This window comes from Hemiscyllium ocellatum, chromosome 42 (assembly GCF_020745735.1).
Source record: "Hemiscyllium ocellatum isolate sHemOce1 chromosome 42, sHemOce1.pat.X.cur, whole genome shotgun sequence".
In the NCBI taxonomy this organism is placed as follows: Eukaryota; Metazoa; Chordata; class Chondrichthyes; order Orectolobiformes; family Hemiscylliidae; genus Hemiscyllium; species Hemiscyllium ocellatum.
The window spans coordinates 14,622,939-14,737,073 of record NC_083442.1 but is presented as its reverse complement, the minus strand read 5'-3'; the positions used below and the strand labels follow the sequence as shown (position 1 = coordinate 14,737,073).

General features: G+C 41.7%; 1 protein-coding gene across 3 annotated transcripts; it reads right to left on the bottom strand.

The window, feature by feature from the left end:
• Window positions 1-3,596: 3,596 nt before the first annotated feature.
• LOC132834640 (cytoplasmic polyadenylation element-binding protein 1-B-like) lies at window positions 3,597-111,431 on the bottom strand. Of its 3 annotated transcripts, none has more exons than XM_060853539.1 (12): window positions 111,322-111,431; window positions 109,461-109,644; window positions 52,132-52,320; window positions 23,511-23,731; window positions 14,478-14,724; window positions 13,357-13,470; window positions 8,882-8,971; window positions 8,071-8,207; window positions 7,340-7,538; window positions 5,796-5,890; window positions 5,622-5,702; window positions 3,597-5,156 (listed from the first exon to the last, which is right to left on the bottom strand). In XM_060853539.1, exons 2-12 carry the CDS (start codon window positions 109,534-109,536, stop codon window positions 5,046-5,048), a joined length of 1,560 nt encoding a protein of 519 aa, XP_060709522.1. In that variant the 5' UTR covers window positions 109,537-109,644; window positions 111,322-111,431; the 3' UTR covers window positions 3,597-5,045. The 3 variants fall into 3 exon arrangements, with proteins under 3 accessions (XP_060709522.1, XP_060709521.1, XP_060709524.1); XM_060853538.1 differs by lacking the exon at window positions 111,322-111,431 and adding an exon at window positions 110,906-110,972; XM_060853541.1 differs by lacking the exons at window positions 52,132-52,320; window positions 109,461-109,644; window positions 111,322-111,431 and adding an exon at window positions 28,882-28,912.
• Between the last annotated feature and the right edge of the window lie 2,704 nt (window positions 111,432-114,135).

The window sequence follows — 114,135 nt, the reverse complement described above, 5'->3', positions numbered from 1 at the left end:
TATGCTGCAGCCCAAGCATATGTGTGCATTTCAAAAAAAACAAAAAAAAGGACAGTAGATAAAAGTTGATATTCAGTGTGAAGCCTGCCCTGAGGCATAGTACATTGGCAAGATCAAACAGACTACGACAACGGATGAATAGACACTGCACAACAATCACTAGGCTGGGGTGTTCCTTCCCAGTCGTGGTCCAGGACATTTGGGCTCAGACCTTTGGGTGACCATCCTTCAAGGTTTTCAGGACAGGCAACAATGCAAAGTGGCCAAGCAGAGCCTGATAACCAAGTCTGGTTCCCATGAGGATAGCCTCAACAGGGACTTTGCGTTCACACCACACTACAGGTGACCCCACTGTACTACACAAGTGCGCACAGACTCACTCGTACACATACAACCCCACACCCCCTCACAGGCTTATACCCCACTCACTTTACCAGGCTTACACACATGCAAACACATTCACTCACTCTCCTGCACACAAGTTTATGGGGTGAATTTGCATTTGCAGATGTTCCATTTTGCTCAAAAATGGATAACCTACAGTCTGTAATATTCTATAAATTCCACTTTATAGAAATATAACCAGTCTGACTCAGGATTGGGACAGAGACTTTAACCTCACACTTAATGCACTGAGCAGAGAGATGGTACCTTTTGTTAGGAAACCTGAAGTGATCAGACTTGAGTTCTGGAACTTGCATATTAGACAACCAAGATTAGCAAACCCATTCTAAAAGACAACCCAGGTTTACCATTTCAGCTGCATGACACTAATCTTTTGCTATAAATTCTGTGTCTTATGGTCCTACTTAAAGACCTGTTGAAGCAGCGCTTCAAAAGCTAGCGCTTCCAAATAAACTTGGACTATAACCTGTTGAGATTTTTTTTAAAACTTCATTCACCTCAGTCCAAAAGACTCCTCCATATCACATCTCCACAAAGGAGGGACGTGGCCCATTTAACCAATTCCACTCACTGGTGCAGACAGTACTCAAACACCCAACATCAACTACAATTCTACAGAAAACATCTTTCGAAACATCCAATATCTGGACTGTAACTGCATAACAAAAAATTCAATAAACTACCAAACATGGAGTTGCTGCAAATTTAGAACAAAGTAAATTTACAACCCAGGCCCTCCAAGCCTGTGCTGATCCAAATCCACTGTCTAAACCTATCATCCAATTCCTAAGGATCTGTATCCCTCTGCTCTCCACGTACTCACGTATCTGTCCAGACACCTTAAAATGAATCTACCGTGCCTGCCTCTGCCACCTCTGCTGGCAATGTGTTCCAGGCACCTACCACCCTGTGTAAAAGATGTGTGTGTGTGTGTCCCTTAAAAACTTCTCCTCCCCTTGAAGAAAAAGTGACTGCTTGTTACAGACTCCCTCTCTGGGGAAAGCTTCTCTATCCACCCTGTCTATACCCTTCACAATTCTGTAGACCTCAGATCAGGTCCACCCTCAATCTCCTTTTTTCTGATGAAAACAATCCTAACCTACTCAACCTCTTCATAGCTAGCACCTTCCATACCAGGCAACATCCACAAACTTCTCTGCACCCCTTCAAAAGCATCTATATCCTTTTGGTAATGTGGCGACTAGAACTGTAGACTGATTTGAAGATGCCAGTCTTAGACTGGGCTGTACCAAGTTAAAAATCTCAACATCAGGTTATAGCAAAAAAAGTCACATTGGAACTGTACAATGTCGCCGACCCAAAGCCTTGTACAATTTAATGTGACCTTCCAGCGCTCATATTCAATGCCCCATCCGATGAAGGCAAGCATACCATATGCCTTCTTGACCACTATCCACCTGCAGGGGGAATGTACAATGGCCCTGAACTCCCAGATCTCTCTGCTCAACTTTTCCCCCCAAGTATAGTTCACTCTAGAATGAGACCTTCCAAACTGCATCACCTCACATTTGCCTGGATTGAACTCCATCTGCCACTCCTTTGCCCAACTCCCCAGACTATATTCTCCAGTATTCTTCGACAGTCCCCTATGCTTTCTGCTACACCAATCTTCATGTCATCTGCAAACTTACTGATCAGACCACCAATGCCCTCTTCCACATCATTTGTGTATCACAAACAACAGTGACCCCAGCATGGTCCCTGTGGAACACCACTGATCACCGTTCTCCATTGAGAAACTCCATTCAACTACTATCTCCTGTTGCTCCACTAGTTCTTTATCCACCTAGCTGGAACACCCTGCAAACCATATTACTTCACTTTCTCCATTAGTTTACCAAGGGGAACCTTATCAAACGCCTTACTAAAGTCCATGTACATGACATCTACAGCCCTTCCTTCATCTATCAATCTGGTCACTTCCTCAAAAGAAGTTTATTAAAGGCACAATCTTCCCTACACAAAACTATGTTGTCTATTACAGATAAGCCCATTCTTTTCAAAATGTAAATAGATTTTATCCCTCAGTACCTTCTCCAGCAACTTTCCCACCACCAGTGTCAGGCTCAGTGGTCTGTAGTGACCTGCAATATCCCTACTACCCTTGTACAGGGGGACAATAACTTTCCAGTCCTCCAGCACTTCACTGGTATTTAAAGGATGCTACAGAAATCGGTCAGGCCCCAGCTATTTCTTCTCACCTTTCTCAGCACCATGGGATAAATATCATCCAGTCCTGGGAATTTGTCCAGCTTACTATGCTTTTGCCTACCCCAACACATCCTCTCTTTACGTCAAGGTGATCCAGAGTAAACAACATTCTAGCTCTAATCTCAACATTCATGTCCCTCTCCTCAGTGAGCACTGAGGCGAAGTAATCATTGAGAATCTCACCCATTTTCTCAGGTTCAACACACAACCTTCCTATTTTATCCTTTAGTGGACCAACCCTTTCTCTAGTTACTCTTACTTCTTATATATGGATAGAAGGCCTTGGGATTCTGCTTGCTAAAGTTACTTCATTTGTGATGATACTTGGATCAAGTTAAAACTCGGAAGGTTTAACAGCTCAGAGATGGTTTCACATTACCCCATATCTTTCAGGCCACTCAAGTGTCAAGTTCACCCTTTAACATTCAATACTTCAACTGTTGTGCATATGGTGATTTTATTGACCCAGCAAGAACAAAGGCAACTCCAAACATTGAAAATCTTCAGACATCCATAGAAAACCAGCTTACACCAGAATGTAAACTGAAATTAAACTCAAGTTAGAAGGCAATATCATCAGGCCTTCATTATTGCAATTCATTTGAGTTACAGTTTAGTTCACAATTCAAAAAAAAACACTACATAAGAAACTAATTGCAATTTAATTTGTAACTCAAAATAAGACCGGACAGTGACAATGATCCCAAATAAATTTTACAAAGTAAAGTGAGCATTCACAAATTTGAATTTATGGCTACTAGATGCCAGAGTTGTTTTTCCTTTAAAGAGCTTTCTATTCAGTTAGACCTAGAGCAGAAGTTGAAGTGATGCAAATATAAACTGGAATCAAACACTGATCAAAAACAAAAGAAAAGGGACTATATGATCATTTAGAAACCACTCAATTTATTTAGTTTTACCAGTAATACACTAATAGCAATCTGAATCACAGGATATGAACAAAATAAAAATCACTCCACAACATATTATACTGTGAACATCATGGGTTTATTCCATTTGGGTCTTTACTTGCAGCAAGTCTGGATGTCAATGGCCAGTATACTCCAGTCATTGGTCATGACCACACTGAAGGATTGCTACAATTTAGTCACTGCAAGTTCAGCAATACATCAGCAGATGGATTACTGGGATGTTTGGCCATTATGTACAATATAGGCTCTTATGCTTCTGGTTTAGAAGCAGCAGAGAAACGTTTTGCACTATACTGGTACATATTAGACATGTTTAACACTATAGTTTCTGCTTTAACAGGGTTCGTGTCCAACATTTAAACAGCTTACTCCACAACTTCAGGTAATTGCAGTTACACCTGCATACCACAGTGAGGTAGAGACCTTACTTAATGTTCAACAGCAGCTGGGCGGGCAGCTAGGCAACAGCTCAGCAAAAGAAAAAAGGTTAAGGACACTGGTTCTTTGGCACACAGCTTCAGATCAAAAACCACAAGAGTAAAAACCTCAAGTAACTTCCAAGACCCAAGCAGCTGCTCAGCTAGCCTCAGCAATAGTTTCTCATCCTTTAACAGTAAATGAGCAACTGCTCGTAAGGGGCCTAAACCGGATACTCAACCTGGCCTGGCCATGAAACCCCTTCTGCTCAAGTACAAAAAAGAAAACCACATCATCAGTGAGAATGGTGATTAAAAACCTCTACCTACCCATAGTGCAAATTAAAAAGTGCAAAGAACATCTTAACTATGTACAGCAGCTCGAATGTCGTTATTCAGTCCAGTTTCTAATCCGTAAATCCACACCAATGGTTGCAAACATCTTGATTTACAACAATGACCCAGGGTCCATAATAGCAGCCCCAGACACAAAAATGTTAAAAGCCACCAGGAGAGAGTCACTGTTGTGTTTGACTAAAACCTTTAAACAGTGTAAAAAAAACTGGTCAAAAAAATGAAGCCTTAAAAAGGCAGTCGTATCTGTAAAAACTGAGCGTAAAATATTGAATTTGATTGCTAAATAAAGCACTCCACTGCCTTAAGTAAAAAACCGGCTGAATATTCACCAGTATCTGCAGTCCTGATGGGGAAAAAAAAAATTTAAAGGCACTGTATGGCAACTGCTAGTGGAAAGGTAATGAACTTGCAACATTGTCAAAATGCAAGGAATGTAAAAAAGCCTAAAAATCTAAATGTGAAGCCACTTGCTTCAACACCTTCGAGACCTGGCTCTATCACCTCGGTGCAGAACTTTTGTCTGGGAACTGCTGTGGTGGTCCCCGATACCCCATGGAATTCACTGTGCATAGTGCGATTGTGAATATTAAAACAGCAAATAGCAAGTGCAGGAGTGAACTTCAGTCCATAATCGCTGTTCCCAGTCTGAGCCTTTTCCCAGCTCACTCACTCGACTGAAACCGAAACCACATTTGCTGTGCTTTTAGCTGCAGTCACGGTTCTTTTGGTTACGCATCAATGGACGGTGGTGGCGAAGAACCTCAAGGGAATGCTGCCACTGCCAGCATGAACGACAGAAATATTTGAAGCAGACCTGTAAGCAGCAAGACAACTAGCTTTAGGTAGTTAATATGCAGAATCAATGGAAACTTAAGATTCAAATTTTCCCACTATTTGTGACCGATTCAAAGCTAAATTTGAATTCCACATAAAATACAAAATTACAAGTCTTAAATCTCAGTGAAACAATTTAGGGTCACAGTTTAATATTCAAGCTCTGTTGCACTAGGTTATCAGATGCACTGTTTTCTTTGTCATTAACCAGAAAGAGAAAAGTTTAAATCTGAATCTTATGCTTTTGAACTGACATTCTGAAACAGAAGTCAATCCAGATTAGTTTTCAATCTCAAATTTAAAATGAGTACACCAAGTGAAACTTAACTGCAATACTGATTGCACCCTAGTATGTTAGGCCACACAGTATGATCTTAAAATAAAAAGAACCAAAGTCCTGAGGATTAATCATCAAGTTAGTTATCCAACTCAGAAGGGAACTCACTGGATCTCTGCAGAAAAATGGTCCTGGTTGAGCATTGCATGCCTGACACATGGAGTCCTCCAGGTAGGGATCAATCTGCACCTTTAGAACAAGGAGGGAAAAAAAAAAGACTTTAACCCAAATGTTTGCTTTTGGCAGAAAAGGCAAAGGCAGTCTTCAGAACTTCTGACTTACTTTTTTAGTGAATTTTGGAGTCTTTATCTCTACAAAGGCTGCTCCAACAGCATTAAGGTAACTACGCTGGTTATTAAAAGTGACTCGACCAGAACCTAAAATACACAGAACAAATCTCAAATTCAGTTAACCATTCTTAACCGCCAGCTTGGTTTCCCGATGTAAATTACAGGCATGTACAGCATTTTGCACAAGTGTTTCCAGGAATGGGCCTTTTATCTGCCCCAAGTGCAGAGTTTGAAGTGGACTGAAAGTGACAAGCTGAACAGGCTCATGAACTGAGTCACAATATAAGCAGCTCAACCCTTCAGGCTAGAGTTAGTGGTACAAATAAAAGCCCATGCCATTATAAAGTCTTCACAAAAGCTCAGATTCTACTCTAGAGCTCAAAATAAGCTCCACTGAAAGTACAAGAACCAATAACTGTATCCAGGATGAATGGTGTTGGAAATGGTTCATGTCAGTTATTGCTGGCTGCCATGTTATTCCATCTCCAAAGCTACTTTGGGTTGCAATCCCGATTTGCATTGCAAACATGAACATAGCTTCAACAATGATATTTAATTTGAACCTTCATGTACAGCAACAATTAAGTGTTAAAGGTCATTTTCCTCAGCCAAACAAGTTTACATTTGAATTGGAGGAAAGTGAATCAATTTAAAAAGAAATACAAAAAAGATTAAAAAATAATTCCACTAGATAGAATAGGGTTCTTTGCAGAAGGGACTATACAAACTGTTACAAAGCAAAAGATGACAATTACATTCAGACCAGAAACCCATGAGGAAACAAACGATTCCCCTTGCCACCAATTCCCCATAACCAAAAAAGGACATTAATTAATATGCTAAATATTGCTCTTGGGACAGCCAAAAGAAGAGTGGTATTGCTAATCATTAGCAAATTCATATTTACACCACATTCCACTTTGTGGCCAATATCTTTGAGGTAAAAACAGTAAAGCTGTAGCCCTAACAGGCCAACCTAATCAGTTTGCTGTATTCTCTGCTAATGCTCAGCTTACATTAAAGTTAACTACAAAACAGCTAGATATAAAGTAGTTTTAATCCAAAAAGGTACTGCAGATGAAAATAGCCAAGTAGGTCAGGTAACAACTGGGGAGACATAAACTGAGTTAACATTTTCTTTCAAAAGAAAACTTAAATCAGAAGCCTAGAATTTTAATTTTTGTCCATAGATGCTGCCCAACCTGAAGTTCCAGCACAACTTTTTAAATAAAAACCTTTATAGGCAGGGCTGAATGCAGTAGTTTTGAGGACAAGACAATCTTTGCACATGCTTTCAAAAATGTTGTGGTCCAAAGAAAGCAGACTAAGACATTGTAGCAGTTTCCTATGTAACTAAAACATAGCATCCTGCTTAGAGTATAAACAATTGGCATTGTCACAAAAAAGCCACACAGCTTGACTAGATCAAGTAGAAAAGTTAGATTTAGAAAAATAACTTAAATGAAGAGGTCAAATTACAACCAGGAGCATCAGAGCATAAATATAAAGAATACTCAGCACAAAAAAGGAGCATACCAATTGGATACTTGTGCTTGTCAGTATCAATACCAGCATACACTACTCCACCAAATAAGTCATTCATGATTGCTGCCAAAGCTTCTGCATTCAACATCCCATGTAGTGCTCCAACAAACACAGTTTTACTTGGGTCCAGTCGCTGGGATGGGCTACGGACAAAGTTGCTATCTGAAAGCACCCAAGGTATAACCTGTACCTAAAAAACAAAAATTATTTATGCATGGGTTAAAAAAGGTGCTCCTCAACTGCAATCTCCTTATTACTAGAATGAGGCATTACTGCCAAAAGTCATCTTTAACTATTCAAAAGTATTAAAAAAAGGTGGTACTAGAAGGACTCCATCTGAATACTGCACCATCTGAGAATTGCTAACTATAAACAGTATAGGTAGAAGGCACAAGTGTTATAAACTTGGAGAAGAAGAAGTAGTGAGGAAGACCATTACAACTTAGTATCAGAACACTTCTCTCAAAAATCAGGTGTTACCTGAACAGCAAAAGCATAGCACTAGAGTTTATAATTAACCCAAAATTAAGCTATTTACTTAGTATATACCTGCAAATTCAAAATCCACTTTATGTTTGGGTCAAACCCAATTTCACAAGTTTGATATTAAACTGGTTTCATACTAAACAAAACAAGAGTCATTCATGGGATTGGAGGGAAAGTTTGTTCAAAAATTTAACTAAGTTTCTCAAATATAACAAATCTCTCAAAAGGAGTAATACCTCTTTGCAACGCATCCTGCGACTTGACATCTTGAAATAATATTCACTTGCACCGTCAGTGCTCATAAGATCATGTGTGCAGGATTGTAGTAACGCACGCACAGACTTCTCAGATTCAAAAACCAAGTAGACATAACCTAACAAAACAAAGCAACAATTTTATAAAAAAAAAGTCAGTAATTTTTGCATCTTCACTGGTAAAACTGAAGGCGAGAGTGCACATTTCCATATCACCTTCAATAAACTGGCAGATGGATAAAATGACCACAAAAGTTTGGCTTGCTATCAAAATCAGGTTGTGACATGAACAGGGATTGCACTTAAATGAAGCAATCCTATTCCACGAATATACAAGAGTTCTTGAAATAGTTACAGCCAAATACAATCTAAGGTAGATTGAAGCTTTAAAGTAAAGCTCAAACATTTTCATGCAAGCTAAACCGATGTTTTAAAAACTCCATTGTTATTTCAACTAGTAGGGAGCCAAACTGAAGAGTGCTAGAAATTGCACATTAAAATATCAATTGGTTGACATGGTCAAACCAGATTAGGTTAATCTCACTGACAGCATCTCTTGCTTAAATGGAGTGTACATTAAAAGTGAAAAACACCAGCCTTTACCATAAAGATAACTTGGTCATTAAAATCTGTGTAGTGTACACACCCTTACCAGCTATCCAAAGTGACTTGGTTATCAGCTGTAGCTGCATGCATACCAGTGCTCTGACCCTCAACCTTGGGTGAACGTGACAGTCAGAACAGGTAAAATGTCCTACCATGTCTCAGCTCTCATTACCTTTCGGCATATTACCTTTGGGTGGGCATCGAGGGTGCTTGCCATCCTTACCCGGCCATTCCACACTCAGTGAGCCAAATACCCTGAAAGTATTTATCAGTCCAACTAGGGAGGAAAGAAATAATATCAAATCACTCTAGGTAGCCTGATCTGCCAAAATGCCCCAAAGAACCCATTTTGAACTTGAGCCATAAAGCAAAGCAACTCTTCAGGTACTCAAAGCAAAAAAAATGTCAGAATACAAGTCTATCCAAATAGCAATACCAACTTCCAGCTGGAAAATAATATCCTGTTTTAAATTAAAACTGAAAACTTTGATTTAGCCCAAAACAACTACACAGAAAAAGTGAGTATTTTCAATTTACAGTATGTGCAAGATGGGTCATTGACCAAATTTTGCAGACAATTAGTGAAGCCTGTGCAGCTAACTGCCTATGGAGTAACATCAGAAAGTGCAGAATAAAATTACCCTTCTACCATTTCAGAATCAGTGATTGGAATATAGTTGAGATCTTTGCAAGGGAAACAAAGATTCATTAAACCTCAGTCTAATGTATACCAGTGCCCAAAATATTTTAAGCAGTACTTATGGAGTTCAAAACGTTTATTCATGAGAGACCATTTCACTAACAGTTACAATGGAAAAAAAAGTCTTGAGAAATATTACAAAATCTCTATCCAAGCACCTGTACAGCTCTACATCCTGGACTGAACCAGTAAAAGAATAAAGATGTTCGAAAGTTGATTTCAAAAGACAAAAACAGGGAAATCTACCCAGATGGGTTAGGTCTTCGACATTTGATCTTTAATAGGTAAGATCAAGATGGAAATTTTAGAGCAAGGAAACTACTAGAAGCTTTTGCAGGAAATAAAATTGGGTCCACAATTTAAGAAAACAAAAACCATTAATTTCAAAATGCAGTGTTACTGAATTATGCCAACAGTAGAAAATCGGATTAGAAATAAAGCTCAATGTACTTTCAATGCCACCTCAGATTTGTGGGCGGCACGGTGGCACAGTGGTTAGCACTGCTGCCTCACAGCGCCTGAGACCCGGGTTCAATTCCCGACTCAGGCGACTGACTGTGTGGAGTTTGCACGTTCTCCCCGTGTCTGCATGGGTTTCCTCCCACAGTCCAAAGATGTGTGGGTCAGGTGAATTGGCCATGCTAAATTGGCCATATAGTGTTAGGTAAGGGGTGTATGTAGGGGTATGGGTGGGTTGCGCTTCGGCGGGTCGGTGTGGACTTGTTGGGCCGAAGGGCCTGTTTCCACACTAAGTAATCTAATCTAAAGCATGTGGCCTTAATACAATTTAAAATGGTTTCAAAACAAACTTAAAATTTTAAAATCCTCAAACAGAAGAAGGATAGAATGCCACAAAATTAAGGGAAATGTGGCATTAGCTAATAACTAAAAACAAATTGGCCAACACAAAATGGGAAAATTCCAAACATTTGGCGATAGCGGAGACAAAAGCAACATTTAACTGATTCATGTTTGGTTTTAATGGGTTAAAAAAATTTAAAAAAAATGTCAAATCAACTGAACATCGTTACATAACCACGTGCTGCTAAGTAGCTATACCCTGATATTTCAGAGGAAACCATTTACACCACAGCAGGTTGATTTTAAAAAGACCTTCAATTTGGATAACTTAAAATTATCTCCTTGAAGTACTCAGGAGATGGAGAAATACAAAGTGAATATTTCACTTCAGTATTTGCTGTGGAGAACATGCTAGGGAGAGTAGGAATGTATTGAAATAATTATGCCCTGAAAACACACTGCATTACAAAAGGGGTGAAGCTAGGAGTCTTAAAAGTGGCTAGGACTTGATCAAGTGTAGCCCAGGATGTGAGGGAAGCTATGGAAGAAACTGGGTTCCCTAGCAGATATGGGCGGCACGGTGGCACAGTGGTTAGCACTGCTGCCTCACAGCGCCTGTAGACCCGGGTTCAATTCCCGACTCAGGCGACTGACTGTGTGGAGTTTGCACGTTCTCCCCGTGTCTGCGTGGGTTTCCTCCGGGTGCTCCAGTTTCCTCCCACAGTCCAAAGATGTGCGGGTCAGGTGAATTGGCCAAGCTAAATTGCCTGTAGTGTTAGGTAAGGGGTAAATGTAGGGGTATGGGTGGGTTGCGCTTCGGCGGGTCGGTGTGGACTTGTTGGGCCGAAGGGCCTGTTTCCACACTAAGTCTAATCTAATATAGGTTTCACCTCTAGGTGAAGTTGAGTACTTAAGGCTGAGAGGAAATGCCTGGGAACTACAGACTAGTGAGTGACATCAGGGGTGGGTAAATTGGAGGGGATTAGGATAGATAGAAATTTTGTATGGGGAGGGGGCACAAAGACTGCTTTGACAGTCAGCATAGATGTACCCTTGGGAAATCATAGCTCAAACTTGGATGACTTTTGAGAAGGTAACACGATAGATGAAGGCAGAGCAGTAGATGTCTGCACGGACATTCGTAAAGCTCTTCAAGGTTCCACACAGACTGGTTAGTAAAGTTAGATCTCACAAACTTCCAATTGTATACAAAATTGGCCTGATAGTAGGGAGTGTGACGCAAGGTTGTTTTTCAGACTGGAGGCCTGTGACTAGCAGAGTTCCCCAGGGATCAGTATCGGGTCCACTTGTTGGTCATTTATGTATAGCTATTTGAATGAGAATTTATGAAGCATGGTTAGCATGTTTGAGGAGGACACTAAAATTGGTGGCACATTGTGGACAGGAAGATTGTTATCAGGAGTACAACAGGATCTTGATAATTGGGCCAGTGGGGCTAGTGAGTGCCAGATGGAGTTTAATATGGATAAATGCAAGGTGTTGGATTTTGGTCAGAAACAAGGGCAGAACTCAGTTAATAGTAGGGGGCTGGGCAATGTTCAAAGGAGAGACCTGAGATGCAGACACTGATGCTGCTCCTTGGCTCTTTCCTTCCAAAGTGGTCATAAATGACAGACTTTGAGAAGTCCACATTAAAGGGTTTTAGGGCCAATTTGATCATAGCTAACAGATACTGCTTTAGACGAGAGGCTTTCAAGTCTAGAAACCACTTGCATAATGAAAGGGGAGCAGCCATTTCTTCCAGCTAAGCTTTTCTCTGGTTTGGTTTTAGCAGAATTGAAAAAGCTGCTGGACCCAAAGCATGTCTGGTACTCTGACATCTCTCCTGTAAGACTGTTTGACTTTACCTTTTGTGCCAAGGATATTCATAGGGATTGTTGCAAGTATTGGGAATACCATCATTAAGTTGGGATATTTTGTTGGGTTTGCAGATGGGTTAAAGTTATTTAGTATTCTGTTTTCTTTTGTTAGTGTTTCATTTGGTAATCTTGTACATAAAGTCTGTTTTGTCTAAAACAGTGGTTTGACCAGCTGCATCCCGCCAGGAATATCTACTGTATACCTGCAAAAAAACCAAAGTTAGGGTCTGGGCTACTTTCTGGAAATGTGGAGGTATCCAGCCTGGCCCACAGCAGTACATATACGTTTCAAAGGTGTGTCATAGGTAGACAAGGTGACAAAGGCAGTGTTTAATTTGCACTTGCCTTGATCAATCAGGACATTGAGTACAAGAGTTGCAATGTCATATTAAAGCTGTCCAAGACATTAAGACCACTTTGGAGTAGTGTACAATTCTGGTCAACTTGATATTTAAAAAGGTCATTCTCTCAAACCTTCTAGTCTTGAAAGAGGTTGAATAGGCTAGGACTTTTACCCCCACCTTTGAGTGCAGAAGGTAGCAGGGTGATGTTATACAGGTTGTAAGATTACAAGGGGCACAGATAAAAAGGTGAATAGCCAAGGTCTTTTCCCCACAGTTGGGAACTTCAGAAGGCAGGAGTTAAAGAGATGGGAAAAATTTAAGAAGGACCCAAGGAGCAACTTTTTTCATAGAGGGTTATGTGTATATGGAATGAGCTACCAGAAGTAGTGGTAGGAAAACAAACTGCAGATGCTGGAATCCAAGGTTGGCAAGCAAGAACCTGGAAGAACATAGCAAGCCAGGTAGCATCAAGTCATGGAGAAAATTGTTGTTTCAGGGGTGACCCTTCTTTGGTACTGAAGAACAAAACGTTGACTTCACCTCCTGATGTTGGCTGGATTGCTGCGTCCTTCCAGCTGGCCTACAGAGAAAGTGGTAGAGGCTAGTACAATTACTACATGTAAAAGGCATCTGGAGGAGTACATGGAAAGGTTTAAAGGAATATGGGCTAAACTCAGGTAAGAATGAGACTAGTTCACTTAAGGAAACCAGATCATCACGGACAAGTTGGTCCCAAAATAAGGTCTGTTTCCATGCTGTATGACTACAAAAAACAAGTTAATCCTAGCTGTTGGCATATTTAATATAGTACTAAGCCAACGTTTGCAGATCCAAGGTTCTAATTTTATAGCAATCCCAACACTAATGCAAGCATGGTCAGCTGCAATATCACCGGTTCTTCTTCCCAATTCAGCATTCTTGGCCAGGCGACATTTACCTTCAGTAATATCCCAGGGCACACCACCCAGGAACACTTTGCAGGAATATATCGGGCTCTTGTAATTCCGGGGTGGTAGCTGGCCCCTCCATGTAAATGTGGCTTCACTCATTGCTTTCAAAGGAGAGAAAGAAAAGTGAATTTTACCAGCATTAAGCTTCGTGGCTATTCTACAAAGACAAGACTTAACCAATTGGTATTTGTAGTCAAACTGATTAAAGGTCTGAACCTATGCATAAAATATAGCATTTGTCCTTCTTCCAACTGTAAAAATAAGTTTATGCAAGGGTCAAACTTTCATTTCTCTTGCTGTTAAGAGATGTCAAGTCCAATTATCTGGTAGCAAAACATTATTCTGGTGCAGAAATTTGTAGTTAAATATCACTGGTGAACAATAGAGGCAGCTAGCAACAAGCTATAAGGAAATAAGCAAAACACTCAGTGGGAGGTATCCTATTCATAAAGGAAATTGGATAATGCTTCAACTAACAAAAACACCAAACCTGGTGAATAACCTAAATCTAAAAGTAATCAGTGTCTATTGTACTCATTTTTAAAAGCAACTTTGAAATAAGTCAATACATAGAATTTTAAACAGGACCTTGAAGCACAATAATTTGCACTCGGCAAAAAAGTGAATTCGTAGGTCAAAACTGTTCAAATCAAAAAATTGCTGTGCAAAATATTTTCGTGTTTATTGAAGGGGTGCTTGGCATGCTGTGGATCAATTGCATAATCCAGGGTGAAACTTCATGAAAAAAGGGTTTCATTTACAAATTCTTATCTTTATGGACTGCACTAAAGAGGGGTATCCCAGTGCATCAGAAAATGAAGCATTTTCCCCATTCTGTTTGAAATGAGAGGAAGCCAGCATAAATGGATAAGAAAATAGCTCAAGCACGAGGCTCGGTGATTCCTGAAAGCTCCCATTCTGGCGTGCAGCTGGAATAAATCCAAATTCAATCTTTATTTACTTTGCAAATGGAAAAAAAAAGGGAGGGAAATACTACCAGGAAATGGCACCCCAGTGTCAATTTACACATACTGTTAAGGCAGTAAACAAAGTGACTACCTAATCTTAGGCAGTAATATCTAGACAAACTTGAAATATACAATTTTACCTGCAGCTTGTCTATGTAGTCTGGCCTCCTTTTCAATGGAAAAAGGATCTTCTGGACCCTCTAAAAGATCCCAATTTGCCCATCCAGAATTTGCTGACCATCTTTTGAAAGGGTTAGGGCTCACAGGATTGGTCACAGAAGCCTGGTCTTGATCCAGTCGAGGGCTCATACCAATACGTTTTAGCGGATCCCTGCCCACTCCACCCATGGGCAAGAAGGAAATTGGAGGAGAAATGCGAAGACTTGACTAAAAAAAAAACAAATATAACCGCCAAAAATGCAATAGTTACTGAAGGCTTCACTTTAAGTCAAATACTATATTGTTGCAGCTAATGAAATTTAGTTTACTACCTTAAAAATGAAAAAAAAGTTTTAAAAAAGTCACAATATCCTATTAAAGCAGAAAAGGTTGGGAGTCAAATTCTTGGTTGTTACAAAACAATACCAGATCATTATCATCAATTAATTAGAAGAGTGCAACAGCAGAGAGTATAGGCAGAGAAAGTAAAATAGTAAAATAATTAAGACTTTTGCAGTCGTGAATATTCACAGAAGAGATAACACCACTAATCTAATTCAAACTGCCACTTAAAGTGACAAAGTATTTACAGTAACACCAAAAGCTTAAATGAGTTTTGGAAAGGCAAATCCGGTCAGGGCTTAAAACACTTAATGACAATGTCCTGGGGAGTGTTGCTGAACAAGGAGACCTTTGAGTTCTAGCTCCTTGAAGGTAGAGTTGCAGGTAGATAGGATGGTGAAGAATGCATTAGTATGTTTTCCTTTATTGGAAAGTACATACAGTAAAAGGGGTTGGGAAGTCATGCTACAGCTGTACAGGACATTGGTTAGGCCACTTTTGGAATATTGCATGTAATTCTAGTCACCTTCCTATCGCAAAGATGCTGTGAAAAACTTGGAAAGGTTCAGAAATGATTTACAAAGATGTTGCTAGGGTTGGATTTGAACTACTGAGGGGTTGAATAGGCTGGGGCTGTTTTCCCTGGAGCACCAGAGGCTGAGGTGTGACCTTAGAGGTTTATAAAATCATGAAGGGAATGATTGGATAAATAGACAAGGTATTTTCCTTGGATTGGAGGTGCCCAGAACTACAGGGCATAGGTTATAGAGTCAGAGAGGTACAGCATGGAAACAGTCCCTTCGGTCCAACCAATCCATGCTGACCAGATATCCCAACCCAATCTAGTCCCACCTGCCAGCACCTGGCCCATATCCCTCCAAACCCTTCCTATTCATATACCCATCCAAATGCCTCTTAAATGTTGCAATTGTACCAGCCTCCACCACTTCCTCTGACAGCTCATTCCATACACACACTACCCTCTGCATGAAAAAGTTGCCACTGAGGTCTCATCTTTTCCCCCCTTGCTGTAAACTTATGCCCTCTTTCTGGACTCCCCCAACCCAGGGAAAATACCTTGGGTATTTAGACTATCCATGCCCCTCAATTTTAAGCCACTATAAAAGGTCACACCTCAGTCTCCAACACTCCAAGGTCAATACGCTAGCCTGTTCAGCCTCTCCCTATAGCAAATCCTCCAACCCTGGCAACATCCTTGTAAATCTTTTCTGAACCCTTTCAAGTTTCACAACATCTTTCCGATAGGAAGGAGACCAGAATTGCATGCAATATTCCAAGTGACCTAACCAATGCTCTGTACAGCCACAACATGACCTCCCAACTCCTGTACTCAATACTCTGACCAATAAAGAAAAGAATACCAAAGGCCTTCTTCACTATCCTATTTACCTGCGACTTCACGGTCAAGGAGCTATGAATCTGCACTCCCAAGGTCTTTGTTCAGCAACACTCCCTAGGACCTTACTATTAAGTGTATAAGTCCTGCTAGGATTTGCTTTCCCAAAATGCAGCACATCATTTATCAAATTAAACTCCATCTGCCACTTCTCAGCCCATTGGTCCATCTGGTTAACATCCCATTGTAATGAGGTAACCTTTGCTGTCCACTATACCTCCAATTTTGGTGTCATCTGCAACCTTACTAACTTACCTCTTATGCTCACATTCAAATCATTTATGTAAAATGATGAACAGTAGTGGACCTAGCACCAATCCTTGTGGCACTCCACTGGTCACAGGCCTCCAGTCTGAAAAACAACCCTCCACCACCCTCTGTCTTCTACCTTTGAGCCAGTTCTGTATCCAAATGGCTAGTTCTCTGTATTCCATGAGATCTAATCTTGTTAACCAGTTTCCCATGGACAACTTTTTCCAGAGGGTGGTACAGGTATGGAATGGCCCAAAACGTCAAATTTCCTGTTCCTTAGATGCTGCCTAATCTGCTGTGCTTTAACCAGCAACACATTTTCAGCTCTGATCTCCAGCATCTACAGACCTCACTTTTTACTAGTTAACAAAAGTGGGCCATCTCCTGTCACTACAACAGCCATCTGCTCATCTTGTTCTCACACCCTGTCCAATATCCCAAATCCTTTAGAATCCCACTAATATCTCAACCAGAAGATCAAAACCTGAATGATCAGAATCGGCTATTCAGCCCATTGAGTCTATGCTGCTATTTGAGCATTGCTGATGTGTTTCTCAACCCCATTCTAACCTACCTGTTGTCTTTAATACACAATGATCTGGCCTCCAACCTTCTGTAGCCATTATTCCATAAGTTTACCACCCTGAAGTTATTCCACAGCAATTTAAGGGTTGACCTTTCAGAGATATGCCCTCAGATCCTAGTCTTATGTTGGTGGAAATTAGTCCATGTCCACCCTATCCAGATCTCTATTTGTAGATTTTAATCAGATCCCCCTCATCCTACACTTCAAGTTTGACTGAAGAGTCCACAGCACACAGACCCTGTGAAGTGCTTTTGTTGGTTCAGGACTCTATTTGATTGAATATGCCAACCAGATATCCTAAAATTAAGTCCACATCATTCTTGCAAGTCTCCTCTGGGCCCCCTCCAAAGCCAGCACATTTAATATGGGGCCCAAAACTGCTCAACATTTCAAATATGGTCTGCCCAGAGCTTTATACAGCTTCAGCAGTACATGCCTACTCTTATTCTAGTCCACTCAAAAATACTAGCATTGCAGTTGCTTTCTACTACCAATTGGACCTGCATAATAGATATAGATGTCAGAGATCGGTTCTTTACTCAGCAGTTAAGAACATGGCATGCCCTGCCTGGAACAGTGGACTTGCCAAAAGTAAGTGCATTTAAATGGTTATTGGATAATCATATCGATAACAGAATATCTAGTTTAGATGAGCTTTTGGTTCCACAGTTCAGCCCAAGAGGCCAAAAGGTCTGGACTACACTAATGTTCTATACTGTATGAACCTTTGAAAATTCTGAAACAGGACTCCCATGTCCTTTGCACTTCAGACATCTGAAGCCTTTATCCATTTTGGAAATACAGGGGGAACCACGAAAAAATCCCTTTCTGTGGGTTCAGTTACCTGTAGTTTACTGCAGACCGAAAGCATTAAAGGGAACCTTCCAGAACCAGGGACCAGAAGGCTGCCAGAAAGGTACATTTTCCAATGAAACGAAAATGTTCGCTCCTCACCATGGTCTCGTTTCCGCGGTAGGGGCTGGAATATAATCCTGCAGGTACGGTGGTAGCTACTGCAGTTACACCTCTTAAACGCATTAACTCACTTCCTCCATAAGTCTTTCTACAGCCTCCCTACCTCAACGCTACCCGTTTCTCCACTGGAGATCTGTAAACTTATTGCCTTCTGTTCTTTTGTCAAGAAGGTTAGCACATATTACAAGTAGCTGTCATCACCACTGACCCCTGCAGACTCTACTAGTTACCAGCTGTCCACCTGAAAAAGCATCCCCTTTGCCCCTACTCTGCCTTCAGCCAGCCAATCTTCTATCGATGCCATACTTTGATCCTAATACCATAGGCTCATCTTTCTCAGCCTCCTGCAGCACCTTGTCAAAGACCTTTTGAAAGCCCAGACTACAATGACTTTCTCTAATTTGCTTGTTAGATCAAAAAAACTCTACAGATTTGTCAAGCATGACCTCCCCTTGACAAAATTGTGCTGATTCAGCCCTATTTTACCATGCACATCCAAGTAGTCTGCTATCTTATCCTTCATAATGGATTCAAAGCCTGACCTCCATTGTTCAGGTTAACTGGCTTATTAATTTGTCATCTTCTGTTTCTTAAACAAGTGTTACATTAGCTATTGTCAGTCCTCTGACACTGAAAGATCACCAATGCCTCTACAAATCATCTCACCACTTCCTCAGAACTGTAGGGTTTAGTCCATCCAGTCTTACTATTTTTCTGACCTTTATGCTTGCCCAGCACCTTCAGGTGATGACCACTACTCTTCCTGACTCTCAGGAAGTTCTGATATGCTACTGGTGCAGTGTGTTCCACAAGACCGCTGATAAAAGAACTGAATAGATATAGTAATGAGAAGCAAATACAACTTTACCAACCTCAATGAACTGCTGGTCAATGTCCACTCTTGCATCATTTTTACACAAACTCTTGCAGTCTTTACATTAGCTAGCTTACCCGTTCATCTGATCCTTACTTATTGCTTTTAAAAAGATATGCTCTGCTGGTTTTGAGAGACTCCCAAGCCTCACCATGCTCTTTGCTTTAATGCTGTCCTTAACTCCTTCAGCTGTTGTCTCATCCTCTACTTTGTAAGTTTGTTCTTCCTAGAAATAAGTTTCTGCTGGGTAATTCAAAAATCTCATGCCATTACTTCCTAGGTTTCTTTTGCTAGGTTTCCCTTTTAAAATCAACTCTGGCCAGCTTCTCAAGTACAAATATCAAAAGGAAATTTACAGCCCAGGAACAGGCCCTTCGGCTCTCCAAGCCCATGCCAATCCAAATCCACTGTCTAAACCTATCGCCAAATTCCCGAGGATCTGTATCCCTCTGCTCGCCACCTACTCTTGCATCTATCCACAGTAAAATGAATCTACTGTGCCTGCTTCTACTATCTCTGCTGGCAATGTGTTCCAGACACCTACCACCCTGTGAAGTACTTGCTACATGCATGCCCCTTGAACTTTTCTCCTCTCCTTGACGCATGACCTCTTTATTGAATCCCTCAACCTGGGGAAAAAGCTTCTTTATCCACCCTCTCTACCCTTGAGAATTCTATAGACCTCAAATCAGGTCTCTCCGCCACCCCATCTCCTTTTTGCTAAGGAAAACAATCCTAACCTACTCAACCTCTTCAAAGCTAGCAACATCTTTGTAAACCTTCTCAGCATCCACATCCTTTTGTTAATGTGGCTACCAGAACTGTACACAATATTCTAAAGTCTTGTAAAATTTTAACGTGACCTTCCAGCCCTTATATGCAATGCCCAGTCCGGAGGCAAGCATACCATATGCCTTCTTGACCATTCTATCCACCTGTTCAACCACTTGCAGGGTACAATAGACCTGAACTCCCAGATCTCTCTGCTCAACTTTCTCCTCCTCTCCCCCCCAGTATAGTTCACTCTAGAATGAGACCTTCCAAACTGCATCACCTCACATTTGCCTGGATTGAACTACATTTGCCACTCCTTTGCCCAACTCCCCAGACTATATTCTCCAGTATTCTTCGACAGTCCCCTATGCTTTTTGCTACACCAATCTTCATGCCATCTGCAAACTTACTGATCAGACCAATGCCCTCTTTCACATCATTTGTGTATCACAAAAGAGGCCCCACTGATCACCGTTCTCCATTGAGAAACTCCATTCAACTACTATCTCCTGTTGCTCCACTAGTTCTTTATCCACCTAGCTGGAACACCCTGCACACCATATTACTTCACTTTCTCCATTAGTTTACCAAGGGGAACCTTATCAAACGCCTTACTAAAGTCCATGTACATGACATCTACAGCCCTTCCTTCATCTATCAATCTGGTCACTTCCTCAAAAGAAGTCTATTAAAGGCACAATCTTCCCTGCACAAAACTATGTTGCCTATCACTGATAAGCCCATTCTTTTCAAAACAAATAGATTTCAGTATCTTCTCCAGCAAATTTACCCAATGTCAGGCTCAATGGTCTGTAGTGACCTGCAATATCCCTGCTACCCTTGTCCAGTCCTCCAGCACTTGATCTGTGTTTAAGGATGCTACAAAGATATCAGTCACATTCTCCCTCATGTCTGTCACTTTCAATTGTATTACCTCCATCGGATTCAATCTACTGCCTCTACAACTGTAGGGTGAATTCCATCATATCATGGCCACTACTCCCTAGATTGTTCCTTCATCCTAAATTCTCGAAAGAAATCTGCCTCATTACTCAAAATTCATACTTGCCTGTTCCCTAGAAGGCTTCATCACAACCTGCTCAAAATCCACAAATTCCTTTTCTTGGGATCCACTACCAATCTCTTTTTGTCTACTGGCATACTAAAGTCCCATGGTTATTCTGAGCATTTCAATGCTTTTTCCATCTTAAATTTATTTTCTTTCCCATATCCTGATTTGTGCTAGAGGATTGTATGTAATTCACATTAGGAGGGGCCCCCTGCCTTGCAGCTCAACTCTACCCACACCGTTCTATGCCTTCTAACCCCATTACTTACTGCTAGGATTCTAAACTTTTCTCCTTACTAAAAAGATTGGATCCCTCCCCCTCTGCTTATCCTTGCAGTAAGGCATGCATTCTTTGATATGCAGTTCTAGCCCGGATCCCCTTGCATCAGATATACTTGGATCATACCCAGTTTCAAAAAACTGTGCTAAGCTCATTTACCATTTGTACACTGACTCCAGTGCAACACCTGCAAATCTGTGCTATCTGCCCCTTCAGTTGACTTTGTTCTCCTTTAAGTTAGATTCCTGAACCTTTCCATTCTGTCCTATTCTCAGACATTAATATGTGGCTATTAGATTGTAAATGGGATTAGAGGAACCACTGATCAAAATTTCAGATTATCCAGGCAAGATTGCAAGGTTCCATTGCGTGGTTAACAAGGTTATCTGGCTTTTGATTAACTAAATGAAGTACTGCCTGCCCATATCCTTTGGATAATAGAAGTTCCACAAAAATATATTCAGTTCAATTGTTTCATTGGAACACTTTACATGGAGTCTTTAGTCAGAGTCAGCTGTACAGCACAGATACAGATCCTTTGGTCCAACTCATCCACTCTAACCAGATGGCACTAGATTAATTTAGGATTATTTGCCAGCATTTGGCCCATATCCATCTAAATCCTTAACGAACCCATCTGATGCCTTTTTGTTACAGTAATTGTACCAGACTCCATTTCCTCTGGCAGCTCATGCCATACACAGGCCACCCTCTGCGTGAAAAAGTTGCCCATTCACCTTAAAACTTAAGCCTCTAGTTTTATACTCTTTCTACCCTGGTAAAAAGATCCACACCCATGCTTTTATACACCTCTAAGGTCACCCTTCCACCTGTCATTCCAGGAAAAACAGCTCCAGCCTACTCAACGTCTCTATAGCTCAAATCCTCCAATCCTGGCAACAATCTAAGTCTTTCCTGAACCCTTTCAAATTTCACAACATCATTCCTATTTGATTTTCTGTCCTTTGAAATTTCCAGTGGATTCACTATCATTTCTTGTCAGTCTACTCCCCTTCACACTTTTTTCTTTTACTTGAGTGACCTCTGCCAAATTTATCCCTTGTCCTCAGCACTTGGTTTGAAAGTCTGAGCTTCTCATCGCAGGGCTTGCAAGAATATTGGTCCCAGCACATTTAATATGGAAAAAAAGCGGTCTAAAAAGTACGATCCAGTAGTATGCACTAGCTACCTGAAGGAGCAGCACTCAAAGCTTGTACTTCAAACAAAAAAAAAATGTTGGCCAATGATCTGAAAAAACAAACTTGGGCCCCCCCAGTCCAATCTCTCTAGATTTGGAATCAGTTTCCCCATTAACCAGCACTCACTCCCCAAACAATGCATTGCATTCACCCAAGAGAAGCTTAAAAGAGTTTCCAAAGTTAATGAGTAACTAGAGATGGAGGCTCCTACCAGCCTTGCTAATTCATAGACACTTACCATATCAGATGACCCCCACCCCCAAGAGATGCCTCTGGGTACAAAGTCCAGGTATCTTAAACCTTTCTGATGTGTTTCTGTATCTGTAGTTAGTCTCCCAGCTCAAACGGAGTCAAAGCAGCTCAAATTTTAAACAATTACTGCAGGCAGTTCTCCACAGGTCTAACTGGTATCCAGGAGCATGACATCATGTGTCCTGCTATCCTTAATGTGCTCTAAGCTTTCATTCACACAATAGTAAATTTTGGGACTTAAAGATATCACTTCAACCCCCCCAAAAAGTTTTAACATGTTGCAATGCAATTTGGTTCAACAGGTGGCATTGGAAAAGTATGCAAGTAACGAAAGTCTGATTATATCTAGCTTGGTTGGTCAAGATCAAAAACAAAAACAAAATCATGCCACAGTGGACCAGATGACCTTGCTGCACTGTAATCAAATTCTATATGGTTGATCAATCTTATCCCACATCATGGGTAAAGACTAACATTAGCCAATTTTCTCAAGTCATCTTTCTAGACTGGAGATAACGGTTGGTGTGAAGAATTCTGTAGGGGTGCGTATGCGTGGAAAAGGAGGGGAACAGGAGAAAGAATACCTTCAAATAGGGCCAATCTACTCACCCACAATTCATCTCAAAACCCTGTAATTCTTTATTTGTTACAGTTTGAAATCCACGTCAACATTTTATTTCCTTTTGAATTGTTTGTTGCAAGTTAACTACTTACAGAATTCCTCAAGACAACTTTACTTCCAAATATTCTATGCTTCCTTCCTCAGTGTGCTAAATTTAACATTCCCCACTATTTTGTTACCATCATGCTCACTCAAATGGTCTGTGGAGAGATTAAGCAAAGGAACAGAATATAATCCAAAAATTGCTGTCAGTGCAAAGCTAGGAGAGATACTATTGCAAGAAAGCAAGTTTTAACCTGTACCAATCTTTACATTAAAAACAGCATATACACAGACAGCTGCTAGATACTGGAATCTGAAGAAATAGCTTACCATTAGCTCCGAAAGGGGATCAGAGCCAGAGCTGATGCCACTTGTATCAGAGTCAGATGGGCTGCTTGATCGAGAATCCAACATTGAACGGCTTTCCATGCGCTTCGGCAAGGATGATGCAATTTGGTCAGCGTAATTTGATCCTATGGGATCCAGTGATGGAAACCCAACTGCTGTTCTAGTCAGCTGAGCACTCAAGGGGTTAGCGAGCAAGCCTAAAACTGCAAGTAGGGGGAAGTCATTATAGATGCAAATTAAAGCAAAAACCTCAACCTTACCAAAAAAGTTTGCAATCAGCTTTCTTTCAAGTGTATGTTTCTAACTTTCCCTTTCCAAGCCAGTAATAACTTTGACCATTTCAAATATCACATTTGGGCTCCTCCTCGCCCCTCAACTCCTACAGCCCAGTCTAAAGCCTCCAGCTGGCCTCCCACGTCCACCACTGCTTTGGCAAGTGTTTTTTTTTCAAAAAACAACAAAATCACAATCATGCAAGAACCAGGAGAAGACCACCGCTTGGCCCTTTGAGTCTGCTCTGGCATTCAAGATCATGGCTGATTTTGTGGCCTCAGCTGTCACTATAACAATCCCCTTTACTATTAAAAGAAAGGAACCTTTGCTTCAAAAACAATTCAGAGGAAGTCTCAACTATTTTGCTGGGCAGAGTATTCCACAGATTCACAACTGTGTGAAGTTATTCCTCCTCAATTTAATCCTAAACCTGCTCTCCCCAAATTGAAGCTATGCCCTCTTGTTGCTTCCACTGGTGAGTGAAACTAGGACCATTCTAATTTCTATCTTACATAGAGTTAAAGGGAATAGATATTCTACAAGAATCTTCCTCATCCTAAATTCTAAATGATTATAACTCCAGTCCCAGTCTCATCTCAAGGCAACCCTCTAAATTGATAATCAACCTTGGGAATCTCCTCTGCACCCCATCTAGGGCCAGCACATCCTTTCTCAAGGAGGGAGACCAGTACTGCATACAGTACTCCAGGTATGGCCTCAATATATTGCAGTTGTAATAGGTACTAATGTCCCTGCTTTTAAACTCAAATCCTTCTAGCAATGAAGGACAAAACTCAAAATTGCCTTCATTACTTGAAGCACCTAAACACAAACTGGTGATTCCTGAATAAAGACACGCAGGTGCCTCTGCACAGTAGCATGCTGCAATTTTCTACTGCAGATAAGTCTGAAATTACTAGTATTCCTACCAAAACTAATGTCTTCACATGTAACACTGACAGTTTGAGGGATATTCAGTGGGTAAAGGTCTGCCAGATGGAGTACACAGAGTCCTCTGCACACTTTGCTCTACCAACCATCTTAGTCATCCACTAACTTTGATACTAAACATGGTGCCCAACTCCAAAACACCTATGTAAACGGTAAAAAAAAATTGCAATCCCACTGATCCCAGAGGCAGACCATTAGTCACCGATCGCCAAACAAAATAGTATTCATTTATCCCCACTCTGCTTCCTGTTAACCAATCCTCTATTCATGCTAACACGTGGCCTGTAATACCATGCACCTTGTCAAATGCCTTTGGAAATGCAGGTACACATTCATTGGGTGCCTGTTGTCAGCTGCACTCAATGTCTTCACAATTCCAGTAAATTAGATAAACATAACCTGCCCTTTATGAACCCATCTGCCCAGTGAGAACTTCTATCTAGTGGTCATCTTGCTATTTCTTCCTTAAATGATGATTCAAGCAATTCCCCATCTTTTGTCTACTGCCCTTTTTTAAAAATGGTGTCACATTTGCTGTTTTCCAATCTGCTGGGACTGCCAGAGTCCAGTAAATTTTGTAAAGTTACCATAAGTGCACTTGCTATTTCTCCTGCCACCTGTTAGTATCCTGAAAAGTATTTCATCAGGCCTACCTTTAGCACTAATAGTTCCTGTGTTGGGCAAACTATCATATGAAAGAGGCCAAGTCTTCCTCCTTCCAGCCCCCCCACCCCCAAACTTCATCACCTTGTCAATGACTGGCATGTTACTGTCCTCCATTGGAGACGGACAAAATATTGTTCAGTACTTCTGCCATTACACAGATGTGCAGGTTAGGTGAATTGGTCATGCTTGTGCGCGCACGTGGAATGGGTCTGGGTGGGTTGCTTTTCGGAGAGTCGGTGTGGACTAGTTGGACCAAAAGGCCTGTTCCCACACTGTAGGGAATCAAGTCTAATCTTTCCTCTTATCCCATTAAAATCCCCCTTCTTATCCTAAAAGATAAAATGTTAATCTTAGCCTTTTTATATATTTGACAAAACTTTTGCTGTCGTCTTTATAATCTGAGCTAGGTTACTCTCAATCTTAGTTCTTTATAGCTTTATGGCTGTTGACCTTTTTAAAAAAAAAAGTTTTCCAAAATCTCCATTCCCTCACCAATCTTTGCCATTTTCTAAGCTTTATCTTAGAACTTGATCGCCTTCCTTCTTTCCTTAGACATTCATGGCTGATTACCCCTTTCCCTACAGTCTTTTCACTGGCATACAAGCAGTTTTTCAAACTGCTCAACAGAAGTGCAAGTTCTCCCATGTTAGTCAACTGTGTCTCCATAAAGTCTTTGTTTCCCGTCTACTTTAGCCAACTCCTCCCTCATCTTATTGTATTTTTAAAGCACAGGACTCTGGTATTACATTTTAAGTTTGCACTTTCCATCTGCATTCTAAATTCAACCTCCTTCCAAGAGGATCACTAACTAGGAGGTCATTAATTATTCCTGTCTCATTACACAGGATCAGATCTAGTATAGCTTGCTCCTTGTAAATGGAACTGACACACTTGAAGAAAAAACTGATACATTCAAGACTGCCTTGACTGACCTGGTTTGACCATTGACGTAGATTAAAATCCACATAACTGCTGTATCACTTTTACAGCATTAGTTCTTTATTGTCCAGCCCAATGTTATGATGCCCTATAAACTATGCCAATGAGTGACAGTTTAATTTCCACCCAATGTATCAACCTTACCCTCCACAGAACCTGCAACATCTATCACCCTGTCATCCTTAAATATCAGCTGCACTATCTCCCTTACCTTCTTATAAGTCCTCCCAAAAAGTCAGATACCCCTGGACTTTCAAGACCCAGCTGTGACCAACCTGCAAACGTGTCCATGATGGCTACTAAATCACTTCAAGCGATTTGTGCTGTTAACTCAAGTGGTTTTAAATGCTACCAGCATTTGGGTAAAGTGTTATCATACTTCCCCCATTCCTCCTCTCTCTTCCCCCCCCCGGCAGACTAACATCTACATTAACCTCAATTTTTCCCCCTCAACCTGGTTAGTCAACTATCATAAAGTCTTTGTTTCTAATTTACTCTAGCCAACTTTTCTCTCATCTTATTGTAGTGTTTAAGCACAGGACATTTATATTTTATCTTTGCACTTTAAATCTGTATTCTAAATTTAGCCATACTTCCAGAAAGTTTTGATAAAGTCCCACACAGGAGGGGAGTAAAATTAGGGCGCATGGTATTGAGGGCAAAGTACTAGATTGGATTGAAAATTGGTTGGCTGATAGGAAAATAACAAAAAAAAGGGTAGTGATAAACTGCTCCATTTCGGAATGGCAGGCAGTGACCATGGGTACTGCAGGGATCCGTGCTGGGACTGCAGCTTTTGACAATATATGTTAATGATATAGGAGATGGTGCCAGCAATAACATTAGCAAATTTGCTGATGATGCAAAACTGGGTGAAGTGTGATGAGGATGTTAGGAGATTACAGGGTGACCTGGACAAGTTAGGTGAGTGGGCAGATGAAGTTTAATGAGGATAAATGTATGGTTATCCACTTTGGTGACAAGAACAGGAAGGCAGATTACTACCTCAATGGAATTAAATTTAGGTAAAGGGGCAGTACAGAGAGATCTGGGTGTTCTTGTACACCAGTCAGTGAAGGCAAGCATGCAGGTACAGCAGGTAGTGAAGGCAGTTAATAGCATGCTGGCCTTCATAACAAGGGGGATGGAGTATAGAAGCAAAGAGGTTCTTCTGCAGCTGTACAGGGCCTTGGTGAGACCACACCTGGAGTACTGTGTGCAGTTCTGGTCTCCAAATTTGAGACATGACATTCTGGCTATTGAGGGAGTGCAGCGTTGGTTCACGAGGTCAATTCCTGGAATGGCAGGATTACCTTACACAGACTGGAGCGACTGGGCTTGTATACCCTTGAGTTTAGAAGACAGAGGGGATCTGATTGAGACATAAGATTAAGAAAGGATTGGACACTCTGGCAGCAGGAAACATGTTTCCGCTGATGGGTGAGTGCTGAACCAGAGGACACGCTTAAAAATACGGGGTAGACCATTTAGGACAGATGAGGAGAAACTTCTTCACCCAGAGAGTGGCGGCTGTTTGGAATGCTCTGCACCAGAGGGCAGTGGAGGCCCAGTCTCTGGATTCATTTAAGAAAGAGTTGGATAGAGCTCTCAAGGATTGTGGAATCAAGGGTTATGGAGATAAAGCAGGAACAGGATATTGATTAAGAATGATCAGCCATGATCATATTGAATGGCAGTGCAGGCTCGAAGGGCTGAATGGCCTACTCCTGCACCTATTGTCTATTGTGATCGCTCCTTCCAAGAGGATCCCTAACTAGGAGTTCATTAACTATTACAGTCTTTAACTTATTGCTTTCTTTCCTATAAAAGAAACTTCCTGCATTTTCCACTTCCACCTCCACTACCAATTTATAGTTTAGAACCCTAGTGACCATCTGATTTATCCTTTGCTAGAAAAACAGTTCCAGATTAAAGTTAAAGTTCACAACACCAGGCAATAGTCCAACAGGTATATTTAGAAGCACTATCCTCCAACCATCTGAAGGAGCACACTCCAAAAAGCTATTGCTTTCAAACAAACCTTTGACTATAACCTGATGGCGTGATTTTTAAACTTTGAACTCTCCAGTCCAAACATCAGCATCTCCAAATCCAACTACCATCATTCCAGATCAGTTCAGATGGAGACCATCCCAGCAGTACAGATCCTTCCTGTTTTAAAACAGATGCCAATGCCTTCTTGCCCACACCACTCCTTTAGCCATATTTAATTTTCCCAACCCTACATCAATTTGCACATGACTCAGTAATCATGAGATTATAACCCTTGGAGGACCTGTTCAGAGTTCCTCGTGCTCCTTAATCTCCAAAACAGATCCTCTGTCCTAGCCTGGTCTGGGTTGTTTGGTCAACATTGACCACAATTGACTTTTCACCCTCTTGCTCCAATATCCTTTCAAGCTAGGTAACCCTAGCACCAGGCAGGCAACACACCATAGTGGACTCTTGATCCTGCTTAAGGATGCCATCAATTCCACCTAATTGTACAGTCCCCTATACTCACCACTTGTCTTCACTCCCCCTGTTGAATAGAACTCCTTTACCATGGTGCAGGGATCAGCTGGCTCATCTTCCCTACAGTCCTTATCTTCAGGGAGCAAGTACCTCATACCTGTTGGACAAGGTCATGAGTGAGGTGCCTCCATTCCAGAATTCAGCATCCCTCTACCTGCCTCACTTAGGCAATCAGGGCAGCAGGATGTAATTGCAACTGAATTTGAAATACTAGTTACCAGGCATGATGGTCTCCTGAAACATCACTTAGAGCTACTTCACCCCCTGCTGGATGGGCTGCAGCATCTGAAGCTCAGATTCCAGCTCATGACTGAGCAGAAGTTCCTCAAGCAACCAACACTTTGCAATGACCACATCCATACAAATTGCAATGGAAAATGCAAACTCTCATCACAGCTACAGGACATCACCACTTTATTAATTTTATTAGTGAGTTAACAAGTCTTGGCTGTATTCTCTTTCAAGTTTAGTGCAGATTTCCTACCAGCCCATCAAGTCACAGCTTCCTTGTGACATCACTCCAGACTTTTCTCACAGCTACAATGGGCCCTGAGCTCAGTTAGTTGATTTGGCCATGATTCCCAATTGCATTCATAGTAATAGAACAAAAGTACAGCACAGAACAGGCCCTCTGGCCCACGATGTTGTGCTGAGGTTTAATCCTAATGTAAAACAGCAACTTAACCAAACACCCCTCAACTCACTGCTATCCATGTCCATGTCCAGCAGTCACTTAAATCTCCCCAATGACCCTGCTAATAGTTTGCCTTCATTCTAACTAGCCTTACTCATTTACAACCTCAGCATGACTAACCACTATCTTTGTTCCTCCAAAAAAGGTCAACATCTCAACTCTAAAAACTTGTTCAAAACAGCCTATAACAGCAATACTGGTTATGGGGAAATCCCATAGATACCATATTTGGATTTTTGAACAGCATAATAAGATGAACCAGCGTTGGCCAAGTGATGTTATCAGACTATTAATCCAAAAATTTCACAAGTGCTCTGTGGACCCAGGTTCAAAACCCAACATGACAAGATGGTGATGGTGAAACTGAAATTGAAGAAAATATCCAGAATTAAGAACCTATGATAGCCATGAAACTATTCAGATGTCAAAAAACCCCCATCTAATTTGCTGATGTCCTTCAGGGAAGGAAATCTGCCATTCTCACTTGGTCTGGCCTACGTGTGACTCAACTGCCCCATGAAGTGGCTTAGCAAGCCACTATCAACTGCTACAAAAAAGTCTTACAGTTAAGACACTGGACAGCCAGCCTGGCATTAACATTGACAGCAAACAAACATGCCTGCAAAGTCATCTTTAGATAGTGGGGGGCTAGGCCAACACAGATGGATGGACGGACAAGTGCGTTGCGAATATGGAATCCAGACCCCATCATGTCTCATGGCTTCATGTTAAACATGAGCAAGGAAACCTCCTGCTGATTACCATGTAACATTCACCCTCATAATAAACAATGCTCTGTCATCCAACACAGAGGGTGCAAAATCTACTTGTTGAGGGATCACAGTATCCATTAGGTAGCAGCACAACTGGTCCAGCTGGTCTGGTCCTAAAGGATATTGTTGCTAGATTGGAGTAGTTAGAGGGATGCAGCAAACAGGAGAAAAGGCTACTTGATCTTTGTTACTAATGTGCCAACTGCAGATAGCAATAGTAGATTCTAATTTAACAGTTTTGTTCTCCAGCAAACTCGTGTTAGCTGCACCATTTAAAACTAATGGGGGTCAGAATCACATAGCCAAAACTGATAAGGAAAGTTCACATCCTATGAAGAATGTTAACCATTATTTGATCATGTTAAGCAAATTTGCATGGAACCATCTGCACAATCATGGACAGATGTAAGAGTGTAGCAAAAAGTGAGGTCTGCAGATTAGAGCTGAAAATGTGTTGCTGGTTAAAGCGCAGCAGGTCAGGCAGCATCCAAGGAACAGGAAATTCAACGCTTCTAAAGGGCTTGTGCCCGAAACATCGAATTTCCTGTTCCTTGGATGCTGCCTGACCTGCTGAAAATGTGTTGCTGGTTAAAGCGCAGCAGATGTAAGAGTGACCAGTAATTGAAGACAAAGGTGTGCCATCATTAAAAAGGCAGAGTAGGTGAACTGACTTTTGTTTTTCATTTTGGTCTGAAGAGTAGCAGGTGGGAGGAGGCCTCCAGCAGTGGCAATATCAGGAGGCGCCAGATGTGGCTCCACCTGGCATGTAATGGGACACCATGGAGCACGAAAGCACACCAGGAACAGCTCCAGGCATATCTGCAAGTGAGCTGTCAACCTGGTGACATGACCAAACAGGACAACTTGCTTGCCAAACAGCATAAGCAGACACAGAGCCAAGTGATCCCACAAACAGATCAGATCTAGGCTCTGCAGTTCTGCCACAGGCATGAATGGTGGCAGACAATGAACTACCTCATCTAGGAGGCATTACAAATATATCAGTGCAAAAGGCAAGGCTGAAGCATTTCCAACAACATTCAGTAACAAGTGCCAACTAGATGATCCACAGCTTCCTCCAGCGATTGCCAGCTTCATAGTTCATCTGTGAATTCGATTCACTCCATGCAATGGTGGAGGCCCTCGACATGCAAAAGGCTATGGGCTCTGACAAGCTAAACAAACCTATTACCAACAGATTAGATCTGAAGACTCGTGCTCCAGAACTTGCCAGATGCCTAGCCAAGCTGATTCAGGTACATGATTACAACAGCAGCACCAATCCATGTAGAAAGTTGCCCAGGTAGGTCTTTTACATATAGCAGGACAAATTCAATCCAGCCAATAATAGCCCTAGTCTGCATCAAGTCATTCGTGAAGCGATAGGTTTCAGTGCCATCAAGCAGCAGCTGCTCAGCAGTACTGCTTGGTGGCACCCAGCTTGGAATCAGCCAGGATCACTCAGCTCCTTATTTCATTATAGCAAGATTCAAACATGGACAAAAGAAATGGAAAGAATGTCCAACATAGCCTTGATGCCAAGGGTGGTCAAAGTGTGCTATCACAGAGCCCTTGAAAAACCTGAATCAATTGAAATCATGAGTCAAATTTTAACTGTTGTTTAGAGTCGCATCTAATAGAGGAAGTTGGCTGCAGTTGAAGGCCAGTCATCTCAGCTTAACCTAAAAAAGGTATTCAACAAGGTTCCCTGTGGGAAACTGATTAAGAGGGTTAGATCTCATGGAATACAGGAAGAACTAGCCATTTGGATACAGAACTGGATCAAAAGGTAGAAGACAGAGGGTGGTGGTGGAGGGTTGTTTTTCAGACTGGAGGCCAGTGACCAATGGAGTGCCACAAGGATCGGTGCTGGGTCCACTACTTTGTCACTTGCATAAATGATTTGGCTGCGAGCATAAGAGGTACAGTTAGTAAGTTTGCAGATGACACCAAAATTGCAGGTGTAGTGGACAGCAGAGGGTTACCTCAGATTACATCAGGATCTTGACGAGATGGGCCAATGGGCTGAGAAGTGGCAGATGGAGTTTAATTCAGATAAGTGCCAGGTGCTGCATTTTGAGGAAGGCAAATCTTACCATTAAGTATAAGTCCTGCTAAAGGTCTGAGGGAATGTTGCTGAACAAAGACCTTGGGAGTACAGGTTCATAGCTCCTTGAAAGTGGAGTCGCAGGTAGATAGGATATGAGGAAGGCGTTTGGTATGCTTTCCTTTATTGGTCGGAGTATGAAGTACAGGCATTGGGAGGTCATGTTGCGGCTAAACAGGACATTTATTAGGCCACTGTTGGAATATTGCGTGCAATTCTGGTCTCCTTCCTATTGCAAGGATGTTGTGAAACTTGAAAGGGTTCAGAAAAGATCAAGATGTTACCAGGGTTGGAGTATTTAAGCTACTGGGAGAGGTGCTGAACAGGCTGGGGCTGTTTTCTCTGCAGCGTCAAAAGCTGAGGGGTTACCTTAGAGGTTTACCAAATTATGAAGGGCATGTATAGGATAAACAGACCAAGTCTTTTCCCTAGGATCGGTGAGTCCAAAACTAGAGGGCATAGGTTTAATGTGAGGGGAGAAGATATGAGGGACCTAAGGGGCAACTTCTTCACAGAGGGTGGAAGATGTATGGATTGAGCTGCCAGAGGCTGTGGTGGAGGGTGGTACAATTGCAACATTTGAGAGGCATCAGGAGGGGTATATGAATAGGAAGGGTTGGGAGGGACATGGGCCAGGTGCTGGCAGGTGGGACTAGATTGGGTTGGACCGAAGGGCCTGTTTCCATGCTGTACATCTCTAGGACTGACTGGCTCAGGGTAGTGTATTAGGACACATGATCTTCTCTCCATCATAAGGAGGTCAGAAGTGGGGATGTTCAACAATTGCACTATTTGACTCCTTCGAGGTGCAAATGGGGCTAATGTTCAAACAGGAACTGAACATAAAGCTGACAAATGGCAAGTAACAGAGGTCTTACATGAAGATGGTTATTGCCTGGCAACTAACTACCACCCTATATTAACAGAATCCACTACTGTTGTCCAGAAATAACTTAATCATGTAAGTATGGAGTGCAAGAACAACTCCAAGGCTACGAATACAGTAAGTAATTCACATCACAAACCCACCCAAGAAGAAAGCTACAAGGCAGAATTCAGTGTGATACAATCCTGCCCACCTGCAGCTCAGCTACCACAAAAAGCTTGATGTCATCCAAGGCAAACGCAGCCTGTTTGACACCCATAAACATTCACTCCCTCCACCACTGATGCTCAGTACACACTGCTACTACTACAGATGCGCTGAACTTGATAAAGCCTTAAAATAGCATTTTCTAATCTGATCAAATCCACCTAAAAAAAAGGACAAGGTGAGTCACCTGCCCATTTGGATGTAAAAATACTGCCATCCCTAGACTATCATTGGGTCAAAATTCTGGAATTCCTTCTAAGGGCATTATGGACTGTAGATGGCTCCAGGCAACAACTCAATCTTCAAGCACAACTTTGGACAGACGATAAAAGACAGGAAGGCTGTTTGAAGAGTGTCTACTTCAAACACCAGGAACATCCAGAATAAAAAAATGTGGGTGAACTTGCAGCATGGGTTGATACTGGTGACTTCAGCATTTGGCCATTTCAGAGGCATAGCTAGAGCAGGGACAGCAATGGTTATTGCAGCTTCCAGGATTTGATGTTTCAGCAAGAACGGAGATGCTAAAAGAGGGGATGGTGTGGTACTGTTAATCAATGACAGTATTATGGTAGCAAAGAGGACTCATCTACTGAGTGTGGGCCGAGGTTAGAAATGGGAAAGGACAAAAGTCACCGTTGAGAGAGTTTTCTATAGGCCTCAACAGTGCAAGACATAGAAGGATTGCAAAGATGATCTTGGATAGCAAGAGTAACAGGGTAGTGATGGGGGTATTTAGCTTTCTAATATTGATTAGAAATACCATAGTTAGAGTACTTCAGATGGGTCAGTTTTTGTCCCGTGTGCGCAGGTTTCCTGACAGTATGTAGACAAGTCAACATGGGGAAAGGCCACATTGAATTGGACACTGGTCAGGTGTTAGATTTGGTGATTTGTGAGCACTTTGATTATGTTTGGTTATGTTCACTTTAGCAATGGAAGAGAGATAAGTATTGCTGCAGGGCAAGAGTTATAGCTTTTGGGGAGGTGGGGGGGGGGCTGAGGTGATTATGAAGCATAGGATGGGCACATTGAAGTGTGAAGCATGTCCTTGATAAAGTATGTATGATAGACAGGGAAGAAGCTGTGGTTTACTAAAGTTGATGCTCTTGTCAAGAGAAAGGTGGTGGCTTGTGATGAGATGTGAAGGTTCAGTTAGGGCACTCGAGAGTTACAAGTTAGCCTGTAAGGACCCAAAGTGAACAAACAGCAGCCAGGAGGGGACATGAGTAGTCAGTCATTGTCAGCAGGTAGAATCAGAGGAAAATTCTAAAAAGCTTTCCATAGGTATGCCAGGAATAAAAGAATGACTAAAGATTACAGCCAAATCAAAGACAGCAGTAGGAAGTTATGCTTGGAATCTAACAAGATAGGACAGGAGCTAAATGAATATTTTTTCATTATTCACACTGGAAAAAGAGGTTATCAAGGAGAATACGGAGATACAGACTATTAGACTAGACAGGATTGAGGTTTAGTGTTAGCAATTCTGCAAAGTGTAAAAATAGACATGCCCCCTGGACGAGATAGGTTTTATACAAGGATTCTCTAGGAAGCTAGGGAGATTGCAAAGCCTTTAATCTTTATGCATTTATCTACAGGATGAGTGCCAGAAGACTTGAGGCTAGCAATATCCCCTTGTTCAAGAAGAGTGACTAGGGACAACCTGGTAATTATAGACCAGTGAGCCTTACTTTGATTGGGGGTAAAGTGTTGGAAAGGATTAGAAAAGATAGGATTTATCATTAGAGACTAATAAGCTGATTAGGGATAGTTCAGTTGTCGAGGGTAGCTGTGTCAAATTTTTGAGAAGGTAACCAAACAGGTGGATGACAGTAAAAAACAGTTGATGAGATGTACATGGATTTCAGTCAAGTATTTGATTGGGATGCAACCATTTGTCACCAATTAGCCACTGCCCTTGCACCACAGAAGACACTTTGCCACCGTCCATTGACATCAGAGGACAATTTGCCACCACGCCACTGAAGACGATTAGCCAGTTCACCACCACCAATTTTTGTAACAGGAATTTTTAGTATGGAAACATTGTCACAATAAGAAGTTTTACCATGATGGTTTGATATATATTTTTGATAATACTTGAATCACTCTTGGATAGTTTAAGTTTTTGCGATGTGAACAAAGGGGCCAATGTAATGGACGAATCCAGAGTGGCATTATGACAAAAACAATTAGTGGACACATTCTCCTTCCGCAGCAAGGTGTTCAAGTTGCAAAAGTTTAAAACATCGTGCAGAATTGCATGAAGTGCGTAGTGCTCGTATTAACTAAATGTGTAGCTGATGCCCCTCAGGTCAGTCCTAGCATCTTTACAGGCAACAAGCAGCATGAAAACAATTCGACGAAAAAGGAATGGTGTTAGTTTAGTGCCACCAAACCCTACGGATCTTCAGCATTTGGCGATTCCAATGAAATACAAAGTATATAAGCCAAATAACAGAAGAAAAATTTCTTTTGGCGGATAGTGGTCAAGGAAGTAATTGAATTGTATTTGGTAGGGAATCTTGGATACATTTAGCAGAATCCACCTGGTTTGTGGATTGTACGTTCACCATAGCCCCTATTTTATTCTCAGGTATATTGTATTTTAGCAAAAAGACTTGATGGGGTTCATTCAATAATGTATATACTTCTACCAAATAAGCAGTATTCAACATATGTATGCATGTTTGAAATGGTGAAGTCCTTGGTACCTAATCCCAAACCACACTAACTACCTGCTCAGTCAGAATGGATATCAGTGCTATGAGAGAATGTTTTCCTGAAGTTAGAATAAAGGGGCTGTTTCTTTCATTTGGCACAAATGTATGTATAGACATATTGCTGCAGTTGGAGCAACTCATCAATACAACACTGATCTGGATTATGCTTTAAAAGCAAAAAAAGTGATAATTGCTTTAGCTTTTGTGCCACTTCATGACCTTGATAACTATGTAGAAGCAGTCTTTAATTATATTGGCCTCAAGAACTACAACCAATACTAGATTGATTTGAATTTAATTATATTGGACTCTACAATAGGCGTGGCAGTAACCAAAGGGCACCTTTGTTTCCCCATGAGTGGTCAGTCTATGAGACAACAATGATGAAAATTGCACAAATAAATCAGCTGAAGCCATTCATCAAGAATTGCTTTTGAACTGAGCTTACCACCCAACCATATGGAAATGTTTTGGAACTTTAAGTACAAAAGGGGCATGATTTATATATGGAACTGCTGATAGCAGGTTACCCACCAAAATTAAAGCTAAAAGTAGAGACAGACGATATAATAAAAGAATTGCTGTTGAATACAGCAAGAGATTGTTTGGAATATCTTCTAGGAATAGTACATAACTATCAAATGAACTGAAATTTCATTAATATTAAACTGAGATTTTACTGCCATCAATATTAACATATTTCCTCTTTCTGGTTAAAGTTTGTAACTCAAACAAATAAAATGATATTTTACCTCTTATCAAAATGTATATGTACTTGTATAAATAAGGGGACTGAAGTATGAAAGAACACACACACACACACAGTGGTGAAGAGTCTCCAGAGGTGAAATACCCCCAGTGGAGAAACACTAGTGGCACACCAACAGTGGCCAATCAGTGGCAGTGAATGTGCTGCAGCAAATTTCTACCAACCCTGTTTGATAAGGTTCCCATGGTAGGCTACTGCAGAAAACAGACATGTGATTGATGGTGATTTAGCAGTTTGGATCAGAAATTTTCTTTCAGCGAGCCAGAAGGCAGTGGTAGATGGGAGATGTTCACCCTAGAGTTCAGTTACTAATGGTATAACACAAGGCTCTGTTTTAGGACCACTGTTGTTGGCCATTATGAGTGACCGCGATGAGGGTGTAGCAGTTCAGGTTAGTAAGTTTGCAGATGACACCAAAAAAGGTAGGTAGAGTTGGAGACAGTGCCAAAGGATGTCGCCGATTATATAGATAAACTGCAGAACTGGGCTGACAGGTGGCAAATGGAGTTTAATGTGGTGATGATTCACTTTGGAAGGAGGAGTAACAGGAATAGAGTACTAGGCTAATAGATAGATTCCAGACAGTGTGGATGAGCAGAGATCTCAGTGCCCATGTATGTAGCTCCCTGAAAGTCGCCACCCAGGTTGATAGGGTTGTTGAGACATGTTAGCTTTTACTGGTACAGGGATTGAGTTTCAGAGCCACAAGGTCATATTGCAGCTGTACAAAAAAAACTGACATACTCGTACTGTGGTGACCACATTATGAGGAGGATATGGAAGCATTGGAAAGAGGTCAGAGGAGATTTACTCAGGTTGCCTAGTATGGAGGAAAGGCTGAGGAACTTTTAGGGAGGAGTTTTTGCTAGAGAGAAGGTTGAGAGGTAACAGAGCCTAAAAAGATAGAGGATTAGAGACGGTGGAGAGCGAGACCCTTTTTTTTACCCCACTGATGGAAACAGTTAGCATGAGGGCCATAGCTTTAAATTGAGGAGTGATAAATATAGGATGGATATCAGGAGTAATTTCTTTACTCAGTTGGGGTGTGGAATGCACTGCCTGCAATAGTAGACTTGCCCACTCAAATGGTTACTGGATAAACATAGGGATGATAATGGAAATCGGGCAGGATAGCTGGCTTTCAGTTTGGTTCCATATGTCAGAGAACCAAAAGGCCTGTATGACACTGCAGTGTTCAATAAATGCTGGCTGGCCAGCAATGCCCAGTTCCATGTTAATGGGTCTAGGTTGCAAGCAGCTGTGCATCATGTGGATCAGTGATATTCTGCAACCATTTAAGTGATAAGTGAATCAAAACAAGAGAAGAGAAACTAAGTGTGAAGTATGCTCATGACAAGCTGGGTAGAAAAAAAAAAGTAAACCACAAAAAGCAGAGAGCTTAAAAGGGAATTTGGGTAGAGTGAGTAGACAAAAAAAAAATGCAGATGAAATGCAATTTCTTCATTTAAGTCATCTAACGGAGTAAAAAAAAGGATTAAGTGGTGAGAAATGATCATTGTTAGAGAACCTTTGTACATGTATTGCCATGTCAATCTCTAGTTAAGATCTAAAAGCAGAAAGAGGGGAAATGGGAATTGCAGACTTTTAACATGACCAGCCATTTAGGATTGAGATGAGGTTATGAATTTTTAGAATTCTGAGTGCCACAAGAGCTCACTTGCCAAACATATCCCATTGCTTACTTTGCAGGTATGTCATTAATCTGTTTGAGACAGAATGCAGCTTCAACCATCTCAAGAGTGATATCCAATTTGTTTACTTGGATTTTTGTTTTCTACATTTCATTAGTGACTGTTCATGCTATTTTGCTTCCAAACTAAAACTTGTTAAACTAATCCCACTTGAACAATTCAGTTCAAATTTACCAATTTAATTCAGTTATATGGAATTGTTCCATGATCTCCAGTCTTTCTGAAAATAGAAATAGAATACTAATTTGCCTGGATGGGTACTGCTCCAACACCATGCTTGACACCATTCAGGACAAAAGCAGCCTGCATGACTGGCATGTCCAAAAACTCTACTATTGAGATACACAATAGTAGAGTGTAACATCGAAAAGATGCACGACAGGAATTTACCAAGGTTCCATAGACAACTGCTTCAAGACTTGGTCATGGGCTGAGACAGCTCTACAATTTAAACTACCAAAACTTTGTTTCTCTCTGCTACATTTAGCTTGAACCTGCAAAAATCTGAGTCCTCAGCTTCAAAAGCTTCACACTTGCTCAGACATATGCTCAGTTCCACCACCAACCTGGATCTATTCCTGCACTGCCAAAAAGTAGAGTTTGTTTACCTGTGGTCCTTTGCCTAATTACAAGCATCACCACCACACTAATTCTATTCAATCACCAATACCTCACTAGCTTGTCCCAATGCATGGTGCTTTGACATAGCCTGACAAAAAAAAAACTTGTCCAGAATTCCACTTCCCGTCTTGAGCTGTGCTATGCAATAGTGGAACAGAGTTTAGTTCATACTGCCTACTTGATAGCTACTTTATATAAAGCATTTTGTAAGCAAATTAGATTAGAACCCAAAACAGATTTACTAATAAAACACCAAAATCTCATTTTAGCAATCATCTCCAGACAAAATGTAATAAGGTTCAGAGACAAAATTAAGACTTCTGGAGTTTATAAGTGCTGTTCCTGCAAACAACTGAATGATTAAGTCACAAATCTGTTATTTAGCTTGAATGTCAGCTAGATTTTGGTTAAGTTCATCAGCAGGATCTATTGACCTTCACAAGACAGTGCTCATCCCCAATTTATCAAAGCTTTGTGCTTAATCAAATCTTTTCAAAAAAACTTATGACCCAAGACGCCTTCACAGTTATTACCTTCCACTAACACTTGAGAAAGTTAAAATTTTGCCATTAAGTTCAAATAAGTTCATTCCTTTCCAACAACAGTTATAACTAGGTCAAAGGAAGAGGCACAAGTTGAAGCAGCTGGAGAAATTGGAAGACTGGAACAGCAACACAAAAAAAAGTCATCTGGCTGGTTGGCAGCAGATTTCTCAATTTCCATAACCCAGTCTGCTACTGGTAATCAGTAGGTGAAAATGTGTTGCTGGAAAAGTGCAGGTCAAGCAGCATCCAAGGAGCGGAGAATCGATGTTTCGGGCATGAACCCTTTTCAGGGTTCCAGAAACATTCAGTTCTGATCTCCAGTCCTCACTTTCTCCTACTGGTAATCAGTAATAGAACATACAACACTACAGTGCAGTACAGGCCCTTCAGCCCACAATGTTGCACTGACCTGTGGAACCAATCTGAAGCCTATCCATTCTACCCTATTCCATTTTCATCGAAGTTTATGGAGTGACATTGCAATGCCCTTAAACTTGGTGAGCTTACTGCTGCAGGGCATTCCATACTCCTATTGAGTAAAGAAACTACCTCTGACATTTGTCCTATATTTATCACTCCTCGATTTAAAGCTATGGCCTCATGCTAACTGTCACCATCCAAGGAAAAAAGGCTCTCAATGTCCACCCTATCTAAATCAGGTCTCAATTACATCACCTCTCAATCTTCTCTCCAAGAAAAAAGCCTCAGTTCTCAGCCTTCTCACAAAGCCTTCCCTCCATAATCAGGCAACATCTCCTCGGCACCTTTTCCAAAGATTCCACATTCTTGCTATGTGGCAACCAGAACTGTATGTAATACTTCAAGTGCAGCAACTCCAGAGTTTTGTACAGCTGCAACATGACCTCATGGCTCTGAAACTCAATCCCTCCACCAATAAAAAGCTAATACATCATATGCTTTAACAACCCTATCAATCCAGGAGGCAACTTTGTATACTGGACAGATCACTCTGCTCATCTCCACTACCAAGAACCTGATTAGTCCAATACTGTTTATTCCTGTTGTTCCTTCCAAAGTGAAACACCTCCACTTTTCCCATATTAAACTCCATTTGCCACCCATAAGCTCTGCAGTTTATCTATGTCCTTCTGTGCTGTTTTGGAAAATGTAGGGGCTGATGGATTCTCAGAAGAACATAGCACAAAACAGCTAAGTTTCTGGTGTTGAGACTGGCTCTAAAGCAAGGGATACGTCAGCTTCCAAGAAATCAATTGTATTAGGGGATTAGGTAGTCAGAGGTACAGGCAGATGTTTCTGTGGCCAGAGAAAAAGCATAATATTGTGTTGTTTCCCTGGTGCCAGGATCAAGGATGTTCCTTGATCCTGGCACCAGAGAGGGTTCAGAATGTTCTCACAGGGGAGAGGGGCCAGCAGGAGGTCATTGTCCACATTGGAGCCAACGACATCGGAAGGGAAAAGGTTGAGATTCTGAAGAGAGATTAGTGTGTTAGGCAGAAATTTTAAAAAGTCCAAGGGTAGTAATATCTGGATTACTCCCAGTGCTATGAGCTAGAGAGAGAGCAGGAATAGGAGGATAGAGCAGATGAATGCATGGCTGAGGAGCTGGTGAATGGGAGAAGGATTCATATTTTTGAATCATTGGAATCTCTTTTGGTGTAGAAGTGACCTGTACGAGGACAGATTGCACCTACATTGGATGGGGACTAATACACTGGCAGGGAAATTTGCTAGAATTGCTCAGGAGGATTTAAACTAGTAAGGTGGGGGTGTGGTGGCAGGACCCAGGGGGCTAGTGAGGAAAGAAATTGATCTGAGACGGGTACAGCTAAGAAAACCAAAACAAACCAAGTCAAGCAGGCAGGGACAAGTTAGGTCTAATAAATTAAACTGCATTTATTTCAAATGTAAGGGGCCTAACAGGGAAGGCAGATGAACTCAGGGCATGGTTAGGAACATGGGACTGGGATATCATAGCAATTACAGAAACATGGCTCAGGGATGGGCAGGACTGGCAACTTAAATGTTCCAGGACACAAATGCTACAGGAAGGATGGAAAAGGAGGCGGGGCAGGGGGGTGGCATTTTTGATCAGGGATAGCATTACAGCTGTGCTGAGGGAGGATATTCCTGGAAATACATCCAGGGAAGTTATTTGGGTGGAATGGAGAAATAAGAAAGGGATGATCACCTTATTGGGATTGTATTATAGACCCCCCAGCACAGAGGGAAATTTAAGAAACAAACTTGTAAGGAGATCTCCGCTATCTGTAAGAATAATAGGGTAGTTATGGTAGGGGATTTTTAACTTTCCAAACATCGACTGGGACTGCCATAGTGTTAAAGGTTTAGATGGAGAGGAATTTGTTAAGTGTGTACAAGACAATTTTCTGATTCAGTGTGTGGATGTACCTACTAGAGAAGGTGCAAAACTTGACGTACTCTTGGGAAATAAGGCAGGGCAGGTGACTGAGGTATCAGTGGGGGAGCACTTTGGGGCCAGTGACCATAATTGTTAGTTTTAAACTAGTGATGGAAAAGGATAGACCAGATCTAAAAAAAAGGTAAATTTCAAAATTGGAGAAAGACCAAATTTTGACAGTATTAGGAAAGAAATTTCGAAAGCTGATTGGAGGCAGATGTTCACAGGTAAAAAAGGGACAGCTGGAAAGTGGGAAGCCTTCAGAAATGAGATAACGAAGAGTCTAGAGACAGTATATTCCTGACAGGGTGAAATGGAAGGCTGGTAGGTATAGGGAATGCTGGATGACTAAAGAAATTGAGGGCTTGGTTAAGAAAAAGGAAGCATGTCAGGTATAGACAGGATAGATCGAATGAATCCTGAGAATATAAAAGGAAGTAGGGGTATACTTAAGGGGGAAATCAGGAGGGCAAAACGGGGACATGAGATAGCATTGTAAAAACCCTTTGGATTCTCCTTAAATTGTATTTGCCAAATATATTAAGGACAAAAAAGAGTCACTAGAGAGACAATAGGGCTCTTCAAAAGATCAGCAAGGTGGCCTTTGTGTGGAGCCACAGAAAATGGGGGAGATACTAAATTAATATTTTGCATCAGTATTTACTATGGAAAGGATATGGAAGATAAAAACTGTAGGGAAATAGATGGCAACATCTTGCAAAATGTCCAAATTACAGAGGAGGAAGTGCTGTTTGCCTCAAAACAGTTAGTGGATAAACCCCAAGAACCCGATCAGGTGTACCTGGGAACTCTGTGGGAAGCTAGAAAAAAAGTGATTGCTGGGCCTTTTGCAGAGATATTTGTATCATCCTTAGTCACAGGTAAGGTACCAGAGACCAGAGGTTGGTAAACATGGTGCTGCTGTTTGAAAAGGGTAGTAAAGACAAGCCAGGAAACTGTAGACCAGTGAGCCTGACCTCTAGTGGGCAAATTGTTAGAGAGAATCCTGAGGGACAGGATGTACATTTATTTGGAAAGGCAAGGACTGATTAGGGATAGTCAACATGGCTTTGTCGCACAAACTTGATTGTTACTTCAAAAAGCTCAAAAGAGGATTGATGAGGACAGAGCAGTAGATGTGATCTATGGACTTCAGTAAGGCGTTCGACAAGGTTCCCCATGGGAGACTGATTAGGAAGGTTAGATCTCATGGAATAAAAGGGAGAGCTAGCCATTTGGATACAGAGTTGGCTCAAAAAAGGTAGAAGACGGAGGGTGATAGTGGAGGGTGGTTTTTCAGACTGGAGACCTGTGACCAGTGGAGTGCCACAAGGATCGGTGCTGGGCTCTCTACTTTTTGTCATTTCCATAAATGATTTGGCTGCGAGCATAAGAGGTACAGTTAGTAAGTTTGCAGATGACACCAAAATTGGAGGTGTAGTGGACAGCAAAGAGGATTTCCCCCAGATTACAACAGGATCTTGACCAGATGGGCCAATGGGCTGAGAAGTGGCAGATGGAGTTTAATTCAGATAAGTGCCAGGTGCTGCATTTTGGGAAAGCAAGCCTTAGCAGGACTTGTATACTTAATGGCAAGGTCTAGGAAGTGTGGCTGAACAAAGACCTTGGAGTGCAGGTTCATCGCTCCTTGACAGTGGAGTCACAAGTAGATAGGATAATGAAGGTGGCATTTGGTATGCTTTTCTTTACTGGTCAGAGTATTGAGTACAGGAGTTGGGAGGTCATGTTGCGGCTGTACAGAACATTGGTGAGGCCACTGTTGGAATATTGCATGCAATTCTGGTCTCCTTCCTATCGGAAAGTTGTTGTGAAACTTGAAAGGGTTCAGAAAAGGTTTACAAGGATGTTGCCAGGGTTGGAGGATCTGAGCTATAGGGAGAGGCTGAACAGGCTGGGGCTGTTTTCCCTGGAGCGTCAGAGGCTGAGGGGTGACCTTAGAGGTTTACTAAATTACGAGGGGCATGGATAGGATAAATAGGCCAAGTCTTTTCTCTGGGTTGGGGAGAACCCGGAACATCTTTCCGATCGAAAGGAGACCAGAATTGCATGCAATATTCCTACAGCGGTCTAACCAATGTCCTGTTCAGCTGTAACATGACCTCCCAACTCCTGTACTCCATATACTCTGACCAGTAAAGAAAAGCATAGCAAATGCTGCCTTCACTACCCTATCTATTTGCGACTCCACTTTCAAGGAGCTATGAACCTGCACTCCAAGGTCTCTGTTCAGCAACACTCCCAAGACCTTATCATTAAGTGTACAAGTCTTGCTATTTGCTTTCCCAAAATGCAGCACCTCGCATTTATCTGAATTCCACTCCATCTGCCACTTCTCCTCCCATTGGCCCATCTGGTCCAGATCCTGTTGTAATCTGGAGGTAACGCTCTTCACTGTCCACTACACCTCCAATTTTGAGGTCATCTGCGAACTTACTAAGTATGCTCACATACAAATCATTTATGGAAATGACAAAATAGAGGACTCATACCGGTCCTTGTGGTACTCCACTGGTCACCGGCCTCCAGTCTGAAAAACAACCCTCTACCACCACCCTGTCTACCTTTGAGCCAGTTCTGTATTCAAATGGCTAGTTCTCCCTGTATTCCATGAGATCTAACCTTGCTAAGCAGTCTTCCGGGGGGTGGGGGCAGGGAGCCTTGGCGAACACCTTACTCAAATCCAGATTCATCACATCTACTGCTCTGCCCTCAATCTTCATTACTTCTTCAAAAACTCAATCAAGTTTGAGAGACGTGGTTTCCCACACACAAAGCCATGTTGACTATCCCTAATCAATCCTTGCCTTTCCAAATACACGTACATCCTGTCCCTCAGGATTCCCTCCAACAGCTTGCCCACCAGATGTCAGGCTCACTGGTCTATTGTTCCCTGACTTGTCCTTACCACCCTTCTGAAACAGTGGCACCCTGTTAGCCAACCTTGAATCTTCTGGCACCTTACCTGTGACTAAGGATGATACAAATCTCAAGCAAGAGGCCCCGCAAATCACTTCTCTAGTATCCCAGAGTTCTAGAATACACCTGATCAGGTCCTGGGGATTTACCAATCTTTATCCATTTCAAGACATTCAGCACTTCCTCTTCTGTAATGGTGACATCTTGCAAAATGTCACCATCTATTCCCCTACAGTCTATAATCTTCCGTATCCTTTTCCACATTAAATCCAGATGCAAAACACTAGTTTCTCCCCATTTTCTGTGGCTTCGCACAAAGGCTGCCTTGCTGATCTTTGAGGGGCCCTATTCTCTCCCTAGTTACCCTTTTGTCCTTCATGTATTTGTAAAAACCCTTTGGATTCTCCTTAATTCTATTTGCCAAAGCTCTCTCATGCCCCCTTTTTGCCCTCCTGATTTCCCCCTTAAGTATACTCCTACTTCCTTTATACTCTAAGGATTCATTCGATCTATCCTGTCTATACCTGGCATATGGTTCCTTTTTTCTTAACCAAACCCTCAATTTCTTTATAGTCATCCAACATTCCCTATACCTACCAGCCTTCCCTTTCACCCTGACAGGAATATACTGTCTCTGGATTCTTGTTCTCATTTCTAAAGGCTTCCCATTTTCTAGCTGTCCCTTTACCTGTGAACATCTGCCCCCAATTAGGGTTTCTAAGTTCTTGCCTAATACCGTCAAAATTGGCCTTTCTCCAATTTAGAACTTCAACTTTACCACCATTATTCCATCATTAGTGCTTCAAAAGCAAATTCTAGTACATGTCTTAATCCATGTATTAATGAGAATATAGGTTTTTCTAAAACTCTACAAGAAAAAAAAAGGTGGCAGAGGAATGCACTGATAGACTATTCAAATTTAATTTGGATGGAATATAACCTTCAGTCTACCCACTAGTTATATTTAACATTATGAAATCTTGTTAAATGGCTCAAAACTTCTACTCAAACAGCCATGGCAAATAACCTGAAGATTGTCAGGTTTGGAATGCTGTTAGTGCATTATTTTTAAAATAATGCAGTGAAATTTGAACTGTCTTTATCTGGAATATTTCAAAAGGGGGAAAAATGGAATTCTGGAAACTCATTCATTCAGCAAGCAGTTAATCTTAAGAGCTCATTTTGTAAACCAATGCTGGATTCCTAGATGTGCAAAAACATTTCAGCCAGGATCACCATATAGTGTGCCAAAATTGGCTTTGTGATTCCAAAATGACAAATATACATTGAAAGTTGGGCAAATGAAGAGAACAGTTAAAATTCACATTATGGGTGGTGGGAGATTAAAGGGATGCAGGAACATAAGCTTAAATGGCTACTCTACTAAAGTACTACCAGGCACTTAATGTTTACTCACTCAAAGCAAATCAAATGTTTTCAAAAAAGCCAATAAAAGGTTGAGACCATCTGGAACAAAGGACTTCCTACCCTTTAGCCAATTTACCAAGTGGTGGTTTATGGCTCCATTCTGGCTGGGAGAACAGTTTGCGGAATTACCCTTACATCAGTATTGAAATCCTTGCTTTTTCTGATACATGATCTAGATATGCAGGGAACAACTTCAAAGTTTGCAGCTGATACAAAAACATAGGAAATTGCCAGTGGATGACCATTAAGCCGCAAACAAAAGTTGGAGTGGCCATTTTGGAAAGATAACTAAAAGTACAATGTGGAGAAGGGAGGCAAGAGGTGACATACTTTGGGACAGAAGAACATGAATCCTGTGTACTAAGGAGTAGAGCTTTGTAGAGAGACGTGGGCATATGCATATTTATGTCAGAGGGAAAAAAGGTGGCAGGACAAAGTACAGAGGTATTAAAGTGCACATTATACATGGTCAAATCAAGGCAGGTGCTAGATTCTGACTTCATTACATCTCAGCTACAGCAGAGTACTGGGTCCTGTTTTGGCTGTCAGAGGAAGGATGTGAACTCATTGGAAAAGGAATGCTAAACAAGGTTTGCACGTGGTCCCAAGAATGAGATATTTCAATTGATTGGTTGGCTTGGTTTTCCTCCAAGGCAGCAGAGGGGAGATTTGATAGTTTAAAATCATGGGCTAGATAGGAATAGACAGAGAAACTGTTCTTTTCAGCCAATTGTAGTACTCAAATGTGTTGCAAAAGCTGCAAATAAAAAAATTCTAGAAGTGTTCAGCTTGAAATGTACTGACATTGTGGAGGCAGGGTCAACTGAGACATTCAAGGTGTTGAATCATTGTTTGACAGTGTATAATATGCACTTTAATAGTGCTGTACTTCATCCTGCACCTTTCCTCAGACATGAACATGTATACACCCCATGTCTCTGCCAAGTTCTCTTCTTTCGAGTACATGGGTTCAAAGAAAAAAACCTGATGTAAGTCACCTCTTGCCTCCCTTCTCCACATTGAGCTTCATTATCTTTCCATCATGCCAAATGGCCATGCCAACTTGTTTGCAGCTTGGTCATCCACTGTTTGACATTTCCCAATTATTGTGCAAAACCATACAAAAGGTTATGGGGGAAGATAGGAGATTGGATTCGTGCCAAAGACAACTGGCCTCCTCCTGTACTACAACAATGCAGAGAAAGATATCCTCTGGCTGCATTAACTCAGATTTCGTGATATAATGCAAGTAGAATGGTTGAGAGCAACTTTCCATACTGGGATAAATTTAATAAATCCACAATGGAATGTGAATGTTCCATGCAAAATAGGCCTTGTGGTGGAAGCAGCCTGTAATTTGTGCTACCTTAAGGAACTCTGGGTAATAATTGGAGGGGGTTAATTTTTATTATGAAATATCCCAAAGAGTGGTCATGACCCAGATTTCCTGAGGATGAGTAGGTAAGCAACAGTTCTTTAAGTCTTTTTTAAAAAAATGCTGGATGTTCATAGAGAAAAAGCAAAGCTTTAAAGGAAAACTTTTAGAACTTAAAGCTAGACTCCCCTTTGAGGGGCGAGTGACACTGCGGTGCACTTTGACACAGACATGACATTTCTGCTACACCTAACTGTACCTTACAATTTGAAGATTTCTCTATACCTCTTGTGGACTGGTGTCCTTCAGCAAGGCAAGGGGAAGTGGGGTCTGCCTTCCAATCAAGAGCTCCTGGTGCTCAGACCTGGTGGCCCAGGCAAGTTACTGCTCACTGATGAGCTGGTATATCCAGTCAAGCGCTGCCCCAACACCTGCCACCCGAGTTCACCTCTGCTGTCTTGACAGCAGTTTACATACCATCCCATGCAGAAGTGAAGAGCACTTTAATATACATTGCTACAAATGGACTTAAGACTGAATTAGGCCTCTAGGTATTCATTGCAGTCAGTGATTTCAAAAAAAGTGTGCTACCAAAGAGCATCAACACTTGCATCAGAGGGCTGAACATCCTTGACCTTCTCTACTTAAGATGCCTAATGCTCCATACCCCATCCACACTTTGGAAAGTCTGCTCCTCCTCCCAGCTTACAAGCAGAAATTGAAGTGAGAGGACTCAGTAAAGATATTACAGTTCTGGTCTGGAGGAGAGCGATGGGACTGCCTCACATCAATGGACTGGCCCATATTCAAGAGCCCAGCAGCCAACCCAGCTGAGTATTCCAGAACCATAAGACTTCATTATGGTAACTGTACTCAGGACTGTGACCAAATTTACAAGTTTGATTGAGATCTGGTCTACAATAACGAGAGAAAACAGGAAAGAGATAGTAGTATTTGGTAGGATGGTGCAATGGCAACTATCTCTCCCTCAACATCAGCAAACCTAAAAAAACTGGTTATCAACTTCAGCAAGGTGGCAGGCACACCACTACTTAGAGCCAAAGTGGAGATAGTCAAGAGGTTCAGGTTCTCATGAGTGATCAACACATCTAGTCCATCCGCACTAATGTGTCAAGATACTTCTTCAGGAGACTAAGGAAATTCACCACGTCCATAAAGACACTTAGCAATTTTTTATTTAAAAAATAGATGCAGTCCAGAAAGCAGTCTATCCAGATAGATTAGAGCTTGGTATGACAATTGCTCAACCCAGGGCTGTAAAAAGCTAGAATTGCAAACAGCCCAATCCATCACACAAGCTAACCTTCCATCCATCAACTCCATCTGTACTTCACGCCTCAAAAAGGCAGCCCAAGACCCCTTCCATCCCAGTTATAAAATCTCTTTGTATCTTCCGCATGACAGAAGTTGGAAATCTCAAAAACCACCACAATCAGATTCAAGAGCTGCTATTCAAAGACAATTTTAAATTGGAGATCTACGCAATATCGATTCTGTGCACCTTCTCTGCAGCCATTACATTGTATGGGATTGTACAGCATGCAAAAACAAAAAAGCTTTTCATTGCATCTAGGTATAGATGACACAAGTCAAAATGGAACCATCAGTATGACAGTCTCTGACCACTTCCTAATGTTGAAGCAGGTCTGAAAACTGAGTACAAACTATGGACAGTCAGAAAGGATACACTGAGGGAAAGTGGATCAGAGATAGCCATTGTACATGTCACCTGGTCTCTGGCACATGTAAAAGGAAGATTAGAGAAGTAAATCTGATTGTGCGATCATGAATATTGGGTTAAAAACTGTTCCTTGTTAAGAGCCTTCAGGAACATCAGATGGAGGTGGTCTGCTGGTGAATAAAACTCAGTCAAATTAGAGTAAGCCTAAAAAGACCAAGCTGAATAAAATTGCATGATCCCATTTATGTCTGTCTCAACTAGTTAAGTGAAATCTAGCTTTGAAATATTAATTTGGAGTTTGAATTGGCATGATTTAAAAATTGTGCCAAAATCATGGATCCAGTGGTGCTCTCAGGTCCATATTAGGAATTAATTTCTTTAAGTCTAGCAGGGATTCTAAAATATGTACTGTTCATTATGCCTGATTTCAATTGAAGAGGAGCAAGTTTGGTACAAATACTGCATATAAAGTGGCAAGTGCATATCCAACAGCATTCCTACACTAAACACGTTGGCCTATCTAAAGCAGTAATGCTCAATGCACAGCCCATTTTTTGCATTGGTTAACATATCTTAAAGGGACCACTGATGACATTGCCTGCATGTTCCATGTACAGCACTTTCAATTGCTGATCTGCAGAAAAACCATAAGGCCTATCCATTAGGCAAGATAAATTTGTTCTAGAAACAAAATTTCCATTCCATCAAGGATTTCAATCTGACGTGCTGGAAAATTCCAGCATTTCGGAGCAATGCCAATTAATTTATTGGAAGCACATTTATGCCTGCTTGTGGGTTACCAACCAACTATAGCATGGTCCATAGTTTTAAACAGGATGCAAGGCCATGGGATTAGAACAAGTAGCTGTTTTTTTTGGGCCAGTAGATACTGACTGACTGGACCCACACTGCAATGCTATGTTTTACTTAAAACATATTCAAAGAAAATAGGCTTTATTTATTCACAGGATGAGGACAATCATTGGACAATAAATACTGCTTGGCCCAGAGAAAGCAGTTCAGAGTCAACTGAATTGTGGGTCTGGAGTCACATGTAGGCCAGACTATGTAGGGATGGCAGTTTCCTTCTCAAAAAAAGGCAGGAGTCAACTTGATGGGGGTGCTCCCTGACAAAAATCAATTCATGGTCATCAGGACACTTAATGCCAGAATTTTACTGCATTCAGACACTACCACCATCTGCTGTGGTAGTATTCAAACATGGGTCTCTAGTTAAGAGTCCAGTGATAATACAATTAAACGATCACCTCTGACATTCAAATCTTAAGTTCTTCACTTAACAATAGCAATGTTCAACAGTGGCACCCTAGTGGGTGTTTTGGGTGGGGGTGGCAAGGAGAAAAAAATTCACTTGGAAATAAAATATTCCCTTAGTAATTTAAGTCTGACAAATAAATCTCCATGCATACTATGGATCAGTGCTGATTTAATTCAGAGCTAAAGTGGAAAAGAAACAAAAGTTCTCTTCTACTACTACAGAGCTTGAACTTGACTTCCATTTTAATTCATCAACACATCTTGATAACTGCTTTGGGTTATAACAACCCCTACTGCAACTTGGAATAAGAAATCATACAAGGCAAGAATTTGTACAGATTAAAAACCCATTTTTGATAATAGCAAGTGGTCTTAGATAAAACTAAATTCAATATTACAAAGTTAAGACAATTTAAACAAATTCAACAACAGAAAGTGGCATAAATTCCCAGTCTTCTGGTAGCTAGTGTAGCATTGCAGTTGTAACCAAAAGACCCTGCATGGGAAAAGGCGAGGCATACATCAAGATACCTTTCACTATATGATCAGACACTAAAATCAGTGCCCACAAAATTCAACTTTTTATTGCCAGGTTGGTAACCTCTGCAGTTACATTAAAACCGCAGCTCCTTAAAATAGACCAACTTGGAGACAGGAATCAGTTTAAAAAAAAACTGTAGCTGCATGATCATTTGATTCTAAGTAAAACAGTGCAATGGTTTTCAAAAAAATAAAGCTTGCATCACCAGAGCACTTGCCAAATTCAGTCAGTGCCAACTACATCGGAGAGCCGGTTTAGAGCAGAAAGACCGAAGATAAGTGTATCTCTTATATCGTAATGGATAATTTAGTCACAAAAGTTTAATGCGGTTATCTGCAACAAAACAGCATAAAATTCAACTGAATTCTGGATACTGCAGGGGTTTAACCAATTTTAAAAACCAAAAAGGCACAAGCCCCTACACTTTAATTCAAAGCAAACTATATCATGCCAATTTTTTTTAGCAATTTCATTCGTTTTAAAGTCTGGTTCCACCATAACATCTTGGTTGTATTATGGAAAAAAGTCTGCACTTACCTGATGAACTAGCCTTTGATACTGCAGTTTCAGAGTCCTGGGTGCTCCATGGTCGGTCCCACCCTGTCAGATTTAGAGACTGTAGGCCTAAGCAGAGGTCCATAGTGTCTGGGAGGCCTCGTGATGAATCCTGTGCAGACGTGGGAAGCAGCATCCTACTGCTTGTTCCTGTGTCAATTTTGTTCAAGTCTGTAGAGGAAGAGATTAAAAATGTTGTAAGATTACACTTTGTAGCATCCCATCTGTCCAGCTAACCTGTGAATGCGCTTTATGAAAAAAAAATCTGCCATGTATCTTGGACTGCATCAGTGACTAGTCCAGCATGTGACTGAACTGCTGATGCACTCACTCCTGTGAATTACATCACATCTCAATGTAAGAGATTGAAATATTCTTTGAAACTTCGATCTTATATTGCAAGAATCCTTGCATAAAAATTAGCTGGAACACTGGTGACAGCGAGTAAGCAGCTTCAACTGTACTGTTAACCATTGCGCCATTACATTCTCCTCCCCTTCAATACTTGGTCCTGGATTACCTCCAACTGCTGGCTACAGCCCTGAATCAGCAAATGCAAAACAAGCTAAATAATTCTGCTAGCACAGTCTGTTTACTTCAACTTTGAGGCAGGGGGCACGGTGGGAGAGAATAAAAGTCTGACATGACTCTGCTCAATTACCTTGCAAATACAAGATACTGATGCCACCTTGAGGAAAAAGGCACTTCCTACCACTCAAGTTGTGGGAATTCAATTTATTCAGCTACATCCTGCAGGAGTTAAACCTGGTATTTCTAGATATTTCCAGGAATCTAGCCATCTTGTATTTAAAAAACAGTACATTACATAATTTTTAAACACAATAAACATTAAGAATTTTGCTTCAGTCCATTTATTCAGGATTAAAAAGATGTATTAAAAATTGTAGACAAAATTAACTCAGGCCTGTGAAGTGTAGCAATATGTCGTAGTCCAAAGGCAGAGGAACCTGGGAGAATATTTGCTTTTTCACTCTCCAAAATTAGGAGACTGCAATTCTGACCACTTAGTATTTGACAACTAGATATCCTTGAACAGTAACTTAAGCTTACTTTAAAGGATACTAATCCTTAAAGCAATAAGTCCCAGGAAGGAAGACAAAAGTTGAAGCCACATAGCATGTTTGATCCAAAATGAGTTTGAAGTTAAAAGTCCATACCCTCTACATAAAACAGTTCACACATGATACAGAAATTAGCTATGTGGGTCAAAAGCAAGATTGTTGCCTACAGGAAAGCATGTGGACTAGTAACATGGGCAGATGTGGTAAAATGGAATTGAAAAGTGCAAGGAGTACCTTTGGGGGAGGTGGACACGCAATACAATATGTCAAGCCTTTTTGTTCAAAAAGGAAAGGATTATGGTCCCAGCTGATTGACTTGCCCTTAATGACAGACCCTAGCATTCCACTCGGCATGAACAATCACAATTTAGAATAAAATTACAGCACAGGAACAGGCCAGTCAGCCCTCCAAGCCGGTGCTGATCAACATCCTCTATGTAAACTGGTCACGTATTTCCTAAGGGACCATATCCATCTGCCTATTCATGTATTTGTCTAGGTACATCGTAAATGATGCTAATGTGCGTGCCACTACCACCTCTGCTGGCCACAGTGCCACAGGGTATCCACCCTGTCCTCAACGTATTTTTCTAATGAAAAAAGTTCTACTCTACTCAACTTCTTTAGCTAGTACCCTTCACACCAGACAACATCCTGGTGAACCACTTCTGCACCCTCTCCAAACCATCCAAATCCTGGTTGCCACATTAAAGAACTGTACACAGTATTCCAAGTGTGACCAAACCAAAGTCCTATATAACTATAACATGACCTGTCAACTTGTATTCAATACCATGCCCCATGAAAGAAAACATGCCATATGCTTTCTTGACCACTATCAGCCTGCATTACCACCTTCAGGGTAGCACAGACCTGAACACCCAGATCTGTACATGAAATTTTGCCCAGGACATTTTAGTTTACCGTATAGTTTGCTCTTGAATTGGATCTTCAAAATGCATCACCTTGCATTGAACTCCATCTGCTACTTCTCCAATCTATATTCGGCTGTATTCTGACAGTACCTTCACTATCTGCTACTCCAATCTTATGTCACCTGCAGTCTTGCAAATCAAACCACCCATACCTTCCTCCAGATCATTTGTGTATATAAATGGGCAGCGCTGGCTGCCTCACTGCGCCATTGACCCAGGTTCAATTCCCACCTCCGGTGACTGTGTGGAGTTTGCACATCCTCTGGTTTCCTCCCACAATCCAAAAAATGTGCTGATTAGGTGAACTGGCCATGTTAAATTGCCCGTAGTGTTAGGTGACGGGGTAAATGTAGGGGAATGGGTCTGGGTGGGTTGTGCTTCGGCGGGTCGGTGTGGACTTGTTGGGCTGAAGGACCTGTTTCCACAGGAGGTAATCTTAAAAAAAAATGTATATCACAATGGTCCCAGCATGGATCCCTGTGTAACACCACTGGTCAAAGTTCTCCATTTTGGAAAACTCCATTCCACCACTGTCTCCTGTTGCTCAGCCAGTTCTCGATTCATCTAGAGATATACTCCCTGGACTGAAAATGTGTTGCTGGTTAAAGCACAGCAGGTCAGGCAGCATCCAAGGAACAGAAAATTAGACGTTTCGGGCCAGACCCTGAAGGGCTCTGGCCCAAAACGTCGAATTTCCTGTTCCTTGGATGCTGCCTGACCTGCTGTGCTTTAACCAGCAACACATTTTCAGCTCTGATCTCCGGCATCTGCAGATCTCACTTTTTACTCGAAGATATACTCCCTGGACCCCAAGGAACTTCACTTTCGCCATCAGCCTATCAGAGAACCTTAAATGCCTTAGTGAAGGCAATGTATGACATCTACAGGCATTCCCTCAGTCAACTGTCACTTAGAATCAGATGTACAGCATGGAAACAGACCCTTCGGTCCAACCCATCCACGTCAACCAGATATCCCAACCCAATCTAGTCCCACCTGCCAGCACCTGGCCCATATCCCTCCAAACCCTCCCTATTCATACACCCATCCAAATGGGAAGAGTTCTATTAAGTTAGTAATATTACTTCCCCTCCACAAAACCATGTTGCCAATCGTGAATTAGCCCATTCTTTCCGGAAGAGAACAGATCCTATCCTTCAGGATCTTCAGCAGCTTTCTGGCTCACTGGTCTACAATTATCTCTGCTACCCTTAAGCTAGGAGACAACATGGGCAATTCTCCAGTCCTCTAGGACCTCACCGGTGTTCAAAGGATGCTGCAAAGATACCTATTTCCTCACTTTCCTCAGTAACCAGTGATAGAACCCATCCAGACTTGTCCATCTTAATGCCTTTCAGAATACCTAAACTTCCTCACTTCTTATGCTGACTTTACTAGAGTAATCTATCCCTAACCTCAGCATCAAATCTGAATACTGACATTAAAGAATTTCAGCCATTTTGACTCCACACAAGCTTTGCTTGGCCCTTGAGTGAGCCAATTTTTAAAAACGTTTAGTGATTGACGTCTTGTCACAAACATTCGAGGCTGCAGGTGTTCTATACAGACATCTTAATAGCAAAGACTATTGGAGAAAAATCAACTACAGCACAGGAGCTTTGAACTTGTGACAGTTTATTACTTCGTGCTAACTTCCTGCCTGCCACCACCATTTGCCCCATAACCCTGCACTATTTCCATCCAAACAGCCATTAATTGCCCTTTGGAATAACTCAATTGAACTGACTTCCACCATGTTTCCAAGCAGTGGGTTTTATACGGACATTTGCTGAATGAGGAAAAAATTACCTTTAAAAATCAAAACAATAGCTTACTTCTAGGTTTTGGGAAACTGGTTTAATCTTGGAGAAACACATCTTAGTGGCTTCTTTTGCTTGAACTAAGTGGAGGAGGAGGCTAGTACAATGATAACATTTAAAGGCATCTGGATAGGTATATGAATACAAGAGGGTTTAACAGGGATACGGGCCAACTGCTGGCAAATGGGACTAGATTATATTTCGGTTATCTGGTCAGCATGGACAAGTTGGACCAAAGGGTATGTTTGTGTTGTACATCTGACTGTTGAGGTGCCAGAAGTCTGGAGGATGGTTAACATGGTGCCACTAAGAGGTAGTAAAGAAAGTCCAGGGAACTATAGACTGGTCAACCTAACAATTAAGTGTTGGGGAGGTTGGAGGGAATACTAAGAGACAGGATTACATGTATTTGGAAAGGAGAAGACGGATTAGAGTAGTCAACATAGCTTTATGCATGGGAAAATCATGTCTCCGAACTTGATAGAGGTTTCTGTAGTAATAGAGGATTGAGGAGGGCAGAGCAGTAGATGTGATCTATATGGACTTCAGTAAGGCATTTGACAAGGTTCCCCATGAGAGACTGGTTAGCAAGGTTAGATCACATGAAATGCAGGTAGAACTAGCTACTTGGATACAGAACTGTCTTAAGATAGAGGACAGGGTGGTGGCAGGCTTCTTTGAGACTGAAAGCCTATGACTAGCAGTGTGCCACAATCGGTACTGGATCCAATTTTTTGCCATTTAAGTGATTTGATTGTGACGATAGGAGGTATTGCCAGTAATTTTGCCAATGACACCAAAATTGGAGGCACAAAAAAAAAAGTGAAGGTTACCGCAGTACAATGGGATCTTGAACAGATGGGCCAATGGACTGATGATTGGCAGATGGAGTTTAATTAAGATAAATGCAAGGCAGCACATCTTGCAAAGGCAAATCAGGGCAGGATTAAGACCCTTAAAATAGCCTGACTCCCTCAGATTTTACATGTACAGCACAGAAACAGATCCTTTGGTCCAACTCATCCCAAAGACCTTGGGAGTGCTGGTTCATAGTTCCCTTAAAGTAGAGTCACAGACAGATAGGATAGTGAAGGTGGTCTTTGGTACACTTGCCTTAACTGATCAGTTCATTGCTTAGGCTACTATTGCATTATATGCAGTTCTGATCTCCCTCCTATTGGAAAAATGGAGAAACTTGTTAAAGGTTCAGAAATTTACAAGGATGTTGCCAGGGTTGGCAGGTTTGAGCTACAGGAGGGGTTAAATACATAGGGGCTATATTCACAGCTGTGTTGGAGGTGGAGGGGTGACCTTAGGAGGTTGATAAAATCACAAGGGGCATGGATAAGCTAAGTAGACGAGGTCTATTTCCACATAGGTTTAAGGTAGAGGGAAAAATTCAAGAGGGGCAACTTTCACATGCAGAACATGGTGCATGTAGGGAATGAGCTGCCAGAGGAAATTGTGGTGGCTGGTACAATCACAACATTTTAAAGAGGCATCTGGATGAGTATATAAATAAGAGTTTGGAAGTGCTGGCAAATGGGTCTAGGTTAAATTTAAGGTATCTGATCAGCAAGGACAAGTTGGACTGAAGGGTTTGTTTTCATGCTGTATTATCAATGACTATGACTAAATCATGCAAATGCAGTCTATTGGCATAAACATCAAGCTCCAACAACTGACTTTGATACAAGCTCTCCTGGTAACTGATTACACTGAGCTGAACAATTTGGCTCTGGACAACAATCCTGAATGGAACAGTCCAAAATTGTTAGACATTATCACAAAAGATAAAGGGAAGTGACAAATCAATACAGGATGCTTTCGTGTATTAGGAAGGGCTTGCATACAAAAGCTGGGAAGCCAAATGGTAAAAGCTTGAGTATTATATACAGAATAGGTCAGCCAAGGAGAAACTACAGCACAAAGATTTAAAGGATAGAGTATTGAATGGGATTCAAGAGGAGGAACTCAGTGCACTTACTAAAACTTGCTATTGCAAAGAATGAAAGCAGAAACCCTCAAGTTAATTTTTTTTATTCTTCAATGTGGAGTGGGGTCCACATGCAAGGCAAGCTTTTGTTCACCCAATTCTCCTCAACCTTAAGAACAGTCAGGAGTCAACTATTGATGTACATCTGAAGTCACATGTAGACTAGATCAGACAAGATATTAAAAGTTTAAAAAATAAGATGGTGACTTCATGCTCAGATGTTAGAGAACCTTGGGCATCTGGATCATCGATTGTGGTGAAGTTGGGTAGATAAATGGTGGATAGGAATACAGGATATTAGAATTTGATCTTTAAGAGATGGGGGAGAAGAGGAGGGGAGGAAAGAAAGAAAGAGGGCAGATGTGTAGCAATGGTCCCTTTAAAAAGAAAAAAGTCTCTTCCCTTCGTGCTTAACAACGAGCATGAGGGCAGCAGCTTGCTAGTTGCAGGCGCTCAAATTTGAAATATTTGTTGTTATCAAAAGGCAATGGCAAGGCAGCACTTGTACCAAGATAAAATTTTTTAAATTTAGTAAATTAAATTTTAAGAAAGCACTTAGATTAATGACAAATTAAATTTTCATCTGGTGGTTTTGGACAACCTAGAATCAGTTCATAAAGAAGGTCATCATGGGTATAAAGAGGGCATTTGAAAACTGAAGAGCAAACTACCATGTTAGTAATCATCTGACAAAACTTTAACATCCTCAGCAGAACTTATAACATCCTTGATCATTTCTGACAAGAATTCAAAGGATGAAGTGCTCCTGAAAACAAAGATCAGAAGAGGGGGTGCAGAGCATTCTGGAAGACATCCTAGCTGTAATGGAGACTAAATTCAAGTTTTGTTAGAAGTGGGACTTATAATGGTATGCCGTTTCAATAAGTAGAAGTTTCTCTTAATGGAAATTGTTGTTAGAGGGGAATAACTTGGTTTTTGTGGTTGTTAGTTTGTTCACTATTTGAGTTAGATAATTATTGTATGTTGATTATATACACAAAAAAATTTCATTCAACCACTGCTTTCTAATAGGTGGGTGGTGAGGTGGGGGGGGGGGCATGAGGGAGAAAGAAGAGATGAGGCTTGTTGTGTGGAAAGTGGTATAACTCATGAGGAGAGACGAGCCTCTGGGTGTGTTCTGGTTTTATAATTATATGTAGGAGAAAAAAAAATGACCACTGCAGATCAGTCACAAAAAAGTGGTGCTGGAAAAGCGCAGCTGGTCAGGCAGCATTGAAAGAGAAGGAGCGTTGACGTTTTGAGCAGAAGCTCATCAGGATGAGCATCTTAGAGCTTATGCTTGAAATGTTGATGCTTCTTCAATGCTTTCCAAAGCCACAGACTATGGGTGCCAATCTGCTTCATAAACAATTCAGTAACATACTGGCCACACTACACTGTCTCCTCCCTTATGCACTTAAGCAGAGAATATACAAGGCTGTGGAATAAGAGCTGGAAAGCAGGATTAAGATGGATAGCTATGCTTGTGCCACTAATAAATGGATTAAATGGTCTTCTTCAGATTCAAGAGTACAGTGCTGGAAAAGCACAGGTTGGGCAGGATATGAGGATCAGGAAAAATCAAATGTTTCAGGCCAAATCCCATGAGGAATGAGGCTGGGAGCAGGTAGCTGTGACTGCAACAGGTGGATGGAGGTGGGGGCAAAGGTGATAGGTCAGAGGGGAGGGAGGAGTGATAAAGTGGGAAGGAAAGTGGACAGGTCATGAGGGCAGTGCTGAGCTGGAAGGTTGGAACTGGGATTGGGGAGGGGTGGGAAGGAAATGAGGCCACTGATGCCATGTGGTTGGAGGGGCCCCAAGGTGGAAGAGATGTTCTCCCACCAGGCAGTAAGGGAGTGGCAATGGAGGCAGCCCAGGACCTGTGTGACCTTGGCAGAGCAGGAGGGAGGGCTGAAGTGTTCAGCCATGGGCTGGTTAGTGCAAGAGTGCCAGAGATGTTCTGAAGCACTCTGGGGAGACAGGATGCCTACTCAATGTAGAGGAGACTGCACTGGGAGTGACAGATCGTAAATAAGTTGTGGAAGTGCAGGTCAAACTTTGGATGTGCAAGGCTCCCTCGGATCCATGGGCAGGAGGTGTGAGGGGGAGGTGTGGGTACAGTTTTGCAATTCCTGCAGTGGTAAGGAAGGCACTGGAGGAAAGGGTGCTGTTTTGTTGGGGGGAGGGGGGCGCTGGGCCATGGACCTGACGAGGTAGTTGGAGGGAATGGTCTTTACAGAAAGATGAGTTGGGGGAAGGAAATATCTCTGGTGGTGGGATCTGTTTGTAAGTGGCCAAAATGGTGGAAGATGATGCAATGTATGCAGGGGTTGGTGGGGTGGAAAGTGAGGACTGGAGGGGTTCGTCTTTGTTGTGGTTTGGGATGGCGAGAGGGTGGACCTCCTCCAGCACCATCCCCTACTGCCAGATGCCTGGAGGAACACCACCTCATGTGCCTTGGGACACTTAACCCCATAGCATTAAGATGGATTTTACGATTTTCCTCATTTCTCCTCCCCCCCACCTTACCCCAGTTCCAACCTTCCAGCTCAGCACCACTCATGACCTGTCCATCTTCCTTCCCACCTATCCACACCACCCTCCCCTACAACCCATCACCTTTACTTCCATACATCTATTGCACTCAGCTACATTCTTTCCTCCCATTTACCTCTCCACCCCCTAGGCTCCCAGCCTCATTCCTGAAGGTCTTTTGCCTGAAATATTGATTTTCCTGTTCTTCAGATGCTGTGTGACCTGTTGTGCTTTTTCTACACTACTCTCCACACAATTCCAGCATTTGCAGTCCTTTCACCTAGGTCTCCCTTGGATGGAAGTTTCAAGATTACACAATTAAGCTTTGCCACCACAGGCGAGTTCACTGGACAGCCAGTACTTCTGATTCAAAGCACTCGATACCTGATTACCCTGCATGTTTCAATAGCTTTTTACTACCAGTTTTCCATGCATCAGCTCAAAGGCCTTGAACACTTGGTCTTAACAACTGGAACAGATGTAGCACAGGAAGAGAACAGATGACAAGAGTACCATTAAGCAAAATTGCTTTAAAATCAAATGATCGATATATAGAGAATCATAGCTTTAGACTGACTTGTCATTAGCAATTATTCTAGACAACAAGAACACTGGTCTCATTAATTTGGTATTGTTAGCTTGAACAAGTAGCATTTATAGCTAGGTGTGTGATCTGGACTGTTCACAAATTCAACTGAATGAGGAGCTAAAGTCAAAGCTAACCTTGCTAAAAAATATTTTCCTTCATTGCAATCATCTTTTTACAAAAGTGAAAATTCACTTTAGTAAAAACAGAATTGTGGCAGTAGAGGAGTCTGTTAAGTCTAGTTGACTAAAACAGTAATAATGCAGAACAATGTTCAAGTTTAATCCCTGGACTATTTGCAGCACTTCATTAAAGCTGGTCTCCACAGATGACTCACTAGCAGTGACCCTCAATGTATAAGCCAGTAGCTCCCTTCAGATACACTTGTCTTCAGCTTTAAAAAAGTTTTCCTTCAGTAGATTTCTTGTATATTTCAATTTAAATGCACCAGTTCAATCTTCCATACTACAAACAGGATATGAAGTTTAATTGCAGCCAGTTTATCAGCACAAGCTGGATTATTCAACTGACAAGAGTCTTTGCTCCTCTCCAACTTGTCTCCCCTCAAAGTAGCACAGGTACTGAATCAGACTGATGCAAGCAAGAACAAAACACTACCAATTAAGGTAATTAAACTTTGGCCTCAAATGGTCTTGAATAGCAACACTACTCCCCACCATGCCATAAAAAAGGTGAAAAGTGCAAAAGTTACTGAAATTAGAACAGATGCTAGACACTAAAAAAAAAGACCAAGGTGAGAAGTGTTGACCAATACCAAGGTTCAGAGGCCAACTGCTTTAAGTACTCCTATTGAACCTAGACTTAGAACACTGTTGACAAGTGGTAGACCAAGCTGCTGTATAAGGGCAATTGAGTGGCATCAAATGCTGGCTCAGCCAAAGGGAAAAAAAAAGTCCTGAAATTGCTGAACATGCTTCATCTTTGGAACAAATTTTAAATAGTCAGCATTAAGCTTCAACTGAGCAGAGCTTAGAATTTTTAAGTTTAAGAGTTGCAGCTTATGGGGATTGAAGAGGAAAATAAAAAATGAGGGGATTATAGCAAAGTGTGTTGATTGGGGTGGGGGAGGGGGCACAGAAGGAAGGAGAGAAGAGAGCCATGAGTTCAAGATGCTAAGGAATCTTGATACATTTCTGAAGTGTTTCTTTCAGTATTAGAGAGACTGAAATGATTGTGGATGTGGTGCCAGTCAAGAGGGGATACTGTTAAGTCAGTAGTTACTCAAAGCAGGATCCTTAGACTCTGCCCTGTTGTTGCAGTCAGTATTATGGCTGGTCAGGGAACTCAATTTCAAATTGAATGTTGATGTAGCTTTTTGCTCTTTGCAGCCATAACGTACAAAGACAGCAAGGAATACCCAACGAACATCTGCTGTACTGCATGCAAAGCTTTTCACTGTACTTAGGTACATGTGACAATAATAAATCAAAAAGCTGAGGTTTTGCTGGAGCAGGCTTTAGAGAAATATTGACAGGCAACTGGAAGCTTGGGCTCCCCTCCCTCTGCAGTCTAGGCATTTTGCAAAGCACTTCATCTTGCTGTAGAAGAAACTGCATTGACTGGTATTTAGTTCTCAAAGTAAATTAGATTTCCAGCAAATTTCAGTCAAAGCTCAGCAGGCTGGCAGAGGAGAAAAACTAGTTAATGTTTCAGTCTGGCAACCCTTCTGTTCTGAGGAAGTCATTGGACTGGAAACATTACCAGATTTCTCACCAGATGCAGCCAGACCTTGCTTTTCCAGCAAGTTCAAATTTGGTCTCATTGAGCATCTGCAAATCTGTTTTTATTTAGATTGAGTGAAGTGTAAGTTGTTTAAAAAAAAAATCAGTGTTTCACCTGGAAGGTGTGTAGAGCTTGAGACAGTGGAGAAGGGAAGAGATAAATAGGCAAGTGTTGCATCATCAGCAGGAGCAACTAAGAGGGTTGGTGTAGGAAAACCTAATCTAGTTTAGAGATCTTTCTGCTCTCAGGACTTGAGAAATAATTTTAAGCCCCCCCCCAGTGTAAACCTGGTCTTTTCCCAACACTACATCCATGAGATGGGATGCTTTCAGTACATCCAACCCATTTTCACACCCTCAGTCCCCATTATTGAACATGGCAGAAACTTGAAATCTAAGCTCTTTCATAAAATCCCTAGTGTGGAAGCAACCCACCCAAACCCATCCCCTACTCTATCCTAGTAACCCTGCATTTCCCATGGAAAAGGCACTTCGTCTACACATCCTGGACAGGGCTATTTACATGTAAAAAGTGAGGTCTGCAGATGCTGGAGATCAGAGCTGAAAATGTGTTGCTGGTTAAAGCACAGCAGGTCAGGCAGCATCCAAGGAACAGGAAATTCGACGTTTCGGGCCAGAGCCCTTCACCAGCAATGAGGAGAGAGTGTGCCAGGCAGGCTAAGATAAAAGGTAGGGAGGAGGGACTTGGGGGAGGGGCGATGGCAATATGATAGGTGGGAGGTGGTCAAGGTGAGGGTGATAGGCTGGAGTGGGGTGGGGGGCAGAGAGGTCAGGAAGAAGATTGCAGGTTAGGAGGGCGGTGCTGAGTTCGAGGGAATCGACTGAGACAAGGTGGGGGGGGGGGGGCAATGAGGAAACTGGAGAAATCTGAGTTCATCCCTTGTGGTTGGAGGGTTCCCAGGTGGAAGATGAGGCGCTCTTCCTCCAACCGTCGTGTTATGATGTTCTGGCAATGGAGGAGTCCAAGGACCATCACGTCCTCGGTGGAGCGGGAGGGAGAGTTAAAGTGTTGAGCCACTGGGTGGTTGGGTTGGTTGGTCCGGGCGGTCCAGAGATGTTCCCTGAAGCGTTCTGCAAATAGGCAGCCCGTCTCCCCAATATAGAGGAGGCCACATCGGGTGCAGCGGATGCAATAGGTGTGTGGAGGTGCAGGTGAATTTGTGGCAGGTATGGAAGGATCCCTTGGGGCCTTGGAGAGAAGTAAAGGGAGGAGGTGTGGGCGCAAGTTTTGCATTTCCTGCGGTTGCAGGGGAAAGGTGCCAGGAGTGGAGGTTGGGTTGGACCTGACGAGGGAGTTATTTACATGGCCAATCCACCTAGCCTGCACATCTTTGGACTGATCAAATGAAAACTCATGCAGTCACACGGAAGAATGGCAACTGTGCAAACCCCACATGGCCGGTGGGTAAATTCAAACCCAGGTTGACATTGAGAGACAGTATTAAACTACTGTCCTACCATGCAGTCCCAGTGTTGATCATGCACTTAACCCTGTACCACAATGTTTGACAAGTAGTCCTGTTAGGCATACCTAGTGCTGCTTTTGGCATACTGTCCTGTGTACTTCATGTAAGAGATTTGATCCTCCAAATGGATTATGATAGCTATGTTGAACCAGGAGGTCTCAGATGGTATTTGAATAGAACATGGCTGACAGCACATTTATGGATGCCTGGTTTTAATTCTCAGATCTGGGTAATTTCCTTAGAAATCTATGGTACATATAACATGGAGGATACAGTCAAATAAAAAAAGGCAGAACCTGGTCTCTACAAGAGCTGTAGTCACTTGTTGATACCAATCATGGTTAAATGCATCAGCAGCAGGCAAAATGGTTAGGATAAAAGGTGAGGTATATTCACACTCCCCACCAGAAAGGCAAAAGTATTATGTTTAAAACAATGATAGCTGGTTGCTTAAGTCCTCCAGGGCTTCTGCTATGATGCAATCTCCAACATATAGATGGAGATCTGAAAGATAGAGACAAAAGGAATCTTATCAATGGTCACCTCCAAATTTAAAATTGTACTTCCTGTTGAGCAGCCTTCTACTTTTTGGAGAGCCCAGATGCAGAAGTGCTCCTGGAACCTCTTCAAACCACCAAAAATACCCAGAATTTCTACTTAAGTGGCAAGTACCTGCATATATTGGTTTTAGTTTAATATGTATAAATTTGTTTTAGTTCAGCTGCTCATGATTGATATATACTGAAAACTGAGCTCCATTATTCTAGTCACACCACTTGTGGAAGCTTGTTACACAAAAAAAATGTCAACCAGAGTTGTGGAATGAACTAAAATATACTCAATGAATGCAAATAAAAGCAAGTGAACTACTGGTTAACTTCCAAGACTTTAAAAAATCCTATTTATAAACCAAATACAAAAATCTCTGCTAAAAGTCTCAGTAAAAGCTAATATTAAGGATGCTGGAGATTTGAGATTATATATAAAAAAGTGCTCTAAAGAGATGGGATTTATTTTTTAAAAAAGAATAATGATGTTATGGACCAGGCCAGAGCTCCACTATTTTAAATGTAGTCTAGACCTTAACTTTAAGTTGAGACAGATATGAAGTGAATATTCCAGGTGTGATGCAGCTGATCCAACCAGTGCTTTGAATCAAAAAAATTGAAGACTAAAATTTAGAATACCTTAACCAACTTGATACCACAGCTTAACCAAAGTAGTCTTCCAATTCCCGTAACATTTCACAAATACACCCCTTAGCCAAAGAGGGGACATTCAATCAGGGGCTGCATAGAGATATTTCAGAGAAAAGCCAGTCCAGTCAAGAATTTTAAAGCTTGGAACCTCTGGACTGTAGCAGCTGCTCACTGTTACAGCTAAAAGAAACTAGAAAACACCCGAACTGGGGAACTGACCACTCCAGTCATTGTTAAACTAGGCTCTGCCCATACATTTCAGCATTTCATCCTTCATAACCTCAAAAGCCCAAAGACAAGATAACCTAAAGGTGATAGCATTGTCACATGGATTAGAAACTTATGAATTAAAACTGGGGGAAAACAGACAAATAGAATTTTAGAAAGCGAAGTGACTGACTCCTGTAGAGGTTAGTATCCAGTTTGGGATTCAATCTAAACTGGGACTCAAGCTATTGAGAATTAGTCAGTCCATTATTCAGGCTTCACTAGATAAATAGTTTCCAGATAGCAATATTTCCAAGCTCAGACTTGGAGAAAAGTCTTTCTTGAAAACTTATCTTCAAATTGCTCATTTTAATATCAGCACCAATTCAAAAATCTAAAATGGTGGGTTGGAGATAACCAACTACTAACTGGGGAAGTTAAAAGTGGGGCACAAGCTTAAAAACAAGATACTTCACTGAAAAGTTGGTGCTTGGCTAACTCCAATGCATCATTCAGGTGAGAGTGTACTTATTCTAACTAGAATTTTTGGCTTTTGCTAAGAAAAAAGCTGTACCAAACTGAAGGGTCTTATACATTCTAGTGTGCACCATGTGATCTTAATCCTAGACCTTCAAAAGTGGAGCACTGCAGTCAAAATACTTGTCAGTTTTTTGACTTGTGAATGACACTGAGCCTGAATCAGCAGAGCCATCATGAATGGATTCATATCCACTTCAGTTGGCCAAGGGTAGAACTGGGTGAGACTAAAATACAAACAAATTGGAAAGGCCATTTTTCAAGAAAAATGCAGTGACTTGTTCACCAATTAGATGGGCTTTGACTACATCAGCATTAAAATGCAGTGGTCAAATTATCTTGCACACAGTAAATCAAATTTTCAAAGAGGGCAAATACTTATTTATCCTAGAACCTTTATGACCAAATCTGTCTTCACCCAAGATACTGTTGCAGATCAATAATCACACTGCATTGAAGGGACTACACTGCCTACTTAAAAAAGGTCAGGCAGCATCTATAATGTTAAGGTTAATTGTCTGAGGTCTTACCCATCCAGATGCCTTTTGTAACGGTGTCAATTGTGGGGATAACAAAGGTTGAGGGGAATATGGATCAAATGAGACTAGAATTAATTTTGGATATCTGATTGGCATGGACAAGTTGGACCAAGTGGGTCTGGTTTCCACGCTGTACATTGGAAGTACAGACGTTGACTTTTGATTTCTACAACTAGACCTTTCAGCCAATCTTAAAATTTGACCCTATGGGAGGTGCATACTATATCTCAGACCGGAAGCTAGCAAAGACTGACTGAAAAAGCAGAGTATGCTGAACCATTTAAAAATGTAACATGTGGTTGAAACAATTAGCTGGTGTTGCCATGGAACGAAAAATTCAAAATTTGGCCAGTTTAAATTATGCCCCAGATACCAAAACCTAATCAAATTTGAATTTTGCTGTTTGGCATCACATCAAGCCAATGAAATGATCAATGTTTTGGGCATAAAACAAGACAGACATTTTTGAACAGTTGGGGGGGGGGGGGGGGAAACTGCAAAGGGCACCAACAAATAGACTGCTAGCTGAATAGCTCAAACAAAAAAAAACTGTCCATAAGAAAAACTGTGCAGAGGACTGAAAAATCAACCCACTAAAAAAAAATCTACAATGCTCACTGGTTTTGAAAAGTGAATATTTCTGGAAATCTTAATCTGTTTTTTTTTAAAAAAAGGAGACCAGTAGAGTGGGAGGTAGAAGATAGGTTTAAGCGATTGGAGTTGTAAGTAGTTTTAATGTTCTTTGTTGGACTTAAAGAATAAAAAAATTGCCAATGCTTTTACTTTGAATAGTGACATCTGGGATAGTTTTGCCTCAATTTAACAGATTACATCATGGTGAGTCTGAAAGTTTGTTTTATATTAGTAGAGGGTTTACTCCATGTTGTAACACCCTACAATCCCACACTGCTGATGTAAAACTACTAACCACATGATTCTAAGCTATGCTTGGGCATTAATCCCAAACTACATTTTTGGCACTCATCTCCAGTTTGCCTCAAACCGGTTTAAGCTTCTGGCTTCATGTTAAGATCTCCCATTTCCATCTCAATTCCCCATCTGCCATGGAGGAGAGTGACAATTAATGACAACTTTCCTCATTTTGCTACAAAACACCTGTAGTTGCTCCATAGTTACGTTCTTTTCGACTTCTATGGCTTCACACTGTCTGAACTACAACATGACAAATTTAAAACTGATTCTGAAAGGCTACTCCCTTTAACAGAAGTTTAAAAAAAAAAGCACTGAATGTCCTGGATGCATGTTAAATATTTAGCTTTTATGTTGGACAAATTTCATGTCCCCTCAAACATTAGGCTAGACGTCACCTAGAGATAAAAGCAGTCTCATATCCACATCCAAAGCAATAGAGTTTTTCAACTCTACTGAAATCAAACTATTTAGTCAGGGTTAGAATTTAGAAACCAATTTGCTCAATATGGCAAAACAGTACATGCAAAAATCATTCAAGAAAAAAAAAAGTTATTCATTAAAACCCTAATTGCACTGCTTAAAAGCACTTTAATTGCAAGCTTTCCCTTCCAGAAGGAATTTATGAATGAGGCAATTCCTTGTTTCACGTAGCACTTCAAAAATCAATTTTACACACTTTCACTTGAAAAGATTTTCTATAACCTTGGACAACTGTTAGACCTCCACATCCTCAGCATCTATATCTGGACCAACTCTGAGAATAGTTAGGCTAGTGCCATTCCAGTGTCTTGCAAGTGTTCAGGAGGCAAGTAAGGAGACATGAACTTCACATCCTCAAAAATGTCCCAAAGCGGTTTGCAGCTAGTAAAACTAGAGGACAAATTTGTACACAAGTCCTGCAAATAAAAATCATAGCTTCATTCATGTAGGCTATTGAAGTATACATATTAGGCCAGGATACCAGGAAGATTACATTCATTTCAAAGGCAGTAGAATTTTGTGCATCCAACTCAGGAGGCGATGACGTATACGTATTTGCGCACAAGTGCCAACAGTCCGAACCCACTTCAACATCAAGGTTGCGCAATGGACGAGCATTACAATTGAACTAAGGAGTTATGGGGCAAATAATAATGTACCAAGCTTTAAAGATACTAGACTGTTAGTTACACTAAATTCAATACAATAGCCAAAAAAGTTAGAAAAATTGCTCTAAATTTTGACTGCAGTCAAATAAAGACAAACAAATCCATCCTCAACCGACTTTACAATCCTTTATCCAAGGGATTGGCAAAATTCAAGTTCTAACAACCCAGGTTGACATGCATTTGTTCAATTTGGGGGAAGTCCTGCACTTAAACAATATCCTCCACAACCTCAGAATAGACCAACTTATTTACAAAACACTAAGTTGGAAACATGACAGCAACTTGGAAGAAACAACTTTCTATGAGAGTAGTGACCAGATTTTTTTTAAAAAACCACAATTTGGTTGAAGGACACCAAACTTGATTCTTTAGTGCTGTGATCTTTTACATAGCTGCAGTTCATAAGCCGTTCACCAATTCAGCACCTGTAGGAAAACTTAAATCAAAAGCAAAGTTAAAATTAAAAAGGAACAATGATTTCTATTCTGAGTTACACCAAGACGGATTACTGTTTTATCATATCTACAGCTGTTTTAAATACAGTCTATACACCTGTAATAGTACAAGTTAACCCCCTATTTTTTGGCCAAAAATCTGGCCTTTTCCATGCAACTCAAGTCAACACGAGTTCATAGATTTGTCAGTGCACCAGTTGTCCCACTGTCCTCCACTCCACTGGCCATTGTACTGTTTTCAGAACTACTCAAATTCAGTTCTTTTTTGTTCATTAAAGTAAATTAAGTCTCTGCTAATGATAGTGAATTTGGACAGGCATTAATTCAGCCACTCAATACTATTCATGCAATGGTCAACCCCATTAATCTTTTGACTATTTAAAAAAGGTTGAATTTACCTATTACTAGAGTATATAGTAGTTGGTTTTACAGCAATTATCTAGGTAGAAAATAAAGCTTTTCTGCCAAGGTTTAGAACAGCATTTTCACTGTACAACCCCCCCTCCCCCACCAAATGGTCCGTCGACAAGCCAGGATAAAGAATAGCCTGATAAAAAGGTGACAATATTCAGAGGTTAAAGTATATGATTAATACCTAATGAGACACCAATGATTGCTAACAAGAGTTCAAGGACACAGCAGAATTGGAGAAAGCTAACACCTAAAATGCAAAATGTGGCTGCAAAGAGACCATGTACACTTCACTGTGCTCCTTATGAGTGTACAGGTGACAAACTCAGGACAGACACCCAGAAACTGTACTTAAAAGACATGGCTTCCTGGATTTGCCATGTAGCCAGTGGCCCAGTCAATAACTGGGTAAAATAATGGTGGAAGGGGAATTAACAAGTTGGCTGTAGACTCCACTTGGTTTACTGGAGATGGAGGGGCTATTATTTTGATTTGTGCAACACCAAATTTGGGGTTTCTGCTTGGACTCTGACTTCCCCTCCAAAAGTCAGAAATCTTACTTTTCACATTTGCAAAATCTAGATTATTAATTCATATTTTAAGAGTGACAACACCTATAATGTTACTTGCTCCTGTTATGTCCAGAAAGGAACTTAAAAAATGACTTTGTGGGGACTAATCCTTCCAATTAAGGATTTAATCTGCGAGACATTTTACACTTGATCACACGCAGCCAGGGGAAAAAAAAACAAAAAATCTAGGGGGAAAGAGGGCGAATTCACAATCCTGAGACAACAAACATTCCCACAAAACTCCATGCCATTTGCAGGGAGTGCTTTTTCCAAAATTGTTGCCATTATCCTTACAGGGAGGATAGTATTGTAACTTCCAACTATTAGTTAAGCCATTGTACTGGTTGCAACAGTTTAAACATGTTAAGTCCAATGGCAAGAGTGATCAAGTGTGCTGGATAAGCTTCAAATGAAGTAAAAACACTGCAACAAGACCCAGGGAATCCTATAGGAGCTATCTGCTATACTAGCCAGGCAGAACTCCACTCTACAATTACTGAATGTGACCGTCTTATTGAAGCCACGTCTCAACATTAGCAAGATAGAATGTTATGGACAAACCACATTTTTACAAAACTTCCTCCCACTCATGTCCAAGCAGGTGGAGATTTTAATTTTCCCCTTTTATTTGAATGATTTTTTTTTCCACTCAAATCAATTATGGACTCCAATGTTAAACCATTTTACACTGCAGAGAAATATTCCAAATAGCCAACTCTGAAATAAACAAAAAAGATTGAAATCAAGAGTCAAGATTGGTTAGCAATAACTAACTTCAAAAAAACTAACCAAAGTGCACCATCTGGAGTCCTTTGAAATGTCATCCACAGCTGAAATTAGTCATCTGGAATGCTGTGTGGTCAAGTCTACAACTTGACTGCAAGCTAGCCAGTGCCTTCTCAAAAATCCATTGTTGCTGCATAATTTTGCAAATTCATGTATTAGTTATGTCAACTACTCAAAGCTTAGGATAAAAGCCTTTGGCCCCTCTTAAGAGTAAGGCTTCAATTGCCATTTCAAATACAGAGGAACCTCTTATCTGAATGAGGTGGGCAGGCACTATTTTGTTTGGATAATTGATTTGGTTAATTGATTTCTGGGATTCCATTCTGTGAAGTCTGCTCCCCATTCAGGAGACAAGGCAGCAGCACACTGCATGCAAGACCCCACTCCATCTACCCCAAAATCCTGTTTGACCTCCCCTCTGTAGTCAGACTGTTCAACAGTCAGACTGCTCCTGCCTTTGTGGGGCAAGTCTCCAAATAGTACACACACCCCTTTTTGAAAAATTGACAAATTCCACCTCTGCCCTATACAGGACGTGTGTGTACTATTTGGAGACTTGCCCCACAAAGGCAGGAGCAGTCTGACTGTTGAACAGTCTGACTACAGAGGGGGGAGGTCAAACAGGATTTTGGGGTAGATGGAGTGGGGTCTTGCATGCAGTGTGCTGCTGCCTTGTCTCCTGAATGGGGAGCAGACTTCACAGAATGGAATCCCAGAAATCAATTAACCAAATCAATTGTCCAAACAAAATAGTGCCTGCCCACCTCATTCAGATAAGAGGTTCCTCTGTATTTGAAATGGCAATTGAAGCCTTACTCTTAGGATAAAAGCCTTTGGCCCCTCTTAAGCAGGGTACATCCGTGTAGAACTCCAGGGAAACTTTTTTGGGGAAGGAAGGGAGGAAAGTGGAAGGAAGAAAGACAACAGTAACTTGGAGACCATGCCTGGACAGGTCAGGACTGTTCTTGGCAGCAGTGAGCAGAGTTTGTTTACAGGTATGATGATTAAAAACTGAAAAATGTGTGATCAGGCTTGAAACAGCTTTTTGACGTCTTGTTTCTATCAGGACCACCTTCAGTTTTTTTCAGAATTCAGGAAGCGTGTGACAAAGCATCCTCTAGTCACTAGAGTGGGGAAGAGATGAGACAAGCAGAGGCAGAAGCTTCCATATTACCAATTGCTTGTGGCCCATCTCAGAGGGCAAGTGGAATTTCATTAAAATACTGTCCAACCTAACTTGCAATTCTAATGCATCAGATTGAGACACTTTCATGATAATTACAAGTTAACATTCCAGACCGCAAATACAAGCAATAAGCATTGGCTGATTTTGACATTGAGCAACTGTTACTGCCAAGTCCCCTTACACGATTACAGTTTGCCACAGCTCAAAGCCAAGAGAAATATTCAAGACTGCACCAGGGAGCCCTTGTGGTAGTATCTCTACTTCTGATCCAGGAGACAGGTTCAAAGTTCCACTTGCCCTGAAGTGCATAGCAACGTTTCTCAACAGGTCAATTAGAACTTCTTTTGCACAAGAGGATGGCTCGATTAAAACAGGAGATAAGGTGTAGTGTAGTGTCTTTAACTTTGGACCAAGAGGCCCAAGATAGTAACATCTCAACAGGTTGAGAAAATTAAAATATCCATAAGCTTAATCAAATTAGCACAGATACAAGCCTACCCAGTGCTTTTGATTGTGCTGACATGTCTGGTAAACTAACCAGAATGTGCTTTGAATAGAGAGAATGTCAGGCAATCCTTCCACTAGATCATATGATCCAATCTTAAGCAGAGCTGAGGGACAACAGTGTCATTAACCTTCACAGCCTCCAAATTCACTTGAGCAACCAGACAGATTGTTATGCTGGAGAAAAACTAAAACAATTGCCTCCAGAAGCAGCATCTACTTCCTTGGTTTCCATGGACTTCAATATGCGGAAATTGAATAAGGTACTGATTGGACCTCAGGTGGAGTTAGAGACACCTAGAACTGTACACTTTGAAAAGAGAGTGATTCAGGGATGAGGACATATGAACAAGCAGAAGCTCATGCTGCCTCAAACTTATTCTGCCTTTCAGTAAGATCATGGCTGATCTTAAGCTCCAAACCACTCACCTACCAACAGCTTGCTTACCAAGAATCTACTTAGAATCCCAGAATATTTAAGAGGTAGAAAGCTTAAAAGACTACCATTTAAAAAAACTGATATAGTCTTAAAGCGATGACCACTGGTTCTGTAATTCTCCTGGAAGTTGAAGCTGGAACTGCTCTCCTTCAATGGTATCAATGACTAAAGTATTCAAACACATGGAGCAGATAGAGAGAAAAAAAGATAGATTCCAAAAGCCAGTAAGAAACAATTCTGCACTTGCTGGAATATCCCTTCAGGTTAGGTTGAAAAAGGGGTAACGGTCATGCCACAAGAGGTCACACAATGACCATCTCCCAATAAGGATCTAACCACCCCTTCACATTCAAAGTATATTACTAAATTCTGGTTGAAGATTTGTAGCTCGGGTGTCCGTTGTTGTGGTTCTGTTCGCCGAGCTGGAAGTTTTTGCTGCAAACGTTTCGTTCCCTGGCTAGGGAACATCAGTGCTATTGGAGCCTCCTGTGAAGCGCTGCTTTGATGTTTCTTCCGGTATTTATAGTGGTTTGTTCTTGCCGTTTCCGGGTGTCAGTTTCAGCTGTAGTGGTTTGTATATGGGGTCCAAGTCTGTGTCTGTTAATGGAGTTTGTGGATGAATGCCATGCCTCTAGGAATTCCCTGGCTGGTCCTATGATGGTGGTGTTTTCCCAGTCAAATTCATGTTCCTGGTTGTCTGAGTGTATGGCTACTAGGGATAGCTGGTCGTGTCGTTTTGTGGCTAGCTGATGTTCATGGATGCAGATTGTTAGCTGTCTTCCTGTTTGTCCTATATAGTGTTTTGTGCAGTCCTTGCATGGTATTTTGTAAACTACGTTAGTTTGGCTCGTGCTGGCTATTGGGTCCTTCGTTCTAGTGAGTTGTCTGAGTGTGGAAGTTGGCTTGTGTGCTGTTATGAGTCCTAAGGGTCGCAGTAGTCTGGCTGTCAGTTCTGAGACGCTCCTGACGTATGGTAGTGTGGCTAGTCCTTTTGGTTGTGGCATGTCCTCGTTCCGTGGTCCATCCCTTAGGCATCTGGTGATAAAGTTGCATGGGTATCTGTTTTTGGCGAATACCTTGTATAGGTGTTCCTCTTCGCAGTTCTGGTGTACTGCAGTGTGTTGTGGCTCTTTTGAATAGTGTCCTGATGCAGCTTCGTTTGTGTGTGTGTTGGGGTGGTTACTTTCATATGAAAGTAACCACCCCAACACACACAAACGAAGCTGCATCAGGATACTATTCAAAAGGGCCACAACACACTGCAGTACACCAGAACTGCGAAGAGGAACACCTATACAAGGTATTCGCCAAAAACAGATACCCATGCAACTTTATCACCAGATGCCTAAGGGATGGACCACGGAACGAGGACATGCCACAACCAAAAGGACTAGCCACACTACCATACGTCAGGAGCGTCTCAGAACTGACAGCCAGACTACTGCGACCCTTAGGACTCATAACAGCACACAAGCCAACTTCCACACTCAGACAACTCACTAGAACGAAGGACCCAATAGCCAGCACGAGCCAAACTAACGTAGTTTACAAAATACCATGCAAGGACTGCACAAAACACTATATAGGACAAACAGGAAGACAGCTAACAATCTGCATCCATGAACATCAGCTAGCCACAAAACGACACGACCAGCTATCCCTAGTAGCCATACACTCAGACAACCAGGAACATGAATTTGACTGGGAAAACACCACCATCATAGGACCAGCCAGGGAATTCCTAGGAGGCATGGCATTCATCCACAAACTTCATTAACAGACACAGACTTGCACCCCATATACAAACCACTAGAGCTGAAACTGACACCCGGAAGCAGCAAGAACAAACCACTATAAATACCGGAAGAAACATCAAAGCAGCGCTTCACAGGAGGCTCCAATAGCACTGATGTTCCCTAGCCAGGGAACGAAACGTTTGCAGCAAAAACTTCCAGCTCGGCGAACAGAACCACAACAATATTACTAAATCCCACTAACATCCTGCAAGTTACCATGAACCCAAACTGGGCTGAACATATAATTGGAAACTGAGCTACATACCAGTGGTGAGAGGTGGAGATGAGGCCACAGCAAGAGGTAGCACAGCCAGTGGGAAGGAATTTCCTGGGAAAGAACCAAGAGATTGGTTAAAAGCATGTTTGCTTTAGTGCAAAGAGTATCAGGAATAAAAGTGATGAGCTTAGAACATGGATCAGTACCTGGTGCTGTGATGTTGTGGCCATAACACAGACGTGGGTTTCTCAGGGGCAGGATGTTCCAAGGTTTAGAACATTAAGAAGAATAATGAGGAGAAGGGGTGTAGCACTGCTAAAATCAGAGTATCACATCAACATTGTCGAGGAGGGTCTACCTACTGAGTCAGTAGGAGTAGAAATTAGGAACAGTAAGGGAGCAGTCTCCTTGTCAGGGGTTTACTACAGGCCCACCAATATAGGTGAGCAGATTTTGAAAAAGTGAGAATGTAGTAGGACTGTTGGAATGGGTGACTAACTTTCCCAATATTGATTGGAACCTCCTTCGAGCAGATGGTTTGGAAGGAGCTGTTTTTTTAAGGTGTTCAGGAGGGTTTCCTAACTCCATATGTTGATAGGCCGACCGGGGAGAGCCCATTTTGGATTTGGTGCTCGGCAATGAGACGGAGCAGGTATCAGATCTTGTGGTGGGAGAGCATTTTGGTAGTAGTGACCACAACAGCCTCACATTCTACATAGCTATGGAGAAGGAGAGAAGCAGGCACAATGGGAGGATATTTAATTGGGGAAAGGAAACTATGATACTATCAGACTGTGTTGGGAAGCATGGACTGGGAGCAATTGTTCCATGGAAAGGGCACTGTGTACACATGGAGACTGTTTAAGGAACAGTTGTTGCGAGTGATGCACAAATGTGTTCCCTAGACAGGCAAGAAGGGGTAAGATAAAGGAACCTTGGATGACGAGAGGGGAGGAGATTCTCGTCAAAAGAAAGAAGGCAGCTTACATAAGGGGGAGGAAGCAAGGGTCTTGATCAGCTCTAGAGGATTATAGGCAGGTGAGGAAGGAGCTCAAAAGAAGTCTGAGGAGAGCCAGGAGGCAGCACGAAAAAGGCCTGGCAGGAAGGATTAGGGAGAATCCAAAAGGCATTTTACACATGAGGAATAAGAGAATGATCAAAGAAAGAGTAGGACCAATCAGGGATAGCAAAGGGAACTTGTGTATAGAGTCTGAGGAGGTAGGGGAAGCCCTAAATGAGTTTTTTGCTTCTGTCTTTACTAAAGAAAAGGACCTTGTAGTGAATGAAACCAATGAGGAGCAGGTAAGCACACTGGAACAGAGATTGAGGAAGTTGATGTGTTGAAAACTTTGACAAGTCGCCAGGGCCAGACCAGATTTGTCCTCAGCTGCTTTGGGAAGCGAGAAATGGGATTGCTTTGCCACTTAAAGATCTTTGCATCCTCTTCCCCCCACCGGAGTTGTACCTGAGAACTGGAGGGAGGCAAATGTAATTCCTCAAGAAAGGATAGTCTCACGTCTGTCATCTGCAAGGTGTTAGAAAAGGATGAGGGATAGGATTTGATGACCATCTGGAAGAGCATGGCTTGACTGTCTTTAATCAGTCAGTACAGCTTTGGAGGGGGCAGGTCATGCCTCAAACCTTAGTTTTTTGAGAATGTTACTAGACAAATTGAGGGTCGAGTGGTGGATGTTGTGTATATGGACTTCAAGGCATTTGGTAAGGTTCCCATGGTAGGCTTGTTCAGAAGATCAGGAGGAATGGAATACAAAGACATTTAGCTGTCTAGATACATACTTGGCTGGTTAACAGAAGATAGCGAGTGGTAGTGGAAGGAAAATATTCTGCCTGGAAGTCAGTGGTGAGTGGTGTTCCACAGGGCTCTGTCCTTGGGCCTCTACTGTTTGCAATTTTTATTAATGATTTGGATGAGGGGATTGAAGGATGGGTTAGCAAGTTTGCAGACAAAAGGTTGGAAGTGTCGTTGTAGGCTGCAGCATGACATTGACAGGATGCAGAGATGGGCCGAGAGGTGGCAGATGGAGTTCAACCTGGATAAACGCAAAGTGATGCATTTTGGAAGATTGAACTTGAAAGTTGACTACAGGATTAAAGACATGATTCTTGGCAGTGTGGAGGAAGAGGGATCTTGGTGTGCAGGTACATAGATCCCTTAAAATGGACATCCAAGTGAACAGGATTGTTAAGAAAGCATGTGGTGTTTTGGCTTTCATTAATGGGGGATTGAGTAAGAGCCGTGAGATTTTGTTGCATCTCTATAAAAAAACTTTGGTTAGACCGCACTCGGAATACTGTGTCCAGGTCTGGTGGCCTTATTATAGGAAAGATGTGGATGCTTTGGAGAGGGTTCAGAGGAGGTTTACCAGGATGCTGCCTGGAATGGAGGGCTTATCTTGAGAAGTTGACTGAGCTCGGACATTTTTCTTTGGATAATGAGACGCATAGATAGTGTTGATAGCCAGAAAGTTTTTCCCAGGGTAGAAATTGTTAACACGAAGGGTTATGGTTTTAAGCTGTTTGGCAGAAAGTATAGAGGGGATGTCAGAGGCAGGTTCTTTATGCAGAGAACATGGAATGCATTGCCAGCAGCAGTTGAGGAAGTGAGGTCATTGGGGATATTTAAGAGACTGCTGGACATGAGTATGGTCACAGAAATTTGAGAGTTCGTACATTAGGTTTATTTCCCATGAGGATCAGTGGTTGGCACAACAGTGGGCTGAAGGGCCTGTTCTGTGCTGTACTATAAAATAGTTATAACAGCAGGTCAGAGGCTAGGAATTCTGTAGTATGAATTCCTGTTTGATCAAACCTGTCCACCAAAAAGGTGCAATTCAGGAGTGTGATGGAATATTCGCTACTTGTTTAGATGGGTGCAGCTCCAAAAAGCAGACCATCTAGGACAAAGCAGCCACCTTGACTGGCACCACATCCACAACCATCCACTCCCTCCAATGCTCAATAGCAGTAGGCAACATCTACAAGATGCAATGCAGAAATTCACCAAGGGACCTTTCAAACCCACAACTAGTTCCATTTAGGACAAGGGCAGCAAATCCTTGGGAACACCAAAACTTGCAAGTTGCCCTGAGCAATTTACCACGTGGGTCTACCTGCATATAGACTGTGGGGTTCAGAGGAAATTCTTCACCTTCATAGGCAACATATGGTCCCCAGCCAGCAATTTCTATATCCTGTTAAAAATGGAGAAATCCCTCTGAATGTTTGTCTTGTTTACTACTGCTTCGCCACTGGTCTCAGTTCACTTTCACTAGCATGACCTAAATTGCCATTTAAAAAGTGCTGCACTCACTAAGCTTCTTAAAATCTGTTTAAATTCAAGGATCACTGCTACCTACACAGATGGAGATCAGTAATTAGACTTGTTCAAACTAGGTCTAGAATAGCCTGCTCTCTGGTTAGAGAGATGCTGGTTTAAGAAATGCTGAAAAACAGTAATTTGAGACTTTGACTCTCTACACTCTCCCTCCCCAAACACCTAGAAGTAGATAACTCTCCATCCAATTGCTTACTCTAGTAGGTCCCATTATTGCTTTTGGGAAAGTGTAACCAAATGGTAAGGCACTTGTGCTAACTCTTAATCTTAACCCAGACTTCTGATGAATGGCTTTTGTCCCAAATGTTGACTCTCCTGCTCCTTGATGCTGCTGAACCTGCGTGCTTTTTCAGCAAATTAATCTCCAGTCCTCACTTTTGCTTATTTCTAGATCCTGGTTTCTACAAGGAGTCATCCTCAAATGCTGCCTGGATGTCAAAGGCAGTCATTTTCATCTGACCTCTAATTCAATCCTTGTGTCAATGCTTGGAGCAGAGCTGCAGTGAGGTCAGGGGGCAAGTAGTCCTGGCAAACCTCAAATTGATTGAGCAATGAGCTGATTTCTAAAGCAAGGATTCATTGTTAATAACCCATCACGTAAGCAGTGTCTTCCAACCCCTCCAGTATCACTGTCCTCCCATTTCCCTGCCTCTGTACTGGCTTAACATGCAATCGTTTCAGCCCAAAACCAGTGATCAAAAAAAAAATTGTTGTTTGTCCAGACTGTCCAACTTGAGCATCTCTAGTAATTTGTTACTTTTCAAAGAACAGCTTTTTTGGCATATTCTTATTGTCTTAAAATTTCTCAAAGCAAAGTATATTATTGCCCTTTGTCTTTCCTATAAAAAGGTGATATTGTTACCTTCAGGACTGATTGTTATTGGAGTCAAGCATGAACTGGATACAAAAGTAAAGGCCAACCAAGAAACTTATTTGCTATTATGAATGAATCACCTCCAACTCAGGTCTGCAGCCTCTGTATTATCAACTCAAATACTGGAGTCAAAAAAAGTTGAAGCAGGGACCTTAATTTGGACTTAAAGGAATTTACTTGGTAAATGTGTTCAAATGTGATGACACAAGTACCCTTACCACTAGGTACTGTCCTGCTAGAGATTCTGAAGACCATTGGAGTTTAAAACTCACAGGATGTGGGCATTACTGGCCAATTAAGTGGCCCAGCAAACAAGCCAATCGCACACACTTTGATCAGAATTCAAAAGTTACAAAAAAAGTATTCATCTTGATAAATGATTTTAATTCCAATCTGCCATTAGAAGAGTGATGGGATTTGAATTTCATGCCTCCAAATAATGTAACTAATTTACAAGACCAGTAACCCAATGTTATTGGCAACAATATCCAGAGTTCAAGAACTGTATAACTACTTGCAGATAAAAGGTCTGTTTCAACATAAGAAATAAGAGTAGGCCACTCAGCACTTCAAATCTGCTCTACCATTCAACAAAATCATAGCTCATCAGCCCCAAGCACCACATTTAAAAAAATTCAAAACAGTTCAGTTTAAGTTTAGGCTTGGGAGAGGCTTATATGTGGACTCTGTAGAGAGTTTGATAATCTGAAGGTTGAAAGCTGTCTGCTGGACCATGTCAAGAACCTTCATTTAAGTTTGATTGTTCAGCTATATGGTTCATTTTGATCAAGATTGGTGCTTACTTGTGAGATAACTCTTGTACAGAAAGGCAGTTTATTTTATATGTAATTGATATTCTAAGCTGGTTTTTTTAGCATTAGGTGACATTGAAGCCATACAAGAAACAATCAGAAGAATGACTTAGGAAAGGCAAGATGTTAATTCAAATGTCTGGCTACTCAAACATTTATGTAATTTGGGTACTGTTGAAAAGAATGAGGAAGATAGAAAGTCACATTTTGGGTATCAAGTAAGAATCTTACATTAGGTGGGGTCTGCCAAAGTTTAATTGTTGTAGGGACTCTCCTGTTATGGAGATAACCAGAGATTCAGCAGCAGAGAACATGAATCTACAATAGTATGTGCCTTTCCTGGTGCCTGGATTAAGTCTTAGCATGTAAAGCATATTGCTAAAGGAGAGCAGGAGCTATTGAACACATTAGTAGGAATGACAATTAAGGAACAGATTAAGGCTTTAGTGAATATAAAAAGGTTAGATAGAAGACTAAAAACAGCCTCAAAAAGTAGTAGTAATCTCTGGTGCCAAAGTCAAAGTCAATGAGGAAAAGAATAAAGAGGATAAAAAGGAGATAAAGCAACAGCTGAAGAGATCGTGCAATGTTCAGGGTTCTTAAATCATTAGGATTTCTGCTCTAAGAGGATGGGTTTTCCATACTGGAAAGGGACCAATATCCTCGCAGGAAGATTTGCTAATTCTATTAAGGGAGACTATAGAACTATTAGAGAGAGTGGGTGGACGGATCTTATAAAGTAACTAGAAAAATAGAAGATGGGGATTAAATCTGATAAGTTAGAGACAGAGCAACTCTGAAGATTTGAACTGCATTTATTTGATGCAAGGGTCATACAGGCAAGGCTGGTGAACTCAGCACATTTGGGAACGTGGGATTGGGACGTCATAGCTATTACAGAAACTTGACTGAGGGATGGACAGAACTGGCAGTTCAAGTGTTCCTGGCTTCAGTTGCTATAGGTAGGATAGAAGAGAGGCAAAGAGGGGGAGAAGTGGCATTTTTGAAGTATTACTTCTGTAATACAAGATATTTCTGAAAAATCATTGAAAATATGGGTTGAAATTAGAAATAAAATAAAGAGGGAATGATACCTAGATAGGTTTGTACTGCAGATCTGCTGATCAGAGGAAAATAAAGTAACAAATATGTAGCAAGATCTCAGATGTAAGAATAAAGTTAATAGGTGATTTGAATTTTCCAAATACTGACTGGGACAACCAGGGTTAAACTCTTCACCATCCAAACCTTCAAGGGCATTCAAGAAAATTCTCAATACATAAAAGGTGTTCCTACTGGAGAAAGAGCAAGACTATCTTTTCTTGGGTAATAACAGTAATGACTGAAGTGACAGCAGGGGCACACTTTGGGTTATGATCAGAATTCTATTTGTTTTAAACTAGTTATAGAGAAGGACAAGCCTTCCATAAAAATTAAGTTTTAATTGGAGTAAGGCCAAATTGGTAATTGGAGTAGATCGTGTGCAGGTAAAAAGAACACCCTACAAGTGGGAAGCATTCAAGAATGTGATGAGTTCAGGGGCATTTTGTTCCTGTTAAGAGTGAACAGTAAAACTAGTAAGATTAAGGAACAATGGATGAATAAATATATGGAGGTTCTTGTTAAGAATAAGAGAATCTTACTTTAGATGCAGACAACTTGGTTCAATTGAATCTCAAAATCAATATAAAGACTGTAGGGGCATCCTTAAGAGAAAATCAGGAAGGTAAAGAGGGGATGAGATAGCATTGGCAGATAAGGTTATGGATAATCCAAAGACATTCTGCAAATACACTGAGTATAAGAGGGTAACTAGAGAGAGGATAGGACCTCTTAACAATCAAGGATGTTGTCTTTGTGTTGAACCCCAGGAGATGAGACAGATACGAAGATAAATAGTTTGCATCAGTTTTTAAACTGTGTAGAATGAAATGGAGTCTGGAGAATGCAGAAAAATCATCTGTTTTAAAAACAGTTTACATTGCAGAATTCAGGTGCTCTTGGAATATAAAGATGGATAAATCTCCAGGACCTGATCTAATGTATCAGAAAAATGTGGAATGCAAGAGGAATTCAAGAGATCCCTTCGAAAAATATTTCATTTTAAATTACAGCAGAGGTCCCTGATGACTAGGGAGAGAGTGGCAAATATTGTGCCTTTTTTAAAAAAAATAAAAGGGATGCAAGGAGAAGCCTGGGAACGAGACCCATGAGCCTAACTTCAGTGGTTAGCGAGTTGTTGGAAGGGAATCTAAAGATAGGATTTTTAGACTTTTACAGAGGTTAAGAACTGATTATGGATAGTCAGCATAGTTTTGAAGTAAAGAAATATCCTCAAACTTATTTGAGGAAGTAGCTAGATTGATGACGGTAGAGCCACAGATGCAAGTTAGATCACATGGATTCAGGGTGAGCTTGCCAACTGGAAACAAAACTGGCTTAATAGGAGACAGTGATGGAGGAGGATGGTTTTCAAACTGGAGGCTTGTGACCAGCAGTGTTCTACACTAATTGATGCTGGGTGCACTTCTGTCTGTCCATTTATAAAAGTGATTTAGGTGAGAATATAGGTGACATGGTTTGTAAATTTGCAGATGACACCAATATTGTAGTACAGTGGACTGTGAAGATTATCCAAGATGACCAATCTCTTGACCAATTGGATAAAGACCATAAGACACAGGAGTGGAAGTAAGGCCATTCACCCATCGAGTCCACTTCGCAATAGGTGAGGAGTGGCAGATAAAGTTTAATTTGGATAAACAAGTATTGTTTATTTTGCCAAAATGCAAAGGAAAGGCTCATACACCCTTAGACATTGTTTGCACAGATCTCTAGGGGCTCAGATTCAAACTTCTCAGAACTTTGTTCACATTTGGATAGGGTGGTTAAGGCAGTGTTTAGCCTGTTTGTCTCCATTGCTCAGACCTTGGAGTGTATGAGTTGGGACATTATGCTGAGGGTGTACAAGACATTGGTGAAGTCTCTTCTGAAGTACTGTGCAGTTCTGGTTGCCCTGTTATAGGAAGGAAATGAAGGAATTGGGAGGTACAGTTGGTAAATTTACTGATTGCTGCTTTTTTATTCCCTTCACTACTCACTTTCCTATCTGCTAAGGGATTATAGATAGGTTGAGTGAGCAAATTGAGCTAGCGGGGGGAGGGAAATTGCCCATTTTGACAGCAAAATCTAAACAGCAAGAGATTAGAGCTCTAAAATGCAGAAATCACAGTACGCTAGTGCATGGATCACAAGTTAGTATGATGGGAGCAACCAAAGCTAGTAAAATGTTACTGTTAGATGAGATTTGAAATGTAGAAGTGAAGGGGTTAGGTTATGTTTCGGTGTACAAGGAATTGCTAAGACCACATCAGCAGTACTGTGTGCAGTAAAGTCACTAAACGAGTTGCTGTTACAGCAACATGCTTGTTTGCCTTACCTGGAAGGAGGATGATAACATCCCAGGAGAGCTGCAAGATGCCTTTTTTGGAAATTGGAACTTCAACTTTCATAACCACAAGAGAATCTTGCTACTGCCAGTGTTTGAAAAGGTAATTGCCAACCTCTTGGAACTCCTCCCAGTATCAGTGCAACTTCTAACCAAAAAAGGGCACAGATATGTTCATGTGTGACAGCTGCAGGAGAAATGCAGAGGAAAGAACCTACTTCTGTACATGGCCTTTGATCTCATAGGCCTTCAGCAGTCAACCAGGAAGTATTATGGACCAGCATTCTGCACTTTGGCTATACCACAATGTTGGTCACAATCTTCCACCTGCTCTAATGATAACATGGAAGCCAGATACTAATTAATGGCTCCACCAACCAGTATTAAGTAGGGCTATATCACCCCACTTCTCAATCTATTTTGCTGCAATGCTTCACCTCACTGCCAACAAGCTCCCTGGAATGATGTTAACTTAAAAAGTTGTTGGAAATGCAATCTCTGCTGCCTTCAAAACAAGAAGCAAAAGCACCCCAGCCAGTTTCAGTGTCATTTAGATGCAGTATGCAGCAGATAGATACATGTATGCAACTCAAGACAACTCTAGACCATAGTCAGCACTTTTAGAGACACAGGGCATGGATCTTGCACTGAACATCTGTAAGATGAAGGTACTCCACAAACCTGGCATAGCATTGCTGAGTGATCCCCCAAAGTTAATGGGGAGACCTTAGAACACTGGCCATTTCAAATCTCAGACATGTCCTCTTGACCAAATGAGGTACTGATAAAAGAGATCCAGCACCACTTCCAGTACTGGAGTGCAGCCTTTGGCTGCCTGAAGAAAGCAATGAAGGCATCAAAATCAGACACCAAGCTCATAGTATGCAAAGTGGTGGTGATTCCTGCGGCAGGGGGTCCACAGACTGTTCAGCAGACACCTAAAAGGTGGTAGGGTAGTACTACTGATGCTGACTCCGCAAGATCCTGGAAACCTGGAGGAAAGTCATACTTCCCAACACTAGTGGCCTCAAACAGCCAACATCCCAATATTGGCTCATGGTGATGCAGACATTGAGCTGGGCATAATCAAGACTCCCCATGTGGGTACTCTGCCATTTCAGAGCAGAGAGTAGATGAGCTCCAGGTAGACAGAGGAAATGCTTTAGGGACACAGTTACAGCCTCACTGGCCAAATAAGACATCCCCATGGATGCCTGGGAATCACTGACCTAAGACCACCCAGAATGAAGGGATATCTGGGAAGGTGTCAAGGATGAGAATCAAAGGGTTTCTACAAATATATTAAAGGACAAAAGGGTCACTAGAGAGACAATAGGGCCCTTCAAAGAACAGCAAGGCGACCTTTGTGTGGAGCCACAGAAAATGGGGGAGATACTAAGTGAATAGTTTGCATCAGTATTTACTGTGGAAAAGGATATGGAACATAGAGAATGTAGGGAAATACATGGTGACATCTTGCAAAATGGTCTAGATTACAGAGAAGGAAGTGCTGGATGTCTTGATTTGGTTAAAATGTAGATAAATCTCCAGGACCTGATCAGGCATATCCAAGAACTGTGGGAAGCTCGAGAAGTGATTGCTACGCCTCTTGCAAAGATATTTGTATCATCGATAGTCAAAAGGTGAGGTGCCAGAGGACTGGAGGTTGGCAAGTGTGGTGCCACTGTTTAAGAAAGGTGGTAAGGACCAGCCAAGAAACTATAGACTGGTGAACCTGACCTCACTGGTGGGCAAGTTGTTGGAGGGAATCCTGAGGGACAGGATGTACATGTATTTGGAAAGGCAAGGGATAGTCAACATGGCTTTGTGCATGGGAAATCATGTCTCAAACTTGATTGAGTTTTTTTGAAGTAGTGACAAAAAAGATTGATGAGGGCAGAGCAGTAGATGTGAACTATATGGACTTCAGTAAAAGTGTTCAACAAGGTTCCCCATGGAGGCTGATTAGCCAGGTTAGATCTCAATACAGGGACAACTAGCCACTTGGATACAGAACTGGCTCAAAAGGTAGAAGACAGAGGGTGGTGGTGGAGGGTTGCTTTTCAGACTGGAGGCCTGTGACCAGTGGATGGCACAAGGAATTGTGCTGGGCCCTCTACTTTGTCATTTCCATAATGATTCGGATGTGAACATAAGAGGTTCAGTTATTACATTTGCAGATGACACCAAAATTGGAAGTGGTGTAGTGGACACTAAAGAAGGTTACCTCAGATTACAACAGAATCTGGACCAAATGTGCCAATGTGAGGAGAAGTGGCAGATGGAGTTCAATTCAGATAAATGTGAGGTGCTGCGTTTTGGGAAAGCAAATCTTAGCAGGACTTATGCACTTAATAGCAAGGTCCTAGGGAGTGTTGCTGAACAAAGAGACCTTGGGAGTGCAGGTTCATAGCTCCTGCAAAGTGGAGTCGCAGGTAGATAGGATAGTGAAGGAGGCGTTTGGTATGCTTTCCTTTATTGGTCAGAGTATTGAGTACAGGAGTTGGGAGGTCATGTTGTGGCTGTACAGGACATTGGTTAGGCCACTGTTGGAATATTACGTGCAATTCTGGTCTCCTTCCTATCAGAAGGATGTTGTGAAACTTGAAAGGGTTCAGAAAAGATTTACAAGGATGTTGCCAGGGTTGGAGGATTTGAGCTATAGGGAGAGGCTGAACAGGTTGGAGCTGTTTTCTCTGGAGTGTTGGAGGCGGATGGGTGACCTTAGAGGTTTACAAAATTATGAGGGGCATGGATAGGATAAATAGGCAAAGTCTTTTCCCTCAGATCATGGAATCTAGAACTCATGGGCATAGGTTTAGGGTGAGAGGGGAAGATATAAAAGCGACCCAAGAGACAACTTTTCATGCAGAGGGTGGTACATATATGGAATGAGCTGCCAAAGGAGTGGAGGAGGCTGGTGCAATTGCAACATGAGGCATTTGGATGGGTATATGAATAGGAAGGGTTTGGAGGGATATGGGCCGGGTGCTGGCAGGTGGGACTACATTGGGTTGGAATATCTGGTCGGCGTGTATGGGTTGGATTGAAGGGTCTGTTTCTACGCTGTACATCTCTATGACTATGACCTGGAGACTTGCTGCTGGGAAAGTGGAAACCAAGTGGAATCAGCACAAGTATCCCATCCACCCTTGCCTCACGTGTGGCAAAATCTGCTCAAAACCACATGGACTGTGCAGCCACTCAGCTGGAGAGTGAAAGAGTCATCCTCATCTAAGAGGCACCACTAAATGAATGACAGTCACCATACTTAGTTATTACATTGTAGCAGATCAGAGAAGGAAAGCTCACTAGACTAATATCTGAAATGAGTGGTTGCCTTTTGGAGGTAAAGCGAGACAGTGTGGGTGTATACCTTCTGAGATTCAGAGTAGAGGTGATTTAATTGGAATATACTAGAACCTGAGGGGACTTGGCCAGTTGGATGTCAAAGATTTCTTTAGTCTTGGAGAACACAGAACAGGGTTGTAGCTTCAAAATCATAGGGTACCACTGAAGACAATGAGGAAATATCAGAGGGTTGTCTTAATTCCTTCTCTGCATTCACTACCTTGGAGTCTTTAAAAAGATTTAAAGAGGCAGGAGGTAGATGGATTCTTAATTACAAAAGGGAATGAAATATTGGGATGTGCAGAAACAATAAGTTCCAGCTAAAATTAAGTCAATCATGATTTTATGGAGTGATGACAAAGACAAAATGGCAATATGGCCTACTCCTATTATTATTTGATTCTATGCCTTCTGCTCCAAGGCAACTTATTGATACTGTGCTCATTCCCATTCCACACAAAAGGTGCGGTACTACCTTTCCTACCAAACTTGAAAAGTCACATTTAGACCCAACTCTGACCTTTAGTAATTTTCTATGGCTGCAAGATCAAACCCATTAGCCTGCATTTGTGCTGTGAATTTTTGAACAATACTGCACAAATTCAACTAAAAATTGAATTTGGGCTTATTTTAAAATTTGTACATACTTTCCCTTACTGTCTTGTTCTGGATGTTATTTATCAAGCATTTGTCCTGCTATACAACTAGATTCTTTCACCATGTAAGCCAACAGATCACATGCTCTACAATATGTTTAAGCTCTCTACAAATTCACTTGTCCTTCCACAAGTGTAATCTACTGCATCCATTACATCCAGTGTGGTCTCTGATACATCAGGAGGCAGGTCACCAACTTGTTCTCTGAAACGATCCACATCTCTGGGACCCCTGCACCAACCAATGGCTGAACACTTCAACTGCTGCCACTCTGCCAAGGACATATAGGTAGTGGGTCTCTGATGGCCAAAGCCTAACCATCTGGAGAAAGAACACATCTTCCAATGACCTAGGATCAATGTCTATTTCATCAGTTTCCTCATTTCCCCTCCCTGATATTATCTTAGTTGCAAGCCTTAACTCAGCACCATCCTCTTGACCTGTACATCTTTCCCATCTATCTGGTCCACCCTCCTGACCTACTATTCCAATCTTAGCTAGCTTCCCCACCCCCTCCCCATTAATTTCTCCATCTCCCAGCCACACTGAAGGGCTTACGCCCAGAACATCAATTCTTCTGCTCCTTGGATGCTGTCTGACCTACTGTGCTTTACCAGCATCTCACTGACTGACCTCCAGCATCTGCAGTCCTCACTGAATTTTTCCAATCAACAATGGATTCACAGTCATAAGACTCCATCCCAGAGAATTATCAAATTCAAATTCCACCATTTGTTGTAGCCCAGTTCTGTTCCTATCTCAAGAGATTACTTGTTGCAAGATCAGCTTCTCAGCTGGACGCTCAGCCAAAAAAGCTGAAGCTTAAAGATCTGGCAGAAGAGGACAAAGTACTTTACTTGCATTAAAAGCACAGGAGGAAGTGAAAAGCATTAAGAAACTGTTTTCAGGCAACATTAGAGTAGTGCTGGAAAAGCATAGTGGGTCAAGCAGCATCCATAGAGCAGGAAAGTGAACGTTTCAGGCTCTTAACTGCAGGAAAAGGCTTGTCTCAAAACACGTGGTGTTATATCAAGAAACTTTAGAAGCTTGCACCAACAATGGGAATGGAAGGGCATGAATGGCAACTAAATACTTGAACCTATGGATAAATGGGCAAGTGGCGGGAACTACAGCAGTTTGTTGATACAAATCAGACTGCAAATTTCGGAGTTACTCATTTGAGTTTGATTTGACATTCAATGTGGAGCAAAGAAATCTGAAACTCTGATTTTGTTAATTTCATTACATCAGGTGGTACCTGAAAATTAGTCTTTGGCAGTATATGTAGGTATATGAAATGCTGGTAACAAAATGTTACAGAAAGCTTCATTATGGAGCAGAAACATATCAACAGAAAAGCATAAAAACACATTCAGGGTAGAGTCAACCATTAGGAAAACATACAAAAAATCCAGACATTTGAATAATTGCATTCATGTTTCTAAACGTCATGTATGCAACAGTTCGTCCTAAAAGATTACTGGCTGCATTATGGGCAAAGGTGCTGCAGCAATAGGAACCTGTTAATAGAGCACAATTTCATTAACAAAATGCTACGAGTTGAGTTTAATAGCTCTTCTAGCAGATGGCTGGTGCTGAAATCAAGTATATACTATTGCTCTGAAAAAAATGAGCATATAAAAGCAAGAGTCAACAAATAAGAGGCAAGAAGTGAGCAGGTAGTCTCATATGAACAACGTAGCAAAGTTCAAAATTTTAAATGTAGCATTTGTATTGAGCATGCACTGTAATGAGAATGACCAAATTTAAAGGGAGTCAAAGCAGAATATTGTTTGGTACACAGGAAGGTAAGTTACCAAATTTTCATTAAGAGCCCTGGTAATTTAAAATGCTGTACCCTCTAAGCATACTCGAGACAACAAGGAGGATCTCTTTCTTGTTCAGAGTCAAAGAATCACATTTGACCTTGACTAGACTCTATTCCTCATTCTGGAGTAAAAATGAACGAGAGCCTAGGTGAAATTACTGCTGTTTGTTCTAATATTTAAAAAAGGTTTCTTTGATTGAAATTCTACCAAAAAGGTATTTACATTAAAAGCTTCTACAGTACTTCCAACCTCAACTTTGATCTTGCAACTCAAACAGGAAGCCTAGCTTAACTGAGGAACTGCAGACTATTCACAAGAACTATCATGGCTTGATTGGAAATTTAAAGTTTGAGAATGAGCTTTTTGAAGTGAAGTGTAAAACTTGAGAACACTAGTTACTCTATACCATTGGTTACCTGTAAACAATGTCAATGCGGGGGCTTATCAGGTGTTTCACTCAAATGATTAGCTCAGATTGAAAAAAAAACAAAACATTTTAGGTTTGGGGATGGAGACAGTTCAGAAGGGAAAAATTGCCAAAAAAAGTGTGACTTAAAGTGTATCAGACAAATTGTTTTCCCTCTACACACTGCAGGAACTAGAGAGTTTCTCCAGCACTTTGTTCCAGCTATTAGAGCAAAAAAAGTTCCTAATAGAAAGTGAGGTTTGAACTATAGAGTCCCAGACAAAGAATGGGAAAAGTAGAGCTAGTCAACCAAATGGATAACTATTCAACAACCCAAAATTCCTGAATTTGTTTTTTGGTGGACATATTGACAACATTGGTGGATTAGTCTCAAGGATAAAAGTGGTGGCGAGTGGATAACTTTATTCAACATTTGCAGTATTCTAAACATACAACGAGCAAGTACTTGCACAAGAGAATACCTTAGTTCAAGTCATACTTGACTAGAGACTGGTTTCTCCACAGATACTGCCAAATCTGGAGTTACTTACAGACAATATTTATTGAGTTTGCTTCACCTGATCCTGGTTTAGTGAAGTGCAGTTTTACTGGAGTCTTGTAAGTGTTAAGCAGGAAACTAACTTCTCTTTAAAATATTCAAGTTTCTACAGAAATCAAGTTTTGTTGGACCAATTATGATCACAGACTAGTCCTTGTGACTTGGTAAACTGAACAAACAATTCAAAAATTTTAAACAGTAAATCACTACTTTTTCTAAAAATCAGGTACCCTCCGCCAGCCATTATTGCTCAAATTTTAAGACTATGCTGCTTACTTTAAAGCAAGCTAGAAGGGACTCTGCAAAATGGCAGCAATTCTATAGAACTGCTATGGACAGCTCTGCCTAACAGCCAAGGCATATGGTGTTTTTGCCATGCCTGCTCAACTTATGTGGAGGAATTAGTTTAAAACCTTGCAGAACACATTTGTTAATATTTTGGGGGGGGGGGGGGGGGGGGGGGGAGAAGGATGTCAACAGGAAGAGGAGTACACAAACAGCAGGAGGGAGGACACTCCCCTGCTGCACCAGGCACATCAGGGACCGCAGTAGCAGCAACCTCTCCTGAACCCTGGCAGACTCTGGAGTTGGCTGCAGCAATGGAGAGAGAGAGACTTACTTCGAAGGTTGGGGCTGTGATGGAGGAAATCCGTGGGGAGATTCGTGCCCAAGTCCAACCCACCACATCCATGCTGCAGAAGCATGAGCAGGTGACCCAGGGAACAGCTGGAAGAGATGGAGAGTCAAACCAAGGCCTCGGAAGCAGTGATGGAGTCCTCATCTGGTCAGGTCTAGGTGATTAGATTACTTGTCAGCCCAACAAGTCCACACCAACCCTCCGAAGCGCAATCCACCCAGACCCATTCCCCTACATTTACCCCTTCACATTAACACTATGGGCAATTTAGCATGGCCAATTCACCTAACCTGCACATTTTTGGACTGTGGGAGGAAACCTGAACACCTGGAGGAAACCCATGCAGACAGGGAGAATGTGCAAACTCTAGACAGTTGCCCAAGGCAGGAATTGAACCTGAATCTCTGGCACCATGAAGCTGCAGTACTAACCACGGTGCCACCATGCCATCCGGGTGATGGAGCGAGAAGTGCAGGCCTTGCAAGACTATATTGACAACCTAGAGAATCTATGTCAAAGGATCAATCTTCGAATGGTCAGGCTCCTGGAAGGTGAGCAGCCAGTCAGCTTCTTTGGAAGCTGGCTGCCGAAGTTGTTGGGCCTTCAGACAGAGTCCAGCAGGCTGCAGATTGAAAGGGCTTATTGGGTTACAGTGCACAGGTCTGGGCCAGTACAGCACCCCTGCCTGGTCCAAGCACATTTCCACTAAAAGGAAAATTAGTAATAGAAGCCTCCAGATTACTGGGAAAAGCTCCACAGGCACTGTTGACAAGGGTCAAAAATCATATTTTAAAACCAAGATTTCTCAGTAGCTTTAACTCTTATAGAGGAAGTCCTTCAATGAAGTTAAAAAGCTGAGAAACCTGAGTATCCAGTACTCCATGAGGTATCCTGCAGTGCTCCATTTCAGCCATGAGGACTCCGTTTATACATGCGACTCAGATAAAGCTATAAACTTTGTAGACGCTAAAATCATTGACTGGCCTGAAAAACAATGTTTGTCCTCATCCTTCTTTCCCCATGTTTTCCCTTCCTTTCTCCCTAAATTTTGTTAAAACATACCAGGAAATTTGTTGTTCCTATTTCTTACAACTAGATTTTATCATGGGAAATCTGTGGATGTTCTTTGTTGTCTCCTTTTTCTTTGCTCTTTCAGTCAGAAGTAGAGGTCACATGAAGCCAGGGATGGGTGGAGTGCTCATCCTGACTTTGCTTTTCTTATGGATTTAAGGATCTGCTTTCTTTCCCCCCTTCCTTAAGGCTGAGGGAGTCCAGGCTTGGAGCTGTGAAGGAGGGGATGGGCAGGGTGAGTGCCTGCTGTAGGCATGTGAGGGGGAGAGGGAAAGAAAGAGTCTTCCATTCAAGAAATTATAGTTTGTTTTCTTTGTAGTTTTGGTAGAAATAGTTGTTTGTAGTTATGATAGAATTATGTATACAAAAACTACTCTTCGACTCAGTCTTTATTTACTTATGCTTGGCACTTTCTAAGCAGGGTTCTCCCTCCCAGGGGTTCAAGGGTCTCAGAGGGGATATGGCGAAGTATAGTATTAAATTGATGTTGCAAGTGCACAAGGGAAGTCATTTGCCTGTTAAAAAAGGGAAACAAGTCCTTTCTAATCTTAAAGGATTGACCTCGGTTGTGGAAAATCCATCTTGATAGGTAACACCTGAAGCTACAATAGGGGTTATGACTTTACATCCTTTACCACTCCAATTAGGGGAGTGGCAGTACTTATCCAGAAAAGTCTTCCCTTCACGTTGGAGCAGGTGAAAGAGCAGGGACGGTTTGAAATACTTAAAGCCCTAATACATGGGGAAGGAATGACATTTGAGGGGCACATATTTGAAAGCAGCTAAATATTTCCCTTAATTCTGAAGGGGAAGCTTCCTGAGGATTGTGCTGCAAACATGCCCATTTCTATTACTTTCAGATTTTGAAATTCTGTCTAAGATCCTGACACTGACATTGGAAAAGGTGTTGCCCTATATTGTTAGGGAGGATCTGACAGGCTTTAGAAGGGGCCATAGATCCTCCAATAATACTAGAAGTGGATTATGTCCTTCTGTTTTTAAGCAAACCCAATAATCTGTACCCCACTTGATACAATTTGGGGCTATTTTAGTATAAAAAATTTCAACTTTGCAAAATCAGAGGCTATGCCTTTGGGGAACCTCAAAGATATACCTGAAAATGGCCTTAAGTTCCCTTTTAAGTGGTCACAGGAGAGGTTATTACCCCAAGTTTGATTGGTTATTTTGGATTAACTTTGCTCATTTGTTTGACAATATTAGGCAGGATCTCCAGAGATGGGAGGCTCTTCCAATTTCATGGTTGGACTGATTAGCCCTTGCTAAGATGAATGTCCTTCATTTTCTTTATCCCATGTGTATGCTCCCTATAATGTCTCCCAGGTCAACACTAGAAACTTGAGACGATTTGGTTCCTTTGTCTGACATCATGGGCAGCCCCCTGAAACTTGCTAAATTGCAGTTGCCTTGAGGGGGAAAGGAGATAATTGCCCAGACATCAGGAGGTATCAACTGAGTTCCTTGTGTCCTTCGTCTGCAAATGGGTAGGTATGATCAAAACTCAATAGGGCTGGATATGGAGGCTTCCAGGTGAAGTGCCCTCTTATTAACTTGTTCATGGATAGGAGGACAGTTATGGACCACTGCTGGAACCCTGTTGTCAGTAGTATGGTCAAGGCATGGAGGGCAATGCGTCAGAGTGAGGGTTGTTCATTCAAGACTTTGCCACTTATGCCTATAGTTGGCATGCCAGGCATTTGACCAGTGATGGTCTTAGGGTTTCAAAATATGGGCAGCAAGAGCAGTTTCCAGTTTGGGAGACTTGTTTGAGGGAGAGGTTATGTTGTCTTTTGACCAACTGAGCTACAAGTATGGGTTACCAGGTTAGGGATTTCATCCAAAAGACTATGCTTCTCACTAAGCCCTATACAGGTGGTTGCTACATTCCATAAGTGCCCTTTTAGTTAGTGCCCTCTATTGCCTGCTGGGTGGCAGGGCCTGGCAGGATATTAACTAGTTATGGGGGTTCTGGGAGCAGAGATCCCTTCTGAATCATGGGAGAATGCTCTAAAGATCTCAATCTGTAATAGGACATGTGCTAAGCAGTTAAAAGCTCTGCAAAGGGTTCATCCAGCACTGGACCATCTGGCAAAGTTAAAAAAGGGATCTCTCCAATGTGCCCCAAATGTAAGATAAACAGAGGTACTCTTACCCATTGCTTCTGGACATGCCACAGGCTCCATGTTTATTGCAGTGCTGAGGCAGAAGAGATAGGGAGGGTATTGAGGACAGAGGTTAAAGTAAACCTGATAACTCTCCTAAAGATGCTAAATTTGATAGACCCAAGAGATGAGCATGGGAAGAAACTATTTAATATTCTTTTAAACTGTGCATGGAAGAATATTTTGATGAACTGGGTGCATGAGAACCCACCAGGCATGCTGGGATGGAGGAAGTTTTTTTTTTAAAAATAGTGCACCACATATCATTTTTATAAGACATGGCAGCCCTACCAGAGTTATTTGGATATAGATTTGTCAGTTTTCTTAACTAGGGCATTTGTTTAACCAGGATGGTTAGGTTTGTTGAGCCCTGGAAGGGAGACTCCCAAGTTAATACAGGTAAATATACAATGCTCCTAATCTTGTGTTTGGGAGTTTTGTGCCAGGCACTTGTGTTTTATATTTTTTTTGGTCTATTAAGTATTTATTGGTGTTGCTTTGCAGTTAGGGTTTATTTTGTATTATAGGGTAGGTTAATAGTAAGTAGACAGTTGTATTGTAGTTTTTTTATTATACTGCTGTGTTATTGACTTATTTTTCAATAATTTCATGTTCATAAAGTATAAAAAGTTTGCTAATAAATAGATTTACAAAAAGCTAGAAAAAACCCATGAACAGCCACTTTCTAAATTGTGAAAATTAGGTCACATGGTGTCCAGGGAGAACTAGCTAATTGGATTCAAAGGCTCAAAGGAAGAGGGTGATGGTTGAAGGTTGTTTCTTGGACTAGAGACTAGTGGTATGCCACTGGGGTCACTGCTGGGACATGTTATTTACAACATGATCTGGGTGTGGACATATAAGGCATGATTACCAAGTCCTGTGGATGATACAAATTTAGAAGGTATTGTTGATAGTGAAGAACTTCTCCAAATCAAAAATTAGAGTAATCTTGATCACATGGAGAAATGGGCTGAGGATTGGCAAATGCAATTCAATACAGATGAGAAGTGTTGCACTTTGGAAAGTCACACTAGGTAAGACTTGTACAGTAAATAACAAGGTCTGAGGAGTGTTGTGAAACGGAGGGACCTGGGAGTACAGTTATATAACTCATTGTAAGTGTCTTCACAGGTAGATAGGCATGCTGGCCTCCATTGTTGAGACACTGGGTATAGGAGTTGGAATGTTAGGTTTAGTTAAATCACTGAGGCACCACAGTGGGCGTATTGTGTACAGTCATGGTCACCCTGTTATAGGGGAGACAGTTAGGTTGGAAATAAAGCAAAGATTTGAGGATGTTGCCAGAGTTAGTAGACCTGAGTTATAGGGAAAGGTTGGCCAGGATAGGACTATATTCCTTGGAATGTAGGAGAATGAGGGGTGTGACGGTGGGGAAGAGAAAGTGTATAAATTGAAACAAAAAACCAATAAGAACATGGACAGGATGAATGCATATAGTCTCTTGCCTGCCTCTTCATCTCTTGTGGGGGGGGGGGGGGGGGTTGAGCAGGTGAAATTAAAAACTGGAGAGAGTATAGGTTTAGTGAGAGAAGGGAAATTTTTGTGAATGTTGAGAGAAAGTTAGGATTAAAAAAAGGTTTTTACAAAGTTACAACTTTTATAATGACAAGAAACAACTACTCTACAAACTGAAGAGAAAAACCTACTGAAAACTACAATTCAATGAACTAAAAATAAAGTCAAATTTTATCAAGGTAACTTAAATTATGGTCAATTAAATTATTACACAGCACAATCCCAAAATTCCTACCACTGGGAGCATTAGTAAGAAAGCAGTGTATGATTCTTACCCCTAGGGAGCTCCCAATGCCAGACATTTGTTTATGTAGCCATGAGGGCTCTGACCAGTATAGCCAATGAGTCTGCATCTAAACAATTCAGAAAGTGCTGCCACATCCTGCAGAACAGTTCAGTTTTCTGGTGCCCCATGCTCAAGTCTGGGGGAATGGGGGGGGGGGGGGGGGGGGGGGGGGGGGCGCCTCCATAGCTAAATCTATGCCAGCCTGGAAGTCCCAGGAGATTCTCCAACACCCAGCTCTTTAAAGTGTTCTTCCTCACACAGAATGAAAAAAAAAAGAGTAGAGTATTAAACAATTTCTTCCCATGCATGTCCAAATAGGGGAGATTTTTGAAGACCCAAGAGGGACACTGGATCCAACTTAACTCAGTCCCTAAAACCCTTCCAAAACACTGGCAACCCAATACCTGGCGTGATCACAAGCAATGAGAAAGTGTGCCAACATCCATTTTACATTTGGGGATATTGTCTGAATTTTGCAAGCTGTTCTGGTGCCAAATGAGCCCTACGGAGTACCTTCAGTTGCATAACCTGGGTGAGAAGGGCAAGATTTAAGAACCACCTGAGGGGTAACTTCATGCAGAAAATGGTGCATATATGGAAAGGGCTGCCAGAGAAAGTGGTTGGAGCAGGTACAGTAACAACTAAAACACATTTGGATAGGTACATGGATGGAAGGGTGAGGGGAGAGATATGGATAAAGTGCAGGCAATTGGAACTAGCTGAGGGTGCACTTTGGTCAGTATGGACCAGTTGAGGCTGCAAGGCCTATTTCTATGCTATTTACTGAGTTAACAAGCAGTTAAACTACTATGATGTTCGAACAGAACAACCGGTTAGTATGAAGATGCAACTGGAGCTCCAAAACCCACCATATTTGCCTCCTATTGATTCTAGATAACATTCACAGCACATTAAATCTCAGATGTGGTAAAGGTAGATGGCCTAGATTTGCTTCCAAAAAGTCCAAAGGATGAGGGTCACCAACAGTTGCTTTTATAATAAACTTATGCAATGACTATTCAGAATTGGTCATTTGACTTCTTGTCTGTACTGGTCCTGACCATTTTCAACTTTGCCACTTCTCTCCTCCCTCCCCAAAAGATAATCCTGCACAAGATATTCAAACAGAAATAATCAATGCTCCACACTTCCTCAAACTACCTACCAGACAGTGCATTCGAGACCCAACCACATGCTGCTGTTTGCATACTACTAAAAAAATTAGTCAGGAACATCTGTCCAATAGGTTTTCAAACTTGAATCAAATCTCCCCTTAGTCTTAACTTTACCTCAAGACCATGCTTAAAGCTCCTTCTCCAATGCATTCACATCTTTGTGGTGAGGCAGAGGATTACTCAATAATCTAACTGAAACAGCTCATGAAGGGTGATAATCCCTTTGCTTTTGTACTCTACACTCCACTAAATTGGGAATACTGTTGATTATCTGATGGTCTACCTCATTACTCAAATTGATCCAGAGGCATTATCACAACATTATAAATGTCACTAATACACCTAGCATCCAAATTCCATCCTGACATCAGTTCTAAAGTAATTGTTGCTATAGCATGTGTAAGCTTGAGATCCAGAGATATGCACAGCAAGTGCTGGCTGAGGCACTTCAGTGCTGGGGTTGAAGATCTGAAGGCTAGACAGTGGATTCTAGTTATATTGTACTCCTTAAAAATTAGAAGTTGATCCATGCTCAGGGTGATTGCAAATAATACAGGTATTGGCAGCAGTGGCTGATATCCATTTTAAAGGATAACAATTGATGTAGTCACAGCTCCAACACCTTTCATAGCAGCTCAAAAAGGATATTAAAATTTACTCCCTCTTGAAAGCCATGCTTTAGCTTGATGGTAACACTTTTTATAAGAGTATGAATTGGACTGCTTTTTTTTTAAAAAACTGTTAAGTGCTTTGGAACCTTAGCTATCTGAAGACTATTAGAAGTATCCTTAGCTACCCACAGTCTCTCCACCTTTCTTCAAAGCACTGATTGTAGAGATTCCATGCTTCATGTCAAAACAGGACACTTGGCCCATTGAAGGATTGGCATTGATTCAAAGAGGATCTGACCCACACCCAACTCCCTATATGACTCCCAGTGACCCTGCATTTCCCTTTGCTTATCCACCTATTAACCTGCACATCTTTGGATTGTGGGGAAGAAGTCAGTGAACCAGAAGAAACTCATGTGGACACAGGGAGACAGTCAATGGAATTTGCAGTCACCCAAGGATGGAATCAAACCTAGGTCCCTAGCACTGAGACAATGCTGTAAAAAACAATAACTGCAGAGGATGGAAGGGCTTTTGCCCGAAACGTCGATTTTCACTGCTCCTTGGATGCTGCCTGAACTGCTGTGCTCTCCCAGCACCACTGATCCGGAAACTGAGGTAATGCTAACCACAACCAGTGCTACAAACAGGTCACAACTTGTGCTTTGACTGAGTAGGTCAGATACTCCCTTTAGCACTTACTCCACAGAGCGTGGAGATCAGCCTCTACAATACAAATATTAAGAGTAAAACCTTCAGGCATTAAAAACTTGGAAGTGAGGCATGCAAGGTCTTATGCATTCTCTCATATTGGACTCCAAAAACCCCCATTTTCTAGAGTCCAATCCAAGGCAGGTTAAAGTTTACACAGACTGTAATTAACTTCGATTCAGAACAGAAGTTCACTAGCTTTTTTGTAGCTAGTAACAATTGGATATTTTCCCTCATTCATATCATCTGATTTAAGATTCAGAATGCTAAGTGGTTAAAAAAAGTCTAATGTTTCGAGTTGGTGGCCTTCTCATTAGTGGTGCTCTACATTAGAATAGGCCTACGAGCATTCTCAGACCAGCAATTTGGTTTACTAATAAATCACTAGTTTTAGTAGATTTGAAAATGCCTCATTACAAATAGCACTTAATTTACTACTGTAAGGTTGCAATCAGATCATTTCCACTACTACCTTAAGCCACTTGTTTTGCAAATCAATTGGTTTAGCCCTCAAAACAGCTTTACCATCTCCATGGATCTGTTTCTGAAGGTGGCAAAGCTTTCAATTTAAGAAATGCAGAGTAAACGTCACAATGCTGTTTTGGTAAAGACACCTTTGATTTGGCTATCCACTTGGAGGCATCAGTTCACATGCTTGGACAAGAACCAAAAAGATGTTGAATGACTATAGGGATTCTATGATGAGATAGAAATTTCAATCTGTGAATGATTGGCTGTGTAGTCTTTTCAGCTGTCAATGTCAAAAGGATTGCAGTTTTATGCCACCCATCAGGCAAATAAGAATCTAAATCAATTAAGGCAATACTGCTGTATTGAAGGAGATTTATTTTGGGTAAGAGTCTCATTGACTCTTTGTAATTTAGTTTTAATTGTAGAGTGCCCTAGCTAATATTCATCTCTAACCAAAAATTTGTTTTAATCATTTTGCTCAAGGAATCTTGCTCCAATAGACTGCACTTGAAAATATTTAGCTACCATAAGACACTCAGGACAAGTTGATTCTAGCTTCAAGACAGGATACTCATGCCAGTTTGTCATACCCATTTCAGCTAAATCTAGAGAATGAGAGGTTGGTTATACAGGAAGCATCGCGTTAAAGAAATCTTATTTGCAAGATATGATTGTCACTGGCTTGGTCAGCATTTATTGCTGATCTCGAATCAGAAGTCAACCACTTGTGGATCTGGAGCAAACATAGGCCAAATGAGAAATGCATGATGTTTCTTTGCATAGTTCACATTTGCGAATGAGAGGACTTCAACTGTCAATTATACATTTAAAAAGCCATTAGCCCTTAATTCCAGGTTGATGGAATTTGAATTCCATCATCTGCCATACAGGATTTGAATTCAGGTCCCCAGAACATCACGAGTATCTCTGTATTAATATAAATCTAGCAATAATACCACAAGACAATTATTTCCCAGTTTTAAAGCCTTACTGCAATCCAAGAGTTTGTACCACTGTCTTGCAGTTTGTCCATTAGATGCATAAAATACAACACCTTTTTGGTTGTAGGTTTGCACACTGAGCTGGAAGGTTTATTCCCAAAGAAACCCAAACATAAATAGAAAGCAGGAATTTTCAGCATTGCTTTGCCTGAGGCCAACAGGAGGTTACTAGTAGGGTAATGAAACATCTAGGAAGTGAACCTTCCAGCTCAGCAAGCAAACCTACATCCAAAACATCAACCTGAGCTACAAATCTTCTCAACCTTTTACACAAAGTGAGTCAATAGACAAAACTATCCAATTCAGCCATGCATAAAGATGCAAGTTTCCTTTGCAATTAAAATGTGTCACTGATCAGAATATTGCATAGCCTGCCATGTTCTACAGGTTAGTTTTAACAGAAGTGACGTGGGTTCAGGGGTGATCCTTGAATTAGTTAATTAAAGCTAACTTGCAAAAAAAGTCATACAGGCCAGAAAAGTCAAGTTAATCTGAAATAAAAAAGGGATGAGACTAGTCAAAGACTGAGTAGTTGCAGTGAAGTTGTTTTGCAATAAGAACTCTGCCTCAAATCAGTTTTGAGTACAGCACTAGTGTTTAATTATAGAGTCAGATGTACAGCTTGGAAACAGACCCTTTGGTCCAACTTGTCATGTGATCAGATATCCCAATCTAGTCTGGCCCCACATGCCAGCAGCCAGCCCATATTCCTCCAAACCCTTCATGTTCATATACTCATCCAGATGCCTTCTAAATGTTAGAATTGTACTAGCTGCCACTTCTGGTAGCTCGTTCCATACATGGACCTGCTGCGTGAAAAAGTTGCCCCTTAGGTCTCCTCTTTCCCTCTCACCCGAAACCTAGGCAAAGACGGGACAAGTCAGTTACGATTGAAAGCTGGAAGGCAGTTTAGTCATTCCGATTCATAGCTTAAGGTAAAGAACTTGTGCTGGTCAAGTAATCATGTTACTGTATGCTTACATCAGTTTGACTTACAAAATGGAGAATTCTTAGACTACTTCACTTAAAAGTTACTTGAAGGAAGTTTTGTTTTCAATCCAAGTTCAAAGTGAGAATTTTACTGCTGAGAACCAACAGTCAAGATCCAAAACACTTCGCCCTATTGTTCCTAGCCCCACAGCTTTTCAGTTGCCCAAGAACCATGTTTAAAACATGTCATTCAGCTATATCAGTACACTGCAATCAAATATGGTTGATCAAATAGCAGATGCTGTTTTTAAAAGACCAATGCAGTCCCTAATTAAAAATCTTAATACAAGGTCTTTAAAAGCTCAAAATAGCTGCTAATAGTGAAATTCTAGATTTTATTCTAGGACCTCCATTAGCCTTAAGATTGAAGAGATTTAGCAGTTCAGTGTTAGTGACTCAAACCCTAATTACAGCTGTTTAAATATCAACTCAACAGTAAATATTCAGTATAGCCAATGATTTGAGTAGAGTAGTCAGTTCAGGTGGCATGGATAGAGTTATTGGAAACAATGCCAAAGACTTCCAAAAAGCCAAGGTTCCTCAATGCATAATACTGATCCACACTAGCATTAGTTGTTTCAAACCTAAATCATTTTAGCACCTTAACACTCATACCAAATCATACAAACCCTCATGTCTGTTTAGGCAAGGCTGAATGCATATGAAGAATCAAAATGCAAAAATCAAGAGCTACAAGTATACTGTTGAATTATATAACAACTCAAAACAGCTAACTTTGCTCCAACAAAAATACACTATGATAGATGCAGTAAGCTTAGTCATTTAAAGGTAACCTAGAAGTCATGCAGTTAAGGAAATGGGAGAAGGCAGAAAGTATTAATTGCAAGTGATTGGATGTACCAGTTGGCCGATTTCAGCACCCTAACTTGTGTCTTGATGGTAAACATAAGGCACTGCATTCAGGTTATGAAAACAAAATCTAAAACCTGGTCTGTGGGAACCTGACTGCCATGGAGCAGTTTACAACCTCAGCCCTCCCCCACTTTCAAGAATCAGGCAAACAAATCCTTAGAAGGCTCATTCTCACTCCCAACTACAAGTCAAATTTCCTCAGGTTAAGATATCTTTGAACAAGTTGGGCAGAAAACATTACACTGGAACAGGTGAAACTTGAATCAGGACCTCTAGCTCAGGCGGAGACACTATTTTTGCACAATATAATCTGTTTTCAATTATTACTAAACCTAGGACTGATTCCAGGAACTTGTGACACTGCACATTTTAGCAACCAACAGCAAAATGCTGCACATTTCTCATCAACATTTGAACATAAAATTAGCAGAAGTAGGTCATTAGCTGAGCATTCACCAATTAAATAATGCTGATCTGACTGTAACCTCAACTATGTTCACACCAACCTGACAATATTTCAACTCCTTGCTCACTAAGAAATTCTGCTTTACTATTAGAAGTCTCTGCTTCCACTAAGCTTTTAGCAAGACTGTTCTTAAATGCCTAGCAAACCATATCCTTGTTCTATTTTTTTAAAAAGGAAACCCTGACATCTACATTCTCCCATAAAGAGACATTCTTGACATATTTATCCTGTTGAGGCACCTCAGGATTGGAAAACATTTTAATCAAGTCATCACGACTATTCCAGTGGATAGAAGCCTCATCTGCCCAGAGATTCCTCAAGATAAAGCTCCCATTCAAGGGAAGTCTCATAAATCCTCCTGGAGCTGCCTTGAAAGCTTTGTTCCCCCAATTTTTGCTGCCATTAGAGGGACAGCATGGTAGTTCAGTGGTTAGCACTGCTGCCTCAGTGCCAGGGACCAGTGTTCAATTTTCTGTCTGCATGGGTTTCAGTCCAAAGATACAGGTCAGGTGAATTGGCCATGCTCAATTACCCATAGATATGGGTGCATTTGTCAGAGGGAAATGAGGCTGGAGGGTTTCTCTTTGCAGAGTAAGTGTGGACTTGTTAGGCCAAGGGCCTTTTCCATACTGGAGGGCATCTAAATAATGAGGTCTTGGCTGTTGCAAGATGGAGACCAAGAACTGTTGTCTTTAAAAGAAAGAAAAAGACAACAGCATTGCCAGATGGTGTTGCAACACCATAAAATTAAAACTGGCAGGCCTGCAAAAAAAAGTGACCACAATGGCTCCCAAACTTTGAATAAGAATTCAGAAGGTGAATCTGTAGATTCATCAAAGATAACACTAACTTCAGTTGAACAAAATAATACTGATATTTAACCCATTGGGTCTGGGGAAAAAACATTCACACAAGACAAAAGGTTAATGGTTAAATAAGAACAATCTTGTTAGATTGCTCAAGTAGTCAGTGCATTGTTCCTCAAGAAAAATGGTTTCTTGCTTGGAGAAAAAATGGCCACCTCTAAGTTCATGGAGAAAGTCTCAAAACATGAAGTTTAGTTTACATTCTGAACTACCAGAGGCTGATAGAGAGGTTAGCCAAGATGCTTTCAAATATTCTTGCTGTAGAAACAGCTAGACGACGACTCTTAGTCCCTCCTGGGGAAGATCATGTTCCCTCCCAGACTGGCCAGCATAGGTTTCCAGTTGTGGACTTCATTAATAGCCCAACATCCACTTATCTGGTTAAGCATACTGCTTTTCCCCACTCCAGTCTCAATGTAGACATTTTTGATCAAAAAACCAACCTGCAATCAACTTCTAAGCCTGGCCTCACTAACAAAAACCAGCTTGTTTGTCTCTTTAAGCACAAGCGCTGTTCAGTTCAAAGGGTGTTTTTGACTTTGTTTATAGCTTCAAACCAAAATGAATAGAAGAGATTTGAGGGAACATTGCTCCAAAGCATTCATCATTCAGATGCTGTCTAACCAAGAAACTAAAGCATGAACACTAATTTTAACATTCAATTTCTCTTGCAACAGAGAAGATTCTGTCCAATTACTTACGTACTTGCATATTAAGTCATGATTCATGCACCAGTACATCTCATTCTCCTGCTTCAGAGTTCTGCAATCTCACCATGATATGCTTCTTATTCTTCCTGCCAAAAAAGTGGAAGACTGGATACTTTCCTCCACATTTACTCCATTTGCCAGATCTTTGCCCACTTGATCTAACCTAGTAAACTCAAGCTCTGTTCACAACATTCCTATTTTGGTCATCAGCAAGTTCAACTATACCTTGTATCCAAATACATCCCACTTCCCCTCCCTCCCATTTTGAATGGTGTTATACTCACCATCTTCTAGATGGAAAACAGTCCCAAAAATCAAGGAATGTTTGGAAAATTGAAACCAATCTCAAAAGTATGACTAAGGATCAGGACTTGGGACACTGCATCTGAAGATTTACTCCATGCTACTTCTGGTGGTAGACATTCAAGGCCTGCCTTTCCATTTCTAATTTAGAACAGCTTCAGAATTGTTACTATATAGAAGATCTGTGTGAAAACTATGCTCACTCATTAAAGACTCCTGCTTCACTTCATAGTGAAGAGTGCACACTGGTTGGGTAAATAAGACCACTTTAGAAGACTTAATATTTTCATTTTGGCTAGCTCACATTCAATTTCTCCATTTTGGTCATACTTTTCATTCAACCCAGTTTTTTTAATCTGCCATGTCTTTGAACCAAGCTTTCTTTCTTGGTGTTTGAGATTAATACCAATCATAACAGTTCAAGTTAAGACTTCGATCTAGGAGCAGAATTAAGCCATTCAGCCCATCAAGGTCTACTCCAATACTGATCAGTTTCTCAACCCCATTATCTAGTCTTCTCCTTGCAACCCTTGATCCCTTCACTAATCAAGAACCTATTCTAGTATAGAAACTCATTGGGTGAAAAATTAAATGAAGACTTGTGCACTTTGTCTCTCACCTACACACACACCATGGGTGCTAAAAAGAAAAAATAGAAACTCATTGGCTTGACCTCCATAGCCCTGCAGCAGTAACTGCCACAAATTCATGACCTGGTTAGCAAAACTGTTCTAATGAGTCATCCTTCATTTTGAAGCTGAGCCGTCAGTTCCTTATCTCTCTCACAATGGAGATAATGTTTTCTCTGCATCCACTCTACCCAGTCTTGTGTATTCTCTAAGTTTCAATCAGATCCCACACATCCTTTGAAAGATAGGCCCACAGTCCTCAACAGCTCATAAGACCTTCATCTCCAAGGATTCTTGTAATTGCTCAGTACCCCAAGGCCAGCATATACAGTCCCAAAATTGCTCAATATTCCAATTGTGGTCTCACCAGAGCCTTACACAACCTCAGTACATAGCTGCTCTTGTAATCTAGCCCTCAAAATGAACACATTCTTTAAGATTAGATTACTTACAATGTAGAAACAGACCCTTTGGCCCAACAATTCCACACTGACCACCAAAGCACAACCCACCCAGACCCATTCCCCTACATTTACCCCTTCACCTAACACTACGGGCAATTTAGCATTGCCAATTCACCTAACCTGCACATCTTTGGACTGTGGGAGGAAACCTGAGCACCCGGAAGAAACCCATGCAGACACAGGGAGAATGACTTGAGTTTGCACAGTCGCCTGAGGCAGGAATTGAACCCAGGTCTCTGGCACTGAGGCAGCAGTGCTAACCACTGTGCCACTAGCAATGAAGGCAAGTGCAAAGTGAACCTGCATTGTTAACTGAATTAGGACTTCCAAGTCCCTTTGCACTTCAGATTTTTGCAACCTGTCCCTATTTAAAAAATAGTTTAGGCCTCAATTCTCGAGGTCAGGCTAATTGGCCTATGATTTCTAGTCTATGGCCTTCTTTCTCAGAAACCTCCATTTTCCGGTCCTCCATAACACTCCAACTCGTTAGACCTGAAAGATCACCATGAGTGCTTCCACAATTTCCTCAGAACTCTGGAGTAAATACTAATCTACTTCAGGTGATTTTATCCACTTTAGAATACTGGAGAAGCTGAAAGGTCTAAGTCAGTGATGGCCATTACATACAGCTTGCCTTCCAACTGACTTGAAGTTTGGTATACTAATGTATTGCATACTTAGTATACATACCTACCAACATTAAGGGAATATTTCATCTGGAAATTCCTAGAGATCTATTACTGTCCTTAAACAATCCATCTATCGACTTAATTTTAACCAACTGCTTGTGCTTTCTTTTAAAGATTTCAAATACTTTTGAACCACTCCCCTCTCCCTCAAACTCAATGTAAAATTCAATTATGATCACGGCTACCTATATGCACTTTTGAAATCATTCATAATCCCATTTTGTTTGGAAATACCAGATTTGCTATATCCAGCCCTCTTGGTCAATTCAAGAGGATATGATCTAACAAGCTGTCCTAAAAACACTTCTAAACCTGTCCCCAAATCACTTATCTAACTTAAGTATACATTTAGATCAAAACCTCCCTTGCGTCTTTCTGACAAACCATTATTTCTTCCTTTTTGCTCTACCTATCATGTGTTTACAGAGGGGCTATGCATTACTCCAAGTGATTCCTTTCCTTTGGCATTTCTCCAAATGGATTTCAGGGTCATCCTTCTGTTGTTCTAATACAATTAACAGTCATCCTTCCTACTTTCCTAAAATGTCTGGTACCCTTCAAGATTCAGGTCACAATCCACATGATTGTTCAGTCATGCCAATAGCAACCATATTGTACTTAAAGTGCTAAGGAAGATTACAGGAAAGGGCATTTGGGTTATTTGGCAAGACTAAAACTGGTTGACCATGGTCTGTAAAAATGACTACTTCAACATATCATGCTAACATTTTTTTGGCTCCAGTCCACTGGAGTGCACCAGCAAGGCTCAATACAAGCTCTAGGAACACTTGATGTTCTGCTTTGTCACCTCACAGCCTTAGGACTGAACATGGAGTGTTACTCATTTCAGAACACGAACACCCTTTTGCACTCCTTTCGAGTGATCCTACAGCTTCTCCTGTATGGGCTGCTCCCAGCACAATTAGTTTTTGTTAGCAACACACTGCTGCTGAGCCAAGGGAGATCGTAGCAATTTGTTTGCTTAACCCTTTCTATTCTCACTAACTCAGCTAACATCCACTCTAAGAGGGTAACCAGACTGGAAACATTTCTTCAGATGCTGACAAACCATTATTTCTTCTTTTATGCTCTACCTGTTGGCATTCTCCAGAATCTTTTGGCTACAGGTTTCCAACATTCATCCTGGGTTTGTTTATTTTGACTTGTACTCAGCTCAGTAATGTTTGAGACATAACATTCAGATGTCAAGTACCGTCTGCTGACTTGTCCTCGAGAGTCAGGAATAAAAGTTGTTCTCAATCTTCACTACAGCAGAAAGAGCAAAAGATGCAGATGTATTGTGATGGTACTGATTAATGCCAGAGTACTTATCCATTAACCTGGCCCATTAGTTGACTTTTAATCAACGTTTGATTCGTGTTGATTTTAGTCAGCTGTTATTTTCATCTGTTACAGCCCAGTCTTAAAATATGAAGTATGCCCCAAGCCATCTGTTGGTTATTAGTGTTAGGATAGAGGTATTTATAAATACTTCCATTTGCTAGCCTTCAAGTCTGAAAATAATCCTTTGGTTATAATAGACTTCCAACAGTTAAAAATTATTTCCATCAAGTTCAGTTAAAGATATATAGGATATTTAACACTTTCTTCTTTCATGGGTACGAATAAACTAGCATATTTTTAACCAAGAAACAGTAAAGTGATAGTAAAGTCAATAGATTTCAGTTACAGGAACACAGACGTACTATTACATATTACAATTGTCTTACCAGAAAGAGGATTCACAGGATATACTTCACTCGTTTCTGGAAATAGTGTCTGAAGCTGGATAAAATGCAGAATTGAAAGAGACAGGAGATATTTCCCAGTATTGTGAATTGCTGCAGTTTTAGTCAAAGTTTCCTTTAAAATTAAAGGAAATTAAGGTGGACAGAGCACCAACTTAATTGTCATGTTAATTTTACAAATTGAAGTTTTGTTGTAAAAATGAGTACACTAGCAATTACAATGAGCCATGCAGCACTAGGGACCCAGGCTCAATTCTACCCCCAATTCTACTCCGTGTCTGTGTGTGTTTTCCTCCTGAAGTCAAAGATGTGCAGGTTAGGGTGGACTGGCCATGTTAAACTTCCCAGAGCCCACACATGTGCAAGCTATGTGGCTTAGCCATGGGAAATGCAGGGTTACAGGGACTGGGCTAAGGGCAAGGGTCTGGGTGGGATGGCCTTCAGAGGTCAGTGTGGTCACAGTAGCCTGCTTTAAAGGCTGTAGGGATTCCACAGAATCCAAATGCAACATTACTGCGATTAAAGAGTTCCTTTTAAGGGGGTGCACAAACATTACACCTAATCTCAAGCAACGATTTGGAAAAAATAGAGAGTGTACAGGAATTATAGGGAGACACTAGTATGGAAACTAATTTAGAGGCAACATTCTCTCAGACAGGATTTATCCAGTCACCACTGCTAAAATATTCATCCCATTTCATGAAAAGTAGTCAATATTTGCTTATGCAGACAAGTTAAAAGTAGTTAATCTGATGGTTACAAAAAAGGTAAAAATTAAAATGGGTCAGCACAAACCAAGATATTACAACAAAAGGACAAGTTTTAATTCACACCATGTTCAGTCACTACAGTAATAAACAACACTCAAAATAAAGCAAGATATTCTAGTTGACTAGAGGACCAATCATGGGCAGAGTGGTCGTTTCACCTTTCTCCCATTACTTTTTGGAAAGGTGTTTTGGGGGGGGGGGGGGGGGGGGGGTGGAGGCAGTTCTTACATTAAAATTGTTACTTTAGTAGCCATAACTGTACTGAAAGATCCAGCCTTTGATTGCAACCCCCCCCCCCCCCAAAAAAACTAGCCCACTTCAGTCTTTACATCACTCTCTACAGATCTCCAGTTTAAGCTTTTACAGATTTGTTTAAAAACAAAAAATTAAAACCACTACTACTGGTTCTTTCAGCTACCTTTGTTCCAAGCTTGGAAATTCTTCCCCAACAGCTCCATGGAGGATTTAAACTTCTGATCAAGCAGATGTTCAATTATTTTCATACCCCTTTACAAACTGTATCAAATCATGCTGTCCTCTCCATATACTCATCCTCCCATAAAGCACTTTAGGAATGTTGTATAACAAAGCATTGTGGATGGAATACATTTGAATTTCAATTTAAAGAGTGGGTATTGAAGTTATGACAATGCTCTGCTGACTTCTGAACCAGAAGTTAGAGAATTTCTACCATTACTTTTCCTATCAAATCCATTACCTCCCACATTCTCCCTTTGGCCCTTGGTGACAGGAGTAGTACAGACGCCTGTGAAATCCAAAGAGTTGTCTAACATAGCGTTTATTCTACGGAAGATGTCAGCATTCCTGCAGGTAGACAAGGCTGGGCTTTCTGTAGAAGTGGGCACATCCCAGCAATCTTGACCTCGGCCAATCTCGCTGTTCTGGAGGGGGAAAAAAAAAGATTTCTATGAAAACCAGTTCGATTCCAGAAGTGCTCGATTCTAAAGGCAGATACTTCATTCATGGCCTGTTTAGCCTCATCTTTCTCAGTAGTTTTGAGTAGTGGCTTGCTGCTGCCATTCAATCCCAGCAATGGAGCAAGGAGAAAGTTCTTAAGTTTACCACATGCTGAATGGGAATTAAACTAGTGTCAAACTACAAGCTGCTATCTAGCCAGCCAATGACAGTAAGAAAAAAAGTACTCAAAAGGATAAACTTCCAAAGAAACCCAGAAAACCTAATGCACAGACCGAATACAAAAATCTGCCTTTATCATCAAGCCTGAGAAACGATATTTAAGGGGACACTATCAAAATTTAAAGAAACATGTCATTTACTTGACAATGATTACACTGTGTGGGGTTCAGGGAGCAGGTGGTGGTAGTATTGAGATAGTTGTCCAACAGGTTGGTGTCCAAACCTTTCACACATGGACCAGTGGAAAGTAAAAGTGAGGGAATGCATTTTTCCTTCAGGATCTTTTTTAAATCACAACCTAGAGGACAAGGAACACCAGCGTGCATTGGGCACACACCAACCTAACTTAGTAAAGTATTGGAATTTCCATCACTGGGTCAGAACTATTATGATGCAGAAACTAGTGAAAGCAGCTAAAGTACTATTGAGGTGGCAAAATTTGAACAGTCAGTAACCTGGACTTGACCACTCAGTTACCAATGCACAACTAAAACCCATACAGCTCACCAACATCCTTTGGGGAAGCATTGGGCCATCCTTAACTAGGAGAAAGTGAGGACTGCAAATGCTGGAGATCAGAGCTGAAAATGTGATGCTGGAAAAGCACAGCAGGTCAGACAGCAACCAAGGAGGAGAGTCGACATTTCAGGCCTGAGCCCTACTTCAAAAAACCATCCTTAACTAGTCTGCCATGCTTCAACTCTAGCCCTCCATCAGCGTGGCTGGCTTAGTGGGACAGCTACAGAGCTGAAGTTTGAAGGGTTATGCAATTTTAAAAAAAAGTGGGTGGCCTTGACAATGACAACCCATTTCAAAAGTGTGGGGCTGTAAAAACGGAGGTCAAGGAACATCCGAAGAGCAAGAGAGTCGACGTTACGAACAACAGCCCTGATAAACTGAATGCTCGAAACGTCCACTCTCCTGCTCCTCAGATGCTGCCTGGCCTGCTGTGCTTTTACAACGCCATACATTTTACTTCTGATCTCCAATAGCCGCACTCCTCACTTTTTTCCCCATGGTAACCCACGGTTGAGGGAAGCGAGGAATACACCCTGGGAAAGGAGTGGGAGCAGCCATGAATTCACTGCCGTGCAAACGGGCGCGCCTGCGCACAACGGCCAACTCCGGGCACAGTGCGGCACGCGTGCGCACTGGCACCGGAGGATAGAATGGGGGAGGGGCGGGGATCTCCATCCCCATCACCCACTGACAACACCCCCCCCTCCCCCCTCAACCGGAGCGCTCGGGGCCTCGAAACCTTCCCGCCCACACTTCGGGCCGTTACCCCACAATATCCTTCTTTTTCGATATTCCATTGTCCGAACGAGAGCGAATCAGCCCCTAATTCTCGCAAATCTTCCCCCCGCCTCAAAACCCCGTTCCCACCGTGTTTTGGGTGCGTCCCCGTTCATTCCCGTTACCGTTAATCCGAGGTCACTTAAAATTGTTTTTTCCTTTGTTTCCCCCTCCCACTGGTACTGGTAACACAAGGTTATTCCCACCACTTTCTCCACCCAATACCCTGCTTCACTGTCCGCCGTCTAAGTCCCGACTGAACGGAACCCGCCGGACTACACCACTCCCCCCACCCTCTCCAGTACCCGCCAACGCCCGATTCGCTGTTCTGCCCGTCAATCACGGCGATACTACCAATCGGGGCACATCACCACGGAGATCCCACCCCCAGTCGCACGGGTGGTTCTTCCAACCACTGCAGAAGGGGGGAGCGGATGGAGATCGGTCGGCATAAAAAGGCTGGATAGAGAGCAGGTCTGCCCTTGGACTGAAGCACTACCTGAAGATAGTACAGGTGGCGATATGCAGTGAAACTCTGGTCACTAACGGTGCTGCGTTCTCCTATTCCTCCACTGCCTTGCTGTTAACCCCCCTCTTGCTCCAAGGGATTTGAACGGATCCGCTCTGGGCTGGTAAACAAACGCACATGTGCGGCCGCTCGCGCCGCCCCGTCCCGCCCTCCTCCACGTGCAGTCCCGGGCAAAGTCAAGCCAGACTGATGCACCCTGCAGCCGAATAGAGAGCTACTTCAATGTTGCAACCTTTCTCGGTCACAACGCTGTCTTTTTGCTGCATTAAAAAAACGTATTGCACACAAGCCATTCTTGCTCACCATGAACGACTACGCCTCCTTTTTCCTGCGGATATTTAAGCAAAATAAAACAAAAACCCTTCGCTCGTACATTTAAGTCGGATGCATTGCAAAGAAATAACATGCACAGTAAGCAGCGACTCGACTTTTACAATGGGCAGCTCTGCAGAGAGTTGTACAAAATTCAGACGTGCACAATAACACAGATTCGCCTCAGACTTTTGGAATAAAAGATACGCATGGGGTCAAAATTGTGTGCCCTTGATAGCTTTAAGCACTTTTAAAACTGCTAGTGGCTTGGAGAAATAAAAACAAGGCGTTGCGTGACAAAAGATTACAGAAACATGTTTTTAAAAAGCGATTTTAGCAAAAACGAGAGGATTTTACTGTCGCCAGCTTTGCTTCATGCAAAAAAAAACAGCTGCAGTCTCCGCTTTTTTTAAAAGAATCAGGCGAGACAGCACCTCGCGAGCGGGGAGGGAAGTAAAGAGGTCATTAAGCAACATTTGTTTTTTAAAAAACCAAAAATGAACATGCAATCAAATACATTACACAAGCCCCTGGAAAGTTGGAAAGGAACATGATGCAAAATGCACGGTAGCTACCCTGCAGCGGTAGGGAGGAGAAAACATGGTAGTTTAATTCAGGTTTATTTTCTGTCCCCAGTTTCCAAGGATTTCTCTGAAGTAACCCCCAGCACAGTCTGCTGCTGCTCCCCCTCCTCCTTGTCCTGAGAGGGAGGTAGCTCCCTCCGGAAAGGGCTCCTTACCAGTGAGAAAGCCATGGAGTCACCTTCCCGGATACACAGCTCGGCACCAAAAAAAAATCCAAACTCCAACACAACGTGGGGAGGGGACGGGGGTGTGTGAAATAATTTTCCTTTAAATCAAGACGTTTTGCAACAAAGACGTAGCTCCGGCCTCCCCTATTTATGGGAGTGTCGGGCGGGCTGGGCCGGGCCGGGCCAGTGAGTGTCCCCCCGGGCCGCGGGCCCTTGATGCTCATTGACAACACCTGAGGCTGAGGGCGGTCAGTCAGCACCATCCCCCTCCCCCTCCCCCTCCCCCAGACTCCACCCAGACACTCGGGGGAGGGGGGCGGGAGAAGGGATGGATGTGGGGGTTGGGGGGGAGGAAAGGAAAGGAATGGAATGGGTGTGGGGATTGGGGGAGGGGATGGGTGAGGGGTTTGGGGGAAGGGAGGGGATGGGTGAGGGGTTTGGGGGAAGGGAGGGGATGGGTGGGGATTGGGGGAAGGGAGGGGATGGGTAAGGGGGTTGGGGGATGGGTGAGGGTGGTGGATTGGGGGGAGGGGATGGGTGAAGGTGGTGGATTGGGGGGAGGGGATGGTTGGGGGATGGGGAAGGGAGGGGATGGGTGAGTGGGTTGGGGTATGGGTGGGGGAAAGGGATGGGTGAGGGATTGGGGAAGGGAGGGGATGGGTGACGGGGTTGGGGGAAGTGAGGGGATGGGTAAGGGGGTTGGGGGAAGGGAGGGGATGGGTGAGGGTGGTGGATTGGGGGATGGGGAAGGGAGGGGATGGGTGAGTGGGTTGGGGTATGGGTGGGGGGAAGGGATGGGTGAGAGATTGGGGGAGGGGATGGGTGAAGGTGGTGGATTGGGGGGAGGGGATGGTTGGGGGATGGGGAAGGGAGGGGAAGGATGAGGATGGGGATTTTGGGGGAAAGGAAGGTATGGATGAATGTTGGGGGAAGAAAGAAAGGGAAGAGATGGTTGAGGGTTGGGAGTTGAGAAGGAGGGAGAGGATGGATGAGGGTGGGGAAAGGAAGGGATGGATGAGGAGTTGGTGAAGGAAGAGGGGAAGGGATCGGATGGAGGGAGTGGGAGGGTTGAGGAGGGGATGGATGCGGGTAGATGGTATAGGAGGGAAGTGGGATGACGGGGTGGATGAGGTTCGTGGAGGGTTGAGGAGAAGGTAGGGGATGACTGAGGGTGGTGCGTGGATGAAGGGAAGGAAGAGGATGGATGAGGGTGGTGAGGGATGAGGCTAAGGAATGGATGAGGGTGTGGGGGTTGAGGAGGGGTGGGAAATGAAGGGATGGAGAGATTGGATGAGGGTGGTTGCGCTTTGAGGGGATAAGAGGTTGAGAGTGATGGGAATTGGGGTG

Coding starts and splice junctions, on each gene's coding strand:
- LOC132834640 (XM_060853538.1), bottom strand. Junction 5,703..5,795: donor CTCCAAAATTCACTAAAAAA/GTAAGTCAGAAG, acceptor CTTGTTCTAAAG/GTGCAGATTGATCCCTACCT. Junction 5,157..5,621: donor CATTTTTCTGCAGAGATCCA/GTGAGTTCCCTT, acceptor TGCTGCTTACAG/GTCTGCTTCAAATATTTCTG.